The 144,179-nt window shown below is 44.8% G+C and overlaps 2 protein-coding genes across 3 annotated transcripts; both read left to right on the top strand.

Moving 5' to 3' along the window:
• Positions 1-36,868: 36,868 nt before the first annotated feature.
• Positions 36,869-93,839, top strand: SEC24C (SEC24 homolog C, COPII coat complex component). Of its 2 annotated transcripts, XM_044296942.1 has the most exons (24): positions 36,869-37,022; positions 40,283-40,473; positions 41,943-42,032; positions 42,475-42,616; positions 43,356-43,531; positions 43,680-44,105; positions 51,447-51,598; positions 64,508-64,619; positions 65,272-65,399; positions 66,482-66,620; positions 69,504-69,619; positions 76,111-76,235; positions 76,313-76,504; positions 76,820-76,913; positions 76,991-77,107; positions 79,425-79,595; positions 79,768-79,864; positions 80,614-80,759; positions 85,622-85,760; positions 86,924-87,042; positions 87,147-87,326; positions 88,214-88,405; positions 89,300-89,389; positions 92,081-93,839. In XM_044296942.1, the coding sequence occupies exons 2-24, from the start codon at positions 40,311-40,313 to the stop codon at positions 92,219-92,221; spliced, it is 3,447 nt and encodes a 1,148-aa protein (XP_044152877.1). In that variant the 5' UTR covers positions 36,869-37,022; positions 40,283-40,310; the 3' UTR covers positions 92,222-93,839. The 2 variants fall into 2 exon arrangements, with proteins under 2 accessions (XP_044152877.1, XP_044152878.1); XM_044296943.1 differs by lacking the exon at positions 41,943-42,032.
• A 7,733-nt stretch (positions 93,840-101,572) lies between these two features.
• On the top strand, positions 101,573-111,018 carry FUT11 (fucosyltransferase 11). The gene is made up of 3 exons (XM_044297246.1): positions 101,573-102,858; positions 105,993-106,618; positions 110,099-111,018. The coding sequence occupies exons 1-3, from the start codon at positions 101,908-101,910 to the stop codon at positions 110,244-110,246; spliced, it is 1,725 nt and encodes a 574-aa protein (XP_044153181.1). The 5' UTR covers positions 101,573-101,907; the 3' UTR covers positions 110,247-111,018.
• Positions 111,019-144,179: the final 33,161 nt, after the last annotated feature.

Genomic DNA, 144,179 nt, shown 5'->3' with positions numbered 1-144,179 from the left:
AAGAGATCATTTGGGGGCGGACCTATTGGCTAGAACAAGCCGTTTCAGGTATCTTCCCCCAATAAGGGATATGTTTTTGACCATTTGTTCAGAAGAAGCCATTAATTCTTCTGATGCTATCATGTGTGGCAGACATCTCCAAAAAGGGAACATTTTTAAACCTTTTTTTTATTATTTTAAAAATCAAAGTACAGAGTGTTATCAAACTAGCTATTTGTTAACATTGGCAACCCTGCATTTACCTAAAGCTATATATATATCTCTTGTCACTTTCACTCTTAAAAGACCATGCGATTTTCAGTTATTTCATTTTACACTCCTCACCTTCCCAAAACCATAACTTTTCAATTTTTACTTTCATATAGCTGTATGAGGCTTGGATAGTTTTTCTTGTGTTTCTTTTTCTTGCCATATTGTAACCCCTAGAATCTTTTTATATTTACCAGATGTCTACGGAGCTGTGAGCAGGCTAATTTTTGGGAGGGCGATCTTTACTTTTTATTGATACGATTTTGAAGTGTATTTGACCTTTTGATCACTTTTTATTCATTTATTTCAGGAGGTAAAGTGACAAGAAAATGGCAAAATGGCCAATTCGAATTTTCGGTTCTGTTATGAAATTTGCTGTATGGGATTATATATTTTTATATGTAACCACTTGGGGACATAGGGCGTACAAGTACGCCCTGATGTCCCGGTACTTAAGGACACAGGGCGTACCTGTACGCCCTGTGTATTTCTGATCACCGCTGCCTCCGCGGGCGGTGATCGGAACTGGGTGCCTGCTGAAATCAATCAGCATGCACCCTGGGACAATGCCGAGGGGGACCTGTGACCCCCCATATTGGCGATCGCTGCGGATTAACCCCTTCTATGCTGCTGACTGTGGCATAGAAAGGGTTTGTGTTTGAGTGAGCCCATTGAGTCCCCGCGCTGCTGTGGCAGGGACTCAATGTCTCAGAAGGCAGCCCGATACTGTGCAGAGGCTGCCCAATGCCTTGCATGGCATCGGGACCTGCCTTCTACGGGAGCCGGGGAAATCCAGCCTCAGGCTGGGACTCCTAGGCAAGCTGTTAGTGTATGACTCAGTGTAATACACTAACAGGCAATGCATTACAATACAGATGTATTGTAATGCATTGCAGAGGGGATCAGAACCCCAAAAGTGAACATCAAAATAAAAGTAAAAAAAAAGTGTTTTTAATAAAATTAATAAAGTAAAAAAAGAAAAAAATGCCACTTTCCCCTTATTTTATAATAAAAAATTGAACAAAACCCCCCTAAAAACACACATATTAATTATCACCGCGGCCGTAATGACCGGCTCTAAAAATATATCACATGATCCACTCTGTCTGATAAATACCATAAATAAATAAAAACTGTGTAAAAAAAGCCATTTTTGCATTTTTGTCACCTTACATCACAAAAAGTGCAACACCAAGTGATCAAAAAGGTGTTTGCCCCCCAAAATAGTACCAATCTAACCATCACCTCATCCTGCAAAAAATTAGCCCCTACCTAAGACAATCGCCCAAAAAAATAAAAAAAATATGGCTCAGAATATGGAGACACTAAAACATATTTTTTTTTGCTTAAAAAATGCTGGTATATTGTGTAAAACTTAAGTAAATAAAAAAAAGTATACATTTTAGGTATTGCTACATCCATAAGAACCTGCTCTATAAAAATATCACATGACCTAACCCCTCAGGTGAATACCATAAATTTGTTAAAATAAAAACGGTGTAAAAAAAAGTCATTTTTTGTCACCTTACATCACAAAAGGTGTAATAGCAAGCGATCAAAAAGTCATACGCACCACAAAATAGTACCAATCATCTCATTCCAAGAAAAATGAGCACTACACAAGACAGTCGCCCAAAAAATTAATTAAACTACGGCTTTCAGAATGTGTAGACACTAAAAAATAATTTTTTTTCAAAAATGCTGTTATGTAAAACTGAAACAAACAACCCCCAAAAAATATGGTAGCTATATATAGAGCGGCGTCCCGCTCCTTAAGGACGCCGCTCTATATATAGCTACCATATATCTAGACTTAAGATCGGAATGCTAGTAATCGAGACCTGAGATTGGAGCTATAATAATCCAGATTGAAGTGTATTAACATTTGTGGAGATCCAGAGCTTTTTAAGAAACTGTTAAGAACTTTGAAGGCAAAGTCTTTATTGATTTTATCGATTGTATTGATTGGCTTTCACTGACAAATTATTAATTGTGTTTAATTACTGTATTTAATCACAATGTTATTTTAGCATGCACAATTTTACCATCTATGCTGCTATTATTTATTTACGTCAAATGGTGAATGACATATTTTGAGATATATCAATAAACAAATTTTATGCACCAACACCAACTGTTCCCATTGCTTTAGAGAGTGCCCCACTGTTATTTATTTATTATTACAACCCCTTTCAGATTTGGTGATCTGTGAGTGGGCGCACCTCATTTTGTTCCCTGATCACTCTAGTGCGACATATTTCTTTTTATTCAGGTCCCGTTATATAATACTGGCAAAAGGGAGACATCCGCCGCTTCTGATAGAAATTCTTTTAATTATACATCTGAAATTCGCAATTCTGTAATCACTCTCTAGCTGAGCTCATAAAATATTGCTGAAATAGTTAAAAGGGTTATACCATGACTAATGCAAAAAAGGAAAATAAGACATCATATATATTTTTTTATAGTATTTTTTTATAGAAAACATTTTAAAATGCGAAAGAACATTCAAATCCCACAAGGGATATAAAAACGAAAACACAGACAGTTGGACAACAGGTCCACGATCCAGTACCCATACAAAATATCCCTGAGCGGGAAAAGCATCATAGGAAATTAAAGGCTTTGTGTTGTTAAACCAATGAGCAGTCCCAAAGTACAGTACGGTTTATTAACGAGTACAGAATTAAACACCCATCCACACACACACACATTCATACAACCTGGAGTACCGGGTTCCACTTATAAAATCAGACAGTACCCTGCGCACATACCCACAGTCCCCAAATCTGATCAAATTTATGATGAGTCCCCCTTGTTGCAAAAGTGAGCTTGTACATCTGCAGGTAAGAATTTATCAGTTGGATCCACGAGCGTAGGGTAGGGGTCTTTGGTGATTTCCAGTTCAAGAGAATTGTCTTTTTCCCATAGAACATGAGTAAACGGAGCAACTTTCTTCCATATTTGGTAGGAACTACCTCCAACACTAATCCCAGCAAACATACTATAGGGGAGAGTATCCCCGGGTGCCCCAACTTTGAGGAGACAAAATCACAAATCTCACTCCAGTAACGTTGCACTACCGGACAAGACCAAACCATATGATACAAGGATCCTCTCGATTCACCACACCTACTACAAGAAGGGTCTGGGAGCCTACGCATATGGTACAGACGGACTGGAGTGAGATAAACCCTGTGTAGCCACTTAAATTGAATGAGTTGGTCACGAGCACTTATTACTGTGTTCTTCCAGACAGAGCTCAGTTCCTACAGGTGAGACGCCTCCAGATCTGGGATATCAGCCCTCCAACGCTCGAAGGAGCAACATAGAAACATAGAAACATAGAATGTGTCGGCAGATAAGAACCATTTGGCCCATCTAGTCTGCCCAATATATCTGAATACTATGAATAGTCCCTGGCCCTATCTTATATGAAGGATAGAGCGGCGAATCTTATATTTTCATTATTTCCACATAAAACTATGAAATGGGTTTATGTGGTTGTTTTAGCCGAGCCACCGATTCAATGGGGCCACATTTCAGACACAGGGATAAGGATTTAAATTGGGTCTCACAGGCGTGTCTCAGCTGGAGGTAACAATAGAAACATGTATGAGGTAAGTTATATTCCCTGCGGAGAATTTCAAATGAGCAGAAGACCCCATCCGCATATAATTGAGTAAGGTACTTCACATCCCTTTGAGGCCAAAATTCATAGTCAGATAAATGGAGCATCTCCTGCAGCTGGTTGTTGTGCCACAATGGAACCTGTGGGGACCAGGTGTCACCTCCCTCCCTCGTGTCACCACAAATTGCTTCCAGGCCATCACCCCCACGGCCATAGCCTCAGCGTAGTGCAGGACTGAATTCCTCCCCCCCCCCCGGTATACCAAATTGGCCAATGCCTCATAAGAACCCACGAGAGCCGCTTCTAATACCACTTAAGGATTATTGGCATCTGCCCTAATCCACCAGGAGGCATACACCAATTGGGCAGCAATGTACTGTCATGGCCAAAAGTTTTGAAAATTACATAATTAGAAATTGGAAAAGTTGCTGCTTAAGTTTTTATAATAGCAATTTGCATATACTCCAGAATGTTATGAAGAGTGATCAGATGAATTGCATAATCCTTCTTTGCCATGAAAATTAACTTACCGGTAATCCCCAAAAAAACTTTCCACTGCATTTCATTGCTGTCATTAAAGGACCTGCTGAGATCATTTCAGTAATCGTCTTGTTAACTCAGGTGAGAATGTTGACGAGCACAAGGCTGGAGATCATTATGTCAGGCTGATTGGGTTAAAATGGCAGACTTGACCTGTTAAAAGGAGGGTGATGCTTGAAATCATTGTTCTTCCATTGTTAACCATGGTGACCTGCAATGAAACGCGTGCAGCCATCATTGCGTTGCATAAAAATGGCTTCACAGGCAAGGATATTTTGGCTACTAAGATTGCACCTCAATCAACAATTTATAGGATCATCAAGAACTTCAAGGAATGAGGTTCAATTCTTGTTAAAAGGTTTCTACCACCTCATTTTGACCTAATTAGCTGTGAGACACTAGCGATCTGCTAGTGTCTGATCTACCTAACAATGCTATTTTCAGACCTTTGTGTGGATCCGTTTCACTAAAAAACGAACTTTTATTGATATGCTAATGATCCTCTAGGTGCTATGGGGGCGTCTTTTCAGCACCTAGAGGCTCGGTCTACTCACACTGTATGCCGCTCCGCTCGTCCGTCAAGCCCGCCCATCTCCTCTAGAATGCCATCCTCCATCTCATTTATCAGCCGAATTCTCGCGCCTGCGCCGTGTGCTTCTGTATTCGACACAGGCGCAGTGACTGTCTGAACGCTCCCTGCGCCAGCATCTCCACTGCGCCTGCGCCATCTGTTCCTTGGAGCACTCTGGCGTAATCTGCGCAGGCGCAGTGGAGATGTCTGTGCAGGGAGCGGTCAGACATTCACTGAGCCTGCGCCAAATACAGACGCGCACGGCACAGGCACGAGAATTAGTCTGCTGGCTGAGATGGAGGATGGCATTCTAGAGGAGATGGGCGGGCTTGACGGACGAGCGGGGCGGCATACAGTGTGAGTAGACCGAGCCTCTAGGTGCTGAAAAGATGCCCCCATAGCACCTAGAGGCTCATTAGCATATCAATAAAAGTTCGTTTTTTTGTGAAACGGATCCGCACAAAGGTCTGAAAATAGCATTGTTAGGTAGATCAGACACTAGCAGATTGCTAGTGTCTGACAGCTAATTAGGTCAAAATCAGGTGGTAGAAATCCTTTAAGAAGGCTTCAGGGAATCCAAGAAAGTCCAGCAAGTGCCAGGATCGTCTCCTAAAGAGGATTCAGCTGCAGGATCGGAGTGCCACCAGTGCAGAGCTTGCTCAGGAATGGCAGCAAGCAGGTGTGAGCTCATCTGCAATCACAGTGAGGTGAAGACTTTTGGAAGATGGCCTGGTGTCAAGAAAGGCAGCAAAGAAGCCACTTCTCTCCAAAAAAAACATCAGGGACAGATTGATCTTCGGCACAAAATATGGTGAATGGACTGCTGAGGACTGGGGCAAAGTCATATTCTCCGATGAAGCCTCTTTCCGATTGTTTGGGGCATCAGGAAAGAGGCTTGTCCGGAGAAGAAAAGGTGAGCGCTACGATCAGTCCTGTGTCATGCCAACAGTAAAGCATCCTGAGACCATTCATGTGTGGGGTTGCTTCTCATCCAAGGGAGTGGGCTCACTCACAATTTTGCCCCAAAACACAGCCATGAATAAAGAATGGTATCAAAACACCCTCCAACAGCAACTTCTTCCAACAATCCAACAACAGTTTGGTAAAGAACAATGCATTTTCCAGCACAATGGAGCACAGTGCCATAAGGCAAAAGTGATAACTAAGTGGCTCGGGGACCAAAACGTTGATATTTTGGGTCCATGGCCTGGAAACTCCCCAGATCTTAATCCCATTGAGAACTTGTGGTCAATCCTCAAGAGGCGGGTGGACAAACAAAAACCCACTAATTCTGACAAACTCCAAGAAGTGATTATGAAAGAATGGGTTGCTATCAGTCAGGAATTGGCCTAGAAGTTGATTGAGAGCATGCCCAGTCGAATTGCAGAGGTCCTGAAAAAGAAGGGCCAACACTGCAAATACTGACTCTTTGCATAAATGTCATGTAATTGTCGATAAAAGCCTCTGAAACGTATGAAGACCTGTAAATTGATAAACAATCTTCTAAGATTAATATCAGTGGTTTTACCTGCATTGAAACCAGATTGGTCGGGATCGATCATGGACAAGATCACATCTCTGAGTTGTCTAGCGAGAAGCTTAGCTAGGATTTTCACATCCACATTCAACAGGGAGATTGGCTTATAGGAGCTGCACTGGTCCCGAGGTTTCCCAGGTTTGTGGATTACTACAATGGTCGCCTCCATGAAAGACGGGGGCAGTCTGTTGCACTCAAAGGCATAATTGAAGAGTTTCAACAAACGCTTGCTTTGCCTGTCCATATCCGCTTTGTACAACTCTAGCGGGAAACCATCATACTTTCTATTGCTGACCTAACCTCCCCCACCACGATGGGAGCGTCCAGAAAATAACTATCAGAGCTGGAAAGAGGCGATAGCCGGATATTACCCAAAAACTCCTGAATATCACTGACTGTGGACGGTACTTTAGAGGTATATAGGTCAGAGTAGTAACAAACATATATCTCTCGGCTGGGAAAAGTGAACACCCTCCGCGTTGGTAATCAGGGAGACCACTGTTTGGGGATTTTCGGTTTTCACTAGATAAGCCAGCTCCAGTGGCGTACCGCCAATATAGGCAGACCACGCCGTTGCTATGGGGCCCGTGGCACAGGGGGGCCCGGAGCGCACGGAAGGCCCCGCCCACACTTAGTTAATTAGGTAATATGCGGCGCAGCGGCACTTGTGTGTTCTTCCGAACCCCCTCCCCCCCGTCGGAGCCACTAGCCAATCACTGACCTGAAGAAGCGAGACTCCGGGCTGCATTTCACACTGGCCAATCAGCGCAAAGAGGCTGCTGCTGATTGGCCATACATACAGTCCAGTGAGGCGATGCGGCGCATGATCCTCTGGAGTCCCTGCGCGTTGCTCACATGTGCTGCCCGCCTGAAGTTATCAGCACTGTCAGTGCAGTGGCAGACACCCCCCCTCCCTTCCCGGACTAAAGGACCGCTCCTGACCGGACCTGGGGCCGGTTTATATGGTTGGTTCATCATGTAGTATGCATCAAGGACTCATAGGGAGCAAGAAGGGGGGAGGGGGGGGTTCTCATAAAGGACAGTGTGCTTTCCTCCTACTTCCCCATCCCCTGGGCATTTTTGGGGGGCTTATAGAGGACTCAGGGGGGGAGGCTCATATATATGTACAGATGGTAATAGCTGTACATATATAATCATATACAGGAGATGCCCAGGTTACACAAGAATGGCCCATATCACTATATACAATAATATGTATACGGTATAACATCTTGTATATAGTGATATGGAGCATTGAGGTATAACATGGGGATCTGCTGTATATAATTATATATGTACATATTGTAACGTATATGGTATAAGTTACAGATCTTTTGGTATATTATATAGCAGAAGATGTATAACTTATACCAGCTGTACATATATAATTATATACAGGAGATGCCCAGGTTATACCAGCATGCTCCATATCACTATATACAAGAAGATGCAATACCATATAAATCTTCTTGTATATAGTGATATGGAGCATGCTGGTATAACCTGGGTATCTCCTCCTGTATATAATTATATATGTACAGCTGGTATAAGTATTGCCCAGGCCAATGCACTGCAGCCTTTCCCGCACTGGCTGTTCTATTGCGCCCCCATCTGCCTGCAGTTCTTCACCCTGTGTCTCCTCAACCTCTATTTTTCACAGGGGCGTCTGACTGCTGACTTTTATCATCCGGGGAAATGCTGTTCTGCTTGTGGCCGTCAGGGGGGCGATGTTGTCGTCTTCCCCCTTCCTGTGAATCCAGTTTTCAGAAACGTTCTTGTTTTGCAGAAGGAGGTGACGTCACTGCTTTAACTCTTTATTCTCTGGGGCTGTGTGTAAGTAAGCTTGTACCCACTGTGGCCTGCGTGCTTAACGTGGGGCACAGGGATGGGCCAAGGGTTGGCTAGTGGGCGGAGTTAGGGGGCCCAATTCAGATTCTTGCTATGGGGCCCAATGATTTCTATGTACGCCCCTGGCCAGCTCCCTCATGTTTTTGTCCCCTTCCGAAAATACTACTTGCTTCTGATACAATAGCTTCTCCTGAGTATATTCCAGTAAATGAAGGTGATATCACCTCTGAACCTCCTCCCACGCCTAACGGGATTCTGGTCTAGGAGTCTGCTTATATGCACTCTCCTTATCGGCCAATTCTTCCTCTAGTTTAGTTCTAGTAATCGCTAGCTCTTTCCTATGTGAGGTGATGGGATATATAAGAGTGTCGCGTTGCACTGCTTTAAAGGCCTCCTATTCAACAGTAGGATTAGCTGACCCCTCATTAGTATCCCAATATCTACTGCCCCTTCTGAAGCTGCACAGGCCACAGGTAAAACCTCCAGCCATCTAGCATTGAGACGCCACTGCCTATCCTGGGGTGCCAGCGGCATTGTCAAAATCACGAGTAACGGGGCGTGATCAGAGATACCCCTCGGAAGGTATTCCACCCTAGACAGCCACGGCAGAAGCTCCTTGTTAACAAACACCAAATCTATACGGTATCGAAAGATGCAGAGTGACAGGAATATTGACGGTCACTTGGGTGAAGAAATCTCCATCCCTCAGTCAGAGCGTGCGCATCAGCCCAATTGACAAGTGACCTATTATGTGAGACCTGGGGACGAAGTCTGTCAGCAGTCGGGTCTAACACTGCATTATAGTCTCCCATCATAATTAGCGGGTGAGTCGGCAAAGTTGAAACCCTCCCCATTATATCATCAAGTACACTTCTCTGGAAAGGGGGGGGGATATATACATCCACCACTATGTAGTCACTTCACCGTATAGCAGCGTGCACAATTACATAACGCCCAAACAAATCAGTCTGTACGGAGTGCAATTGAAAAGGGATTGATTTAGATACCAGGACAGAGACCTCCCTAGCATAATTACTATACACAGCGTGGAATGATGAACCTACCCATGGACGCTTCAACGCCAACAGCTTTTGACCTCTCAAGTGGGTCTCCTGCAACAAAACCACATCTGGGGAGAATTTCTTCAGGTAATTAAACACAAGAGATCTTTTCACCTTATCATTAAGCCCCCTGACATTCCAGGAGATAAAGTTACAGGTTGCCATCATGTTATAAAGCCGACCACATAAGTCGCAAGAACCCCAGAACCTCCAGGCCATTCATTACCCCACTCACACAACAAGACAGAGGATAGACATATATCACATTTAGTAACTTTAAACCATAGTAGTTGTAGACACCCCCCCCCCACCCTGCCCAGACCACCCCGCCCAGACCATCCCAACTTATCAAGTTCTTCTAAATCGGAGAGTCCCGTCAAAAGTGAACTAAATAGTCCCCAATTTGAACTCTGGGAACATAAAAGTCCACAGTGAGTGAAGACATGCGAACAGTCCTTATTTTTTCCGGGCGATTGTCTGTGGCCAAATAGAATTAAAATTGGGGAAGGGGATTCTAAATTTAGTACTCGATGGAAGTGTGGTACTCACTGAAGCAACCGTCAATGCAGAGGCCCGGATGATCGGGGCATGTGTCACACTGAGTGGTGGTGTCCTTCCTTATCCCCCTCCTGTGACACACTCTGCACTTTTTTTGGGGACCGTCCCGTCTTTCCAGTATGGAAGACCACACCTGGAAAGTGTTGGCCAGGGACGATTCGGGCGCCTCCAGTTCCCGAGGTACTCTGGGCGGGCTGCTCTTTCCCGATCAGAAAAGATCAGGGCCTTGAGCACTGCCTCATAGAATTGCAAGAATTTCCCTGTGCTGCCAGCACTCCGGAAAAGAGTTGTACAAAGCAACCTGTACCAAGTAGACCGCAACTTTTTTGTACCATGCCTGGGTTTTGCGCATGGCGTTATATGGCGAGAGGACTTGATTAGAGAGATCTACTCCTCCCATATACCAATTGTAGTCCGCGATACAATCGGGCTTGAGGACCGTTGCCGTGGTACCTCGCACAGGGACAGGGATGATGCCGTTACCGTGAATTGTGGACAGTACAGGGACATCCCTCTTGTCCTTATATCTGACCAGCAACAGGTTTCCACTGGTAAGGGCACGGGTCTCACCCCTGGGGATAGGTACCTGGAGGGGGTGGGTAGGGAGGCCGCGTTGATTTTTCCGCACGGTCCCTCAAGTGGATGTGGATCTGGCAGCGAGGGACTGGAGCAAGGGGATGCTAGTATAAAAGTTATCCATGTACAGGTGGTAACCCTTATCTAGCAGTGGGTGCATAAGGTCCCACACAAGTTTCCCGCTAACACCCAGAGTGGGGGGACATTCTGGGTGTTCAATACGGGAATCTCGCCCCTTGTACACATGAAACTTGTAAGTGTACCCTGAGGTACTCTCACAAACTTTGTACAGCTTCACGCCATACCCCGCCTGCTTAGAGGGAACATACTGGTGGAAAATGAGTCTCCTCTTGAAAGCAATGAGAGACTCATCAACAGCGACCTCCCTTCCATGTGCATAGGCCTCCAAAAATTTGGCCCTGCAGTGATCGATGACCGGCCTGATTTTGTACAGGCGGTCATAGGCAGGATCACCTCGGGGGGCACCTGCTGCATTATCTGCATAATTCAGTCATTTCCGAATGGCCTCTAAACGGGAACGTGTTATGGCCATACAGTAGAGTGGGGTCTAGTAGAGGACGTCCCCAATCCAGAACTGCCTGACACAGTTTTTTTTTACTAGGCCCATGTGCAGCCTCAAAACGTCCTTATCTCTGCTGCACTGACCGGAGTCCAGCCACCGGACCTTGCCAAAAAGGAGCCCAGGTGTTGACCAATGAACTGTTGGGTGAACAAGTTCGCTTGCTACACCATCAGATTCACAATGTGGTCACTGAAAAAAAAAAAAAAAAAAAAAGTCATATTCAGTGAAGCCCACTGTGCGAATCTGGATTCATGGTTGGCCAACAAAGTCAGGAATCACAGGGTCAAAATCCTCTGGGTTACACCAGACAAGTTCATTGGTAGGGGGCTCAGGTGGACTTATCTTGTAGGCTGGGAAACTAGTACGCGCCCCAAGGCTGCTCGTACTAGTGTGGGCCACAGGGACCCTGGCATGGGGGTCCCCTGGCTCCGCCTGGCGGCGTCTCTGCCGCCTTGGGGGCTCATCATCACTAGATTATGAGGAGGACGCGGATGACAAGAGGAAAGTGGGGTCATCCTCGTCCTCACTGGGGCTCTCAGAGTCGGAGACAAGCAGGGCATATGCCTCCTCGGCCGAGAACGTCTGGCGGGCCATAGGGGAGTGCGTGTGTGTGCGTGTGTGTAAAACTTAATTTAGCTTGTGTGGGGGGAACGGGTGTTCACATTCACTTATAAACCTAACAGTAAAAAAAAATTAAATAATGAAAGCCCCAAAAATTTTTTAAAATTTAAATAAAATATTCAAACTCGCTGATCCGAAGCTGATCAGCGGTGGGGTGGGCGATACGCTAACAGTGGCCGGACGCTAAGAGTGCCGGCCACAGTCAGCCCATGCACACACAAAAAAAACAAGCCCGTGCGCCCCCAAAAATGTGTGTGTGGGGGGAGGGGGGCAAGCTGCAGCACCCCTGGTGGGTCTAGGGTCACACAGCTGAGTGTGCTGTGGACCCCAGACACCCGATCAGGGTGAAGCCCAAAAAAAAAAAAAACTTTTTCCCCCTAAAACTATCCCTCAGTCTCCCTGCCTAATCTAACCTTTCCCTAAACCTGTCCCTGCGAACTTTTGAGTGCCATATTGCACTATGGTGGCTCACGTGGGGGTGCTGGGCTCAGAGGTGGATGGACGGGCTCCTCTCTCCTTGCTCCACGGAAGCAGTGTGGAGGAGGAGAGCAGAGCTGGTGAAAGTAAACCCCTGCCCGTCCATCAAGCCAATAGGAGGCGATCCTGAGAGGTGATGTCACCGCCACCTCTCAGGATCTAAGGATGGTGATTGGTGGTGTATTATCACACCACGATCACCATCCTATTCCGGGTTATCGGGTCACCGGAGACCCGAATGACCCGGAAACGCAGCAAATCGCAGGTCTGAATTTACCTGCGGTTTGCTGCGATTGCCGATATGGGGGGGGGGGGGTTCACAGGACCCCCTCGGCATGGTCACAGAGTGCCTGCTGAACGATTTCAGCAGGCACTCTGTTCCGAGCACCGCCCGCCGTGCGGCGGTGATCGGAAATACACAGGGCGTACCTGTACGCCCTGTGTCCTTAAGGGCTCGGACATCAGGGCGTACCTGTACGCCCTGTGTCCTTAAGAGGTTAATTATATGAAATTGCTAAAGTATTCAGATCTAGGTGCTGGTTTGAAAACTGTAGAATATTTTTCGTGGGACAACCCCTTTAAGGCATTTTATTGTAAGATATGATATTCTTCTCGGAGACTTTGATGATTGTGAATCCAGTTTGCCCAGCCTTGACCTATATGCTTGGCGTTCTGCCACTGCTGTAATAGTAATTTAAAGTATGCAAAATACAGTACTTTGGGGCCCTCAAGGTTGTATTTCCTGGCATGACAAACTTTTAGGTACTGTATGTCAATTTTTGGTCCCACATTTCTTCTGAATTTATTGTAGCCCATATCAAAAAGTCTCCTCGTTCTTCTGGTCACCTGAAACACATAAATAAAGGATACATCTTTTTCAGTGTAACAATAGTGCATTCCACATAAACAGTCTTGTGTTGAAATTGTGTTGAAAAATAACATTTAATGCCCTATCAAGATGGCTTTTATGACCTAAAGGCCTATGGGGGGTTTATGTCTATAGCTCATTTGGTAAGATTCTGTCCAGAAAAATATAAAACAAATTGACATACTGGATAAGGTGGAGCTTGAGGTGATTAGGATTCACATTCCGCATACTCTGATTCATATTCTGCATATTCTGCACCTGTGCAATATTCATGCTGTCCAATCAGCACCTTGATATGCCACACCTGTGAGGTGGGATGGATTATCTCGGCAAAAGAGAAGTGCTCACTAACACAGATTTAGACAGATTTGTGAACAATATTTGAGAGTAATGGGTCTTTTGTGTATGTAGAAAATGTTTCAGATCTTTGAGTTCAGCTCATACAAAATGGAAGCAAAACCAAAAGTGTGGCGTTTATATTTTTGGTCAGTGTAATAAAGTAATATTTACATATTTTAATTTTCTTAGTTCCTGGAGAACCCCTTTAAGGACAATATTCTGGACATTGAATTCTTAATACGAAACAATGTTCTAGCATGAACAAACAATGTAAATAGATGGTTCAGCTATTTCCCATACACAAGGTAGAAGTTAAAGGGAACCTGTCATGTGGATATTTGATTATAATCGAACTAATTATATACAATCATTAACTACTGAAAAGTACCTTAGATGTATTCACTTACTGGTGTGACAGATGGTTATCTCATAATATACACACAAAGATGTCGAATGCCGCATGCTAATGAGCTGATTTGAGTCCAGCGTGAGGTCATCGAGTCCAGCGTATATTTAATTCAGAGCTATAGCCACTCTTCTGCCCACCTGCTGCTGAGTCATATGGAAAATAACTGTCAATCAGCAGCAGGTGGGCGGGGAGAGTCAGGAGCTCATGAATATTCAGGACTCATCATTATGAGCTGGAGATTTTCAATACAAGATGTTGGCAGATTGACTGGGTCAATTAAAGAAAGTGACCCAGCATTTTGCTAAGAGAATCAGTCACTTATTTATGTTGCCCTTAGTTAGGACACCATAAAACTGGTGACAGGTTCCCTTTAAGTATAGAGAGGCAGCTGGACACACAAAGCATCTTGATGCTCCTAATATTACAGTTTGATTCAGTACTTGGATACATAGATTATTATTATTAATAATATTAATAATAACTATATTACATAATAATATACCTAATAATACAGAACTGTGTACAGACTTTGTCATAGCAGTAAATGCTGGGCAAAATGCTATTTATGGTTCGGCCCAGTTATTCATATGACAAGTATGTTTAGCGTAAACTGTTTACACACCAGCTGTGGCTTGCCAGGTATGATCAAGCAAATATTATGGCACTTACACTCACTACTGCAGCACTACTTTTACGTTAAAATAAAAAAAACAGGCTTTATTGTACATAATTGTCAGAACCTCCCAGGGAGCCAGTAGTGGGATGAGGAACCCACTGGCAGTAAGCAGCTGACAGCCCAGAATGCGGTACAAGTTTAGGGATAATCCAAGAGGGGTAGTCAATGTCCAATCCGGGTCGCGGCAGGCAGCGAAGGTTCAAGGCGGAAGACAGTCCAGGGGTCAGTAGCCGGGAAGGATACAAAGGAACAACAGGCAATAGAAGGATCTGCAGGGAGGCTAGGTGTTCACCATAAGGTGGAATAACTCAGCAATGGTCAGAGCTCAGGCCAGGTCTTTATAGCCAGGGAAGGTAGGAACCACCCTCCCCAGGAACCAATGGCAGGCGAGGAAGGTGGAAGGTGTGTACTGGGAATCTCCCTCAGCAAGGCTCACACCTGACAGCCGGATAATGCAGGAACTCTATGCACCCGGAAATGTGCGAGCAGCCTTTGTACTGCGCACACGCCGTGCACCCGCACCTCGGGCACCAGGTGTTCTACCGAGCTGAAGGGGAACCCATGCCCTGCGCCGTGCCCGTGGTCCCAGAGTAGGGGTAACACCCCCTGCTTCCTGACAGAGCCCCCCACCAAGGAGCGGCCTCCGGACGCGACCCTGGGAAGGCCTCTCGGGGTGAGCCCGATGGAACGCCCGCACCTTGGCGGCCGCATGGACATTCCCCAAGGGCTCCCAGGAACGCTCCTCGGGACCGTACCCCTTCCAGTGGATGAGATACTCCAGGACCCCACGCCGGCGGCGGGAGTCCAGGATCTCCTGGACTTCATACTCATCATCGTTATTCACCTGGATGGGAGGTGGTGGAGCAGGTGCCCGGTCCGGGAACGGGTTGGCACGGTGTGGTTTCAACAAGGACACGTGGAATACCGGGTGGATTCCCAGGGAAGTAGGCAACTGGAGCTTGGCTGCAACGTTGTTGACCATACTCACGATCTCAAAGGGACCAAGGTAACGGGGTCCCAGTTTTCGGGAGGGACAGGACAGCTTGAGGTGCTGTGTGGAAAGCCACACCTTGTCCCCGTCTTTGTACCTGGGGAATTCTGTGCGTCTACGGTCTGCCTGCATCTTGTGCCGCTGCTGAGCGGCCCGGAGTTGTTGCGTTAGGGTCCGCCTCAGTTCTCGTAGGAGCCGGAGCCGTTGAGCTACTTCAGGCACTGGGACATCAAGGGGGAGATCCGGGAGAGTTGCGGGATGATAGCCATAGTTGGCATAGAATGGTGAGAGCCCGGTGGAGGAATGAAGCTGATTGTTGAAGGAAAATTCCGCGAAGGGGAGATGGCTCACCCAGTCGTCTTGTAGATGGGATGTGTAACAGCGAAGGAACTGTTCGAGGGTTTGGTTGGTCCTTTCGGTCTGCCTATTGGACTGGGGGTGATAGGCAGAAGACAGGCTGCGAGTGATATGAAGACTACGGCAAAACTGGGTCCAAAAACGGGAGGTGAATTGTGAGCCCCGGTCTGAGACGATGGAATCAGGGCCCCGTGCAACCGGAACACGTGTTGGAGGAACAACTCTGAGGTTTTTTGGGCCGTCGGGAGACCGGAGGTCGGAATGAAGTGGGACATCTTTGTACATCTGTCCACCACCACCATGATGGTGGTACAGGCTTGTGAAGGCGGTAAGTCCACAATGAAATCCATGGCTATGTTGCGCCATGGAAGGGTTGGCACTGGCAGAGGCTGTAATAACCCAACAGGTTTTGAGGTGGGACGTTTGTAGAGTGCACACACGGAACAAGACTCTATGAAGGAGCGTACGTCGGCTGCCAAAGAGGGCCACCAAAACTGACGTAGGATGCATTCCGTGGTGTTGCGCCTACCTCGGTGGCCTGCTGTGGGGTGGTCATGGTGATGCTGTAGTACAGGCAGTCGCTGGGAGACTGGGACGTAGATCCACTGTTGGTGGTAACAAAGCCCCTGCTTCATTGGCAGATGGGCTGCCTCCTCTGGAGCTGGCATGCTGGCCCGTTGGATCCTCTCGATCAAGGAGTGTTGGGTGGCTAGAAAGTATGCGGCTGGCAGGATCGGTTCCGGAGGTGCAGGATCAGCCTCGGAGGAGCACATACGGGACAAGGCATCAGCCTTGCCGTTCTTGGATCCCGGTCGATAGGTAATCTGGAGGCGAAAACGGGAGAAAAAGAGAGCCCATCTGGCTTGTCGAGGACGCAGTCGCTTGGCACTGCGGAGATATTCGAGGTTGCGATGGTCGGTGTACACCACCACAGGGTTTTCGGCTCCTTCCAGCAAATGTCTCCATTCCTCCAGGGCGTCCTTGATGGCGAGCAGCTCCCTCTCACCCACATCATAGTTGCGTTCGGCCCCGGTGAGTTTGCGGGAATAAAAGGCAACGGGATGGAGAAGCTGCTTCTCCCTTTGGACCTGGGAGAGAACAGCCCCGATAGCCCCCTCGGAGGCGTCGGTCTCCAGAAAAAAACGGGCAAGAGGCGTCCGGTTGTACCAGTATAGGTGCCTGTGTGAACAGCCTCTTAAGGTGCTGGAATGCCTGTTGGACCTTCGGGGTCCATTCAAACAGGGTGTTGCTCCTGGTCAGAGCAGTGATGGGAGCGCAGATCACTGAAAAGTTCCGAATGAATCGGCGGTAAAAATTGGCAAAACCAATGAACTGCTGCACCATCCGCCGATTGCGGGGGACAGGCCAATTCTGGACGGCCTGGATCTTTCTGGGGTCCATCTCCACTCGACCTCGGGATAGGATGTAGCCCAGGAACTCAATGGACGAGACTTCGAAGGTGCTTTTTTCAAGCTTGCCATAGAGACTGTGGGTCCGCAGACGCTGGAGCACCGATTTGACATGCCGTTCGTGTTGTGGCAGTGATCTGGAGAAGACAAGGATATCGTCCAGATATACCACAACATGGGTATCCAACAGGTTACGGAAGACGTCATTGATGAAGCACTGAAATGTGGCAGGGGCGTTACAGAGCCCGAAGGGCATGACAAGGTACTCGTAGTGCCCAAACCGTGAGTGGAATGCTGTCTTCCACTCATCTCCCTCCCTGACACGAATCAGATTATAGGCCCCACGGAGGTCGATCTTGGTGAAGAAACGGGCATCCTTGACTCTGTCCAGCAAGTCGGGAATGAGAGGGAGTGGGTACCGGTTCTTCTTGGTGATGTCGTTCAGGGCCCGGTAATCGACACAGGGCCGGAGACCCCCATCTTTTTTCCCCCACAAAGAAGATGCCGGCCCCAACTGGAGAGGTCGAGGGACGGATGAACCCCTTCGCTAGGCTCTCCTCTATGTAGTCCTTCAGGGCCCTGGTCTCGGGTTCGGACAGATTGTACAAGCGCCCGTACGGCAGTGGGGCTCCAGGGAGCAGGTCAATGGGGCAATCATAAGTCCTGTGTGGCGGCAAGGCGTCTGCTCCTTTTTTTTCAAAAACGTCTGCATAGTCCCGATATTTGTCGGGTAGTCTGTGTTCAACGGTGCCCAGAACCGTAGGAGGGCTTGGAGCCGGAGACGCGTGAACAGGAGAACCGGAGGGGGGCGTGAAGGTGATGGAGCCAGAGGTCCAGTCAATCGTGGGGTTGTGTCTCCTAAGCCAGGGGATGCCTAAAATGACTGGAAACAAGGGGGAAGGCACGATGTCCCACACGATCTTCTCGGAATGGTATAGGCCGATGCGGAGGAACAAGGGATGTGATTCCATGGCGATAGGTCCCGTCTTTAGGGTGCTGCCATCCACCAGATGCAGCTGGGATGGGTTCTTCTTAGGGCGCAACGGGATGCCTAGTTGGGAAGCCAGATCCTTGTCCATAAAACAGCTGCTTGCGCCCGAATCAATGATGGCAGAGAGATCAATATTGTTGTTGCCCAGCTGCAGGGAAACAGGGATGGTGAGATGAGACGAGTTGTTATACATAGGTAGGTTAATGCATACCGTGGGTGTCTCCGGCCTACCTTTGGGAGGTTTGATAGGACAGTCCTTCAGGAAATGGCCTGGTTTTGCGCAGTATAAACACAGATGCAAGGTTCTTCTCCTGGTTCTCTCCACCGTGGACAGGGGACCCCGAACAGCCCCTGGTTACCGTCTGCTGCCACAGGAACAGGAAGCCTTAAGGGTTCCGACCGGCGCTCCGTTAGAGGCGGGGTCTGTTGTCGCTCCTGTCGTCTTTCCCGGAAGCGGCGATCCAGGTGGGTTACTGAGTCCATCAGGCCCCCCAAGGAGCCCGACACCCCAATGCGGACGAGCTCATCCTTGAGCTGCTCGGACAAACCGATGCGGAACTGGTCAATCAAGGCCACCTCGTTCAAGCCCGTATCCGGGGCTACCTCACGGAATTCCATGATGTAATCCTCCACTGGACATCTGCCCTGGCGGAGGGTGCGCAAGGTACTCCTGGCGGTTGAAGAACGCAGGGCGTCATCATAAAGTCTTTGCATAGCTGAGGCAAAGGACTTCCAAGATGCTAGCACTGGGTCATCGGCTAGTAGGAGTTGGTGCGCCCAGGTCTGGGGAGGCCCTGAGAGCAAGGAAATTGCTGTGCGTACCTTGACGAAGTCCGTGGCATATGTACGTGGCTTCAGGGAAAACAACAGCTCGCAGGAGATGATGAAGGAGCTGTACTTCCTCTGATCTCCTGAAAACCGCTCAGGGAGGCTGACTGACGGCTCGCTAGAGACCACTTCCAGGGTGCGCGCCGGCGTAGGGGGAGGCGAGGGTGGTAGCGCGGTGCGCTCTGCGATGCGCTGCTCCTGTGTGGCAACCCTCTGCAGCAGGTGCTCATGACTCGCTTGCATCTCCTGGAAGGCCTGCGTCATGAGGTTAAGTTGCTGGGTCATGGCCGTCATGGGATCCACTGCTTTTGCGGGTTCCATGGTGAAGGCTGAGTTATTCTGTCAGAACCTCCCAGGGAGCCAGTAGTGGGATGAGGAACCCACTGGCAGTAAGCAGCTGACAGCCCAGAATGCGGTACAAGTTTAGGGATAATCCAAGAGGGGTAGTCAATGTCCAATCCGGGTCGAGGCAGGCAGCGAAGGTTCAAGGCGGAAGACAGTCCAGGGGTCAGTAGCCGGGAAGGATACAAAGGAACAACAGGCAATAGAAGGATCTGCAGGGAGGCTAGGTGTTCACCATAAGGTGGAATAACTCAGCAATGAACCAGAGCTCAGGCCAGGTCTTTATAGCCAGGGAAGGTAGGAACCACCCTCCCCAGGAACCAATGGCAGGCGAGGAAGGTGGAAGGTGTGTACTGGGAATCTCCCTCAGCAAGGCTCACACCTGACAGCCGGATAATGCAGGAACTCTATGCACCCAGAAATGTGCGAGCAGCCTGTGTACTGCGCACACGCCGTGCACCCGCACCTCGGGCACCAGGTGTTCTACCGAGCTGAAGGGGAACCCATGCCCTGCGCCGTGCCCGTGGTCCCAGAGTAGGGGTAACACCCCCTGCTTCCTGACAATAATGAACTCCAATTTTATTTCACTTACAGTATGGCAATAACAGCTTCAGTGTGTGTTGTATGTCTCTGCTCTTTTTGGACCTCTGTGATGCTGATGCCTACATCTAGTTAAAAAAGCAATGTCAAAATTAACAAAAAAAAGTATGACTCCCCCACCCTCCAAAATTTTTTATTTGCACTATTTATATATAAAATTTCATGTGTCCTTTCTTACCTTTTTCTGCAATGAAAGGTTACCAATGATGTAAAGTGATCAGCGATGAAAGGAGACCAGCTTTATGAAAGGGAAAGGGAGGGACAGCGAGTAAAAGTAAGTGAGAGAGACAGAGGAAGAAAGGGAAAAGAGGTAGAGGATGGAAGGGACATTAAGATGAGTAAGAGTGCAGAGAGGAAAATAGAAGGGAAGAGAAAGATGTGAGTGGTTGACAGAAAAACGGGGAAAAGGAGGACGATTTTTGTTAGAGGGAATGGTGAAAGAGAGAAGACAGAGATAGGGAGGGGGAGCAAGGTGATGAGGGGGAGAAAATGAAAAAGAAAAGGCTTGAGGAAAAGGGTTAGAAAAGTATATAGGGGAAAATAAAATGTTAGAGAAAAGGGAGAGTGGGGGAGAGAACAGGAAGAAGATAGTGAGAGGGAGAGATGGTACAGAAAAAAGTGGGAGCAAGAATACTGAGAAGAGAGAAAGAAGGTGGAAATATAGGGTAAATGGATTGAGGAGAGGGAGAGGAATAGAAAGAGAGTGGTTGAGTAAGAGGGATGAAGTAGCAGACAGTAAGAGAGAGAAAGAGGGAAAGAGTAAGAGAAGGAGAAGGCAAAATAAGAGACAGGGAGGAAGTGTAGGAAGAGAGTGTAGAAGTAGAAGGAAGCAGATGCAGATAGGATGTGACAGGGATGGGAGGAGAAGTAGATTGGTGAGAATGAAAGGGAGAGGAAGAGAGAGAAAATGAGTAAAATAGTGCTGTACATAGCAGATAGGGGGAAAGAAAATTGTAAAGAAAGGGAGAGTTGGGTAGAGAACAGAAGGAAGATGGGGAGAGAGAGATGGTACAGAGAGAAGAGAACAAGAAAGCTGAGAAAAGAGAGAGAAGGTGGAAAGATTGGGTAAATGGACTGAGAGAAGGGAGAGGATGAGAAATAGAGGTGATGTGGAAGAGGGGTAAAGTAGTAGACAGGAAGAGAGAGTAAGAGAGGGAGAAGGCAAAAGGAGAGAGTAGTAAGAAGTGAAGGAAGAGAGTGAAGGAGAGGGAAGCATTTACAGATATGAGGTAAGGGAGGGGAGAGTGAGAGAAAGAGAGAGGGAGTGGAGGAGAGAAATTGGGAGAGTGAGAACGAGGAGAGGAGATTGTGTGGAAGGAAACAAGGATGGAAGAAAGAGAAAGAAATAGGGACAGAATTTGACAGAGAGAGGAAGAGAGGAGAAGCATACGTGAAGAAAGAAGGCTAAGAGAGGACAGGCATAGTGGGGAGAGGGTGGGGGAGGTAAGGAAATTTTGAAAGGGAGAGAGAGGGAGATTTAGAGGGAGAGAGAGGGGGGGCAGAATTCTCAAGAGGGGAAAATTGGTGGAGAGGAGGACATAGTGGGGGAGAGATAGAAGGCTGAGATGGGTTGGGAAGAGAGATAGAAGTGAGGGGAGTCAATAGAGGCAGAGATGGAGAGAGAAGTGGGAGAGGGGGAGAGAGAATGAGTGGGTAAGAAAGATAATGGGATTTGGTAAGGGGAGATAAGATAGGAGAAAGAGAGAATTGGAGAAACAGTGTGAGAGATGGGGAGGGGGATAGACGGGTAGGGAAAAGAAGAAAAAGAAAGGAAAATAAAAAGATGAAAGGTGAGCGGAAGAAGAGGATGAGAGAGAGGGAGTTAGCAAGAGAATGTTAGAGAGGGGGAAGATAGAGGGAAAAGAGGCGAGATAAGGGAAGAGTGGGGAAGAGAGTGAAGAGGAAGGGTAGAGGGTGCAGAAAAGACAAGGGAAAGCGAGAGACAGAGAGCAGGAGAGGAGAGAGTAGAGAGAGACAGAAAGGGAGAAGGTGAGCGAGATATGGGTTGTAGGTAAGGCAGAGATTAAGGAGAGGGTAAAGAAGCGGAGACAGAGAAAAAGAAATAGAAAAAGAGAGAGGAAAGGTGAGGGTAAAAGAGAAAAGCCAGATTGTTGGCAACTGTGTTTATACAAAGATTTGCGTGATTGTTCTTTTTATAAAATTCAATAAAAAATTATTGAAACAAAAAAAAGAGAAAAGAGAAGAACGTGGTGAGAAGAAGATGGTTGTGTATGAAGAAAAAAATGTACACAGAGAATAATGTGGGGAGAGAGAGAGGGATGGAGTTAGGGTGAAGAGGAGGAATAGAGAGACAAAGTAAGAGAAAATGTATAATAGCAATATATTCGGGAATTGCTGGGTATGCACTTTTCACATTCACTACTCAAAAGTCCAAAAATTATTAATTTCAATATGTGTAATGAAGAATTTAAAAAGTTCTGATTCTTTTCACATGACCCTAATGGTACCTTAAATAAAGCATTGACTATAGATGCTCTGTATCTTGTGGATTGCGGACCAATTCAAGTGAATGGGTCTGCATCTGTGATACAGAGCGCACATGGCCAGTGCTCATATGTTGTGGATCCATTGTTTGCAGGCCACAATAGGGGCCCTTAGAGGGGTTGCCTGCTCTAGAATCCAACAACCATAATGGTAGTAACCTGTGGCTATCTAAAACATAAACACAACTCATCTGCATGTAGTCCCGCCATTTCCACTGACAGAAATAGTTATCTGCAGAGATGAAAGATATTTTATTATCTCCTCGGCAGCAAACACAGGAAAGAAAATTATTTCTTTTAGTTGCTCTACAGCAAGCAGAGGATCACTATGCAGAGACCTGGCTCTGGGGAGAGTGACTGAGGATACAAGTCCAGCAGCACACCACTTAGTTAATGTATGTGCACGGGAATCTTAATAAATCTGCCAGTCCGTGCACCAGTAAAGCAAACCTATGCCAGGTATGAGCTGGCATAGATTTGCAGTATAGTTCATGCCAGAAACTGGTTTGTGTAGGAAACACAGGAAAATACAGCTTCCATTTAAAAAATGACAGCTTATTTAGAAAAAAAGATAAAAGCATGATATACAAAGACAAAAAGCATCTTACACATGACATAATGTTATTTGGAATAAAACACACATTAATACACTGAACAAATATATAAACGCAACACTTTCGGTTTTTCATGAGCTGAACTCAGAGATCTGAAACATTTTCTACATACACAAAAGACCCATTACTCTGAAATATTGTTCACAAATCTGTCTAAATCTGTGTTAGTGAGCACTTCTCCTTTGCCAAGATAATCAATCCCACCTCACAGGTGTGGCATATCAAGGTGCTGATTAGACAGCATGAATATTGCACAGGTGTGCCTTAGACTGCCCACACTAAAAGGCCACTCTGAAATGTGCACAGTTTTGCCCTTTAGAGGGGGGGAGGGGAGGGCAGAAAACCAGTCAGTATTTGGTGTGGCCACCATTTGCGTCACGCATTGACCAGGTTGTTGATTGTGGCCTGTGGAATGTTGGTCCACTCCTCTTCAATAGCTGTGCGAAGTTGCGGAATATTGGCAGGAACTGGAACACACTGTTGTATACGCCGATCCAGAGCATCCCAAACATGCTCAATGGGTGACATGTCCGGTGAGTATGCTGGCCATGAAAGAACTTGGATGTTTTTAGCTTCCAGGAATTGTGTACAGATCCTTGCAATATGGGGCCGTGCATTATCATACTGCAACATGAGGTGATGGTCGTGGATGAATGGCACAACAATGGGCCTCAGGATCTCATCACAGTATCTCTGTGCTTTCAAAATGCCATCAATAAAATGCACCTGTGTTTGTTGTCCATAACATACGCCTGCCCATACCATAACCCCAGCACCACCATGGGCCACTCGATCCACAACGTTGACGTCAGCAAACCGCTCACCCACATGACGCCACACACGCTGTCTGCCATCTGCCCTGAACAGCGAAAAACAGGACTCATCCTTGAACAGAACGCCTCTCCAACGTGCCAGATGCCATTGAATATGAGCATTTGCCCACTCAAGTCGTTTACGGCGATGAACTGCAGTCAGATCCAGACCCCGATGAGGATGACGAGCATGCAGGTGAGCTTCACTGAGATGGTTTCTGACAGTTTGTGCAAAAATTATTTGGTTATGCAAACCGATTGTTGCTGCAGCTGTCCGCGTGGCTGGTCTCAGACGATCATGGAGGTGAGCATGCTGGATATGGAGGTCCTGGGCTGGTGTGGTTACACGTGGTCTGCGGTTGTGAGGCCAGTTGGATGTACTGCCAAATTCTCTGAAATGCCTTTGGAGATGGCTTATGGTAGAGAAATGAACATTCATTGCACGGGCAACAGCTCTGGTAGACATTCCTGCAGTCAGCATGCCAATTGCACACTTCCTCAAACGTTGCGACATCTGTGGCATTGTGCTGTGTGATCAAACTGCACATTTCAGAGTGGTCTTTTAGTGTGGGCAGTCTAAGGCACACCTGTGCAATATTCATGCTGTCTAATCAGCACCTTGATATGCCACACCTGTGAGGTGGGATGGATTATCTCGGCAAAGGAGAAGTGCTCACTAACACAGATTTAGACAGATTTGTGAACAATATTTGAGAGTAATGGGTCTTTTGTGTATGTAGAAAATGTTTTAGATGTTTGAGTTCAGCTCATGCAAAATGGGAGCAAAACCAAAAGTGTTGCGTTTATATTTTTGTTCAGTGTAGTTACCAATACAAATGCACAAACGGGTCACACTGAAATTCTGGGTTGGATCACACCCATTAGGTATATACATATGTTACAAATAACAAACAGTCAAACAGGTTTTTATTTAATCAGCCGTGCAACCCAATATATTGTAAATGACATGAAATACAGTACATGTAATGAGATGCAAGTGGTGCAACCTAATATACTGTAAATGACATGAAATACAGTACATGTGTGGTGTATTTGTTGCTGTCACATGGAAGTGACACATAGTATACAGTCAACTGCTAATAATCTCGTCTTCACAATTGCACAATACTTGAACTGTAATACAACTCATGCAGTATATATTTGGAAGATTTTGAGAAAGTGGTTTTTATTTAAATATGGTATATACTAGTGTTGATCGAGCACCAAAGTGCAGGGGTGCTCGAGTAGAACACTTTGGGATGCTCGGGTGCTTGATGGAAACACCACTGAAATGGTTCGGAAATAGCATGGGGAGGATGTCTGGATGCATCTTGGACTCCTAGGTCGCTGCTGGGAAAGATATTGTCCGAGTAGTACGCCACTTTTACAGACTGACAATAATACGCACTAAACTAAAGATAAAATCAATTTTAGAAGAAAAATTGTAAGGAAACATTCTTTCCTGTATATTTACTTGTATATAAAGTGCAAGTGCTGCCAAAAATTACAAGGAAGATGAACTCCGATGCAACCTCTATATCACATAAAGGAGGGCCTCATTTACATTGTGGTACAACTGTTCAGGTAGTGGGACTCAACTTCTAGTTCCCGCTAAGCCACGCCCCGATCTGGTTAGGCCACGTCTGCCTCAGCCGACAGGGATTTAAAAAATGAAGGTAAAAACCCACACTCAGACAGCACAGTGCTGCTGTCTTAGAGTGAGCTGTTCAAAAGGACATGCCCCCGATCCAGTAAAGGCCACTGTTAAGGGGATGGGCCCCTGTGGAGGTCACTGTCAAGGGGGTGGTATGCTGTGAAATTCTTTTTACATTTAGTCAGAGACTACTAATTGCCTGCTCTTGACATGTGCATTCTTTATTGTCGGTATTTGATAATGTTCGATAAAATTTAACTTTTATTGGTTATTTATTATAATAAATTGTGAACACTTACTTCTAACCTACTAACTTAAAATTCTCAACGGCAGACCCTTAGTGGGCTAAATTATTGGTTGATTTATTTTCTGTTCTGATGCTAGCTTGAGAATGCTGTGGCAGTTTATTATAGGACTGGCTGTCTTTAAACAATATAGCCTCTGTATGTACTCTCTAAACTCACTGTAATGACGCTGTTGTCTCTGCCACTGCTTGCTAGCTTTTCAGTGTATTTGCTTGCAGACACTTAGTGACATTTGCTGAGCTCATTTGCTGTGATGGTAGCTATAGAATCGCTACACTTTTCTGTTCACTGGACACTTTCCGTTACTTATTCAATTCCTTGATTCAGTTTCTGATAGCGGCGCTGTCACTGTCTGTGCCGCCTGATAGCTACTCGGTAGCTTTCACACTAAACCTGGGTCTGCTGTGATCTAAAATCTAACTAGATCGCTGCCCCCCGACATGTTTCGCCATATACATGGCGTCTTCAGGGGATAAAATATTTATTAAAATAAATAACCAATAAAAGTTAAATTTTATCGAACATTATCAAATAGCGACAATAAAGAATGCACATGTCAAGAGCAGGCAATTAGTAGTCTCTGACTAAATGTAAATAAAAATGTAATGTGCGCCTCTACATGTGCAGGGTATATAAAAGTGTAATATATGCGTATGCTGTGAAAGTCACTGTTAAAGGGGAAGGCTGCTGTAAAGGTCAAAGTTAAGGGGGTGGGCTGCTGTGGAGGTCCAATTTTAAGGGACGGGGCACTGTGGGGGGGTCAGTGTTAAGGGGTGGGGGGCTGTGGAGTTCACTCTTTTGGGGGCTGGGTGCTGTAGATGTCACTGTTATAGTGGATAGTGTTGATATCTTTTAACGACGCACACAAACATTAAATGAAATAGATTGAAAATACCCGAGCAAAGCCGCGTCCTTCAGCTAATAATATATATTGCAGCCAGAGAAAACAATAGTCCTAAAAAGGACTTTTGGGTTTCTAACACCTTTCAACACTAAACAATTCCTGTCCCTACACTTTCTGTCCCTTCTACAGCACAGCTCTCCCTGACTAAGGCCTCATGCACACGACCGTTGTTGTGTCCCGTGTCCGTTGTTCCGTTTTCCGTGATTTTCTGCGGACCCATTGACTTTCAATGGGTCCGTGGAAAACTCGGCTAATGCACCGCTTGTTATTCGCGTCCGTGATCCGTGTTTCCAGTCCGTGAAAAAAATACAACCTGTCTAATTTTTTTCACGGACAACGGTTCGCAGACCCATTCAAGTCAATGGGTCCGTGAAAAAACACGGAGGCACACAAGATTGTCATCCGTGTCCGCGCATCCGTGTCCGTTTTTTCTCCTATCATTTGCATAGCAAACTTGACTTAGATTTTTTTTTAACTTTCCTTCATGTCTGATGATCCTCCAAAAATAAAGGAAGACACACGGAAGCAAAAATGGACGTGTGCATGAGGCCTAAGACTGAGCCGAACAACGTGTCATCGGGTGCTATACCAGCCAATCACTGTAATGCCATTAGCCAACATGGCTACGGCATTACAGTGAGGGCGAGTACTTTCCTGCACGGCACGTTTATTGGCTGTGTAGCATCGCGATCACACGCGGTGTTCAGCTGAGCATGCTCGCCCAACGCTATTTGCCACACATAATATCCCTCTACCTTCTTTTCAAATGTTGGGAGGTATGACATAGCAGTGGTGATGAGCTTGGCAGGAAAGCCACATGTAATTTTACTGCAAACTGATGTGACTTGTGCAATGTAGTTTTTGTCAATGTGGCCTTTACAGGTGAAGCACATCACCAAACCACAGGCTATCTGAAAATTATAATATTGCCACTGCTAAAACCCTATAGATTGGAGACCGCTTTAATGGTGTAAATTTTTATTAAAGAATAGGTCATGCCCCCAGTGAATTACGGCTGAATTGTTTGGGGCTTTAAAGGGCTTGTCTCACCATTACACGTCATTTTGCATACAGGTTATACAAACTAAAACATATTTGCCATTTACATGACGACAAGTAACATAAATAAAATTAACATAAAGAAAATGGTATGCAGATAATCCAGTGAACTAATTTTGCAACTGAAACGTATCACGCTAGTTAACATAACCAGTTATTTTTGAAAGGACACGTACTGGAAACAGGATACTTAGGTAGATGGAATGGCCCTTAAATTGTACAGTCAAGGAAAAAATCATAGGGTACCAAGTATATGTGTAAAACATGTATAACATGTATAATTTAAGGGCCATTCCATCTACCTGAGTATCCTGTTTCCAGTACGTCCTTTCAAAAATAACTGGTTATGTTAACGTTTCAGTTGCAAAATTAGTTCACTGGATTATCTGCATACCATTTTCTTTATGTTACTTGTCGTCCATGGTACTATATGTTATATGTATGTATGTAAACACTTTGCACATGTATATGATACTATTGCTTTTCTTCTCATAGTGTCTGATGAAGGCTAATGTAGCCGACAACGCGTTAACACGTTATTGCCGCATTTCACTGTATCACAAAATAAGTCGCATTTAAGGAATTTTCTCTACTGCTGTGATTTCTATTATAATACGAATGGGGTGGGAACCCTATACACAGCAGATACCCGGTGTGAACAAATTTGTTACATTTAACCAATGCACATTTATTTCTAAAATACTCACTATACACCTTGATAACTTTATTGAGAGGTGTAGTCAGCAAAATAGTTTCCGAGAGGTGTAGTTTCCAAAAGTAGCTTCTTGTGGGTTACAAAATGCTCACTATACCCCTTGACCATAAAGCCCATGTCTGTAAATCACCACATGGGCCTTAAAAGAAGACCTGTCACCTCTCCAGACATGTTTGTATCTACTGGCATCTCTCATGTAATAATAATTCTGGGGCATCTATTATTATGGCTCTATGTTGTGCCACCCCTCTGTTATTTGTGCTAGAAGTTATAAATGAATTGCCAGTAGCTTGTAGTAAAGGTACAGATGGGTGTTACCAGTTGGGAGGATGTCCCTGCACAGTCTGACACCAGCAGCACTGATTGGACAGAGTCAGACACACCTACTACTGGTAACACCCAGCAGTACCTTTACTGCAGACTGTTGACTGTTTTGTAAACTTCTAGCAGGAATAAGAAAGGAATGGCACCACATAGAGTCATAAAAACAGATGCTCCAGAATTGCAATAACATGTGCGATGCAAATAGCTAGTAAAACGGACATATCAGGAGAGGATACAGGTCATCCTTTAATGCACATGGTGGACAAGGGCCACATATGGATTATCACAACATATGGGCCATTTCTAAAATCAGAAAACGCAGTATAATAACACGGGGGCTTGCCTTTCACAGTGCCCCAAGATAGGAACCTCGGCAGCTGTTGGCCAATGCTGTATAAAACATCAAATATCTCAAAAACACAATGGTATATGCATCTAAGAAAAAACACGTGTTTTGAACCTTAAGTGGCATAGAAAAACATTGACTATATTGGATATTTAAAAAAACAAAGTGTAATACAATTTAACACCACTAGATGGTGGTATAACCACATTAAACACTTGAGAAATACCAAAACTCAGGCAGACGTGAAATAGAATAATTTTCCCTAACTCACAGCACTTACCTATAATCTACCAATGTGCCTATTGAAAATAACTCACAAGAGTTGATTTTGGAGACACAAGATCCAGCTGGAGGTTAGATTACATGGCTTGCATAATTCCAAATAGCAACGTATAATGAATTAATACATTTATAGAGTAACTGTATGTAAATGTATGCAATGAATAGTGTTATCCCCTGCAGTTACTGCTCCTCAGGGGTGGGATTAAGACCATTCAGTGTATAAAGTGAGAGAAAAATGAACAAACCTTCAAAGTGGCATTACCCTCTTAGCAAATAAAAGTCATTCATTATTTACTGAAAGTTACAATTTTCCAATACACTTTCTGTGTTCGTCACATGATTGAGATTTTATTATATGAAAAGTAAATCATGAAGGATTCTATTGAGCAAATGCAAACAAAGATCTTGAAAAACTGAGGAACTAATGCAGAAAGTGTATTGCAAAAACTTGAAATACTGGCTCATTGGCTTATTATATTAGCAGGTGGCAGCTTAACCTGCTATACTTGTAAGGTTACTCATACACGTAGCAGCGGTAGTGAGCTTGGTGGGAAAGCAACATGGAATTTTACCACAAATTGATGTGACTTGATGTAAATTTAGCAATGTCGTTTTTGGCAATGTGGCCTTTACAAGTGAAGCAAATCAAACCACAGGCTATTGGGGCTATCAGAAAATGATACCGTATTTTTTGCTTTATAAGACGCACTTTATTTTGTTCAGATGGGGCAGTATAGTGTACTGCACTGTGGTATTTGGTTCTGCTGGGGCAGTATAGTGTACTGCACTGTGGTATTTGGTTCTGCTGGGGCAGCATATTGTGCTGCACTGTGGTATTTGGTACTGCTGAGGCAGTATTTTGTCCTAAACTGTGGCATATGGTTCTGCTGGAGCAGTATATTGTCCTAAACTGTGGCATATGGTTCTGCTGGGGCAGTATTTTGCGCTGTGTTATTTTGTTCAGATGGGGAAGTGTATTGTACTGCACTGTGGTATTTGGTTCTGCTAGGGCAGTATATTGTCCTGCACGGTTGTATTTGGTTCTGCTGGGGCAGTATTTTTTCTAAAACTGTGGAATTTGGTTCTGCTAGGGCAGTATTTTTTCCTACACTGTGATATTTGGTTCTGCTGGGGCAGTATATTGTGCTGCACTGTGGTATATGGTTCTGCTGGAGCAGTATTTTGTGCTGCACTGTGGTATATGGTTCTGCTGGGGCAGTATATTTTGCTGCAGTGTGGTATCTGGTTCTCCTGGGGCAGTATATTGTGTTGCACTGTGGTATTTGGTTCTGCTGGGGCAGTATATTGTGCTGCACTGTGGTATTTGGTTCTGCTGGGGCAGTATATTGTGCTGCACTGTGGTATATGGTTCTGCTGGAGCAGTATTTTGTGCTGCACTGTGGTATATGGTTCTGCTGGGGCAGTATATTGTGCCGCACTGTGGTGTATGGTTCTGCTGGGGCAGTATATTGTGCTGCACTGTGGTATTTGGTTCTGCTGGGGCAGTATATTGTGCTGCACTGTGGTATATGGTTCTGCTGGGGCAGTATATTGTGCTGCACTGTGTTATATGGTTCTGCTGGGGCAGTATATTGTGCTGCACTGTGGTATATGGTTCTGCTGGGGCAGTATATTGTGCTGCACTGTGGTATATGGTTCTGCTGGGGCAGTATATTGTGCTGCACTGTGTTATATGGTTCTGCTGGGGCAGTATATTGTGCTGCACTGTGGTATATAGTTCTGCTGGGGCAGTATATTGTGCTGCACTGTGGTATATGGTTCTGCTGGGGCAGTATATTGTGCTGCACTGTGTTATATGGTTCTGCTGGGGCAGTATATTGTGCTGCACTGTGGTATATGGTTCTGCTGGGGCAGTATATTGTGCTGCACTGTGGTATATGGTTCTGCTGGGGCAGTATATTGTGCTGCACTGTGGTATATGGTTCTGCTGGGGAAGTATTTGTGCTGCACTGCGGTATATGGTTCTGCTGGGGCAGTATATTGTGCTGTTCTGTGGTATATGGTTCTGCTGGGGCAGTATATTGTGCTGCACTGTGGTATTTGGTTCTGCTGGGGCAGTATATTGTGCTGCACTGTGGTATTTGGTTCTGCTGGGGAAGTATTTGTGCTGCACTGTGGTATATGGTTCTGCTGGGGCAGTATATTGTGCTGCACTGTGGTATTTCTGTTCTGCTGGGGCAGTATATTGTGCTGCACTGTGGTATATGGTTCTGCTGGGGCAGTATATTGTGCTGCACTGTGGTATATGGTTCTGCTGGGGCAGTATATTGTGCTGCACTGTGGTATATGGTTCTGCTGGGGCAGTATATTGTGCTGCACTGTGGTATTGGTTCTGCTGGGGCAGTATATTGTGCTGCACTGTGGTATTTGGTTCTGCTGGGGCAGTATATTGTGCTGCACTGTGGTATTTGGTTCTGCTGGGGCAGTATATTGTGCTGCACTGTGGTATTTGGTTCTGCTGGGGCAGTATATTGTGCTGCACTGTGGTATCTGGTTCTGCTGGGGCAGTATATTGTGCTGCACTGTGGTATATGGTTCTGCTGGGGCAGTATATTGTGCTGCACTGTGGTATTGGTTCTGCTGGGGCAGTATATTGTGCTGCACTGTGGTATATGGTTCTGCTGGGGCAGTATATTGTGCTGCACTGTGGTATCTGGTTCTGCTGGGGCAGTATATTGTGCTGCACTGTGGTATTCTGGTTCTGCTGGGGCAGTATATTGTGCTGCACTGTGGTATCTGGTTCTGCTGGGGCAGTATATTGTGCTGCACTGTGGTATCTGGTTCTGCTGGGGCAGTATATTGTGCTGCACTGTGTTATTGGTTCTGCTGGGGCAGTATATTGTGCTGCACTGTGGTATTCTGGTTCTGCTGGGGCAGTATATTGTGCTGCACTGTGGTATCTGGTTCTGCTGGGGCAGTATATTGTGCTGCACTGTGGTATCTGGTTCTGCTGGGGCAGTATATTGTGCTGCACTGTGGTATCTGGTTCTGCTGGGGCAGTATATTGTGCTGCACTGTGGTATTGGTTCTGCTGGGGCAGTATATTGTGCTGCACTGTGGTATCTGGTTCTGCTGGGGCAGTATATTGTGCTGCACTGTGGTATCTGGTTCTGCTGGGGCAGTATATTGTGCTGCACTGTGGTATCTGGTTCTGCTGGGGCAGTATATTGTGCTGCACTGTGGTATCTGGTTCTGCTGGGGCAGTATATTGTGCTGCACTGTGGTATCTGGTTCTGCTGGGGCAGTATATTGTGCTGCACTGTGGTATCTGGTTCTGCTGGGGCAGTATATTGTGCTGCACTGTGGTATTGGTTCTGCTGAGGCAGTATATTGTGCTGCACTGTGGTATATGGTTCTGCTGGGGCAGTATATTGTGCTGCACTGTGGTATTTGGTTCTGCTGGGGCAGTATATTGTGCTGCACTGTGGTGTATGGTTCTGCTGGGGCAGTATATTGTGCTGCACTGTGGTCTTTGGTTCTGCTGGGGCAGTATATTGTGCTGCACTGTGGTCTTTGGTTCTGCTGGGGCAGTATATTGTGCTGCACTGTGGTATATGGTTCTGCTGGGGCAGTATATTGTGCTGCACTGTGGTATATGGTTCTGCTCGGGCAGTATATTGTGCTGCACTGTGGTATTTGGTTCTGCTGGGGCAGTATATTGTGCTGCACTGTGGTATTTGGTTCTGCTGGGGCAGTATATTGTGCTGCACTGTGGTATTTGGTTCTGCTGGGGCAGTATATTGTGCTGCACTGTGGTATATGGTTCTGCTGGGGCAGTATATTGTGCTGCACTGTGGTATATGGTTCTGCTGGGGCAGTATATTGTGCTGCACTGTGGTATTTGGTTCTGCTGGGGCAGTATATTGTGCTGCACTGTGGTATTTGGTTCTGCTGGGGCAGTATATTGTGCTGCACTGTGGTATTGGTTCTGCTGGGGCAGTATATTGTGCTGCACTGTGGTATATGGTTCTGCTGGGGCAGTATATTGTGCTGCACTGTGGTATATGGTTCTGCTGGGGCAGTATATTGTGCTGCACTGTGGTATTATGGTTCTGCTGGGGCAGTATATTGTGCTGCACTGTGGTATTTGGTTCTGCTGGGGCAGTATATTGTGCTGCACTGTGGTATATGGTTCTGCTGGGGCAGTATATTGTGCTGCACTGTGGTATTGGTTCTGCTGGGCAGTATATTGTGCTGCACTGTGGTATTGGTTCTGCTGGGGCAGTATATTGTGCTGCACTGTGGTATATGGTTCTGCTGGGGCAGTATATTGTGCTGCACTGTGGTATATGGTTCTGCTGGGGCAGTATATTGTGCTGCACTGTGGTATTGGTTCTGCTGGGGCAGTATATTGTGCTGCAGCTGTGGTATCTGGTTCTGCTGGGGCAGTATATTGTGCTGCACTGTGGTATATGGTTCTGCTGGGGCAGTATATTGTGCTGCACTGTGGTATATGGTTCTGCTGGGGCAGTATATTGTGCTGCACTGTGGTATTTGGTTCTGCTGGGGCAGTATATTGTGCTGCACTGTGGTATATGGTTCTGCTGGGGCAGTATATTGTGCTGCACTGTGGTATATGGTTCTGCTGGGGCAGTATATTGTGCTGCACTGTGGTATATGGTTCTGCTGGGGCAGTATATTGTGCTGCACTGTGGTATATGGTTCTGCTGGGGCAGTATATTGTGCTGCACTGTGGTATTTGGTTCTGCTGGGGCAGTATATTGTGCTGCACTGTGGTATTTGTGCTGCTGGGGCAGTATATTGTGCTGCACTGTGGTATATGGTTCTGCTGGGGCAGTATATTGTGCTGCACTGTGGTATATGGTTCTGCTGGGGCAGTATATTGTGCTGCACTGTGGTATATGGTTCTGCTGGGGCAGTATATTGTGCTGCACTGTGGTATATGGTTCTGCTGGGGCAGTATATTGTGCTGCACTGTGGTATATGGTTCTGCTGGGGCAGTATATTGTGCTGCACTGTGGTATATGGTTCTGCTGGGGCAGTATATTGTGCTGCACTGTGGTATTGGTTCTGCTGGGGCAGTATATTGTGCTGCACTGTGGTATATGGTTCTGCTGGGGCAGTATATTGTGCTGCACTGTGGTATATGGTTCTGCTGGGGCAGTATATTGTGCTGCACTGTGGTATATGGTTCTGCTGGGGCAGTATATTGTGCTGCACTGTGGTATTTGGTTCTGCTGGGGCAGTATATTGTGCTGCACTGTGGTATATGGTTCTGCTGGGGCAGTATATTGTGCTGCACTGCTGGTATATGGTTCTGCTGGGGCAGTATATTGTGCTGCACTGTGGTATATGGTTCTGCTGGGGCAGTATATTGTGCTGCACTGTGGTATATGGTTCTGCTGGGGCAGTATATTGTGCTGCACTGTGGTATTGGTTCTGCTGGGGCAGTATATTGTGCTGCACTGTGGTATTTGGTTCTGCTGGAGCAGTATATTGTGCTGCAGTGTGGTATTTGTGCTGCTGGGGCAGTATATTGTGCTGCACTGTGGTATATGGTTCTGCTGGGGCAGTATATTGTGCTGCACTGTGGTATATGGTTCTGCTGGGGCAGTATATTGTGCTGCACTGTGGTATATGGTTCTGCTGGGGCAGTATATTGTGCTGCACTGTGGTATATGGTTCTGCTGGGGCAGTATATTGTGCTGCACTGTGGTATATGGTTCTGCTGGGGCAGTATATTGTGCTGCACTGTGGTATTTGGTTCTGCTGGGGCAGTATATTGTGCTGCACTGTGGTATATGGTTCTGCTGGGGCAGTATATTGTGCTGCACTGTGGTATATGGTTCTGCTGGGGCAGTATATTGTGCTGCACTGTGGTATATGGTTCTGCTGGGGCAGTATATTGTGCTGCACTGTGGTATTGGTTCTGCTGGGGCAGTATATTGTGCTGCACTGTGGTATATGGTTCTGCTGGGGAAGTATTTGTGCTGCACTGCGGTATATGGTTCTGCTGGGGCAGTATATTGTGCTGCACTGCGGTATATGGTTCTGCTGGGGCAGTATATTGTGCTGCACTGTGGTATATGGTTCTGCTGGGGCAGTATATTGTGCTGCACTGTGGTATTTGGTTCTGCTGGGGCAGTATATTGTGCTGCACTGTGGTATATAGTTCTGCTGGGGCAGTATATTGTGCTGCACTGTGGTATATGGTTCTGCTGGGGAAGTATTTGTGCTGCACTGCGGTATATGGTTCTGCTGGGGCAGTATATTGTGCTGCACTGGGTATATGGTTCTGCTGGGCAGTATATTGTGCTGCACTGTGGTATATGGTTCTGCTGGGGCAGTATATTGTGCTGCACTGTGGTATATGGTTCTGCTGGGGCAGTATATTGTGCTGCACTGTGGTATTTGGTTCTGCTGGGGCAGTATATTGTGCTACACTGTAGTATTTGGTTCTGCTGGGGCAGTATATTGTGCTACACTGTAGTATTTGGTTCTGCTGGGGAAGTATTTGTGCTGCACTGTGGTATATGGTTCTGCTGGGGAAGTATTTGTGCTGCACTGTGGTATATGGTTCTGCTGGGGCAGTATATTGTGCTGCACTGTGGTATATGGTTCTGCTGGGGCAGTATATTGTGCTGCACTGTGATATTTGGTTCTGCTGGGGCAGTATATTGTGCTGCACTGTGGTATATGGTTCTGCTGGGGAAGTATTTGTGCTGCACTGTGGTATATGGTTCTGCTGGGGCAGTATATTGTGCTGCACTGTGGTATTTGGTTCTGCTGGGGCAGTATATTGTGCTGCACTGTGGTATTTGGTTCTGCTGGGGCAGTATATTGTGCTGCACTGTGGTATATAGTTCTGCTGGGGCAGTATATTGTGCTGCACTGTGGTATTTGGTTCTGCTGGGGCAGTATATTGTGCTGCACTGTGGTAGCTGGTTGCAGCAGTATGTATATTGCCGCTCTATGGGATTGCTCATCCTGCCCATTACTCTAGGCCCCACCTCCTGTCAGTCTAGGGCCCCTGATGTCAGGAGTAAGACCCCCAGGAATCTGATCTATCCTTAGGATAAGTCATCAATATTTCACTCCTGGAAACCCCTTTAATTCAGCGGGAAGCCTTGCTCCAAATCACTCCGCTTTTCGCTGATATAAACCGGCCAGTATTATCTGACGGGGAGGTTAGCAGTCCTAGAGTCAGTGACGGATACCGCTGTAGTGGCATTGCCAGTACTAAAGATGGCAGGCCTGGTTACGGCGCAGGCGCGTTGACTGCCTGAGAACGGTTTGCTTCTGCGCAGTGCACTTCCTGAGGCTGCTCTCCATGTCTGGGCGGAGTGTGGACGTGGCAAACCCTGAGAAGCCCAATTTTTACTTCATTTCCGGTAGGAACTGGAGACGACGCTTTCTGGAAGCGGACGGGAAGTGCGTGAAGGAGCCGGAACCGGAGGAGGTGAGTTGCTCTCCTAGGTTTTGGGGTCTGGGAAACAGAGAATTTGGGGCCCCTGACAGTGCAGGAGCCTTGAGGCCAGCGTGTGCCATGTCAGTGCTGCTGCCCGGAGGCGGGCCCCTCACAGGCCTGCGGTGACAGGTGATACCCCTCCTCTGTACCCAGCATGCCCGCTGGCGGCCCCGACAAGTGCAGCCGTCTAATGCCCCCTCTACTGCATAGTCGCTGAAATTTAGGTTCTGCTTGTTGCTAGGTAACCAAACTTATTCTGTCCCTGCCCAACACCCATAGCACCTGAAAGTGTCCCCCCTATCACTGCTGATACATGCCCCCATAACTTCGTATTGCAGTGACCCTTATTTCTGTCTCTATAGAGGCGGAGGATCCTGTCAAATAATGCGGCTTTCAGCCATGTCCCCTTAGGGTGAAGCAGGTCATTCTGCGGATTGTACTGTAATGCAGGACTGGTGACCGTATTGATTGCCGCGCTGCTTTTCCAGAGCGGGAAATTATGAGCCAGTTTTAGTTCTTTACCAGGTTCACAATCTGTGCTTGCTGTCGCTGAATTGAAATGTCTCTTTATATCCAGAGGCTAAATTGAACAGTATTAACAGTCAGTGTATAGAGGCACACTGCCGATAGGGATAACAGAGGAACAGCACAATGCATAAAAGTATGCACTAAAACTGCCATGTCAGGAGAGTGACAGGTCCTCTTTAAAGAGCCTCTGTCAGTAGTATCAACCCTATTAAACCATGCATGTGGCTATATGTGACTTGGGGTACGTTCACACTAGCGTTAGAAGAATCTGGCAACAGAACTGCCCGCCCCGGAAATCCGTATGCAAATGGATATCTCTTTTCTTCCGGTTCCGTTGGACGTATGCATTGAAAAACCTGATCCATCTTTCCGGTATCATTAGGAATAACAGATCCGGTATTTAATGTTTTCAAAGCTAGAAAGAACTGCGCAGACCGGAAAACCGAATCCGGCGATGCAGCAATTTCCAGAACACTTGGTACCGGACCCGGCATTAACACATCTCTATGGAAATGAATGCCGGATCCGGCAAGTGCAATAGTGTTCTGGGATTTCAGCTGGAAAAAATACCGCAGCATGCTGCAGTATTTTCTCCGGTCAAGTACTGTACAAGGGACAGAACGGAAGACATCCTGATGCATACTGAACGGATTGCTTTCCATTCAGAATGCATTGGGACAAAACTGATGCGTTTTTTCCGGTATTGAGCCCGGAATACCGGAAAAGAATAACGCTAGTGTGAAAGTACCCTTAGTTGGAGCACTGGGGGGCTGGCAGTAGCTCTTTGCCCATCCCTTTTGTGCCTGTGATGATCTCCCACCAGATATGCACTTTCTGCATCATATAAAACACTGATACAGTCGGTCCAGGGGAGCGCGGTCGGCCTGGGAGGTCCAGCAGACGCAGAGCCTGCTTTTTGGGGCCGATCACATTTATGTGAAAGAGCCCTCAGAGGCAGAACAAAAAAAATCCCAGGGGTGCCAGATCTGTCCTGTGTTTCCTTCACACTGTCCCTGATTTTTCCTGGAATCTGTGACATTGCCTCCAACACTGATGTGAACAAAGCCTGATGGGTCCTGGCTTTAGTGTAGACGATCATGTCCGGGGGTCAGGGCTGGACCCGGACATAAGCTCTCCTTTACCGTGTATGAGAGGAGCGCTGATGCTCCCCGTGCCTTGTGCTGTATCGTGAGCCGGTGACGTAGCGGGCTTCTCATAAGTATGCTAGGCAGAGATTCCTAGCAGGGGGCCCGGTGCCATCACTGGCACAATTGGGCAGTGTATAGCGGTGTCTGGGCGATTTTAGAGTACAGACCTCTAAAATCACCCAGAACAGTGCTATATACTGCCAGTTGGTGCTGGCACGGGCCCCTGCTATGTGGAGGAGTAGACACATAGAGATGCAGTGCAAAGCAAGGAAATGCTCAGGTGCTCCTCTCGTACATGGTAAAGGGGAGCTTTATCGAGACAACCCCTTTAACCACGGCCCCCCCCCCCTTACCTGAACTTGCTGTATGATAGTCATTTGATACAACCTGTCTCTATCTGACCACAGGGCTGTTGTGCCCGCATCATCATGTGCCCCCTGATCACATACAAGCGGTATTTTATATTACAATAATGCAGTCCATCAGCTCGGTAGTTCCGGCCCCCACATGGACCAGGTTTTCTGGGCCGATCAGGGTCCTCTGCATGAGCCCTTATGCAGCTCATGAAGTCACTGTCATTTTGTTAAAGACTTGTCTCCACTCCACATGAAATGACTTTTCTCTATTATTACTACTGGAAGTCTGCCATTGGCAATACTGAACAGTGTTACTCTGTTCGGGAACATGTACCAACTGGTAACGCCCAGCTGTACTTTCATTCATAAACTTTTAGCAGGAATAACAGAGGAATGGCAGATGTCATATATAAGCGATAATGCCAGTGCCATGTGTGACGGTCAGTGAGGAGCGTTATCTCTAATGGAGTAAAGGTACTTTAAGATGCTGCTGTGAGCGGCAATGAAAAGTAAGCCTAACTGTACTAAGTATTTAACGGGGTTTTCCAGACTTTTATGCTGATGAGCTATCCTCTGGATATGTCAGTATAAAATCCTTGGCGATCCCCTTTAATCTCCCAGATTGCTTAACCCGTCTAAAGTGGACAATCAAGATGTCACTTGTCCATATCTCTCATTGGGTGATGTGGACATCAGTAGGGGGGTCCTCTGCTCAGGGCCTTCTTCAGATGGAGACAGGTGAGCCATTAAGAGGATCTGGCCTATCTATGTACTGCATTGATGGACAATCCTCTAAATGTATCATCAAATCATTTGGCAAAGTCAGGTGTATGCCAGGGATCTTGTCAGCGGGAGTGAGGATCTCCGTTTCTATCAGTATTAGGCCTCATTCACACATACATGGATTTTCACGTACCACGGTCTGCGACAACCCGCCCTGCTGAGTGCACGAGCACACAGCGTCATTGGTTTCTATATGCCGCCGCCGCTGTACAGTAATACACTCGTATAGATTACAAGTGTATTACTGTGCGGCGGCACGAAGCGCACTGCGTCATAGCAACGAACGACCTCGTGCGCTCAGCAGGACGGGTTTTCACAGACGGTGGTTGGTGAAAATCCACATGTGTGAATGAGGCCTAATACTGAAGCTCCATATTGTCGGTGAATGTGACCATGCTGTCTGTTACTCACCAGCTTTCTGTCTTTGTGTCTGCAGGGAGAACCAGTCTGGGGATGTACACAAGATGAACGTAAACCAGCCACCTCATTTAGCTACACCTTATATGCAGCCCCTTCCCCAAGGATACCAACAGCCAGGCTACGGAGGGCAGCCAATGCCGGGGGGGCCGCATTATCCTGGGTATAATGGGCCTGTACAAGCTTACCCACAACATGTACCAGCACAAGGTATTCGTGATGATAAAAGCTCTTCTTTTACACCATTTTTTTTTTTTATGTTTTTCTTTTTGCATTCTACTTTCTTCTCCTGTCCCAAACATGGCAGAAAATGGCTGCGAGTCCCGCTCAGCTAATCCTTGGCTGAGGTGGGCCATGGCTGCCGCCAGTGTCTGATCGGCATTCACAGCAATTTCCTGCTGGGTCGGGACATGAGCAGGAAGTGGAGCGCAGCAGAGAACCTGCACCATTGGAACAGCAGCGGTGGGGGTTCGGTGAGGTGAGTAAAAGCATTTTTTATTTTTATTTTTTAATCCCATTGGAATACCTTTTTAAGGAATTGTTGGGATTTTAAAGGTGTGTTTGGTCGCTAAACACAAAACTTGTATGGTTCCCCCCTCTGAATACTTTCACTGGTGCCCCGAAACAATTCACAAGTACAGCCCATCGCATAATCAACATTTTGAGATCATCGGAGGTCATTTACAAAGACTGTCTTTTTACGCCGATCTTTGTTTCTCGTCCGCAATGCCGGAGGATTTGCTTAATTTATGACGAGGTGTGCTCCTCGTCCTAAATTATATATTTAGTTTATTATTGCCTCACTGGCAGTTAAATACCCTTCTTGCCCCAGATACTAATGATTAGAAACTTTAACTTTTAATTGCTTATCCTATAAAACAAAAAATAGGCTAAATTGAATAATTATAGTACAGTGTTTGAGCTTTTGCTCAGTTAGGACTAGAAAGCGCTTCTTTAGTATTCCATATTGTACAGCAGGAGAAGGTTTAATGGGTGTGCACCCCCCCCTTTGGTCAGTTACTGTCACTGATCCTACAGTTTCCTATGAAGCGCTGTCTTCTAAAACTTAGATCCTGCCCCCAACATACCAGGGATCTGGCTTCAACAGTTGTTGTTGTGTTTTTCTATTTTGTGTTTTATATGATGAGCAATTAAATCTTAAGTTTTAATCATTAGTGTCTGGGACAGGAAGGGTGTTTAACTGCCAGTGAGGCAATAATAAATTGAAAATATACAAGTTTTACCCAGCCCCAGATAGGTTCAATTTGATCCAGTACTCACAATTGTCATGAATTAGGTGCACCTCTGGTACTTAGTGCATGATGCATGAGATGTACGCAATCACATGCGGTGGCCACTTCTAGGATCACATGCCATACATTGGTCACATGATCCTAGCCTGGGGTTAAAACCCGCGGCACATGCAGGAATCTGAATGTCTTGTTAGCCCTGTGGCAAGAGAATCAGACTCGCGCCTGCGCTGCAAGTTCTAATCCCAGGCTAGGATCACATGATCCTGGAAATGAGCGCTGCATCTTGGATAACCCCTTTACACCTGTTCTGTGTATGTCTGATGTCCACAGCATAGGCATTAAGTGACTATATAAACCGTGGTCTTTATGCTCTGCAATCCTTGTTTATTTTCCTTACTCATCTTACACTCCTGTTTATATTCCTAGGTTTCTCTTCTAGTTCGGGATTCCCCCACAAAGGGTCTCCTGATTCTTTCACTTCTGGCACTTCTTCTCCTATTACATCTCACTATATCGGTAAATTTTTCTTTCATTACTTACCTGTCAAGCAAGGGATTTTTAGCACCGCTAAGGTCATATGCAGTGTTGAGCGAACCTGTGTTTTAAGTTTGGAGTCTAAAGTTCGGGATCGGGTTATCGAAGAATGCATTATGGATTCTAAATTCCGTTATGGTCCGTGGTAGCGGAATCCATAACGCGATTCTTCGATAACCCGAACTTTAGACGCCGAACATAAAACACAAGTTCGCTCAACACTAGTCATATGTGATGCTTTGCTGTTTGACCATCTTCTAAATCCTGTAAACAATTCGGAGAGTTGATGCCAACTCTTTTATTGTATTAGGTAGTTAACTTGGGGTTAATTGGTGATGTCTAAAGGGAGCTGTAATTAAGTCTGTTGCTTCATGTAGGACTCCTTGTGACTTACACTTGTGCCTGTCTATTTTCTCCTCTCCAGGTCCTGTGAGATCTCCACCGACATCGGGTGCCCCAGCTGCATCAGGAATTTCTCCTCCTTCAGAGCAGATGCAGTACAACCAGTATGGCGGCCAGGGTGACATGCAGAATGGACCAGCGTCATTAAGCAATCAAATGCAGAGGTATGCTATCAGCATTTACTACCTGTATAATTTAGTGCGTTGGTAAATCATTCTGCATGATGATTCACACAGTCAGTGCTTGGTCAGTGATTTCCATCAGTGAGCTGCTCTAAACACAAATGCAGATCTTTCCCTTATGTCTGTGTCGGCACCAGTCTTGGATTTGGCTCACAATCACTGTAAATGCTGCCTGTAGCAGTGGTGGTCTACCTACTTCATTATTACATATACATTAAAGTGGATTTCTGAGTTTAGAATATTGAAGGACATATGGGAGTATTGATTGCCATCTGACTCTTGGCTCTCCCACCCTCTTCATTGGTTACTTGAGTCTATCTAATGGCAGTCCAGACTATTGCAGCTTTGTCCAGTTCACTTTTGACAAACCTACAGTATCCTGCACCGCCACTACTAAGTGAACAGCATACAGATAGACGGACCTGTGTAAACAATGAAGATGCTGCAGCGTTCTTACAAGTGCCACGGCCCCCCTAAAGGGTTTGTTCAAATTTGTGGCCATTTTCCACAGACCCCACTGTGTGGCCAGACTTGTATGGTAATCATACTTACCTGGTCCCTGCTGACGGGTTCCAGTTCCATCGCTGCCCTTCTGGCTCTGCAGGCCCTGGGTTTTCCCTGTCAGGTTTGTAGAAAATTTCCACAGTGGTGAACAAACACTTTAAAAAAAAATTATAATATTAATTTAAAGTTAATTTTCCCTTTTTATTTCCTGCTTCAGACAACCTGTGTCTCAACCATATATTCAAACGGGAACTCTTCCACAAGCAACTAATTTTCAGCAATACCCTCCAACCTCAACCAGTACACAGCAATTAACTAGTCAAATGATGGGCATGCATATTGGTGGTGTGCCTGCACCTGCCACATCTGCTCCACCAACGACAATTAGCTTTGGTAAGAAGCTTTACAATTATGCTTTTTTTTTTTTTTTTTTTAAAGATTGTTTTACATGTACTCTTCACAATTTTATAAACTGATTAGAAACCCTCATGTCTCCTTGGAGTTTTTGCATGTTCCTTATTCGGTGATCTTTTTGCCATAGGTTCACAGAGTTCTCTTCCACCATCCTCTGGAAGTTTTCCTGCCCCTGGGTCAGGTTCTTACAACCTATATTCTAATCAAGGTCCAGCTGCTATGAATTTGTCCCAAGGAATGCCTCCCACTAGTTTACCGCAAGCCCAGCCACCTCCAAACCAACAATATAGTGGACCCCATCCTCCACAGCGCCTTCCTACTCCACAAGGTTTTCCTTCTCAACCAGCTGCACCAGTCTCTCACTATCCCCCACCAATTTCAGGAGGTCCTCCACCTCCAGGACAGCCACCATCTGGACCACCTTTATCTCAAACGAACAATATATCACAAACTCAAAACCAGCCAGCTGTTCCTGGTATGATGCCGGGTCCTCAAGGTCCCCCTCCTTCAATGCCACCACCCGGACAGGGAGGATTTCCTCTTCAGCAGAACGGTGAGCACATTGCCTACAAATGACTATTCCTGTTGCTGGGTAATGACCTTCAAACTGCTGATATGTACGTGAGATCACTGCAGGTTCCAATGGTTTCTCTTCATGGCTCTCTTTTTAGTGAGGGAAAACGTGGAAAGAAGCAGAATTCACAGATAATGCTGGGGATAAACAGGCTTAGGCTACTTTCACACTAGCGTTCGTCGGTCCGCTCGTGAGCTCCGTTTGAAGGGGCTCACGAGCGGACCCGAACGCAGCCGTCCAGCCCTGATGCAGTCTGAATGGAGCGGATCCGCTCAGACTGCATCAGTCTGGCGGCGTTCAGCCTCCGCTCCGCTCGCCTCCGCACGGACAGGCGGACAGCTGAACGCTGCTTGCAGCGTTCGGGTGTCCGCCTGGCCGTGCGGAGGCGTGCGGATCCGTCCAGACTTACAATGTAAGTCAATGGGGACGGATCCGTTTGAAGATGCCACAATGTGGCTCAATCTTCAAGCGGATCCGTCCCCCATTGACTTTACATTGAAAGTCTGGACGGATCCGTCCGAGGCTATTTTCACACTTACCGGTAGCTTTTTTTTTGCCATTTTAATGCAGACGGATTCGTTCTGAACGGAGCCTCCGTCTGCATTATTATGAGCGGATCCGTTCAGAACGGATCCGCCCGAACGCTAGTGTGAAAGTAGCCTAATATGTAGAAAGGTGTTCACATGTCCTAAATTATATTGGGACCCCTTTGTGTTAAAACCTGATGAGATTCGCATTTAGTATTTCTATTAGGTGCTAGAGATGTACAAATTGAAAGGAAGGTTCAGTTAAAAGGGTCATTTACAGCTGGGACATTTATGGTATATCCACAGGATATTCCATAAATGTCCGATAGGTGTGGGAACGGGTGACGGCATGTGACACAAAATGGCAAAATACAAGTCCCTCAAGCAAATGCTTCATCATTAAAGGGGTTGTCTGAAATGATAAAAAAAAAATCAGACAAGCCCTGTAATAGCCTAAAATGAAAATACATTTTATTTCTCGCCCATTTTCCTTGGGGGACACAGACCTTGGGTATAGCTCAGCTCCCTAGGAGGCGTGACACTAAGTAAAACTGTTAAGCCCCTCCTCCATCAGCTATACCCTCAGCCTGGAGATAGAGGCTACCAGTTTTAGCTTGGTGTCCAAGGAGGCAAGACACTCCCTGCTACTGCAGGGCTGTTTTCTCCTTGTTATTTTTACTTTTTCAATCGGACAATGCCACGGCTGTGGCATACATAAACCATCAGGGAGGCACTCGCAGCGCTGCAGCGATGCAAGAGGTGACCCTCATTCTCCTCTGGGCGGAGACGCACGTGCCGGCCTTATCTGCGATTTACATCCCGGGGGTGGACAACTGGGCGGCGGATTTCCTCAGCCGGTCCACCATCGACCCGGGAGAATGGTCCCTGCACCCAGAGGTGTTCGAAGCCCTTTGTCTTCGCTGCGGTCGCCCCGACGTGGACCTCATGGCCTCCAAATTCAACCACAAGGTCCCCCTATACCTGGCCAGGGCACGGGACCCGAAGGCATACAGCGCCGACGCGCTCGTCCTTCCGTGGCGCGAATTCTCCCTTCTGTACGTCTTTCCTCCTTTTCCCCTCCTGCCACGGGTTCTTCGGAGGATCGCGGCAGAGGGCGTCCCCGCGATTCTAATCGCCCCGGATTGGCCCCGCCGGTCTTGGTACGCCGACCTAATGTTGCTGTTGGCAGACGCACCGTGGCCACTGCCCTCCAGGGAAGACCTTCTCTCTCAGGGACCGATCTTCCACGAGCATTTAGGCTCGCTACGTTTGACGGCGTGGCTATTGAGACCGCCGTCTTAACGCGACGGGGTTTCTCCGCGGACGTAGTCCGCACCATGATCCGGGCTCGTAAGCCCGTATCCTCTAGGATCTGCTATCGGGTTTGGAGGTCCTATCTGGGGTTCTGTGAGTCCCGGAGCATCCCACCTCTCCGGTTTTCTCTTCCCACAATCCTGTCCTTCCTCCAGTCGGGTCTGGACCTGGGGCTGTGCCTCAGTTCTCTGAAGGGTCAGATTTCGGCGCTGTCTATTCTTCTCCAGCGTCCCCTGGCCCCTCTAGGGCCAATTAAGACCTTTTTACAAGGGGTGGCTCACTCTGTTCCGCCGTACCGCCCTCCAGTTCCTTCCTGGGACCTGAATGTGGTGCTCTCGGCGCTCCAATCAGCCCCCTTCGAGCCTTTACGGGAGGTCTCCCTTCGCCTTCTGTCCTGCAAGGTCATCTTTCTTGTGGCCGTCACGTCTCTCCGACGGGTGTCGGAGTTAGCGGCTCTTTCTTGCTCCGAGCCTTTCCTGATCTTCCACCAGGATAAGGTTGTGCTTCGGCCTGTCCCGACTTTCCTGCCAAAGGTGGTCTCCGCCTTTCACATCAATGAGGACATCGTCGCTCTGTCCCTCTCCTTCCCACCCCAGAGAACGGGAACTGCACCGTCTGGATGTGGTCAGGGCGTTGAGGATTTACTTGGAGGTCACCGGGTCCTTTCGGCGCACGGACTCCCTGTTTGTGGTTCCGGAGGGTTCGCGCAAAGGGTTGGCGGTCTCCAAGGTGGCTATTGCCCGTTTCATTAAACTGGCGGTGTCTGAGGCTTATCGAGCCAAGGGCAGACCTCTGCCTTTCGGCGTCACTGCTCATTCCACCAGAGCAGTCGGAGCTTCCTGGGCGCAGAGGCATCGGGCCTCGGCTGAACAGTTGTGCAAAGCAGCCACTGGTCCTCTCTGCACACTTTCACAAAGTTCTATAGGGTGCATACGCATGCATCAGCGGATGCTGCTTTGGGCCGCCTGGTTTTGCAGGCAGCGGTTTCCTGATGCTCTGGTGGTGTTCCGCCTTGGGTTTGTGGTCCCTCCCTTCTTGGACTGCTCTTGAACGTCCCAAGGTCTGTGTCCCCCAAGGAAAATGGGCGAGAAAAGGAGATTTTTGTATAACTTACCAGTTAAATCTCTTTCTCGCTCTTCCTTGGGGGACACAGCACCCACCCTTCTGTGTTTGGTTACAGGGTTATGGTCTGGCGCCCCGTTGGGTTGCTGGCTGGTTGTTTCCGTTATTGGTTGTTATCCTTTCACTACTTGGACACGCAACTGGTAGCCTCTATCTCCAGGCTGAGGGTATAGCTGATGGAGGAGGGGCTTAACAGTTTTACTTAGTGTCACGCCTCCTAGGGAGCTGAGCTATACCCAAGGTCTGTGTCCCCCAAGGAAGAGCGAGAAAGAGATTTAACTGGTAAGTTATACAAAAATCTCCTTATTTCTTCCACTGCTTGTTTACAGACTAGTGCTATTGCAGGACCTGTCTTGAGATTTTTTAATTATTTCAGACAAGACCTCTTAAGGCCTAAAATATCTGGTCACTAAGGGGTTATCTATTTCAGTGTTTTAGGATTCTCTGTTGGTTTTGAACAAAGGGGGGTCATTTATTACTGACGCTACACCAGTTTTTGGCATTAATAAAGTTACAAGACCCCCCTTTTTGCACCGTGCTCACCACTTTAGGAGTTAAGGGGGCCGGCCCAGGGCCGTGAAATCTGGTCTGATACATTTACCAACTTTTGCGCCTGTTTTAGTTGAGTGAAAACTACTGCAGTCAGGAGTTGGAGTAGTTTTTAACCTGCCTGAGCCTAGTCATAAATTGGAAACTTTCTCCTATAGTGCAGAGGGGAAAGGGGGGGTACAAAGACTGTCAAAAAACGGCAGTTTTTCTAAATGACCCCCAAAGATTAAATTCAACTGCCCTGTGTGACCCTGACTTTAGTTGATTCTTAAAGAGGATCTTTCATGTGATTTTATTATTATTTTTATTAAGGGAGATATATACCTGTACTTGCGGTGGCTGATGCTGCCACCCTTCTTTATCTTTTTTTATTTTTTATAAATATGCCTCCTATGCCACGCTGTGCCCTGCCGGATTTCTCCTGCTCAGTATGCTAATATTGAGCATCGGAACAGGGAGCAGGAGACGCCAGGGTTTCTCAATGAGCGTCTCCTTCTCCCTGGCTGTAGCGCTGTCCAATCACAGCGGGCAAAATCCGGCGGGGCGTAGGAGGCATATTTTTTTAAAAATCAAGCAGGGTGGCAGCAGCAGCCACCGCAAATACAGGTGTATATATCTCCCTTAATAAAAAAAATAATAAAATCACATGAAAGAACCTCTTTAAGAATCAACTAAAGTCAGGGTCACACAGGGCAGTTGAATTTAATCTTTGGGGGTCATATACCGCAAGTACAGGTATATATCTCCCTTAAAGGGATTCTGTCACCAGTTTTTGACCCCCACATTCAAAAATATGGTTATGTGCATGGAGCCCTTGTGATTCCTAATGTGGTCTTATAAGCTAAATCTGTAGGCTCATTTAGTGTAAAAAACGTTTTATCTAACCTGTCATTCATCAGATTAAGGTGCCCAGGAGGATGCTCATGTCTCCAAGATGCCGCCCGCCGCCGCCGTTCGTGCCCAGCTCCTCCTTTGCTGTCATCAGCGATGTGCCCAGCTCCTCCTTTGCTGTCATCAGCGATGTGCCCAGCTCCTCCTTTGCTGTCTTCAGCGATGTGCCCAGCTCCTCCTTTGCTGTCATCAGCGATGTGCCCAGCTCCTCCTTTGCTGTCATCAGCGCCGCCTTAGAATCCTTTTCAACGCCTCCGGCTCTCCCTCACTCCCCCCTCCTTCTTCTCTAACATCCCGCGCGTGCGCACAGGCCTCTGCCTGATGAGCCCGTGCGGACTTCTCCGTTCAGCTTCATTGAGCGAAGTGCGCATGCGCCGGCACTTCGCTCAACCTCCCGATGACCTGAAGGCTGGCGCCAGTGTTCAGGTCATCGGGAGGTTGAGCGAAGTGCCGGCGCATGCGCACTTCGCTCAATGAAGCTGAACGGAGAAGTCCGCACGGGCGCATCAGGCACAGGCCTGTGTGCACGCGCGGGATGTTAGAGAAGAAGGAGGGGGGAGTGAGGGAGAGCCGGAGGCATTGAAAAGGATTCTAAGGCGGCGCTGATGACAGCAAAGGAGGAGCTGGGCACATCGCTGATGACAGCAAAGGAGGAGCTGGGCACGAACGGCGGCGGGCGGCATCTTGGAGACATGAGCATCCTCCTGGGCACCTTAATCTGATGAATGACAGGTTAGATGAAACGTTTTTTACACTAAATGAGCCTACAGATTTAGCTTATAAGATCACATTAGGAATCACAAGAGCTCCATGCACATAACCATATTTTTGAATGTGGGGGTCCAAAACTGGTGACAGAATCCCTTTAATAAAATCGCATGCTAGGTCCTCTTTAAGCAAGGTTTATGCCTGGATTTTAATTTATTAGGGTAGTTTCACACTACTTATAAAAAATAAAAAATACTTGTGAGAAACCAATTTTCCTCACTTTAGGAAAAAAAATATCTTCCCTAAGTGTTAGAAGAAAAAATAAAAAAAAAAGCTTTTTCAGACTTTTTGTGAAGGCCTTAATTCACATATTAGTGATTGTGAGCCAAAACCAGGAATGGAGCCTGCACTGAACCGATGCAAATGTTTCAATTATTCCTCTGGATCAACCTGCAGGATAACGGGCTGAACTGGATGGACAGATATCTTTTTCAGCCTTATAAATGATGTTACTATGTATTCACAAACCGTATTTTTGGTCCGCATCCGATCCACATGTTTTTGAGGATTGAATGCAGCATCATTCATTTCAATAAGGGCTCATGCACATGACCGTATTTAGCGTTCAGTAGACTGGCCGTTTTTTTATTTTTTTAGTTCAGTATGTAGTACATATACTGAACCATTCATTTAAATGGTTCAGCAAAAAAAACTGAAGTGTCTCCGTGTGCATTCTGCATTCTGTTTCAGTATTTCCGTACCGTTAAAAGATAGAACATGTCCTATTCTTGTCCGCAAATCACGGTGCTTGGATCCATTTGGATCCAAGTCAATGGGTCCGCAAAAAAACAGAACACATACAGAAATGCATCCGTATGTGTACCGTTTTTGCGGAACCATCTATTGAAAATGTTATGCCCAGCCCAATTTTTTTTCTATGTAATTACTGTATACTGTATATGGCAAACGGAAACAAAAAATGGATTTGTAAAAAACGGACCGCAAAACACTGAAAAAGCCATACTGTCGCGTGCATGAGCCCTAAGGGTCCATTCACACGTCAGTGTGTGCTTTGCGGATCAGCAAAACACGGACAGCGGCAATTTGCGGACTGCTCATTGCCGGCACTAAGAGAAAATGCCTATTGTCCGCTATTGCGGACAAGAATAGAACATGTTCTATTTTTTTCAGGATCGGAATTGCGGACCCGGAAGTGCGGGTCTGCAGGTCGAGCAGCCCCATAGAAATGTATGGGTCCGCAATTCTGTTCCGCAAAATGTGGAATGGAATTGCGGATGTGTGAATGGACCCTAAGTCTGCAAAAAAATGCAGACAGTACACTGTGTGCTGCCTGCATCTGTATGTCCATTCCGCAGTCCCGCAAAAAAAAAAAAGTTTTGCAGACAAGAAAAGGCATTGTTACAGTGGGTCCGCCCAAAAAAGTATGCCACAAGGATGTAGTACGGCTGTCATCCATATTTTTGTGGACCGCAAAATACATTCATTCATGTGAATGCACACTTATAATTACCAGGAGGGAAAGTCATTAGGCAATCGCAATGGAAGTAGTGATCGCCTCTAATGATCCTCTGGCAGTGATGTTAGTGTGCGTGCACAGGAGCCTTCCTGTTCACCTCTGTTGAGGAGCAGATGGCTGGGCTCTACTGCGCATGCCCTACAATTGTGAACCCAGCCGAGCTCAACGGAAGAAAAATCAGCGTGGCCACTGCTAAAGGACTGCAGCAGTGGCCATAAAGTCACATGAAGACCTGGGCATGAATACAAGGAATATATCCAAAATGGTGAATAATAGGAAAATGAATGTATTTACGTATAATCCTAACCTGGACACTGAAATGTGATTATTGAGATGAGAATACACCTTTAAGTTTGATATTGGATTGTTTCCTTAGCGTATAAATAAGAGCGACCAAACATCTTTAGGCCTCATTCACACTTCAGTGCTTAGTCAGTGATTTCCACCAGTGATTTGTGAGCCAAAACCAGGTGCAACTCTAAACACAGAACAGTAGCAGATCTTTCCCTTCTACCTCATGTCTGTGGAGGCTCCACTTCTGGTTTTGGCTCACAAATCACTGATGGAAATCACTGACCAAACACTGAAGTGTGAACGAGGCCTTAGGCTACCTCAATTTGAGGTGCTAAACATAATGACGTCATGTTACTACAGTGTTATGTTTATTTCTAGGTTCCTTCGGGCCTGTTAGGGGCCCACAGCCTGGATATCCTACAGCCTATCCTCGTGCTCCCAATTATGGCAACCAGCCTGGACCACAGGGCCCCCCTGCCCCACCTCCTCCTGCACAAAAGAGGTTGGATCCAGACTCCATCCCCAGCCCTGTAAGTGGGTTTCTTTTCCTTTTATCTTTTTCTTTTTTTTTGGGGGGGGGGGGTTTGTTTTTTTCCTAGGAAGGAAATGACTCGAACAGGAATTTAATTTTTTGTTTTGAAATGCCTCCATTTTGCTTTCCATCAGACATAATTGAAGTAGATGCACTTTTAACTTTAAGATCTCTCTGAAAACTGTCACAAGTAATTAGAGTTGCATAACTGGATATTGCTAGGTGGACATTCGTGAGGCAGGTTTAAGCCACCGCATCCAGGCAGAGACGTGTCCACACATGGAGAGAACTATTTTTGTAATAGACTATTCTACCGATTTAATCCAATGATTTAATCGAGTACTTTAGTAGCAAAACTAATTTAAAACGTTTTTCTTTATAAAAACTTATCAGCCCTCCCCCCCGTGCCATCAGGCGGCTTACGTGCACTATTTCCTGCTGATGTGTCTGGATTTTGTGCAGCGCGGTGCGGGCCGGCGGGTGACCTCGGAGTGGTGATTAATAGCTAGAACTTCACTTGCACTCCGTGGTCAAATGACACAAGCGAATCCTCAATACAAAAATTTTGTGTTGTTACTCGATTTAATCGAGTAATCGTTTCAGCCCTAGAATGTGGTGGCATCTTCGCCAGGTGGCTACAAACATCTGTTCTCCACATTCTGTGAATATGCATTAAATGTCCTAGCTGGGAATATGCCTTTAAAGAGGACCTTTCACCGCTCCTGACATGCTTGTTTCAATAGCTTCATGCATTCCCCATGTAATAACAATTCTGGAGAATCTATTCTTATACCTCTATGTTGTGCCATTCCTTTATTTCTACTAGAAGTTATGAATGAATTGCTAGCAGTCTGCAGTAAAGGTCCAGAGGGGAGGTAAAAAGTTGGGGGGGGGGGGGGGGGTGTACCTACAGTGGTTTTACTGGCTCCATATTTGCTCCCCAACCTATTCCCTCCTCTCATCCGTGTGCCTTGTAATTTGCCCTTATCTGACTACACAGTCTTTTTGATGGAGGAGATTGGGGAGGAGGGCAGGTAATGGGCCAGACACAAGGAATCGCATTGTGCATTTTTGGGTGATGCACCTTGAGTGGAAAGCATGAATCTGGTAGCTTAAAGGGGTTCTGCAGTTTTTTTAAACTGATGATATATCCTCTGAAAAGATCATTAGCATCTGATCGGCTGGGGGTCCGACACCCGAGACCCCTGCCGATCAGCGGTTTGAGAAGGCAGCGGCGCTGGCAGTAGCGCCGCGGCCTTCTGGCTGTTTAATGCAAGCCCAGTGACGTCACGACTAGTATCAATTGCCTGGCCGCGGCTAAGCTCTGTTCACTTGAATGGAGCTTAGCTCTGCCCAGGCCATTGGATACTAGTCGTGATGTCACTAGGCCTGCGGTAATCGGCGAGAAGGGCGTGGCTCTACTTCCATCGCCGCTGCCTTCTCAAACAGCTGATCGGCAGGGGTCCCGGGTGTTGGACCCCCTGCCGATCAGATGCTGATGATCTATCCAGAGGATAGATCATCATTTTTAAAAAAACACTGCAGAACCCCTTTAACCTAGCGCATTCAGTATCGCTGCATTTGCAGATTAAAGGTACGTTTCAATAAGCTGATTATCGTGTAAATTATCATTAAATCTAGGGAAGCTGCACAGAGCACTGAGGCCTTTTAGAATACCTGATCGGTGGGGATGCGGGGAGTTGGACTCCTACTGATGTGATACTGATGACCTACTCTGAGGATAGGTCATCAATATCAAATTTCCGGATAACCCCTTTAAGTGAGTGTTTGAGCTGGATGAAGTTTAAGAGAAGAGGACTACAGATGAGCAGTCAGTGCAGTTTTCTGATGGATTCATTGTGAAGTAGAGAGCCTATTAGTCTACAAATGCACTCAAACTGAAAGCTGTAGATGAAAAACATGAAATATTTTATTAATGGCTAATTGAAAAATGAGTAGACTGCAATAATACCAAAAATTTCCCTCAAATGTGTCCATAGTCTTTAACCACAAGATGTAGTGCAGGTGAGGTTACGTGCTGGAAGATGCCCATAAACTACAAGCTGACTTGGACAGTCTGGGTGTTTGAGATTCAATGTGGATAAATGTAAAGTTAATCATCTGAATGCTGATAATCTGCTACCCAGGGGGAGTAATACTAGGAGAGTCACTTGTAGAGAAGGATTTGGTTGTACTGGTAGCTTCTAAGGCCACCAGGATATTGTCATGTATTAAACGAGGCAGGCAGGGATGTAATACTACCACTTTACAAAGTGTTGGTGCAGCCTCATCTGGAATATGCCGTTCAGTTCTGGGCACTAGTCCATAGAAAGGGTGCCCTGGAGCTCAAAAAAGTACAAAGGAGAGCGACTAAACTGATGAGAGAGATGGAAGGTCTTGGTTATGAGTTCAGATTAAAATAATTAGTTATTTAGTCTTCAGAAGGGGCATCTAACAGGGGACGTGTCTAACTTATATAGATACATAAATGGCAAAAAATATGGTGACAAGCTGTTCCATGTAAAATCCCCTTTAAAAGACAGGGGGCACTGCCTCCATCTGGAGAAGAAAAAGTTCAGTCTCCAGAAGCGTCAAGGCTTCTTTACTGTGGAATAGACTTCCTCAGGACGTGGTCACAGCAGGAACAGTGGGCAGGATGAATTCTTAATTAAATAACATTAATGCTTATGAAAATGGGTAGAATTCAGGTCTCTAACTCCGCTTGCGTTATTTTGCATACTATGGGGCAGATTTATCATGCCTTTACTCCAGAATTCTGGCTTCAAAAAGTTGAAAAATAGGGCTTTTGCAACTTTGTGCACTCGATTGCGCAAAAATTTTTGCGCATTTTTACACCACTCACTGCAGTTTTGCAATGTGGGTGTGGTTAGCTATGGTAATGGCTTTCACAGTAAATTTATCATTGAGACTATTCTAAACAGTCACAATCTCACTCCAGTATATGTGGCAAAAAGGGCAGAGGCGCTCGTAGGGTAGTAAGTTTTGCTCGATTGGTTAAAAGCTGAAGAAGATTAGTTATGCTCACCTTTTCGTGTTGTGTGACCATAGGCACAACACTAGTGACGGTATGTGTAGGAGGGTGGTCGGTGCTTACGCTATCGTTCAGTCTTAATGTTGCCAGTCCTCTGGAGGAGTGATATAATAGAAGGCAGGGAAATGTGGATAATGTAGTCCACCGATTTTGATGCCTCCTGGCGCAAATACAAGACCTCAGTAGCTTGGAGACCATTCTTTTTATTTGAATATAGGGTGACAGCGTGTTTCGGAGCTGCAACACTCCTTTTTCAAGTCTAAAAATTGATGATCAATTTCACAAGATAGATACAATTATTATGATCAAAGCCATAAAGAAAAATTAATAAAATTATCTGGTTCTCAAGTTGATAATAGTAGAAGTAATATAGAAAGTCCAAAAAATGATCATTGTTGACATTGATTGTAGCAAAAATATCATGAAAATGGTCCCAGCAAGCGGACCGAAACGTCGCTACCTGGGTGAATAAAGGATCCCACTATTTTTTCACCAGATGGATGTGCTGCGGTGTGCTTATTTCTTTGTCTATTGACACTTTTGGACTTGGTGTCGACACCGCTGGCACCCAGCATCTTTTACTAGGTGTGCTGCCCTGAATTTTCATCACTTTTTATATATATATATATATATATATATATGCAATTCATAAAAGGATTTTAGATTGGGAGCTTAAATAAGTATCTTGAACAGGTTGTGCAGAAATCCGATACATATAAAATCCAAACGACATGTACTTCAATCATAGTAATATGATCATGCCCATGAGAGAGAATTAGCGCTGCAAGGAGTGATAATAAGTGATGCCCGTAACAATATGACAGCTGCTACATTATTGTTGGTACCTGTATGGCGGTATCTATGCCTCCTGGTGGAGATGACGTGGTTTCTCAGCGTGTGTGAGAGCACGAGCTATAAAAAGGGGGTCAGGAGGGAGTGATGACCATGATTGACAACCCGTGTGAACGGTTGTCTGGAGAACGGAGGCACTGCCAGTGCGAGCAGATAAGAACATGGGCGCTCAGAACCGTAGGAGTATCATAGGAGGGAGCGGAGCGCTGCGTATCTAGTTAGTTGAATGAAAAGAGCGCCGTCAGCGGGATAGGAATGGTTGGATGAATGGACTAAATTATGTTTTGACATACAGATGTGTATATATGCTGAATATGAGAATGAATAATGATGATCAAATGAGATGTATATATGTAAAAAGGAAGAACCATGTCTCACTGGTGGATGGTATGTCTCTAACTAGGGAATTTTTATATGCTATGTATTAAATGAATGTAAAATATAAATGGTGGAGAAATGATGGGAAGGGTGTACATAAAGTTGATGGATCTTTGATTAATGTGTATTATGATATATGTAGTGATAATGAACCCAAGAGATGCACAACAATATGGTGAAAGTATATTAGTGACATATTGAGATGAACTTAATATAGGTGAAAATAAAAGGGAAAATCAAAAGTAAAAATAATTTTTTATATATATATATATATATATATATATATATATATATATATATATATATATTATATAGTACAGACCAAAAGTTTGGACACACCTTCTCATTTAAAGAGTTTTCTTTATTTCCATGACTGAAAATTGTAGATTCACACTGAAGGCATCAAAACTATGAATTAACACATGTGGAATTATATACATAACAAAAAATATATATTTATAAGGCAAGAAATCCCACTTATTAAACCTGACAGGGCACACCTGTGAAGTGAAAACCATTTCAGGTGACTACCTCTTGAAGCTCAAAAAGAGAATGCCAAGAGTGTGCAAAGCAGTAATCAAAGCAAAAGGTGGCTACTTTGAAGAACCTAGAATATGACATATTTTCAGTTGTTTCACACTTTTTTGTTATGTATATAATTCCACATGTGTTAATTCATAGTTTTGATGCCTTCAGTGTGAATCTACAATTTTCATAGTCATGAAACAAGGGATTCATTGAGACCGTAAGGTTCTATTGTTTGCATCTTAAAAATCCATCTTGAGTGTGTGTGATTGAGTTTTGTTCAATGGGTGTTACCATAAATTTAGTGGGGTCATTATTTTGAACTTGTAAAAAGTGTCAGGATACCCCATGTTTGATGAACCCGTTGACTATGTTCTAACGATGTTCATTGACTCCTTTTTTTTAAATTTATTTTTATCCCTATTTTTGCTACAATTAATGTCAACAATTATCAATTTATGGACTTTCTATTTTACTTCTACTATTATCAACTTGAGAACCAGCTAATTTAATAAATTTTTCTTTATGGCTTTGATTTATAATTTTATCTATCTTGTGAAATTGATCATCAATTTTTAGACTTGAAAAAGGAGTGTAACACGTTGTTACCCTATATTCAAATAAAAAGAATTGTCTCCAGGCTACTGAAGTTGTGTATTTGCGCCAGGAGGTATCGCAATCTCATAGTGTGCTCTCCGCATCTCTTCCGGCCCTATAGAGAATGCATGGGTCCACATCTGTTCCGGATAATTGCGGAACGGATGCGGACCCATTCTACGGATGTGTGAATGGACCCTATGTAGTGCAGTCCATGGAAAAACTGCCCGTAGAACAGTGGAAATGATAGCATTTGGGTGTGTTCATACCACAGTATGAGTGCTAGCCTTTTGCCACAGCAGTACCACCCTGTGTATATGTACCCGAACACTACGATCAGTTTTTAGATATGGCAGTTACTATATATGCCTTTCTGTTCCCATATACACCTTTTACATATTAACCTGTGTGTAATCTGCGATGTGACAGTAGAATGCTTTGCTCTCTACATGGTCAGCTTGTAGTATGTTTTTCTATAGGGTTTTTTAATACTTTACATACTAAATCAATGAATGTCCATCTGTGAGGCAATTAAATGCATGAAATGCTTCTGTCTTCTACCTCCGTGGGTGAACATAACAAGGTTTCCCCCTCCCCGCTTTGTTTTTTCTTGTTTTTGTTTCGTTAATTCTCTTTCTCTTTGCTATTTTGTGCCATCGCTTTCTCTCGTCTTTTAAACAATAAAGCAACTTAATGAGCTGCCACCCCAGCAGAAAACACGGCACAGGATAGACCCAGATGCAATTCCCAGTCCAGTAAGTGAAGAGTGTGCTTCATCCCATGTTTTTTGTGTGGTTGTGACCTGGCTCACTACCTTGTGCATGCCACTCGCCTCACTAACGCATGTCTCCCTCCATCCCTGAATACCGCTAATCCTTTCATTTCTACAGGTATGTGTGCCACTCTGTCCACTTGACTAATAGGATGCTAACACAACATCTTTCTTGTGAGGATATGAGCTATAATGGGTACCATTGTTTTCTATGTGTCAGAAGGTAGCAGGGCCTGTGAGGAGCATGATTCTACAGAAAATGAGCCCTGGGCCATCTACTTGTGCCAGGCATCCAGGGTAACATGCAGGAGCCATCGGGTGGAAGGCTGTGTGCCTTTTGTATCTGTGGTATTATATTATAGATGCCTTGGCTGCCTGATGTCTTTGACTTTTCCTTGTACTCATCACTATTCACGTGTGTGAAAATGAATCTGCCCCAGTAGTGAAATAATTGTGTGGGGGTGACATAGGCAGTGGTGTTTGAGGCCATCTTGCACACAGCTGAATCTGATTTTCGATTTCTCCTCCCCCCCCCCCCCCCCCCCCCCCCCCCCCCGCATGGAGCCGCATGGAGATTCTTGGGTCGGGCACAAGGATCTTTGAAAAACAGATTTGTGAATAGCCCCATTGACTTGTATGGGTCAGTGTGCTATCGGTTTTAAAAATTGATGGTACGCTGGAGTGAGATGGGGTTTTCTTGTCTGGAGTGTTATGGCTTATTTCTAGGTTTCACCATAATATCCTGATCAAAGGAAGTCCTTGCTATATGTAGTAACTTCTTTGAGTGGGAAAACCCTTTTAGTTACCCTACAAGATAAAACTGGGTTAAGGCAGGAAAATAAAATAACTGTGTAATGCTTCGTTTCTCATGTAGTGGTGCTGCAGGGAAATTGAGTACTTATGACGTCTAAGGGTCCTGGGTGCCGTGATAACCGATCGAAGCCCCAGGATTACACTGCTCCGATCAGAAACTGCCACCAATGAGGAGGAGGGGAGGGGACCCTGTGGTCACTACCACCAATGATTTTAATACGGGGGGGGGGGGGTTTGAGGGTCGAACTGTACCACCAATGATTTTATTACTGGGGAGGAGGGGGAGGGAGGGCGCACTGCACCACCAATGATAATTAACCTTTAATACAGGAGGCTGGGTGCAGGCAGCAGAATCACATAGCTGTCACCCAGTCTCTATTACAGGAAGCTGTAATCGGTGGCAGTGATGGGCGACGGCTATGTGATTCTGCACCCAGCCGCCTGTATTAAACATTAACTTTCATTGGTAGCGCAGGGCTCCCGCCCTTCTCTCTTCTCATTGGTGGCAGTGGTACGGGGGGAGGGAGAGTGCTTCCTTCTCCCCTGTGCTGCTGAAGAGAAAATGGAGCGTGCTGAGAGCAGCGCGGTCCATGCTCTGTGATACTAGACTGCGCAGTAGCGCATCCTAGTATCGATAAAATGTCAAATCCAGAAACAACCCTACATGCTACTGTACATTATGCCATCCCACACCATAATCCTGGAAGTAGGACCAATGTGATGTACAATTTATGCCACACCATAATCGCAAAAGAACATGACAAATGTCCTACTCCTCTTTATGGTATTGCCCACATGGTCTCCAGACGATTCTCTATCATTACGTTAAAGACAAAAGTGGGAATCATTGCTGAAAAGGCTAGACCTCCTTTCCAGACTACATTGCCATCTTTCTGTGACCGTGATACCCTTTGAGAGCAGTAGTGTGAGGTCAATACAATACTTATAGTTTGATATCCTCATAGCCCAATGTCATACAAACGCCTTCTGATTGTTTGCCACCGTAGGCTTGGCATGTCACAGAATAGATCAGACTATCTGTCCGTGTAGAGGTTCCTCCCTGCACTATTTGCTGTCACTCCATTTCATTGTTATTCTCCCAAGCACCGGAACACACAATATTGAACAGTGCTGACATCTCTGCCTAGTCGTGTAGCAATCTGACGGTCTCTCTGTTTGTGACAAGTGGTGACAACTGGCACTTCGAACTGAAAGCATTACACAATCATTGCACATGACTGGATCTGATTTTTCTGGTTTCATGTGGCTAAAAACCTTTTTGATTTTAATCTGCCGTTTATGCCCTTCCCACATGCCACAGATTGGAGCTAGGTGCTTGAAAATGTAATTTACAGATCTTGGCGACACCTACTCCTTTCTCGATTTGCATAATCTTACAACTTGTCCTTCTTGGTGTTACAATTTTTTTTTTTAAACTCGTTTTATTGAAGTTTAACAACAGACATGGTACATCACAGCCTGAAACAGTGACAGCCCACGCAGGAGAGCCACTTGTTTCCTAGCATATCAAATCACACAGTGTATTAGGCAGGCATCCATAATATTACACAATTGAGCATTAAGACATTCTAGATCAGCATTACAGTGATCACACACCCATCGCAACGAGATCCTCCGACACGGAGTGTAAATGCACAGACTGCAAAGAGTGCGTTGAGGAGCACCACTCCCCCCATACCTTCTGAAACTTCTGAGGACATTTTCTATGGATATACACCACTTTCTCCATTGCCATTGCTCAAGGTCTTCCACTGACCCACCGTGGGGGTCCTTTCCGCCATCCACCGCAAGGCGATTGCCTTCCTAGCCAGGAAGAGCGCCTCTCCCAAAAATACCCTTTGATGGTGTGTCCACCGTTCTTCCTCCAGCACTCCCAAGATACATATTTTGGGGCAGACCCCTATCGGTACCGGTACTATCGCGGAAAGTATTTCAACTACCTTGCCCCAAAACACCTGCAAATGCATGCATCCCCACATCAAGTGCCAGAAATCCGCTCCCACCTACTGCTAGTCGACCTCCCCATTCTAAACAGCCTAACAGGGGACAAATAACTCCTATGCAGAATGAACAATTGTGTTAGTCTATTATTTACCGAAGGGGAAACCTTAGTGGGTACCAGCATAGCCTCCTCCCAATCTTCAGCGTCAAGAGTCGGGATATTAGTCTTCCATTTCGCCTCAACCTCCAGTGGATGCAGAGCCATGCGTTCACCCAGTAGATATGTATACAATATTGAGACCATGCCCCTAGGTCCCTGTGATCTCAGCACTCCTATCAGCGGGTACTTGGAGATACTGCGACTTGTCCCTCTAAATTGAGTGCACAAAGCGTGCCGTAATTGAAGGTATCTGTAAAATAAGGAGTGAGGAATCTCAAACTTCTCCTGGAGTTGCTGTAAGGACCGCAATACACCCCCATCATACAAGTCAGCTAATGTTAGCACCCCACACCCTTTCCACGTCACCACACCCTCCAGATTCACCAAATGTGGGAACATGGGGTTATCCCAAAGCGGTACCGCATCCGGCAAGTCCACATATGAGTTAAACTTAGTCGCCTTCCAAACCTGGTGAGCCAGCCTGTGGACAGACAGTAGTCTCCCCGAGACCGATCCTGGGGACTCAAGCACAGGCCAGAGGGTAGACAGGCCAAGATACTCTTTCAGCCAATACTCCGGCCCGGGTAACTCCCCCTGTTTCACCCATGCTGCCACATACTTTAGTTGCCCGGCCAGATAGTAAAGAAAAAAATCGGGTAACGCAGCCCCCCCACTTGTTTTAGTCCTTTGTAGCACATTCAATGAGAGCTTCCGTCTAGCTTTCCCCCAAACAAAGGCCGCCACTATTGAATGTAGTCTGTCAAAAAAGGCTTTAGATACCGGGGCGCACGCGTGCGACAGGAGATATAGACCTTTGGGGAGCAGAATCATTTTAACTAGGTTTAGTCTCCCCATCACCGAAATCGGCAATGCCTTCCACGTTTTAAATTTGTCAATGAATAATGACTCTATTGGGTCAATATTTCTTGCCACAGACGCACAAGGGTCCCTTGTAATCACGATGCCAAGGTACTTAAACTGATCCACCACCGGTAAGTTATGTATGCACTCCGGCCAGTTGTGGTCCCATAGAGTAAAAAAAAGATGTGACCATGTCTTCAGTATTCTAATAAACATATAACCGAACAGTTGAACAACTAACACCACTAAACATACAACCAGTACATATACCATAGTGTCAGTTATGTGGCAATGAAATCGGGGACCAGTACGGGAGGAAAGTTGTTATACCCGTACAGGTAGCCGACCATTCCCTATTCAATGCAGATGATGAAGCTGCAGGTGCAATCTAGCCACAATAAATGCATGCGTGCTTATCCAGCCCCTCAGGACTCAATTTTCCCCACATATCCGGATCAGAGGCCTCAGAGATCCGAAACCCACTAAGCAACATTACACGTATAAGTGAAGCTTTAGATTGCACCATTAAACAAGATAACATTAACTGAGTGGCAGGGCGCCCATGTCATACAATACAGGGTCCCAGCAATACTTGCATCTTGGAAGTGGAGTCCCGTATCAGCGCGGCCTAGGGCGCCTAGCGACCCAATCCTCAGCTTCCTTCAGGTCTGTGAAAAATATAGGCCGGTCTCCATCCACCACTCGAAGGCGCGCCGGGTAGGCCATCGAATACTGCAAGTTCAACTCTCTGAGGCGCCTTTTGACCGATACGAAAGTGGCCCTCTTCTTTTGTAAATCCGCAGAAAAATCCGGGAAAAGTGACACATTAGCGTTGTCATGCGAAATGGCCCCTTTGCTCCTTGCTTGACTGAGGATTAGATCCCGATCCTTCCAATTCAGCAATCTGGCCAGCAGAGCCCTCGGTGGTGCGCCCGGCGGCGGTGGTCTGGCCGGAACTCTGTGCGCCCTCTCAATTGCATAGGCCACGGAAAACACAGCATCGGGGAATTGGGCCTTAAACCACGTCTCCAGGAAGCCAGCCGGGTCTCTCCCCTCCGCCCTTTCTGGCAGCCCCAGGATTCGCACATTATTGCGCCGCGCCCGGTTCTCCAGATCGTCGCACTTCTGTCTCCATAACCCGACAGCTCTCTCCACCTCCGTCAGTCTTGAATCCAATGGCCTCGTGTAATCCTCCAGCTCCGACACTCGATCCTCCGTTTGCTTGACCCTCTCCCTCAGCTGCTGCACGTCTTGTCTCAACAGACCCAGGTCAACGCGCACCTCCTCAATCTTGCAGGTAAGGGAGGATTGGCATGATGATATCGCCGTAAGCAGCTGTTCAGAGACCGCTTTCAGGGTGATCTCAGGTTCCCCAGCATCCTCAGGCTCCATCTGCTGTGCGGCCTGCCCGCGCGTCACCGCTGCACGTGGAGTGGCGGGAGCTGCGGCGCCATGTTGGTTCTCCTGGCGGGCATACTCTTTGAGCTTGTCTGCCGCGGACTGAGCCTTGCTGGGTCCCATATCTTGGTGCCTGGGCTTCCTCCTTCTCCTCTGCACTTGCCACTCTAAGTTTGAAGAATGCAGCTTGCCAGGATTAGTCAGGATAGGATTCAGGGAACGGAGCCGCTCTCAAGTGCGTGCGCTCATGTCTGCAGTTAGCCACGCCCCCCCTTGGTGTTACAATTTTAATGTTGAGAAGTATATTTTTCTAAGTTTTGATTACAATATCAGACAAAGTAATAAAGAATGTAGGAGTTATTTTTTTCCGTATATACTGCATTTAAGGTATTTTTATTCCTTCATGTTATGAACACAGTTATTTGATTGGCAATATTGCTATTTATTTATGTATAGTTCTGTGCGGTGGACACAATGATACGTGCAGTCCCATCTTGAAGCTACTGCATTGCACTAGTACCTAATGGTACTGCTAGTATGGTGATGGTACAGGATGGTCTGCTCTGAAAACCATTGTCTGGAACCGTTGGTGTAATTTGTGTCACTAGATCTGGGAACTTAGAGAACACGGGATTACGATGAGGTTAAATTTGTTCGGTTTTGGGTGTGTTTGAGGGATAATAAGAGGTAGTATGTGTCTGTGCTCCCCCTATTCGGGATACTGAATGGCAGCTAGTCGTTTATTGTACTTTCCGAAAGGTGTTTTTAGATAGGTCACCAGTGTCATATGGAAGGGATAGCTATTAGTTAGTTGTAATCTTCTCATCAGTGATACTTGAGCTAGTTATCTGTGGTCATCATGACATGTTACTGTCCCTACGTTGGTACGGTATATTACACTGCCAACACATTCAATTTGTAAGTAATGTTAAAAAGACGGTATGCTTTTGTGCAGCGCAAAACTTTATGGCTGGTGCATTTTATCATATCTTGCTGATATGTTGGGATTAATTTATAATCTGATTTATGGGTGAAATTCCAATATACTTTTCCTTACTTCTTACCAATGGACACGGCGTTTAAACACCAACTTTTTTAATTCTCACTTTGTTGAAAGGACATTTTAAACTGGGAGGGTAGAGGCGGCTGGATCCCCCCTGATTCCAAACACAAGAGGGTCTCATTCCTCATGGAGATGCTTTATGCACATTTGTTTATGTATGTATGATGATGGATGTACTCTTACAAAATGTTTCTGTAATGTTCAGGCACACCAGCCACTGTGGTAATTCAGCAGAGACATTCCCGCCAGAATGTAAAGTTTTGCGATGCATTACATTTTTTTTTTTTTTTTTTGTAAAACTATTTTATGTTCTCGATTATTTCCCTTACATTCCAAACATTAGATTTTGCATGTGGTTTAGATATGTGATGTAACCAGTGTATGTAGTATAGTGAACACATTTGATGTATTCTGCTTCAGATATAGCCATTATATCCAGTAAATAATTTCTTCATCTGCTTTGTCTCTGCTTAGATCCAAGTAATAGAAGATGATAGAACTAACAGAAGTTCTGAGCCTTTTATCACCGGACTGAGGGGGCAAGTTCCACCGCTAGTTACTACCAGCTTCTTTGTCAAAGATCAAGGTACATTAAGCTTGTACTTTAGATGTCTTGTCTGAGAAGTTAATTTGATACCATGGAATGAGTTAGAGATGTAATCTTCATTAAAGGGGTTCTCTGGCATTTTCATATTGATGGCCTATCCTACCCCATGCTGGGGTCCGACTCCGAGCACTACTGCTGATCAGCTGTTTGAAGAGCACACAATGCTCACCGCAGCTCTGTTGAGCACCGCAGCCTCCTCGCAGCTTACTAAGCTCAGTGCTATCTGATAGCGGCTGTACTTGGTATTGCGCATAGGCTCATTCACTCGAATGAGGCTGAGCTGCGCTTGGCCATGTGACTGATGAACCCGATGTCACATCGCGTAAGGAGAGGCCTAAGCGCACACGGAGCACTGCTGCCTCCTCATGCAGCTTATTGGTGGAGGTGCCAGGAATTGAACCCCACCGGTCTGATATTGATTTCCCTATTCTGAGTTTCGGCCATAAATATCAAAATCCCAGAAAACCCCTAGTTTATTGGCTGCACTACGACTGCCTACAGGGTCAATGGGTGTATGCTATTTATTTTTTGGCTGTATATGAAATTGGTCCTGATGTATAGTTAAAATGCAGACGGCTGCGTTTTACTTAACACTTGATGCCTACATTGTATACATCTTCTCGCAATTTAGGAAATGCAGGTCCACGTTATATAAGATGTACATCATACAACTTTCCGGCTACTTCAGATATGGCTAAGCAGTCCCAGGTTCCACTTGCGGCTATTATTAAACCACTTGGAACATTACTACCAGATGAGGTAAGAATGTCTTTTCTTTTTTGCAGACTATCTAGGCCACAGGATTTTGCTTCTTAAAGGGAACCTGTCATCAACTATATGCGGACCTCATTGAGGGCAGCATAAAGTAGTGACAGAAATGCTGATTTCAGCGGTGTGTCACTCATGAGCTAAAAGTGGTTGCTGAGAACCAGGCTTTGAAAAGAGTCAAATCTACCTGAGAAGAGTCATGGTTATTATAATCTCCTGCTCTCCTCGCCCACCTGATGATTGGCAGTTCTCTCCTAGAGAGAAAGGGAGAAAACTAGGTAGAAGACTGTCAGTCATCAGCAGGTGGGCAGGAGAGCAGGAATCCATGAATAACCAGGACCCTTCTCAGGTGGCCCTGACTCTTTTCCAGGCCCAGTCTGCAATGATTGTGATGTTGGTTCTCGGCAACCACTTACTTTTAACTTTATAAATGACAGACCGCGGAAATCAACTCTCCTGTCTACTTTATTCTGCCGTTAGTATGGTCAGCATAAAATTGATGACAGGTTCCCTTTAACTCTAGAACCACCATTTGATCCCTGCTAATTAGCTTACAGTGTTATAAGCTAGGTCTACTAAGAAAGTGCATTTGGTAGAGCAACATATAATAAAGAGTGGAGCGGTAAAATAAAGCATGTCCCTCTATAATGCTAATATAACTGTTACATAGTTACACATCTTCAGAAGATCCTGTTTGCATTGTATCACTAATCTGTTTCAGTTCAAAAACATTTCATGTGAAAAGGCTGAATACAAAATACGGAGTCTGACCAAATATACAAATGTTTTATGAGGCCATAGTCGAGTTTGTCTAAAACCTTTCTTCTGTATTGTGAAGGTCTGACTTCTGGAGTAATATTTAGGTTTTTGTTTTTTGAGTCCTTAAAATAGCCATACAGGGATAAATGACAGTAGTGTATTTGTATATATATAATTTATGTTTAGTATGAATCAAATAATCCAAACATAGCATGTGCTGTATACTTCTTTCCTCTTAATATACTGATGGTTTAATTTTACTACATTAAATTATTTATGCAATTTTTAGTATTTTTTTTTTCATTCCTCAATAGGCCCCTCCTTGTTTGGTTGATCATGGCGAGACTGGACCCATTCGCTGTAACAGATGTAAAGCCTACATGTGCCCTCACATGCAGTTCATTGAGGGTGGGAGAAGATTCCAGTGCTGTTATTGCAGCTGTGTCACTGAAGGTGAATTACTGGTCTTTCTGTACACATACTTAGCTTATAATTGGATTGACTCCCAGAGTTTCTTGACTTGGATGCCAAATCTGTCTAGTTATGCTTTATGACTAGGTAGGTTAACCATTCAGGATGCTAATAAGGTAACATCTTGGGATCTTTTTAGTGCGAATTTTTTTTTTTTTTTTTTTTTTTTTTTTCCCCCAAGGGTTGAATGCTCCTATACAGTAATTGCACACAGTATGTAAAGGTGGATTTACACGGCCTGATTTTCAGGTAGATTATTGGGAATGACTTGTTCCTGATAATCTGGCCATCTAAATGTGTCTCCGATCACCCAATGAACGAGCATAACGCTCATTCATTGGGTGATCCTGTAGTTAATGAAGGAACATTAATCATCATTTCAGTGATCTGCTGCCCAGAAACAATGATTCTGTATGGGGACGAGGGATTGCAATAGTGATCCTTTGTCCTCATACTGTGAAGATCGCTGCATGTAAATGCAGAGGTCTCCTTCACTGAACGAGCAGCCGACTGTCGGGAAGGAACTCTTCCTTCCGGACAATCGTCTGTGACGTTGTGCGGTGTAAACTTGCTTGTGCCACAGATTCCACTTTATACATTGGAAAGGGTGAAATGCTCAGTATAAGTTGACATACTGCAGTGTTTTTATTTTTTTTTATTTTTTTTATGGACAATTAAATCCACTACAAATGTGGGACAAAATCTGCATATGTTACATGCGGATTTATCAGATTTTTCTGTTGATTTCACCCTTTTCGTTGCAAAGGTTAAAATCTGCTGTGAAAATTCACAACATAAATTTGCTTGCTATAAATTTTTGATCTATCATTTCTGCTACTGATTTCGCCATATGCATTACAAATCTGCAACATATACAACGTGTGAGGATGAAAGTGTGAAAAATATGAGAATAAGGCCTCTTTCACACTACCGTTTTTTTTTTCCCATTTTGCGGTTCGTTTTTTGCGTTCCGTATACGGTCCCATTCATTTCAATGGTTCCGCAAAAAAACGGAATGTGTTCCGTATGCATTCCTTTTCCGTTGAAAAGATAGAACATGTCCTATATTTGGCCGCAAATCACGGTCCGTGGCTCCATTCAAGTCAATGGGTCCGCAAAAAAAACTAAACACATATGGAAATGCATCCGTATGTCTTCCGTATCCGTTCCGTTTTTTGCGGAACCATCTATTGAAAATGTTATGCCCAGCCCAATTTTTTCTATGTAATTACTGTATACTGTATATGCCATACGGAAGAACGGAAACGGAACCACAGCGGAAGCAAAAAAACGGAACGGATCCGTGAAAAACGGAACGCAAAACACTGAATTCAACATACTGTAGTGTGAAAGAGGCCTAAGACTGACTATTTTAGTGTTAGAAATCAGATTTCTTTCACAGAATATATTATGTGGGCAGCAGTGACCTGAAATTCTTATAGAAAGAGCAATGTAAGCACACAAGGGTTCTCCGCTGCGGTGAGCAGTGGGGTTAAGCTTTCAAAAAGCTGTATAATGACTAAAACATTCATGTGAGCATTAGGCCTTATGCACACGACGGTATGTATTTTGCAATCTGCAAATTGCGGACCCACAAAATAAAGATACTGTTCTTGTTGAATCTGCATTTTTTTTTGCAGACCCTTTGGCTTCAATGGGTCCATGGTCTGCATTTTGAGGCCAAGTATAGGACATGTTCTATCCTTTTGTGGAACGGACATACAGATGCGAAAAGCACATGGCTCATCTGTGGAGTATTGGATCCAGTAGTGTGCATGGGGCCTTAAGTCTAGGATTTATTTTCAGCCTCATTTACCCAGTTAAGCTGGCCCTTCACATTACATCTATGTCCATCTATGACGGTGTAATGTGTATGAGGCCTCCCAAGTCTCCCCTGACGGTGATGTTGAGGGAGATAATTATCGGGCACATTGGGTTTCGACTGCCTGTTTCTTTTGTTCTCTAAAAATAAGCCACTGTCAGAGGTGTCTGGCATCAGCTTGCTGAGTATCCTTTTGGCATACTCAAATTTTATTGTTTTGTGTAGATTTTTCTTTTTGGACAGAATGCTATTGGCCATCTCTGTCAGTATTATTCTTCCAGCTTTTAAAGGGTTTCTGTCACCAGAATGATCAATATTAACCTGGCTGACATTAGCGATGTGCTGATGTCAGTTAAACCTAACTAGCCTATTCTTGTTTTTTTTATTCATGCCCCCGGTACTCCAGAATTAGTACTTTTATAATATGCAAATTAGCCTCTATGAGTGGGGAGGGGCATTGCTCTTGCTTTTAGAGCAGGGATGTCAAACTCGTGGCCCTCCAGCTGTTGCAAAACTACAACTCCCATCATGCCTGGGCATACTACAGCTATCAGGGAATGATGGGAGTTGTAGTTTTGCAACATCTGGAGGGCCATGAGTTTGACATCCATGTTTTAGAGGCTTTGTTCTCCCACCTCATTCCAAGCCATCCAAGTCTTGGTTGACAGGGCCAGGTCAGGGTTCGGCTCCGCCTGCCTGCCCTGAGTGCCGGGTAAATGTCGAGCTTGTGCCGTGCCATTCAGCATTCGGCGCAGGTGCAATAAGGAAGTCTGCAGCAGACAAGCACCATTCCTTCACTTCACTTCCTTCCCTGCTCCTAGAGGGTAATTTGCATATTATAAAAGTACTAATTCTGGAGTAACGGGGGCAGGAATAAAAACAAGAATAGGCTAGTTAGGTTTAGCTGACATCAGCACATCGCTAATGTCAGTCAGGTTAATATTGATCATTCTGGTGACAGAAACCCTTTAAGCTTTGGGCTAGTGTACTGATGGTATGTCTTTTTGTTTTCCTTAACAATGTGTCCCTATTTTTTTTTCCAGTTCCACCTAACTACTTTCAGCACTTGGATCACACGGGGAAGAGGGTAGATTGTTATGATAGACCTGAACTTTCAATGGGATCCTATGAATTCACAGCAACGGTTGACTACTGCAAGGTACAACAATTCTGCTCTTAACAGAATCCTCTAGTCCTACATTTATAGTTTGATATCTGTCAGGTCCCATAAAGGAAGCTGTCACCAGGAAATTCACTGTTAGTATCAAATGTTTTTTATTTGCAAATCATGACAAATGCAATGGAAAGATCGGCAATAAAACAGAATTTTTTTTTTTTTTTTTTTTTTTTTTTTTTGGGAAAAAAAAATACTAGTAATAGGATATTTAACCTGTTAGAATATGTATGGGGGGAAATTAAGAAATTATTGGAGATTAAAGGGTTTTTGAAATATACACCGATATGGAAGAATCTTAATTTAAAGGAATTGGAAACAATAAGGGATTATATAGATTGGGAAAAAAAAGGAGTGAAATACCTAGAACAGATTTTTGCGGGAGATAAGCTGAAGGACTTTAATATAATGGTGTCGGAATTTGGGATCCCCCATAGGGACCTGTATAAATATTTCCAGCTTAGGAATGCATTGCGGATAGCGGTACAGGGGGATAGATACCGAAGGGAAACATCAGAGATATTAGATAAGTTTATTGCAGCTGGGGAAGGAGGTGGAATAACTGCAAGGAGATATAAGATCTTGATGGAGGCAAAAAGAAAAACAACTACAATGCTTGCCGCGAAGAAATGGCAGAAAGACTTGGTTTCCTTCACGGAGGAAAAATGGAGCGATGCTCTTAGAAATTACGCGACAATTTCGGATAGGGGTTCGCATAAGATCTCACAATTTTTTATAATACACAGACTGCATCGGTCTCCATGGATGTTAAAAAGAATGGGGGTGAGACCAACAGATAAATGTTTAAAATGTCAGGAAGAGAGAGCTGATTTGATACACTGTTTCTGGAGGTGTCCCAGGCTTCATAGATACTGGACAGAAATTATGGAAACTGTGTTTTTGTTACTGAAGGTCCGAGTACCAAATGACCCAGTAATTTGTATTTTAGGGGCAACTGAACACTTGAAGTTAAACAAAAATATACGATTGGTCTTAAATAAAGTATTATTTCAGGCTAGAATCCTGATACTTAGGAAATGGATAAAGGCAGATCCACCGACGGTGGAACAGTGGAGGAAAACAATAGACAAGTTAATTAAAGAAGAACATGGGATGCAGAATTATACTAAAAAGTTTTTAAACCTCGACCAGGTCTAGAAAAATTGGGTACTTTAGCTTGTGTTTTTTTTTTTTTTCTCTCTCTCTCTCCACGCGGGGGGTAATGGGAGGGTGGGTGTCGGGAGGTGGTTGGGATGGGGTGAAAGAAAGAAAAAGAATACAAATGAAAGATGAATTGTAACCACCATTTGTTAATAACTTTTTCATATGTATTGTTGGGATAATGTTGTGTTACGGAAGTATTTATTGTACGAAATGGAAATAAAAAGATTTAAATAAAAAAAAAAAAAAAAAACAGAAAAAGAAACGATGTACCATGCCGCCAACAATGAGAGCGTACCAATCTATGTAAACAGCTAAAGCATATCTTCTACCGCATAGCATCTGGCAAGGTGGTAGCATATTTACAGGACAGCCATGGCAACCATTGGATATTGACACAAAGGATGGGGCATAGGACAATTTGCACTGCATGTGAAAGTTAAGTAATTGAGCAACTTCTATGAAAGGAGGCATATGCGGCAGTTTGCATTTTCTGGCTATAACCTTTCGAGTTGCGGTGAGAATGTTTGCCACCACCCACCTGAAATCAAGGGGAATGTCCTCCAATCCAATACCTAGGGCTGCCAATTCTGGGGTCAATGGGATTATCAATCCCGTAACCTTTTTTTAATAAGCCCTGAAGCGCCCTCTGGCAATTCAGTGTTAAACCAGTCCCAAAGCCTTGTAGAGCTAGCTCTTCTGAATGTAATGATAACTTTCACTTAAAGGGGTTGTCTCACCTAATTCATTGGGGGCATATCAGTAGGATATGCCTCCAATGTTTGATAGGTGCGAGTCTGCGACCTGCATTATCTTTACAACGGAGCCTGCGAAGTGAAGTAGGGCGCACCGCGCATGCGCAGATTCCCTCCATTTATTCCTATGGGAGCACTGAAAATAGCAGAGCTATTTTCAGGTGCGGGTCTCAGAGGTGGGGCCCACACCTATCAGACATTGGAAGCATATCCTAGCTATATGCCCCCAATGTCTGAGCTGAGACAGCCCTTTTAACCCCTTAAGGACTCAGCCCTATTTCACCTTTAGGACTTAGCCATTTTTTTCAAATCTGACTAGTGTCACTTTAAGTGCTCATAACTTTAAAACACTTTGATTTATCCAGGCCATTCTGAGATTTGTTTTTTCGTCACATATTGTACTTCATGACACTGGTAAAATGAAGTCAAAAAAATTATTTTTTTTGCATAAAAAAATACCCAATTTACCATAAATTTGGAAAAATTAGCAAATTTCAAAGTTTGTCTCTCTACTTCTGTAATGCATAGTAATACCCCCAAAAATTGTGATGACTTTACATTTCCCATATGTCTGCTTCATGTTTGAATTATTTTGGGAATGATATTTTATTTTTTGGGGATGTTACAAGGCTTAGAAGTTTAGAAGCAAATCTTGAAATTTTTCAGAAATTTTAAAAACCCCAATTTTTAGGGACCACTACAGGTCTGAAGTCACTTTGCGAGGCTTACATAATAGAAACCGCCCAGAAATTGACCCCTTTCTATAAACTACACCCCTCAAGGTATTCAAAACTGATTTTACAAACTTTGTTAACCCTTTAGGTGTTGCACAAGAGTTATTGGCAAATGGGGATGAAATTTGAGAATTTCATTATTTTTTTTATTTATTTTTTGCCTAATTTTCCATTTTAACCCATTTTTTCCACTGACAAAGCAAGGGTTAACAGCCAAACAAGACTGTATCTTTATTGCCCTGACTCTGCCGTTTACAGAAACACCCCATATGTGGCCGTAAACTGCTGTACGGGCACACAGTAGGGCGTAGAGGGAAAGGTGCGCCGTATGGTTTTTGGAAGCCAGATTTTGCTGGACTGGTTTTTTGACACCATGTCCCATTTGAAGCCCCCCTGATGCACCCCTAGAGTAGAAACTCCATACAAGTGACCCCATCTAAGAAACTACACCTCTCAAGGTATTCAAAACTGATTTTACAAACTTTAACCCTTTAGGTGTTGCACAAGATTTAATTGAAAATAGAGATACAATTTCAAAATTTCACTTTTTTGGCAGATTTTCCATTTTAATATTTTTTTTTCCAGTTACAAAGCAAGGGTTAACAGCCGAACAAAACAATATTTATGGCCCTGATTCTGTAGTTTACAGAAACACCCCATATGTGGTCGTAAACCGCTGTACGGGCACACGGCAGGGCGCAGAAGGAAAGGAATGCCATACGGTTTTTAGAAGGCAGATTTTGCTGGACTGGTTTTTTGGACACCATGTCCCATTTGAAGCCCCCTTGATGCACCCCTAGAGTAGAAACTCAAAAAAAGTGACCCCATTTTAGAAACTACGGAATAGGGTGGCAGTTTTGTTGGTACTAGTTTAGGGTACATATGATTTTTGGTTGCTCTATATTACACTTTTTGTGCGGCAAGGTAACAAGAAATAGCTTTTTTGGCACACTTTTTTTTTATTTTTTTATTTACAACATTCATCTGACAGGTTAGATCATGTGGTAATTTTATAGAGCAGGTTGTCACGGACGTGGCGATACCTAATATGTATACAATTTTTATTTATTTATGTAAGTTTTACACAATGATTCCATTTTTAAAACAAAAAGTTTGTCTCCATAGTTTTTTCAGTTTTTGGGCGATTATCTTGGGTAGGGTATGATTTTTGCGGGATGAGATGATGGTTTGATTGGTACTATTTTGGCGTACATGCGACTTTTTTGATCACTTTTATTGCCTTTTTTGGGAAGTAAGGTGGGCAAAATTTCAATTTCCTCCATATTTTTTTATGGCGTTCACCTTGCGGGGGAAGTAACATGACCGTTTTATAGATCAGGTTGTTACGGACGCGGCGATACCTAATGTGTAGTGTATTTTTATTTTTTTATTTTTTTGGTGATAAATGTGGTGTGTTTTTTTTTGACCCAGACCTACTTGGTTCTTAAAGATCCAGTGGGTCTGATGTCTGTATAATACAGTACACTATATAGTGTACTGTATTTTACTTACACTTTGTCTGAACAGATCTAAGCACGGATCTGTTCAGCACCATGGACAGCAGGATGCCCGAGAAGGCGTCCTGTTGCCATGGGAACCTTCCCCGTCTGCTCAGTTGTGGCCACAACTTCACAGACGGGGAAGGGTAAGGGCTCTCTCCCTCTCCATCAGGGGGCTGCAAAGGCACAGCAGCCCCCCAATGGGAGAGGGAGGGAGCTCCCTGAGCTGTTAACCTTTTCCATACAGCGGTCTGTACGGAAACATCGCGGCACAGATGTCAGCCGTTTATACCAGGGTGTCAGCAATGTGCTGACACCCTGGTATACCCACTGGCCACGGGGGGGGGCTGATGACCCCATGACCCCCCGGCGTTGAGACAAAATGATTTCAGCCAGCATCCTGTTTGGATTAACCCCCGCAGCGCTGCAATCTCATTTTAAACTCATGACGTACCGATACGTCATGCGTCCCTAAGGGGTTAAAGATCCAATTTTTCATTTTAGAAATAAAAAAAGTACTGCATATCATAAATGAGCAGTTATGTGCACCACAGACGTCTCAGTCCTCATGCTTCCTCTGCTAGCGCCACCCTCTACTACTTTGTTGACAGGGCCCAGCTCCTAGATAGTGGAGAAGGGGGGGCAAGGGGTGGCAGAAGGAGCATGGGTACACAAGAGTGGCTCCATCTTGGTGCATTTAAATAGATTGTCTATCTTTTATTAACTGATCTACTCTCAGGATAGACTACTAGTCCATTAAAATCAATGAGACGGTTACTGCAGTGATGAGCTCAGTCCACGACAGAGTTGATAGAGGCGACTGCTGCTGGTGCCAGAGCAGTAGCCAAATAGTTGATGAGTAAGAATGCAGGGTGTGAGACCCTCGTTGATCAGCTAGTTTATAGCCTATCCCAAGGATAGGCCATCACTTAAAGGGGTTGTCTCACTTTAGTAAGTGGCATTGATCATGTAGACAAAGTGAATACAAGGCACTTCCTAATGTATCGTGATGGTTTATATTGCCTCCTTGGCTTTATTTATTTTTCCGTCACATGATACACTGCTCGTTTCCAGGGGTTATGACCACGGCTACAGTCCATGCTTGCACACTATCGGAAAAAGCGCTTTTTCTTATAGTGTGCAAGCATGGCCACCATTTCTGAATAGAACCCCTTCAATAAAAGGAGGACAACTGCTTTTAGGAAGAGCTTTCATGGTCTTTTTTTTTTTTTTTGTTTAAGTACCTTTTACTTGCGGGGCACCCTCCACTGATGCTACCATCCTTGTTCACATGGCCGCATGTTTTCACACCCAGTTTAATACTGAGCATCGGAACAGGTTGGAGGAGACGCCAGGGTTTCTCAGTGGGCGTCTCCTTCTTGGGATGGCAGCATTAGTGCTGGTTACCCTGCAAGTAAAGGTACTTAATTAAACAAAACAAAAATCCATTAAAGCTCCTCTTTAACTGCCTTGCAGTGCCATATAGATTAAGAGTACTTTTTCTCCAGAATGAAGTGAAAGAGATCATTATTTTCAACTGAGCTAGCCCTATAAGGCGCCTTTCACACGGGCGAGAATTCCACGTGGGTGCAATGCGTGAGGTAAATTCACTGTATTATTTTCCCTTATAACATGGTTATAAAGGAAAATAGCATTCTTAATACAGAATGCTTAGTAAAATGTACCTTGAGGGGTTAAAAAATTAATAAATAACAACTCGCCTCATCCACTTGATCGTGCAGCCGGCATCGTCTTCTTTCTTCTTCTTTCAGGACCTGCAAAAGGACCTTTTCATGATGTAATGATTACATCATGAAAGGTCTTTTTGCAGGTCCTGAAACAAGAAGAAAGAAGACTATGCCGGCTGCACGATCAAGTGGATGAGGTGAGTTTTTTTTATTCTCAATTGACATTATACTTGGCATTCTGTATTAAAGAATGCTATAATTTTCCGTTATAATGGAAAATAATAAAATACAGAACACCACATTTTGTTTGTTCTCACGCGTGTGCAAAACGCATTGCACTCGCGCGGAAAATACTGAACGACGAAACGCAATCGCATTCAAAACTGACTGAAATTGCGAGCCTACTCGCGCGATTTTCCCTGAACGCACCTATTAAATAGTGAATTTCCTGGTGACAGACTCCCTATAAGGTATTGCGGGTTTATCAGTAGGAAAAATATTACATGGATCCTCATTCATACTGTCCATTAGCACTTGATTTTGTTCCAATCAAACCTTCCGTTGTAATGCATGTTCTTTATATTTCTATGCGTATAGTCATCAGTTTCATTATTTAATATACTTTATCTTTGTGACCAGAATAATAAATTCCCCAACCCCCCTGCCTTCATCTTCATGATTGACGTTTCATACAATGCTGTAAAGAGTGGTTTGGTTGCACTGGTCTGTGAGGAACTGAAACAGCTCATTGATTATCTGCCCAGGTTAGTATTAGTAAGTTTAGTGCAATTTCCCAATGAGCCACTTTCTATTAATAAATTCAGTCTTATCTGATTTCTAGGGAAGGTAACATGGAAGAATCAATGATACGGGTTGGCTTTGTGACCTACAACAAAGTTCTTCACTTCTATAATGTGAAAAGCTCCCTGGCACAGCCACAGATGATGGTCGTGTCTGATGTGGCTGATATGTTTGTTCCCCTGCTGGATGGATTTCTTGTAAATGTGAATGAATCAAGGGCGGTCATTACCAGGTAAACAATCAGAGTGAAGGTTATGACTTGTATCTCGCTAGTCGTTTGTCCTGGCACCAGAACCATTCACTTTAGTGATATAGAATTGTGTGTCACTTGTGACCTAGGAAGTAAGATTGAATAACCAACAAATTACTTTAGCAGTAAATCATAGGATTATATTTGACTTTGATCACCCAGGGGCAGAATTCGGAAAGCTGTTGAAAAGAAAAACTTTCCTTTTGTGCCCATAGCAATCACAGCGCAGCTTTCATTTTACCTGAGCGCTAAGTTAAAGTAATAGCCAGTAATTTGTGTTTTCTTCGTCTTCCGTAGTTTGCTAGACCAGATTCCAGAGTTGTTTGCAGACACCAGGGAAACGGAGACTGTTTTTGCCCCTGTTATTCAAGCTGGTCTGGAAGCACTGAAGGTAAAGAACTTGTAAGTTGAAACTTTTTTCTGTGATGTTCTGTTGACAGGCAACTCATTTTTGTATCTTCTTTATAGGCAGCAGACTGCGCCGGCAAGCTTTTTGTTTTTCACACAACTCTTCCGATTGCTGAAGCGCCAGGAAAGCTGAAGAACAGAGATGATAAAAAACTTCTCAATACAGATAAAGAAAAGGTATCTTTAAAATCTTTTGATAACAGCTCTTTAACCTCCTGTTGAATTTAATACATTTTATTGTACATTAATAGGACCAGATCCTGATTTATCAAATAGTCTGACGTAGGTATGGTAAAAACAGAGCTCACTACATGTTAAAATTAAAAAGGGTCTCTACATTGGTAGTAATGGGTCAGCCGTGTGGTTAGTGTCAAAGCATCTGCTTTACTCCAAAGAAGCAATCTTCTGACCAACAGTGTAGGCACTGTCTTCTTGCTAGTCTCCTTGTAGTGTCCTCATTGACGTTCCCTCCGGTGGACTTGTATGGATCTCCATAATATTGCTCTAGATAGCCACACCACAGCCCCCTCACGATTTCATGAAGTTACTGTTTACCAGCTGTAGCTGGACATATTAAGTAACAATCCTCCAACAGTCTCAGGAATATGGAGACTCAAAGAAACAGGACCTTGTACAGAATAATTTTGTGTAAAATCATCTGCTGTATTTCTTCAGAATACCCACAAGATAAACGTTTTGTATAAACTATGTAGTAAAATTGTAGAAATCTGAGGATGGAGCTCATAAGTGCCCAACTTCTTCAGGGAACCCAAACCACAACTTCTAGAACCCAAGCGTCATTTACACAAGCAAGCTTAGACCTTGAAAGAGAGCAAAAGTCCCCTGATCTGAGCAAAAGACTTGAAGGAGAGAGGTCCTTCAAGCAATGGAGGACTCAAATCTTTGAAAAGACTATTGGCAAGGAAAAATTGCACCCTGGAGAGTGGTCTCTCCCCCGGGAGGTCTTGCGTATGCTCTGTTAGAAGTGAGGTCACTCATAATATCAACCTGTTTCCACGTTCTTAAGGGCATCCCTGTGGCTCCCGACTTGCCCCACAGGGCTTGGTGCCCAGATCTCATCAACCTGCTGGTGGATGATCCTTGGCCTCTCTCCTGCTCCAGCCAGACCTACTGTTTCACCCAAATTTACCTTGGCTTTGTTTAATAGGATGACAATTGGCTGTTGTGGTCTGCCTTCTTGGTCTTCATCTTAAGGGTAAAGGGGCCATTTATCAAACTGGTGTAAGGTAGAACTGGCTTAGTTGCTGATAGAAACCAGTCACATTGCATCTTTCAGTTCCCAAAGGAGCTGTCAAAAATGAAAGGTGTAATCTAATTAATTGCTATGGGCAACTAAGCCGGTTCTACTTTACACAAGTTTGATAAATCTCCCCCAAAGTGTTGGTTCGTCTAAGTCAGGGGTGCACAACGTTTCCTGGTTGGGGGCCACATTGCCAGAATGAACCAATGACGAGGGCCGAAATTAAAATTTAAAGGTGTATTAACAACTGAAATATTGTACTTATGGCATATTGAACACACATTATATACCATTAATGTCTAGTTACACTTCCAGGACTCCCATCTAATGGGAAAAATACATGAAAAATACATGTGAGCAGCCACAAGACATAGGCATACATGTCTGTTACCAGATGGTTGGGGGCCGCACAGAATGGTATCAAGGGCCGCATGTGGCCCCCGGGCCGCAGGTTGTGCACCCCTGGTCTAAGTCTTCCCTTCTTCCCCAAGGTGGTCTCCTCCTTTCACATCAATGAGGACTTCGTTCTCCCTTCTTTCTCCTCAGGAGCATTCTCTTCACAAACTCATTGTGGTCAGAGCTGTCCAGACCAGTCTGACCTTAATGAAGCCATTTTTTCAGTCTTTCTCCTTGTTGGCTCTGCTGGAAGGTCCACACAAGGTTCTGGCAGCTTCAAATCCTTCCATTTCAAAGTGGATCAGGTCTGCTATTGTGAAAGACAAATGGTCCAAGGGTAGGGTTTTGCCACTTCTGAGTGACTACCCATTCCGCTCAAGCGGTCAGGGCCTCCTGGGTAGCCCGGCATTAGGCATTTGCGCTTAGCTTTGCAAGGCTGCCACCTGAGCCTCGGTTAACACTTTAACCAAATTCTACCAGATGCCTACCATGGCATCTGCCATTGCTAGTCTTGGATGCAGGGTAGTTCAGGCAGCTGTGCAATAGATGAGTTGCACGGCATTGTTTGTCTTTTCGCCGTTTGAGTTGATAATGATAACCTATGCCGAGGATAGGTTATAATTTCCTGGATAACCCCTGTAAATTGCATTTTATTTAAAAAATAAAATAAATTACTGAAAAATGAGTGTTAATTTTAAGCAATGTATTTTTACAGTAATTTCTTCCTATTCAAAACAACAATCACCAGTTTTAATAGAGATGTGTGGATGACATGAGGACCTTTGACAAATAATAGGTGTTTCTGATCTTACCTTTTTGTCACCCTCTTTCCCACAGACCTTATTCCAGCCTCAAACAACATTTTATAATAATCTGGCCAAGGACTGTGTTGTTCAGGGCTGTTGTGTGGACCTTTTCCTCTTTCCAAACCAGTATATCGATGTGGCCACACTCGGTGTTGTTCCCTACCAGACTGGGGGCTCCATTTACAAATACACATTTTTCCAGGTAAGCATTTTAACATATTATTTTAAGCTTCAAGCAAGAATGTAAGCATGCAAGTTTCATATACATCTTATTCCATCTCCTTTGTGGATGTTTCCATTACAAAAAAAAGTATTTACTGGGCAAAACTTTTAGCTTTATCTTAATTATATCCTTGCTTTTTTCCCCGTAATAGATGGAAACTGATAAGGAGAGGTTTTTAAACGATCTGCGCAGAGATGTCCAGAAAGACATTGGCTTTGATGCAGTTATGCGGGTCAGAACTAGCACTGGTGAGTATTCTAGGATACTACTGAAGGGACTATTTGCTTTGGCCATCCATTTGTTATAAAGGATGTGGGACCATCAGCAACCCACTGTATTCTGTGGGGAAACCTGGCAGCAAGGGTTCAGTTCCCCTGCAGCACCACCACATGAGAAATGAAGCGTTGCATAGTTCTTGTTGAAATCCGTGGGCTGACAAACCCAGTAAAAACTGAAAGGAGTTGGCCAATTTGTTATAATGTTTGGGAATAACCCATAAACTGTTTTTGATCTGATGTATGTCTGTATCTTGCATCATAACTTACGGTACCCCTGGTGTTCTGAAGGAGGCCCCCTGTTCCCCATCTGTGGCCTGTGTAAACACTCCAGTCCTTCAGTGCTGCATCCATAGGTCACAAGATATCGGCGATGATGAGATTCATCAGTGTTTGTGCAGAAGGGAAGCAATCTATGGATGGCGCACAAAACGTTGACATGGATGAATCCTGTCACCGCAATAATCTAGTGACCCATGGACGCAGCACCAGAGGATTGGAGTGTTTACACAGGCCACAGATAGTGACCAGGGGCCTTGTGCAGCACACCAGAGGTAAGTTATGGTGTGACATACAAATGTATTTTACATAAAAAAAACTGTTAATGGGCTATTAAACATTTTAAAAAATTGGCCTACGTCTTTAACCATTCTGGGGATGGGGTTATCAATAGTTGAAAGAAATTTTGCGAATAATACATTTTCACATCACCTCTCTTCCAGGCATCCGGGCAACTGACTTTTTGGGGGCTTTTCACATGAACAACACCACAGATGTTGAACTGGCAGGGTTGGATTGTGATAAAACAGTAACTGTTGAATTCAAGCATGATGATAAACTGAATGAGGATGTTGGTGCTCTTCTTCAGGTAGGCATGGCAGAGGAACATTTAATGTTACAACGTAAATTAATTTTCCAGTATGTAAGATCCAGAAGCATCTCCTCAAGAAAAATCACTTAAAGTGTAACTGTCATATTTAATTTTTATTTGCTAGTTTATTAGAGCTAGGCATGCATACCTGAGTTAGTCTGTCAACGATTGTCAAAAGATCTGTAATTACCTTATAATACCAGCTTGCATTAATGTCCTCTGTCCCTTTCCACTGCTCCCTTAAAAGACAGTTGCTAGGGCTTGTCTGTCTCCGGCTAGGAAGACTGAGGGCGGTCCTTCACACTGCATGCCTGCATAAGGCTTCAGAGTAAGGAGGCGTGTCTCTCAGTAATCCAATCTGATTGGCTGCTGGCTACAGCAAGTGTGTATGGGAAGTGAAGGAAAGCAGTTTTGGCCTCAGATAACTGTCAGAAGAGCCATCTTGAGAAGGTCCTCATATTGTAAATGTTTAAACAGCTGTAACTAAGGGAAAAAACTCAAGGAAACCAGTGGTATGTGATGAAACTTAAGATTGCTTTATGCATCATGCTGCTGCAGCAGTAACATATGCTAAAATTGATTTTTGTTGATAAAAACATGAGTTACACTAATCCTTTCAGCCCTGGAGGTTTTTTTTTTTGCTTGCGTTTTTGTTTTGCACTCTCTGCCTTCCCAAAGCCATAACTTTTTTTTTATTTGTCTGTTCACTTGTCCCGCAGAAGTCAAGCCCTTATATGGCTAAGTTGTACTTTCCAACGCCGCCATTTAATATTGCATATGATGTTTTTTTTTTTTTTTTGTGAAAAATCTGTTTTATGTTTTTGTCACCATATTTTGACCCCTATAACTTTTTTTTGTAATTGTGTACGGAGCTGTATGGGGACGAATTTTTTGCAGGACGTTCTGAACTTTTCAATAATACCATTTGTACGCTTTTTCCATTTTGCTATGAGGGGATGATTTTTTATTTTTTTTTATACTTAGTTCCCTTAAAGGGAGTCTGTCACCACATTTTAGCATGTTAGACCGTTAAAATATGGTTATGTGATCCAGCCAGAACATAAAAACGGTACCTTTGTGGTAGAAAACGGACTTTTCTTTTTGCCGAAAATGAAGTTATAAGATTATGTTCTGAGCCCTCTCAAGTGCCCAGGGCGGTCTCTCAATCCTCGGAGCCCCAGGCAGGCACCTCCTAAATGGCTCATAACCCCGCCCTCCGTGCGCCTCTGCCCGCCCGTTTACTCCCCTCCCCTGTCCTTTTCCACTGTGGCTGTGCGGTCCAAATCGTAGTGGGCGCATGCGCAATGCGATGCCCGTTCCTGGCAGGGCATCGCAATACCTACTGCGCATGCGCCCGCTACGATTTGGACCGCAGTGGAAAAGGACAGGGGAGGGGAGTAAACGGGCGGGCAGAGGCGCACGGAGGGCGGGGTTATGAGCCGTTTAGGAGGTGCCTGCCTGGGGCTCCGAGGATTGAGAGACCGCCCTGGGCACTTGAGAGGGCTCAGAACATAATCTTATAACTTCATTTTCGGCAAAAAGAAAAGTCAGTTTTCTACCACAAAGGTACCGTTTTTATGTTCTGGCTGGATCACATAACCCTATTTTAACGGTCTAACATGCTAAAATGTGGTGACCGACTCCCTTTAAGGAACTATAACATGCAATCATTAGATTGCTATTATCATAGACTCCAATGCACTTGCATTGGGATCTATGATGATTTTACTACTTTCCTATGGAGCCCTATTACAGGCAAGGGCTCCATAGGAAATACTATGCAGCAGCCTCCTGTCATTCACAAAGACAGGGCCTGCTGCACACAAGCTCCGTCTCCTCCGATCGCCCCACGGGGAGCCGGAGCATAACCGGAAGCGGGCACTTTCGGTTTTTAGCTCGTTCAGATGCCTAGGTCAATCCTGAGGGGTTAAAGGGAACCTGTCATAAACTTTATGCTAACCTCACTGAGGGCAGCATAAATTAGTGACACAAATGCTGATTTCAGTGGTATCTCATGAGCTAAAAGTAAGTGGTTGCTGAGAACCAGCATCATAATCATTGCAGCCCAGGCCTTGAAAAGAGTCAAATCTACCTGAGAAGAGTCCTGGTTATTCCTAATCTCCTGCTCTCCTCGTCCATCTGCTGATGGTTGGCAGTTCTCTCCTAGAGAGAAAGGGAGAAAACTAGGTAGAAGCCTGTCAGCCATCAGCAGGTGGGCAGGAATTCATGGATAACCATGACTCTTCTCAGGTGGCCGGGACTCTTTTACAGGCCTCATCTGCCATGATTGTGATGTTGGTTCTTGGCAACAACTTACTTTTAACTTATCAAAGACAGTTCGCTGAAATCAACTCGCCTTTCTCTACTTTATTCTGCCATTACTATGGGCAGCATAAAGTTGATGACAGGTTCCCTTTAAATGTCCGCGATCTGCATTACTGCTGGTTGGGGAAATGAGCCGCAGGTGTCTGCTATAAGAAGCAGGAAGGCCACCTACGGCTATGGCACTGCGGCACTCAGGAGCTGGCGCCATCTTTAAAGGCCCGGCCAGCGCCGTACATGTACGGCACTGGTCGTTAAAGGGGTTATGCCATGATTGATGTAAAAAATGACAATACCTTTATAACGAAGCAAAAAACAGCTCTGTACCGCACATGGCTCCAGAGATCTCCACATTCACTGCTCCAATTGCTCTGCTAGATTATCCTCAGCCTGGCAGCTCAGGGAGTGTGTCCCTCCTGTTGCAGCTCTCTCCCTGTAACTGCCACGGAACATATTGCTGGTGACAGTTGAGGATTTAAATTGAGCACATTTGACCAACTCAGTGAGACTGACAAACAAAAAGGAAAATAACAAACAGCAGGTGGGGCTGTATAGATGCATTTTATTGAATAACTCACTGGCTATATAATTACATGCAGTTATAAAAGTATTCAGATCCAGGTGCTAGTTTGGAAAGTAGAGAATATGTTTCATGACACAACCCCTTTAACAAGTTGACAACTGCTTATAATTCATAAATGGGGGTAGTAGTGAATTCCTAGCATTTCACACGTAGTATTTTGTTAGGTTATTTTTTCTAGTAAATATTGCTAATGCAATTATTCTTTATTGAATCATGTATAATCACATGTTTAGAGAGACACAATATATTCCCATAATTTTTATTTTGGGAGTTTACAAAATGTTCAGAAATTATGTAGAGCTGTGTAATTTTGTTTTACTACGTTAAAGGGGTTGTCACAGTTGAATAAAAGCTGAGGCAACCCCTGTAATTATGCGAATATAACAAAAGAAGCAATACTTACCCCTTTTCTCCCCTGCCACTTCCATGGTGCGTTCTGGTCCTCCCCCTTGCTAATATCATCTTCCTGGATACAGCAGTGATGTTCCTTACGGCCAGTCACTGGTCTTGACGCTACATCGGAGGTTACTGCTGAGGCCCCTGATTGGCTGGCTGCAGCAGTGACATGTGTGCATAGAACATCACCGCTGCAGCCAAGAAAAGAAACAGTGGAGAGCACATGAGAACAGCACTGGAAGCTGCAGGAGAGAACAGGACATTAGTTGTCAATACATTTCAGGGAGGATTAGCAGGAACTCAGGTTTGTAGGAAAGAAATTGTTCTGGATGGTTTGCTTATTTCAGAAACAAAAAAAAGTCTCCCTATGAAAAAAATAATCAGTTATTACTTGTCTTGCCAATACCCTGCTGATTCTATTCCGATGGTACCTTGGTGTCCTCTGTGCTCCACTTCCTGCTTCAGTCTTGACACAACAGAAAATGACTGGGAATGCTCCTCAGCCAATCCCTGGCTATGGAGGGTCATTGCTGCAGCCAATGACTGGCTGAGCATTATCATCCATTTCCTGCTGCGTCAAGACAGGAGAAGGAAGTGGAGCACAGCCAGAACCCAGGCACCTGTGAGATCGAGGCAAGTATTAGCCGGTTTGTCTTAAATCATTTCATGGTTATGGGAAGACTTTACATCACTAAGGGGTTAAATATAGTGTTCAGGGGGATCCAAATGACAATATTAATACTGCACAAGCTTACTGTTTTCCTTGCTTACAAATCATTGGCTCTTTAAAGAGTAGCTAAACCCTGGTTACAATTTTAGTATGTTGTCCCTATTGGCCTAATAAAACAATTTCTAATTTACTTTAATCTATTTTCTATTTTTATGACCCTTTTACTTCTCTAAGGCGCACCATTCCCTGGTGCGCTTAAAACTCAGTTCTCCGTACACCGCTGACAGCTCAGCGTTGTATGGAGTACACATTTTATCAATGGGGCCGCAGGAGCGCACATTGTTGCTCCTGCCCGTTCTCCCCATAGGATTACTAACTCCTGGCATAGCACATGGGTACCCTGTAACCATGTGCTATGCCAGGATTAGCTGAGCGGAGCAGGCTCCTGCTTCACTAAGTGCTGACATGCAGTTCTCTTAGGTTAGCGGAGCAGGCAGAAATGGGAGCCTGCTCCGCTCAGCTGATCCTTGCATAGCACATGGTTACAGGGTACCAATGTGCTATGCAAGGGGTTAGTAATCCTCTGGGGAGCACGGGCAGGAGCAACAATGTGCGCTCCTGCCCGTACTCACGGTGCTGCTGCGGCTCCATTGATAAAATGTGTACTCCATACAACGCTGAGCTGTCAGCGGTGTACGGAGAACTGAGTTTTAAGCGCACCAGGGAATGGTGCGCCTTAGGGAAGCAAAAGCGTCATAAAAATAGAAAATCGATTTTAATAAAGTAGATTAAAAAATAGTTTTATTAGGGACAACATATTAAAAATTGTAACAAAGGTTTGGTTACTCTTTAAGCATTTAACATTTTTTGGTTATTGGTTTCTTTCAGTGCGCTATATTGTACACCAACTGTGGAGGTCAGCGTAGACTACGTATACACAATATGGCTTTGAATTGTTGCACACAGTTGGCAGATTTATATAGAAACTGCGAGACGGACACACTTATCAACTACTTTGCCAAGTTTGGTAAGTCTACATTCATAATTTGTAAAGTAATATTACAGTCTGTTACTAGTGTGCAGCTTTTCTTTGAAAGTTTACTTAAGATACGAAATCTATTTTATATCCTGTATAATGTATAGTAGTTCCCCAACTACTCTGAGTTTTAATATGGCATCATTGTGAAATGTTTAAAGTGTACCTAAAATTATTATAACCTTTTCTTTTAAATTGTTGAAAATATATAAAATATTATTTTTGTAATATTTTATTAATTGCGTTTTATTATTTTACTATTAAAATAGGTCCCCGACGTTCAGGCCTTTGTACTGTGCTTTTTACTGCAGCGCATACATAATCCGTACACCGTAGCCATATAAGCAGTGCATGGAGCACCGTACTGGCAAAATAAATTAAACATCAGTGCAGTGTATTACAAAAAAATTTTGGGTATTTGTAACAGTTGTTGAAAAAAAAACTTTATAAAAGTTTAGGTGCACGTTTTAAAATGAGACTTTTTTGCAGTGTGAAAATTAAAATTTGCACGCCTTGGTATGTATTTGCAAATCCTTCAGAGTAGCAGTCACAGTTTTGCTGGATGCTACTCGTAGTTTAGTCAAAAAAACTTATCAGACACAAACCTAAAATCTCACATCAGCTTTTTACCTTTATCTGTAGATTCACCTAAAATGTGAGCTGGTGTTTAAAGTAGGATATATACGTTATAGACTACCTATCACCTCTCCTGTCATGTCTGTTTTATTAAATACTGCATTCTCTATGAATTGACCATTCTGGAGTATCTTATCTCATAACTATGTTCTGTCATTCCTCTATTATTCCTCCTTAATATTTATGAAAAAATTTGAAAACTGGACATTGCCGTTCTCCTTGTCAAAGGGGTGTGATCCTGTACAGTCTGGCTGACCGCAACCCCGCAAATATGCCACATCGGTCTTCACCTGGCATATTTGCCGAATTGTGGCTGGATCTCTGCGGGTTCCCATTATAATTAATTGGGCCGGACAGCAAGGCTTTAGTTTCTGGTAACGCCAGAATATAGAGAGATCCGGCAGGCTGTTCCCTGCCGAAACAGCCTGCTGAATATACAAGCACTAGTCTAAAACTAGCCTTATACAACCCTTCGGTTTTCTTATGACTAATATCTGTATCTGTTTGAACTTTTGCAGCTTACAGGGGAGTTCTAAATAACCCAACCAAGACTGTTCGAGATTCCATGATCAATCAATGTGCACAGATCCTGGCCTGTTATCGCAAGAATTGTGCCAGCCCTTCTTCTGCTGGACAGGTAACTAGTTCTTTATCAAGGCAAAAACCTTTCTTCTTTTTTTTTTTTTTTTTTACGGTATATAGAAAGAGAACTCAATTTGTGAAACGTTTCTTTTGTTCTAGCTAATCCTCCCAGAATGTATGAAGCTGCTTCCAGTCTACCTGAACTGTGTACTTAAAAGTGATGTGTTGCAGCCTGGTCCTGAGGTGACCATCGATGACAGGGCCTATGCCCGCCAGCTCGTTTCTTCCATGGATGTTGCGGATAGCAATGTATTTTTTTACCCAAGACTTTTGCCTTTTGTAAGTGCTTCTTCTTCCCCCCCCCGCAATAGGATCAATATAAAGTATGGAATTTGCCACCACAGTAGAATAACCCCTAACAGATGCTATTCTGGAGCAGCTGTCGATTTGACATCTTTGCACCCACTGTTAGGCCTCTTGCACACAAATGTTGTGTACCCCTGGCCGTATTGCGGGTCCATTCACTTGAATCGGTCCGCAATCACAGAGATGTGGAACGGAAGCATGGATCTGAACCCCACGGAAGCACTGCCTGCGTCCGCATTTCCGGATCAGCAATTCCATTACTGAAAAAAGAGAACATGTCCTATTCTCCGCAACTGCTGACAAGAAAAGGCATTTTCTATTATAGTGCCGGCAATGTCCGGTCTGCGAAATGTGGAGCGCACATTGCCGGTGTCTGTGTTTTGCGGACCGCAAAACATCTACCAACGTTTTAATGGACCCTTTAAAGGAACTTTCCTACAATGGACCTTTTATTATCTATCTTCAGGATATGTTAAAAGAAAAAAAAAAGATTGCTAAGGCCCCCAGATCACTAGACCAGGAGTCCCACATTCCCATAACTGCAGTGAAAAGTGCGGAGTATTGGTAGTGCTGCTGCATTTAAAGTTCTTCTCACTGCAGTCATGTAGAGTGGAGAAACAGGGACTCAGAGCCTCAGACATGTTACACCTATACTGTAGGTGGGTGATAAATGTACATTGTGGGGAAAACCCCTTTATGTTTCTCCCTATAACGTTATAAGTGATGTGAGGGGGGTAGGGCTTTCACACAGGTGAAAATTTAAAGGATAGCAACTATACTGAGCACTGACCCATTCTGATTTCTTTATATGAACTTAGGAACCTAAATAGATAAGTAACTATGATGTCTTCTTCCTGCAGTCCAAAGTAGATCCCGACAGCGATTTTCCGCCCGTGGCTATCCGAACCTCAGAAGAACGCCTCTCCAAGGGCGAAATTTATTTGCTTGAGAATGGCCTGAATTTATTTATCTGGGTTGGTGCAAATGTACAGCAGGCGCTTATCCAGAACATTTTTGGTGTTTCTTCTTTTAGCCAGATAGACTGCAACGTGGTAAGTTGAAGTGTGTGTATATTAGTATAGTTCAGACACTGCAGCCACTGTGGCACGATTTAGCCACAGTGGATTTTTCTAAAATGAAAAGCGACAAAAATGTGCCAATTTACACCAAATTTTGGTGCAATTTATAGCAAGGTCCAGGTGCACTCATATTGGTAAATGTGGGCCTCTAGTATGTGTTTAGCCCCTTCTTAGCAGCTATTGATAATTGTACACACTAAAACCTCAGAAAGGAGTTTCTATACTATAAATGGTCTCTACTATTAACGGCAACTTAAGAAAACGCACAAGAAGTGAATTTTCAGCTTCTGTACATGTTCTTTACCTCTAATCATGCTTAGAGAGATGTGAATAACAGGGATGATCTCTCTTAAAGTCCCTTTACACGTGACGATGTACAAGCAGATTGTCGGGAAGGAAGGGTTTCTTCCTGACAGTCTGCTGATCGCTAGTCGAGGAAACCGGTTCATTTACATGTACCGGTCTTCTCCTGCTCCTCCAGAGTATGGGCAGGAGCGATCGCTAATGCCATCGTTCTTCCCCATACAGACTTCTTGTTTCCTGGTGGCAGATCATGTTTACACAGCACGATCAGTTACCGAGCAACGAGGATATTTATGCTGCAATAACGATCAAATTACCCGGTGAACGAGAGTTTCACTTGCTCATCGGGTAATCTGTGGTACATTTACACACTGCAAGATCATCGCTAACGAGCGTTACTATGAACAGTCGCTAGCGATCTTTTCAATTCTTGGCCCGTGTAAACAGTCCGTCAGTATGCAATATGTATCTAGCCAAAAAGGACAGTAGCCTAACATAGTACATTAGCTTGTGGTGTTTTGTCTTATTGCCATTACCTGATTTTTGTTCTTTTTATCTTTTTAGAGTGCTTTACCAGTCCTGGATAATCCTGTCTCAAATAAAATGCATGCCATTATCAGAATGTTCAGAGCACAGAGACCGCGATACATGAAGGTAAGAAAATGGACCTCCCTATTTTGATTTCTTAGGACCAAGCGTTTTCTTTTCCATCACAACCCAAGAGCCAGATCTAATTTTTCCATAGACAAAGCTGTGACATTGTGCCCACACATTCAAGTTTTTTGTATGCTGTATTTGGAGTCAAAACAAAGAGTTCAAAAAAGATTAGTAGTATCTGTCCTTTATATTTTCTCTTCTTTATAATCCACTCCTGATTTTTAGATTTCAAACAGTCTAAAAAAAATTAAAAATAATCTGAATTTGTGGTCATTTATTAAGACTGGCGTTTAAGATGCCGGTCTTAATAACCCCTTGCACAAGTTATGTAGAGGCATCAGCGCCGGTCTAAATGTAAGCCATCTTTCTTGCTTAAATTTAGACCCTTTTTCTACGCCTAAAACAGGCATAGAAAATGATAAATGAGACAGGCTTGCCGGCCCTTCCCCACCCACGCCACGTCCCCTTTTTTTAGACCTGGTGTGAGCGGGGAGGAGGGGCCGCACTGGCTAAAATTAATACTGGGGAGGGAGGGGGGGGCCCGCACTGGCCACCAATAAGTTAAATACAGCAGGGGGCAGTCATGTACACAGTTCTCAGTATATTCTAACTTGAAGCGTCCCCATCACCATGGGAACGCTTCTGTGTTTAGAATATACTGTCGGATCTGAGTTTTCCGAAGTGAAAAATAAGATCTGAAATAAACAGTTATCCAAACGAACGGATGCAAGCGTTTTCATTATAGGAGCGGATCCGTCTGTGCAGACACCAGACGGATCCGCTCCTAACGCGTGAAAGTAGCCTTAAATTTCCATTCGGGAGCATTTATTCTTAATACACTATGGTGTTGTCCCTCTTTTATTCCTACTAGAAGTTTATGAATTCATTGTCCATTAAATGTTACCAGTTGGGGGTGTGTACCAGCACTGATTTGAAAGTGTCAGATTGTGCAGGCAAACACTCCAACAGGTAACACGCAATTCATTCATAAAATTCTAGTAGGAATAATTATTTGCATTAGTGCAAGTAGTTATTAAAATGGATGTGTTAAGAGAAGTTAGAGGGCCTCTTTAAAACCTGTTTTTGGTTAGGTGACCACAGCTAGGACATAGGGGCACATTTATTAAGACCAGAGTTTTGGATCCGCCGCAGTCCTCTGCATAACTTTGGTGCTTCTAAATGTAATACAGCTTCCTAGCTGTCTTACAGTACATTTAGACCATTTTCTACCCCTAAGGCCTCATGCACACGACCGTTTTTTTTTAAGGTCCGCAAAAACGGGGTCCGTGATCCGTGACCGTTTTTTCGTCCGTGGGTCTTCCTTGTTTTTTGGAGGATCCACGGACATGAAAAATGAAAAAAAAATAATCTAAGTAAAGTTTGCCATTGAAATGATAGGAAAAAACGGACACGGATCACGGACGCGGATGACAATCTTGTGTGCATCCGTGTTTTTTCACGGACCCATTGACTTGAATGGGTCCGTGAACCGTTGGCAGTGAAAAAAATAGGACAGGTCCTATTTTTTTCACGGCCAGGAAAAACGGATCACGGATGCGGCTGCCAAACGGTGCATTTTCCGATTTTTCCACGGACCCATTGAAAGTCAATGCGTCCGCGAAAAAAAACGGAAAACGGCACAACGGCCACGGATGCACACAACGGTCGTGTGCATGAGGCCTAAACTAGACGTAGAAAATAGTAAATGAGGAGGGCTGCCGGCCTGCCCACACCACGACTACTTTTTTTTAGACCTGGCGTGAGCAGGGAAAAGACGCAGATGTATTTCTGTTTAATAAATGACCCCCATAATGTTTACATCCATTTGCCTTAAAGGGATTCTGTCACCAGGATTAACGCTATAGCGATATTTATATGTACCCATCAGTCTCCTTGCTGTGTTTAAAATGATCCCACTTTTATTGCTCTGTGTGTGTTAGATTCTTATAAAAATCGATCTTATTGATATGTAAATCACCTCTGTCAGGAGCCCAAGGGGTTGTCCCACGATCCATTGGAGCTCAGCCGCGCCCATCCATCCGGAGCCCAGCACCGCCTACCACTTAATTTATTCACTCCACTTGCCCTGACGTAATTTCTTCTCAGTGCCGTAGTCTCGCACAGGCGCAGTGGACACTGTAGTCTGCGACCGGCGGACTACTGGCACCGGCTTCGTGTCAACTGCGCATCCGCCCGCTCCCTTTTCCGGTGCCAGCGTGGTATGCAGGGAGCCGGCGCATGCTTGTCGAAGCCGGTGCCAGTAGTCCGCACGGGCGCAGACTACAGTGTCCACTGTGCCTGCGCGAGACTACGGCACGGAGAAGAAATGACGTCCGGGCAAATGGAGTGAATAGATTAAGTGGTAGGCGGTGCTGGGCTCTGGATCGATGGGCGCGGCTGGCCTCCAACAGATCGTGGGACAACCCCTTGGGCTCCTGACAGAGGTGATTTACATATCAATAAGATTTTTTTTTTTTTTTTTTTTTTTTTTTTTTTAATAAGAATCTAACGCTTACAGAGCAGTAACAGTGGGATCACTTTAAACACAGCAAGGACACTGATGGGCACATATGAATATCGCTATAGCGTTAATCCTGGTGACAGAATCCCTTTAAATGTCTTAGTAATTACATTGCTGACCACATTAATTTACGGAAACTAATCAATTTTCTCAATTTCATCTTCCAGTTGCTGATCATCAAGCAGGATGACAAGCTTGAGATGTTTTTCAAGCACCTATTGGTAGAAGACAAAAACCTAAATGGAGGAGCTTCCTATGTAGATTTCCTGTGTCACATGCACAAGGAGATCAGACAGCTTCTAAGTTAGAGGTAGATGACATGGTGGCTCCCACCTTCAGTGACATTGGAGATATTATGCTAATCACCTTGGTCTTTTTACTATGCTACTACAAACAGGACACCAGATAACAGATGTGCTTTCTTTCTGATTGATCCGCCCTTGTCTTTATTTTAAGTGGCTCCTTCCTTCACAGCCTTCTCTGCCTTTCCCTAAATTTACAGAAAAAAATTTAAATGGAATTGTTTACTTTAGAAAATGGCTCTTAATGGAGACCTGTTAAATATTTTCAGACATAATAAACAATGAAACAAAGTTCTGTCTAGAAATCCATTTATGCCGAAGACCGTACAGGTCACTAAGTAGGCATCCACTGCGACTTCTATTATACAAAGGGATTTTTAACTGTGGGAGTAGTAAAGCTATGAGAATCTGTGGATTGAAAAGAAATGAAGTGAATGGATTGCTGTATTTATACAATAACGATGATGAATCTCTAATTGGAAACATCACTTTAATGTGTGTTCTTTATGCAATTCTGTAAAATGTGGAACCTCCCAAACTAAATTATTAAAATGTAATAGTTTTTAAAGATTGTGATATATGACCCTGCAGTTTAGAAAAGTAATGTATGTCCCATAAGCATGATTTCAGATCAGCGTCCCTTCCCATGGAAATAAATTTCTCCTTTTAGATTCAGAATAGGCTTTTACATGAGGGGTAAGTGTTTGGGCCGGCTGCCCAGTAGAAATCAGAGCATTCATTCCTTGACTGCTCCATTCGCCAATTACATTTCAGATTATTGTCATAGAGGAAAGCATGGGTGGAAGATCTGCCTAAAACGGATGGAGAAAACTAGAACAATGGATTCCTACAGGAATAATTCTGTACACAAGAAGTATAGCATAATGGCTAGATGGTTGATGAAGATCTCCACTTGTTATGTACACACAGCTCTCGGGAAAAGATGGCCGTATATTATGGATATCAGCACTGAGGAAGTTCCTGAACCTGTGTGTTATGCTACAAAAAAATGGAGACTATATGTATGTATTTCTTTAGCTTGTGGTGTTTTTAAGGCTTTAATGTTGGGGACAAAATAAAAATCGGATAGATTTTGTATTTTGTTTTTAGCTAAAATTGTCTGAATACGGGAAGGTGAATTGATTTAAGGTTGCCCTTTGCGTTGTCTTATACGTTCTAAAAAGAGAGGCAATGAGCTGGCGCACGCCTTAAGTATTCCGCATTCCGTGCCCCATACCATGTTTGCTGCCAGCTGTCCTGCACGTGTCGCTTTGTTTAGTGGAAGGGACAATGATCTCTGAGAAGAGCCATGCTCAGATGAAGAGTCGTCTTCAAAGGAAACATCTGTTGCTTATGAAGTCCTACAGAAGTTTATTTATGTTAGAGGACTGTCAGTATTTCCCCCATTATAACAAGCATTAAAAAAAACACCTAGATCCCTCAGTAAAAGAGCAAGGTCTTAGCAGCCTTGTACCAGTGCTTAGTATTAATTGCTGTGCTGATTTAAAGATGGAACAATATAAATTATATATTAAAAATCTTTTCATTTTTTTTTCTTGTTTGTTTTGCCATTGTATCTTTAAATTTGTAAAGAAATAAATACAGATCCTTTTTTTAGTTTGAATTGCTTTGAAAATTACTTAAAATGTGCCTTATTCTTGTGGTTCATGTAAGTAGCTATTGCTTAGGCATTTAGCAGTTGTCTGAGATCCAAAACTTTTTAGTGGTGATCATGCACATGCATGTCCTGTCAGAGCCTCCTGTTTCCAGCGATGGGACTCTGATCCCTAAATTCACAGATCGGATAAGTGGGTTATCAGAAAGTCCTAATACACAAGGGAATGTCACTACCCCAAAAAAAAAAAAAAAATTCCCTTTTAAAACTTTATTAAAAATGAGCATCCTACCCTAAAATACCCAGGGTATCCCTGTCTAAATCTAAACACCTGCCATGATTCAAGCAATCTCACTGTCTGGAACTGTTCCTAAAACACCCTAACTAAAAAACCATATGGGTGCTTAAAGAGGACCTTTCACAGGTCCGGACATTATCATATAATTAGCGGGCTATGTAGGGCATAGTGAAGTCATGTTACAGCACTTACTATTTTTCCTGTGCGCCAATCCCTTTGCCCGCTGTGCCCTTCATACTGGTTTCCTGCCTGGTATGTAAAGTCATACCATCGGTACAGAGGAGGAGGAGATGGACCTGTTTCTCAATGGGCGTCTCCTTCTCCCTGGCTGTGAGCTGCACAATCGCAGCTACGGAGAAGGAGACTCCCATTGAGAAACAGGGCCATCTCCTCCTCTGTACCGATGGTATGAATTTACATACCAGGCAGGAAACCAGTATGAAGGGCAAAGCGGGCAAACTGAGTGCCGCATAGGAAAAATAGTAAGTGCTGTAACATGACTTCACTATGCCCTACATAGCCCGCTAATTATATGATAATGTCCGGACCTGTGAAAAGTCCTCTTTAATCCAAGAGTTTAAGCGTGATCAACGCTATATCAAGTAACACAAACCAAAAATAAATCTTTGATGCTAAGCCAAAAAACAAGATTATATTGCTGTATAATGGCTTATTATGATGAAATAGCCAGACAGCCCAATAGTAGGGTTCTTTAGAGGCTAAAGTGGTGAATGATAGACAATGCAAAAATGAGATGTAATGGGACATTACACACCAATGCTGATCCAAAACTGACCACTATATTCAATTTTGCTCCTTGTAAATATATACCTTGCCCTCAACTACATTAGTACATATGATGGATCTAAATTACAGGCAAAACCTTAGACCAAACACTGACCCTCATCCATAACACCTAGTGATACACAATCGATAAGCAGAAATTGAGATGGTCTGTTGTCTGGAAATGAGTATATATGGTCCACTGGTTGTAAGCTGTACATCGGTCCGCTGATGAAGGGCGGTGATGTGTAAGCCAGCGCATGCTCACTGATATTTATGCAAGCCGCCAGACAATGATGCTGGGGGGCTGCTCCTGTGCAGGTTGTAAGCAATGCTGAGCTAAGGGTGTAAGTGATATGCCTACCTTCATACTGCGTCTGCTCACGATAGAGATCATACGAGACTCACAGATATCTGAGCCTAGGTCCAGAATGAGCTGTGAACAAAAATGATGTCACCTAGTACCCACAGATTGCTATGAGTGACCGGCCCTGTCATTGGCTCATAAGCTAACTCCCACTTAAATTAGACTACTCCCTCCTACCTATGACTACTAATGGCAAGAGAGAGCAGTGAGGCGGGGGCATGGCCAAGAAAAACAATGTAAAATACATGCAGAGCTGAATAACTACCAATCTTGCCTAATAAAAATCTAATTGTCAATACTACTGCCGATATTATTCAATCTTGCTAAATACAGCATTAGTACAGGGGGGGGGGGGGGGGTATACAAGTGCAATGGCAATTCCTTCCCAAAGGGGGAAGAGCACATACCAAAAGTTAAGAGGGGACTGGAGGTTAAAGAGATTCATGCACTCCCCATGTAATAAGAATTCTGGAGCATCTATTCTTATGGCTCTATGTTGTGCCATTCCTTTATTATTTCTACTAGAAGGTAAGAATGAATTGCTAGCAGTCTGCAGTAAGGGTACAGAGGGGAGGTAACCAGTTGGGGTGTGTACCTGCACAGACTCACTCTATCCAGTCAGTGCTGTCATTTTCAGACTGTCCAGGTACACCCCCCCCAACTGGTTACCTCCCCTCTGTACTCTTACTGAAGGCTAATAGCAATTCCTTCATAACTTCTAGTAGAAATAATAAAGGAATGGCACAACATAGAACCATAAGAATAGATGCTCCAGATTTGTTATTACCTGGGGAGTGCATGAAGCTATTAAAACAAACATGTCAGGAGTGGTGAAAGGTCCTCTTTAAAGGGAACCTGTCACCGGGATTTTGGGTATAGAGCTGAGGACATGGGTTGCTAGATGGCCGCTAGCACATCCGCAATACCCAGTCCCCATAGCTCTGTGTGCTTTTATTGTGTAAAAAAATCGATTTGATACATATGCAAATTAACCTGAGATGTGTCCTGTACGTGAGATGAGTCAGTGACAGGACTCATCTCAGGTTAATTTGCATATGTATCAAATCGGGTTTTTTTACACAATAAAAGCACACAGAGCTATGCGGCAGTGGTTCCAGAATAACTTTTATGGCTGAAACCTTAAAGGGGTTCCTGCTGTTCGTATATTGATGACCTATCCTTAAAGGGGTTGTCCAAGTTATATTTATTGATGACCTATCCCCAGGATAGGTCATCAATATCAGATCGGAGTGGGTCCGACACCCGGCACCTCCTCTGATCAGCTGTTTGAAGAGGAGACTCGCGCGGTGTCAGCGCTGCCTCCTCTTCACTGTTTACCTTCTAGCCGTTGCATCTGCAGTGGTGAGCAGGTGTAATTACACCCAAGCCTTCCTATTGAAATGAATGGGACGGCTTGAGTGTAATTACACCTGCTCACCACTGCAGATGCAACGGCTAGAAGGTAAACAGTGAAGAGGAGGCAGCGCTGACACCGTGTGAGTCTCCTCTTCAAACAGCTGCTCGGAGGAGGTGCCGGGTGTCGGACCCCCTCTGATCTGTTATTGATGACCTATCCTGGGGATAGGTCATCAATAAATATATCTTGGATAACCCCCTTAAGTCATTTTCTGATAAGACATTCCTTTTCAAACCCTTAGGAGATGCACAATCAAGATCAAAATCCAGAGTGATTCTGCTTGGTTACCATAATCAGATCATTCATTTAGGTTTTGAGAAGTGGCTTTTCGTTAGAAAGTCCCTTAAATGAGGGGCTCTCTTAGCAGTGATTAGTGGCAATGGTGGAATGTGAGTTGTAATTCTTGAATTGGTACATAAAATGTCCCCTCTATTAGCCAAAATCTAGAGAATCCGTTGCCATTGATTGTCATAAGTAGTAATAAACCTTTTAAAAAGGTTTTCTGAGATTTAAAAATTGATGAAATAACCTCTGGATAGGTCATCAGTATCTGTCTGTCGTGGGTCTGACACACGGGACCCCTACCATTCTGTGTTTTGAAAAAGCACAGCTGCTCCTATGAGCGTTGCGACCTTCTCCATACTTACCAAGCACAGCACAGTACATTGTATATCGGCTGTGCTGGGTATTGTGCTCAGTCCCATTCACTTCATCAGGCCTAAACTGCGCCTAGGCAACCTAACTAATGAAAATGTCACTGGCCTAGAAAAAGCTAAGAGAAGGCCACGGATCTACTGCGGGCACCGCTCCCTTCTCAAACAGACCTCCACCGATCAGATACTGATGACCTACCCAGTGGATAGGTCACCAGTATATAAGTCTTGGAAAACATACAGACACCAGCTTTTTATACTTGGGAGTGAAGCAGCTCACACTGGTGTCCCTGCACCAGGTGGAGCTGCTGGCAGTGCCTCCTGAGGCTCCGGAGCCCTGGCATGCCACCTCATTTGCCCAGGTATTGCAATGCATTTGTGAGACGGATCCATCTACAATTGGTATCTGTTTGCATACAGATTGCTGGATCCAGCAGGCAGTTCCGGCGACGGAACTGCCTGCCGGAATCCAACAACGCAAGTGTGAGAGTACCCTAAGCCATTCCTTATTATTGTCGTCATATGGCAAGGTACACTCCACATTGGACACCAACGGCAGCTGTTACGGGCAGAGACAATACCGGTCTTTCATGGCCCATTGGGTCAATGTTTTTTGCGGCAGTGAGGCAGAACCCCAGCAATAAAGTCAAGTCCTTTTGACACCTCCACGTTTGTGTTAGCCTGGCTCCTACATCAGGCACTTATTCTCTTGCTCCACTTCTTCCTCAGTGGACATCCTCCCGTCCTCAACAGCAGCAGGGCAGAGCATCGCTCCGTCTCACTACTATCACATGTGTAAAGTCAAGCGGTGTTAGAGCTGATTAGCCTGAGCGAGAGTAGCCACACAGCCGATTACTTGCTAAAGTGCATCAAGCAGTAAACATCCTGCTCTCCCCCCGCCAACTGCATCTGGGAAAGGTCGTCTTTTCCCTGGTGCATATCCTGTGGATTTCTGGGGAGGCAGACTAGAACAGTGGCTTTAAAGGGAACCTGTCACCCAAAAATCGCCTATTAAGCTGTTTACAGTACCTTATAGTGCTGTATAGTCGTTTCCTGATGCACTTTTTGTTAGTTTTGCAGCATGTATGCTCAGTCAGAAATCGATGTTATATTCAGCTGCTGCCCCGTGCTTCAAGTCAGGCTTGAAGTCACGGGGGCAGCGGCCTCGGCGTCTTACATGGCCCTCTCCCCGCCCCCTGCCTCTGTGACTGACAGCCGAAATCCGATTCCGGGACCGCGCTCAACGGCCGCATGCGCAGTAAAGGGCGGCAGGAGCGCGGTCCCGGCTGCCGCGCGTACTACGCGCCGTCTTACTTTCGCCGCACTGCGCATGCGCCCGACATCCTGTATCAAACGCGCCCGCGCAGTGCCCGCGCCCGACATCCTGTACCAATGAAAATGTCAACATCCTGCAAAAAATGAACCCTCACACAAGACTATCACCTAAAAAAAATAATGGCTCACAGAAAACGGCAACAAAAATTTTTTTTTAAGAAATGCTTTTATTGTGTAAAACTGAAAAAAAAAAGAGACCTATTAGATATGGCTGTGTCTGTAATAACTTGCTCTATAAAAAAATTCACATGACCTATACTAAATAAAAACTATACCAGCAATTTTTTGGTCACATTACCTTCACAAAAAGTTGTATCTACCATAAAACAGTACCAATAAAAATTTCATCTCATCCCGCAAAAAAAAAAATTTCTTCACACAAGACCATTTCTAGATTTTTTTTAAAAAAATGTGGAAAATGTCAACATAAATACATGATTTTTTTTTTTGTTTCCGAAAACTGATAAAAAAAATAAGACATTTGGTAGCTGTGTTCATAACAATGTGCTGTAAAAAAATATCACATTATCTACCCTGTCAGGTAAACGCCATGAAAATGCCAGAGCAGCCATTTTTTGTCAGCTTACTTCCCAAATATCATAATATCAGGCGATATAAGGGGGAGGTCTGCCCTGGGTGCCAGCTGTCAGCGGGGTGCCTGATGCAATGAGCATCAATACAGATGGAAGTGCTCATTGCTAGAGTGACAGGAAGCTGGTGGTCCTTTCACCTACTGACCGCTCAGTTTCCGAGGTCCTTTCCTTCTCCAGGCTGGTGCACCAAATGTAGGACAAAACTAAAAGAACCAGAGCTCATAGACAACTAATTAAGAAAAAATACTTTTTAGTTTTTTTAATGGTGCACCAAATGAAGCGGGTCTGCTCCCTGCTTTACCATTCAGCTCTGCAGACACAGATTGCGATGCCAGACTGTGTAGGAGCCAGGGAATCTACTTGTGCTCTCCTCCCATGCAGTGCTGCAGTGAGATCTGTGCCTGCAGAGGAGTTCTGGAGGAGAGCTAATCATCAGGAACATGACAAGGTGAGTACTGTTTTTTTTATTTTTTATTAACCCCTAGGGGAGCACAGAGAAGGCGTTACTACTGTGAAGGCGGCACATCGAGGGCATAACTACTGTGGGGAGGGGGGGGGGCACAATGAGTGCATACCTACTGTAAAGGGGAACAGAAATGGCATAACTACTGTGAGGGGGGCACAATGAGGCCATAACTACTGTGAATTGGGCACAGAGAGGACATATCTACTGTGAGGGGGACACTGTGAGGGAATAACTACTGTGGGCATAATTACTGTGAAGGGGGGCACAATGATGGCATAACTAATGTAAAGGGGCACAGAAATGGCATAACTACTGTGAGGGGGCACAATGAGGGCATAAATACTGTGAATGGTGCACGAGGGCATTTCTACTGTGAAGGGGCATAACTGATATTGGGGCACAGAGAGGGCATAACTACTGTGAGGGGGGAAAGAAGACATAACTGTGAGAAGGTGCATTGTTTTAAAGGGTTGGGGGGGGTACCAGAGAAAGGATCTGCCCCGGGTGCCAAACAACTTAGGCACACAACTGCTCAGAGCATCTGCAGTTATTGGCCAGTGCTGTATAAATCACCAAACTAGGGCTCAAATGCAAATGGTGCTCTTTCTTTTCTGAACCCTGCAGTGTACCCAGATAGCAGTCTTTGACCACATACTGGGTGTGACTGTATTCAGGAGAAAAAGGATAATAAATTAGGGAGTCATTTTTTTCCTTTTAAAAATCTGGAGCTAAAGCAACACTTTATTTGAAAAAATAAAATTTTTCCTTTTCACAGCCAAGTTTCTAAATTGTATGAAACACCCATTGGAGTCAAAGCACTCACTACACCCCTCAATAAATTCCTTGAGAGGTGTAGTTTCCAAAATGGACTCACTTTTTTGGGTTTCCTCAAGTTGTCTTCAAAAGCAATATGGCGCCTGAAGCCTATTCCAGAGAAATCAGCCATGTAAAACACATATGGTGCTCTTACCTTTCTAAGCCCTGCCGTGTGCCAAAATAGCACTGTACAAGCACATATGGGGTGTTACCATATTCAGGAGAAAACGAGTAACAAATTATGGGGTGCTGTTTCTCCTGTTACCCCTTGTGAAAATGAAGAATCTGGGGTAAAATCAAAATTTTATTGGTAGAAATTACATTTTTCATTTTCACAGCCAGATGTTTCTAAATTCTATGAAACACCAGTGGGGTCAAAGTGCTCAGTAAAAACCTCCATAAATTCCTTGAGGGGTATAGTTTCCAAAATGGGGTAACATCCGAAGTCGATTCACATAAAACTTTAAATACTGTACGGAGCATGCGCTCCATACAGTATTAGAATGTATTGGCTCAGATGAGCCAAAGTTATTGCTTTGCGAAGTCTCGCGAGACTTCGGGTAATAACTTCAAAAATTAATTTCTACTGTTAAAAACCTTTTCCTGAACTTGGGTCCGGTTCCAAGGTACCAGTATCGGTTGGATTGCAGATTTTCAAAAATAGGCTCCGTCAGGAAGGTGAAAAATGGCGGTGAAAGTAAGGGGTAGAAATAAATAAAAAAAAGCTATGGCAGCAAAAGGGTTAAACAATTTGTTGGGGGGGAGGGGGGAGTTTAAAGGGAAAAACATATAAAACGAAATAATATTTATTATCCCCAAATTTCTCTTTTCTGTGTAAAATGAATATGCATATTCAAATATGCAGAATTTATAACGATTCTATTAGTAGAAACAAAAATAAAACATAATTCCTTATCGTAGATGACCTGGGGGAAAAAAGGGCGTAGAAGAGGGTTAAATAATGACTATGCTGTGGCTTTGAGTTCTCTGCTGGGGTCTGACATGCGGGCTAATACTGAGTCACCTATGGGTCAGTCTCCACATACAGCACACTCCCCTCCCCCCTTTACAAGTCAGTCATGTGACCGTGATGTCATTCTTTCAAGCAGCAACTCTATTCAGCCACATAGACGAGGCAGCAGTTCCAGTAACATGTAACTTCCTGCTCAAGCTGTGTCCATATGTAACCCTCCGCAATACAGGCTGATTGATGCAACCTGGCAGCAAAAGGGGAAGCTGGCGGCGTGAACATGAAACCTTTGTGCACATGGACGGCTGGTAGGATCATATATATACTCTATATTCCATCTCGTCACCACCAACTCTTGTGGTGACAATTAAGTAGTTTAATGCATGAATACGTTAAGGATTTTTGGATTATAACTAACATGAGATGTTCCAGAGTCTTCTGCACTCACAGCATGGTGAAGCGGTATAGCCCTAAGACTATGAATACCCATTCTGCTCCATGGCAGACCATCTGGTACTTTATTGTGGGGGGTCTTTTACTGACTTGTACTTGGGCTGCTACTGAGTCGGAGCAATGGGACAGCCCTGAATATCTGGATATTGGAAACGGAGAAAGAGCGTGGATGGATTCATCAATGGATGACATGTCTCCGCATGGACATCCCGTGTACAGTGACGAATTTCCCGAGGATTCAACGATAGAACAGAATTTAGCAGCAATGCCTGGACAATGGGAACAGTCCCCTTTTCAGCCACCTGGTGCGTTCGCCACTGCTGGACTGGGTGCAGTGATGGTGGACTCTTACCGTGGTCCAGGTAACAGTGACACTAGAAGCAACAAAGAGTTGCCCATTCTTCTGTGGTGGAGTGAGAACCTGTTCCCTCACTTTCCTGGCGACACAGAGCGCATTGACTGTCCACTAAGTTCCTGCATGGTGACAAAAGATAAGAGAGTAAAACTCCACAAAAGGACTAAATCTATCATCTTTTATGGCACTGACTTTAGAGCGTATGAAGCTCCGCTGCCCAGACTGCCTCACCAGACATGGGCCCTGTTTCATGAGGAATCACCAATGAATAACTATGTTCTGTCACATTTGCCCGGAATTAGTCTTTTTAACTACACTGCCACCTTCAGACGAGAGTCTGACTACCCTCTCACCTTGCAGTGGCTGCCCACAATAGGTTATTTGCAGAAGCCAGCTGTGTCTATAGCAGAAAAAAACAAGTGGCGCGGAAAAGGGTATGCCCCCGTTTTGTACATGCAGTCCCACTGTGATGTTCCTTCGGACAGAGATCGTTATGTGAAAGAGTTAATGAAGTACATTCAGGTAAGCATTGGAAAATGATCTGACATCACATTTATAAATTAATACGTGCGGTACATTAGTTTCTTGTTAAGGTCCCTTTACACGGGCGACACAGCAGGCAATTTTTAGAAAAAAACATGCATTCCTGATAATTGCCTGGAGGTGAAAGCTGCATTTACATGCATCAATCACCTCTAGTATATGGAGACGAAGGATCGCTGTGTCGATCGCTCATCCCCATACAGAAAGATTGTTTCTGGTGAGCAGATCACAGTTTAGACAGCACGATCTGCCGCCAAAAAATTGTGATTTAAGATGCCTTTACATGGGGCTCCCAGAGACGTTTGTTCCCAATAATTGCCCTGTGTAAAGTTGCCACCAATCACCCGAAGAATGAGTAAGTGCTTATTCATCAGGTGAAAGCATTGCTTATGCACTCCTATAAATAATCATTTCTGTCTAAGCAGCAACTTCTGGTTAGAAATAATCATTCTCTATGTGGACGAGAAATTTCAGCAGAGATCCTTCATCCCAATACATGGTAAATTCAGCTCACACCTCCGCTGACAAGGGAGACGGCACTCGCACATTGCGCGCGCCTTCCCTTTATACAGCTGATCAGTGGGGGTGCCAGGTGTCGGACCCCCGCTGATCTGATATTGATGACCTATCCTGAGAATAGATCATCAATATTAAAAGCTGTGCAAACACGAAAGGTAAAATAAAGCCAATGTAGATAGAGTTTTACAGGCGGAAGCATGTGGTTTGAGCATTGTATTAGGCCAGACACACATGAGCCAGTTCAATGCGATAAACTTGCAGTGTATGTCATTATAATGTATGTCATTATAATGCTGTGTGGCCTTGAGAGTCCTGGAATCTATTGTAATGATTTATAATGCTGTGTGAACCTGAAAGAACTGGAATCTATTGTATTACACTGGCAGCATTATGTCAGTGTAATTCAATATATTTCAGAACTTTAAGGCCTCTTTCACACGAGCGTGTCTGGATTAGGTCCGGATGCGTCCTGGTACATTGCAGAAAATCCGCGCGAGTAGGTACGCAATTGCAGTTAGTTTTGACTGCAATTGCGTTCCGTTGTTCAGTTTTTATCACGCGGGTGCAATGCGTTTTGCACGCGCGTGATAAAAAACGGAATGTGGTACCCAGACCCGAACTTCTTCACAGAAGTTCAGGTTTGGGTTCAGGGTTGTGTAGATTGTATTATTTTCCCTTATAACATGGTTATAAGGGAAAATAATAGCATTCTGAATACAGAATGCATAGTACAATAGGGCTGGAGGGGTTAAAAAAAATAATAATAATAATTTAACTCACCTTAATCCACTTGTTCGCGCAGCCGGCATCTCTTCTGTCTTGTTCTGTGAGGAATAGGACCTTTGATGACGTCACTGCGCTCATCACATGGTCCATCACATGATCTCTTACAATGGTGATGGATCATGTGACAGACCATGTGATGAATGTAGTGACGTCATCAAAGGTCCTATTCCTCACAGAACAAGACAGAAGAGATGCCGGCTGCGCGAACAAGTGGATTAAGGCGAGTTAAATTATTTATTATTACATTTTTATTTATTTTTAACCCCTCCAGCCCTATTTTACTATGCATTCTGTATTCAGAATGCTATTATTTTCCCTTATAACCATGTTATAAGGGAAAATAATAATGATCGGGACCCATCCCGATTGTCTCCTAGCAACCGTGCGTGAAAAATCGCACCGCATCCGCACTTGCTTGCGGATGCTTGCGATTTTCACGCAGCCCTATTCACTTCTATGGGGCCTGCGTTGCGTGGAAAACACTCAAAGAGGAGCATGTTGCGATTTTCCCGCAACGCACAAGTGATGCGTGAAAATCACAGCTCATGTGCACAGCCCCATAGAAATGAATGGGTCCGGATTCAGTGCAGGTGCAATGCGTTCAACTCACGCATTGCACCCGCGCGGAAAACTCTCCCGTGTGAAAGGGGCCTAAGGCCTCTTTCACACGAGCGAGTTTTCCATCTGGGTGTGATGTGTGAAGCAAATGAATAGCATCTGGACTGAATCCTGACCGATTCATTTTAGTTTTTCAAGCATCATTTCTGCGTTCAGGAAAAATCGCAGCATGTTCTGTATTCTGCGTTTTTCCCGCAGCTGTGGCTCCATAGAAGTGAATGGGGCTTTGCCTTCCTCTGGCAGGATAACAGGCTGAACTGTATGGACAGATGTCTAGTTTCAGACTTACAAACTATGTTACTATGACTCACCACATCTGAACCCACACTCAGGTTGCATACATTTATGGACCTGTCATGAATAGGGATGAGCGAATCGACTTTGGATGAAACTTCCGAAGTCGATTTGCATAAAACTTTGTTCTAATACTGTACGGAGCAAAATGTATTGGCTCCGATGAGCCGAGGTTATTGCTTTGCGAAGTCTCATGAGACTTGCATGGAAGCCAAATCGGTCCTTAGTATGGAGCTGCACAACCTCTGCGTACTGCAGTACATGTTCTGTCAGGTGTGGAATTTACGGAGATATTATTCTTCTAGAGGAACATATGGACAGCCAATGCAGCATGCCACCCTTTTTTTAGTTAAAAATTCTCTATATGCCTTTGTACTCATCTAAGGCTTCATGCACAGAGTTGAATTATGGTTTCATAATAAGGCTCCTACTATTGTGCATGGGACCTTACTGTACCTCTGTATGCCTCCAATTCTTATGGTGGCATATGGAAGTTCTTTTGTCTGCTTCATATGAATGCAACGGGAATTAATTGTGGCTTACTTCATTGGCTATGATATGTACATAGGTATTCTCCCCTAGAAGCAACTGTTTCAGTGGAAGAAACCTGTTCATATGGAACCAATTAATTGTTCTGCCATATGCATAGAGCCTAAGGCTACTTTTACACTAGCAGCAGCCTTCTCCGGCTGCCGCTAGTACACGCATGCCGCCGGAGGTCCGCTCCGGCCCCATTGACCATAGTGGGGACGGGCCGAGTTCTGGCGACAGTGAAGGAAAACATGCCGAGAGGCGGCTGGAATAAAACTGCCGGAGAAGGCTGCCGCTAGTGTGAAAGTAGCCTAAGATCGATGTACATCACTGACCTCTGGTTTGTATTTTTCAATATATGCTAGATTGACTCATATGGTCAGTGTTTAAAGAACCGCCAATTCCAAAGCAAGAGACTTGAGGACACTTCAACAGCCACCACAGAAGATCAAGAGTTCATGGCATTTACTGCAAGATACAAGTTCCATTTGGCAATGGAAAACGCTATATGTGCTGATTATATGACAGAGAAGCTATGGCGACCTATGCACCTAGGGGCAATTCCAATGTACAGGGGATCCCCTTCTGTCAAGGACTGGATGCCCAACAACCACTCTATAATATTAATTGATGACTTCACAACACCAAAGGACCTGGCTGAGCTCATCATTTCTTTGGACAAGGATGATGAATCTTACCTCAAATACTTAGAGTATAAGAAACCTGGTGGGATACGAAACAAGCTGCTACTGGCCAGTATGGAGAAGAGAGAATGGGGGGTGAATGATATGACCGCACCAAACTACCTCAATGGCTTTGAATGCTTTGTCTGTGATCAGGAGAATGCTAGAGTCAAAGCTGAAAAGAAACATAAGAAGTCTCAGGACAAAAGTCCAGCTCCAGTTCCACATATCGCTGAGTATAATCATATGGGCTGTCCCGTGCCTGTGCCTGGTATAGGAAGTGCTGATGAGATCCCAGAAAATGACAGGTAATTCATTATTAAATCTGATGTTATCTGAGAAATTGTAGCAAATGTTTAATTACTTGTAACTGCTGTGTGAGCTATCTGCAAGAAGCTATCATTAGATGAAGGAGAAGGTGGAGAAGGCAAATTTTCTTCTGTTTTCAAGTTCGGCATACAAGGTTCGGGTTATCTAAGAATTCCATTACCACTGATCATAACTTATGGTCCGTGGTAGCGGAATCCATAACGGAATTCTTAGATAACCTGAACCTTGTATGCCAAACTTGAAAACAGAGGTTCGCTCAACACTAGTAAAGATTTGCCCCTGCATTTTCACACTCCATATTGAGATTAGAAAATTTCCTAGCCTAAGCAGAGGATGTACAGCGCTGGGAACTTGGGTTCCCCATATGCTACAGTTGTAAATCCCTTGGGAAACATTGGGGTAGTCAGGTCCTGTAGTTAAAAAGCTAAAGCACAGGATCTCCACCTACTTGAGTTGGACACATCACCTAACACCACTCTGTTCTTGCGTGTGTGTACGCTTGTAAGGTTGTGCAAATATTTGCAGATACACATAATTAAAAGCACTGTACCTTGTATTTCTGCTGTCATGTAGCACAAAACACAGCCACCCTGTGTGGCAAATTTTTGACGTTATGTTTGGTCAAGAATAAAATATTCATTGTTCTGCTATTGTTAAGGGTATATTTTTTGCAGTGAGAAGTGGTGCCCAAAGAGAGGACAACTGTATCCTATGCTAAAAATCTAGTCTAGAAAGGATTCATCTTATTAAAGGGGTTCTCTGGGAATGATTTAAAATGGCCACCAGCAGCCTGTCCTAGAATGTGAGTAGGACTGGTTGCCACAACTTGAAGAGCTGTCTAGGGAGGTGAGGGAATGGGACCTCACTACACATTACGCTCTGGCACTTTCACATACTACACATGGCTAAGCAGTCCTGTCAGGCTGCTCAGCCATGATGGGATATCATAGGTAGAATTGTATCATTACCATCTATTGTAGATCAGTGCAGTGTATACTGAGGCTACAATAGATGGTAATGCTACAATTCTACCTATGATTTGCCATCATGGCTGAGCAGCCTGACAGGAACGCTCACCAGTGTGTAGTATATTAAAGTGCCAGAGCGTAATGTCAGTAACTCAGTCACTCAACGATCCTTTTCTAAAAATCCTGGTTTTGCTAAATGTCACATCCTTTACCAGGTTTCCAGCCTGAGCTATGGATGACACATGACTTTCGCCGTGGATGGGGCTAGAACTATTCCTCTTCCAGAAGTATGCACAGATTAAATCGATTCTGGACATGTACAAGGGAGAGGAATAGTTCTGGTCACAGTGGAAGTAAGATCCCATGCATAGCATAGGCTGGTAACCGCTAAAGGACAAGATGTTGGCAGAAGCAGGATTTTCCAAAGAGGAGTGTTATGTGACCAGTCTCCCAAGCAGTGATCCATGCAACTTTAGAACAGTAACTATATAAAACAAACTTTCTTATATAGGCGTGTTATGTGTATTTAAGGAGGGTTTGCATTACCTGCTGGGTCCTGGAAAAAAGATCATTGCGTTAATAGGAATAGATGGGGGTCTGGTTTTATTGGTTCAGGCAACTGGAAATTATATTGTTTATTACCAGCCACCCATCCTGGGTCCATCTGGTATTGTGTGATTTTTATCACAGTGGCTTATACTGGATGATACTTTTGGTGCATCTTTAGACGCTTTTGTCTAACTTTACACCACCAATTGGTTGGCTTATTTTGTGCCAGAATTTTTGGCACGTCTAAAACACATAATAAATGTGATACAAAGCTTGTCTGCCAGTAATATGTCACAAATTAAGCCAGAATTAGGGACAACCAAGGGGTTTTCCGGTAATATTGATTTTTAAGCAAGTGCCCGCAGCCTGCCCCCTAAAATAGAAGATTCATACTTACCTGCTCCACGCTGCTTCGGTCCTCTGCGCTGCCTGAGGTGCTGCTTGTGGTCACATCACCGCTGAACCCAATCATTGGCTGGAGTAGTGCATGGGACCATACCCATAGCCAGCCTAATGTAAACAGTGCAGGGACCAGAAAATGGAGGCAGCGAGGAGGACCGGAGCGGCGTGGAGGAGGTAAGTCTGAAAATTCTATTTCAGGGGGAAGACCTCAGGCACTTGCTTTAAAATCTAAATAACCAGAAAACCCCTTTAATGCCTGGACAACACCCGTACATATGCCTTACTGGTGCATATTGAGCGGCATTAGCTTGCTTGGGTCAGATTGTAGAGCAAATGTAGATTTCAACAAATGGCAAGTAAGGCTAGTTTCATAGTAACGTTAAAGAGATTAGTCAGGCTGCGTGCAGCGGTTTTTCTCTAGCCGATTCTAGGCAGATTTGCCGGCTTCAGGCTAGATCTCCGCTGGTCCCCATTATGAGGCTGGCAGGCATTTAGGTAGCATCCGGAACAGCCTGCCAGATCTCTTTAACGATAATGTGGAACTAGCCTTAGGCTCCATTTCTTTCGCAGCATTGTTTAACCTTTTTTAATTTTTTTTTTTTTTAGAAAAAGTAAGGATACACAGAGCTGCATTGTTTAGCTTTTAACCACATACAAATTTAACAGATTTGAGTTTTAAAGGGATTTTCAGCTACTTTTTTCCTTATGATAGATCATCAGTATCTGCTTGGTAGGGGTCCGACATCCCGCTCCCCCATAGAGATCAGCTGTTTCATAATAGCACCGGAAGTAGGTGCGAAACGAGACAGCTCCGTCCATTGTGTAGTGGACAGAGCTGTTTCTGCAGCAGTGCTTCCATTCATTTCAATATAAGAGGAGTGGACAACACTTTTAATGTATTTGTACATGGAGGAAATCAACACAGGTTTGCCGAATTCAGCAACTCCCCCTCCTAACTGACACAAATTAAAGGATGTGACAATTCAACTGTGCAGATGTATAATTGTACTTCAGGACAATAGGGTGTAACTTTAACCTAAGTAAGGCCTGTTTTACATTTGTGGTAAGCAGATCTGGCAGGCTGTTTCGGCTGTGAACAGCCGGACAGATCCTTGAATACTGGGCGCTACCATGATACCATCCGGCCCCATTTACTATAATGGGGACTGGCAGAGATTCTGCCACTACCCAGCAAATATACAGGGAAGCGGCCAGACAAAAACTGCTACGTGCAGCGGTATTTGTCTAGGCGCTCCTCTGCATATTTGCCGGGTTGCAGCTGGTTCTCCGCCATTACAGTTAATGAGGCTGGATGGTATCTCAGCAGCGCATGGTAGCGCCCAGTATTCATGGATCTGCTTACCGCAAATGTGAAACAAGCCTAAGATTTCCACCATTAGTATACATTATTGCCTAGATGTTTTTGTAGGTCTGGGTTGTCTAATTAAAATCCCAGCCTTCAGCTCTTATTAGTGTGCTTTGGTTTACGCATTTTATACTAAAAAATTTCTTTTTTCTTTTGTGTGTTTTTTTTTTTAGTTGGAAGCAGATGTGGCTACAAGATTACTGGCAAAGTTTCGATCAAGGAGAGGCACTTACCGCCATGATTCTACGAAACGAAACTAGTCAGGATAAATTTTGGGATTTCATGCATGAAATGTATATAAAGAGAAACATGAATCATTGACAGCTATTTTATACTTTTATATGACACTTGCTGGATACTTAACGCCAAAAATAAAACCGTTGGAGAACTTGAAGGACTTTTACAGCTATGACATTTTCAGTTCCTCCATAGAGGGATGGAGGTATACTTCATGGTATTTTTTTTTTTCTGTGTGCCAAAGCATTTTTGCTGACAAACCTTGAACTTTAATAGATACATAGAACATTTTCAGGATAGCTCTGTTTTCTGTTGTTGTACTCAACATTTAAAACATTACAAGCACTCCATAATACCAAAAACAATGCAAATACTATATGTGAACTAAAAAATTCAGCAATTCTACTGAAGTTGTAAAAGGCTGTATTAGACACCAAAAGAACACTGATCACGCAGGACAAGATAAAGATTTAAAAATATAGATCTTTATAATGCCATTGAAATCATATTACAGGGGCAAATTTAAAATATATATTACAAAAAAAAAACAACAGGAGAGGAACATACAGTGGATGAACAATGTAACAGCGCCCATCACAAAGCAACTATAAAATATGTACTCTAAATAAGATGTGTATAGAACCAAAAGACCCCAGAAGGGCTATATATATATATATATATATTTTTTTTTTTTTTGCTCTGTGTGGATTAATTTTAAAATTTTCTCCTGTATTCCTATTTATCTGATTTTACTGACATTATAATGAAGATTTATATTTTTTTATCTTTTCCTGGGCCTACACGATCATTACTCTGGTGTATACCTATTTGTATGCATAAAGATCCTTACACGTGGGTCACCAATTGGTGTTGCTTTATTTCTGTATTTGACATAACAAGAGATAAATGTGACTAGAGATGAGCTAATTTCTAAAAAATTTGTTTCGGCCGGTTTGCCAAATTTTTTTAAAAAATTCTGTTCGATCCGAATTTATTTGTGGCGATCACATTAAAAAACAGCCTTTATAGTGGGGTAGAACACTGTGCCTTGCAGTAACACGCATAGGGAGTCTGCTGTGGTAGTGAAACAATACTGTCAGTCGGTATGACATGCAGATGACAGGCATCGCTCTTAGAATCACTGCACACTTCACTTATTTGGGCAGTTACGGGGCCAAAACTGACCAAATAACTCAAGTGTGAACTCAGCCTTACAGGTCAATGTTAGCGTCAAAAAGAAGCGCACACCTTTTACACCGTCATCAGCTGATTCCACATAGATGTCTACAGAACCTATTCTATTAAACGCTTAGTAAAGCTCCACCTCCGACAGAGTGGAGAGGATGTCAGCATCAGCAGTAAATTTGTGTTGACGCTGATGTCACTGATTATTTTGCCCTTTCTCTGATCCATCAGAACAGTAACCCCCAAAAAACGGATCCTGTCTGTGGAGCATCCGACTTCATTCGGTCAGCATTTGGTCAGTAATCCATCGGTATTGCTAAAGCCAAAAAAAAGGAGTGGATCCAAAACAGAGATGACACGTGAATGGAATATTTGCATGTCTTCTGTGTTTTGTACCCAATCCTGCTTTTGACTACCAAATTACAAGCCAATTTTGATGGCCTTTAATACAGGCCTTACAGCTGCTACACAGAGAGGATCCGTTGTGCGTCTCATATTTCCTTCTTTCTGACAGATCAGAAGGGTCAAATAAATGATTATGTCAGCCAGGCCGACAGGCAAAATAGTGGCCCAGTCATGAAGTGGGGAGGGTGGGAACAGCATGAGAAGTCCACAGAGTGGCCCAATGACAGAGTCTGGAAGTGGCAGCAGCATTATGAGGAGGCCACAGAGTGGCACAATGACAGTGTGGAGGTGGCAGCAGCATCAGGAGGAGGCCACAGGGTGGCACAATGACAGTGTGGAGGTGGAAACAGCATCATCAGAAGGCCACAGAGTGGCACAATGACAGTGTGAAGGTGGCAGCAACAGCATCAGGAGGTCACAGAGTGGCACAACGAGAAAGTGTGGAGGTGGCAGCAGCAGCATCAGGAGGAGGCCATAGGGTGGCACAATGACAGTGTGGAGGTGGCGGCAGCATCAGGAGAGGCCACAGGGTGGCACAATAACAATGTGGAGGTGGCAGCATTAGGAGGCCACATAGTGTCAAGGTGACATAGTGCGGAGGTGGCAGCAGCATTAGGAGACAACAGAGTGGCAAGGGGACATAGTGTGGAAGTGGCAGCAGCATCAGGAGACAATAGAGTGGCAAGGTGACATAGTGTGGAGGTGGCAGCAGCATCAGGAGACCACAGAGTGGCAAGGTGACATAGTGTGGAGGTGGCAGCAGCATAAGGAGACCACAGAGTGGCAAGGTGACATAGTGTGGAGGTGGCAGCAGCATCAGGAGACCACAGAGTGACCCGGTGACAGAGTGGGGAGGTGGGTGGCAATACCAGTACCAGCTGAAGATGGTGGGTATAAGAAGGAGCACTTGGCATCAGATGTGTGGCATCAGGCGGATGGCAGCATCAGAATAGTAGCTGAGGCAGGAAGCCAGAAGAAACCAGTCTCTTTTGTCAAAGTGTTGGTGTGGCACCATGGATGATCTAGTCTGGTGCATCAGGCATTGATAGGTGGAAATCCTGGCTGATCCATGCCTGAATCATCTTGACAAAGGTCAGTCTCTCCACATTTTGGGTGGACAGGCGAGTTCTTCTTGGGGTAACTATGGCCCCCGCCGCAGTAAACACTCGCTCTGATGCCACACTACTGGCCGGGCAGGACAGCTTTTAGAGGGCAAACTCTGCCAGTTGCAGCCACAAAACCAATTTGGCTGCCCAGTAGTCTAGCGAATCTTCAATGTAGGCGGGCAGGGTGCTGTCCAAGTATGCAACCACTTGCTGGTTCAGGTCCTGCTCCAGATCTAGCTGCTGCTGGTAAGTAGTTTCTTCACTAGGCGGGTGAAGAAAGCTGCTCATCAGCGACTCTAGACTCAAGTTGCTGCTGATGGAGCTAGAACTGCTCCTACCCCCCCTTCTCTGCCACAGCAGCCTTGGCAGAGGAACATGAGCACAGAGGGCCCCCCCCCGGTCCGACCTGTGAGAGGATGGACGATGGCAAAGATAGGCAGTGGCCAACTGACTACATAGAATCTCTATAGTAGTTCAGTTTGTCCTCCCTCTCAGCAGGTATAAAAAAAGGCCCCCATTTTGGACCAGTAGCGAGGGTCCCACAAAGTGGACAGCCAGAAGTCATCCCTCTGCCGAATGGTGACAATTTGGCTGTCACTACGCAAGCAATTGAGCATGCATCGGGCCATTTGTGCAAGTGACTCGGAGGGACTCCCTGCCTCCATCTCCATTGCATACTGCCACGGTGTGTCTGGGTCCTCTGCCTTGTCTTCCTCATCGCCCTGTAGCTCCTCTGGCTGCTCCTGCTCCTCCTCTCCTGTCACCTGTGTAGAAAAACCACCCATTTCGCTACACATTGCTTGTGCTCCAATGTCCTCCTCCTCCTCCCGTTCAGCCCCAAAGAGCTCATGTGACCGTGAGATCTATGCGCCACGTCTCCAGTCTCCTAACCAGCCAGATTTACCAGCATCTGTTCCAGGACATGAAGCAGTGGAATGATGTTGTTCATCCCGTAGTCCTGGCGACTGACAAATAACGTTGCCTCCTCAAAAGGCCTGAGCAAATGGCAGGTGTCACGCATGAGCTGCCACTGGCTGACATCGAAGTTACACAGGGGAGTACACCTGTCCGCTTGGATCATCAAGAAATCAATTATGCCCTTTCTCTGTTCATATAGTCAGTCCAACATATGGAGGGTGAAAACGTTGCATATCAGCCTATGTTGGTGATGCCGTTCTGCCACTGCAGCTCAAGGAGGGTGTGCTTTGCAGTGTACGAGTGGCTGAAGTGCATGCAAAGTTTCCTGGCCATTTTTAGGATGTCTTGCAGATGGGTGGAAGACGGAACCGCTTGACAACCAGATTGAACACGTGTGCCATGCAGGGCGCATGGCTCAGCCCTCCTTGACGCAGCGCTGACACCATGTTCCTTCCGTTGTAGGTCATCATAGTTCCGATTTTGAGTTGTCGCAGAGAAAGCCAGGATTCGATTTCTTAATGAAGGGCACGGAGCAGTTCCTCCCCTGTGTGACTCCGTTCGCCCCGGGCAAACGAGGTGCAGAACAGCGTGACACTGCCGTGCACTGCACATGTGGTATGCTGGAGGGGCACTGTGACTTGTCCCTGCAGTGGAAGATGAGGAGTCAGAGGCAGACATTGTCGCAGGACCAACGGCGTGAGAACGTGGATGCGGAAGCGGCATCACCTGGCCAAGTTGCTGGTGTGGCTGTGCAGGAACTACATTCACCCAGTGGGCCATAAAGGACATGTATTGTCCCTGACCGCAGTTACAGCGCCACATGTCGGCGCTGCCGTGCACTTTGGCAGACACCGACAGGCTCAAGGACTGGCCCACCTTGTGTTCTACATACGCGTGCAGGGCTGGTACTGCCTTTTTGGCAAAGAAATGATGGCTTGGGATTCTCCACGTTCAGCTCGGCACAAGCCATCAGTTCTTTGAAAGGTGCAGAGTCCACCACTTGGAAAGGGAGGGACTGCAGCACCAGCAACTTGGCCAGGAGCACATTCAGCGCTGTTGGATTAGTGCACGCATACTGTTGTGTCTTGGCAATCGCTTCGGTGATCGATTACTGATGAAATGACTGACGAGGAGTAGGAGAAGGAGCAGGACCTGCTACGGCAGGCTGGACCACCACATCGGAGCCAAGGTTCTCCTAGGCCACTTTATGGTGATGCTGCATATGTTGACACATCACCTTCTGCCCACAGATTCTACAAATGACCATGTTCACCTCATCCGGCAGCTTAACAAAAAACTGCCACACCGCAGAGTAGGTGATTTTACCCCAACACTCGCTCAACTCACTCAACGCGCACTGACTGACTGCTACCGCTGCTGCTTCAGTGAACCCCTGCACCACTACTTTCTGCGCAGGTAGGCTCCTGCGAAGCAGGTGGTCTACCCCGGACACGTTTGGCTCCCGACCTCCCAATTCTGCCACCCTGCTGACTCCCAGCCACGCTAGAGACTTGCTGAACTTTATTTGGGGTTAATCAGAGGCACTTTAAATGATGGCAGGTGTATGCTGACTCCTATTTAACATGATTTTGAATGTGATTGCTTAATTCTGAACACAGCTACATCCCACGTTATAAGAGGGTGTGCACACTTATGCAACCACACTATTTAATTTTTTGTTTGTTTGTTTGTTTTCTTCCCTCCAAGTAAAAGAATGCAGTTTCTTTTTAATTGAGTTGTACAGTTTATAGGTCACATATAAGGTGGAAAAATTTCTGAAATGATTTATCTTTGTCTAATTTTTTTACATATCCACTGTACATGGCTGGTTCTAGCATTGTTGGACAGATACTGTCATGTACTGTATGATGTCTGATTATCCTTTTTTACACAAATCATGGCATAACCCCTTTAAGGAATATTGACCAAAACATTGCTATGAAGAAAATACCTCTAGCGCGCACACTATAAAAATAAATGGGCCCCTTAGAAAAGTCATGTAAACATTTAAAAGGCATCTTTCAGCAGACCTGTACCTATGAAACTGGCTGACCTGTTTCATGTGCGCTTGGCAGCTGAAGGCATCTGCGTTAGCCCCATGTTCATATGTACCTGCATTGCTGAGAAATATTATGTTTTAATATATGGAAATGAGCCTCTAGGAGCAACCGGGGCGTTGCTATTACACCTAGAAGCTCAGCTCTCTCTGCATCTGCTGCGCCCTTTGCACTTTAATTGACAGATCCAGGCAGTAAAAACATCATAATTCCTGGCCCTGTCAATCATAGCGGAGAGGGCACACCAGTTGCAGAGACTCTAGGTGTAATGGCAACGCCCCCATTCAGTGGCGTTGTTAAAGGCTCATGGGCCCTGGTGCAAGAGTTCAGCTTGGGCCCCTTCCTTCCCTCAGCGCTTTGTGGCAGGGGGCAGGGGTGCACCTAGCCTTTCTGCTGCCTGAGGCAAAAACTGAAATGCCCCCCCTCCCTATACCAAATTCTCAACTTAACCCCTTCTCTCCAGTCCTACTTTATGTTTGAATAAAGGGTGGGTGGTCCTAGGTCATCAATATCAGATTGGCAGGGGTCTGACACCCAGCACCCCTGCCCATCAGCTGTTTGAAGAAAAGGCAGCGCTCATATGAGAGCTGCTTTCTCTGCTCTGTTTATCTGCTTGCCGCTACAATTGCAGTGGTGAGTAAACAGAGCAGAGAAGGCAGCGCTCGTACGGAAAAAAAATAAGCGGACAACCACTTTAAAGACATATTTGGAAAACATTACATACAGCCCTACAGAACATACAGGATAATACAGCCCCACATATGTACCTCTTACATCCAGTTATGTCTCCTCTGATGTAGATATTTTCTTTCCTCATCTTCCCCTGTCAGACCAGACCACCATGATGATTTCTTTCAGCAGCGTCTCGTCCCTGCAGAGTTTAACAAACAGACATCTTAGTTTCCTACCTTTCCATCCTGCTTCCCACCTTCTCAACACTCCATTCTGTCACCCCTAATACTGTACCCCCCAATACTATCCTGCAGAAACAGCCCCCCTGAAAATACTGGTACCACACAGATAGCGTGCCTGTAGTACAAAATTACCCCTTTATATTGTGTGCCAGTACAAAAAAATATCATTTTACCTTTCAGATCAGATCCCCATATAAAACCCCAGATGAGACCCCCCAATCTCAGACCAGACCCCCTTTAGACCTCTATGTCAGACCCCATATCAGACCGCAGTTTTAGACCTCAGATCAGACCCCCATTAGACCTCCATGTCAGACCCCGCCCCAATATCAGACCTCAGATAATACCCCCATTAGACCACCAGACCCCATATAAGACCTCTATTAGACCACCAGTTCCCCAATCAGACCCCTATTAGACCCCCATTAGACCTCCAGACCCCCAATCAGACCCCCATTATACCTACAGACCCCATTTAGATTTCCACACCCCCAATCAGACCTCCAGACCCCCATTAGAGCTCCAGACCCCAATCAGACCCCCATTAGACCTCCAGACCCCCATTAGACTTCCACACCCCCAATCAGACCCCCAGACCCCTATTAGACCTCCAGACCCCCATTAGACCTGTCCAGGCTCCCAATCAGACCTCCAGACCCCTCATATGAGACCTCAAATCAGACTTTGAAATAAATAAACTTACGGTACCTCTCCTGCTCTGCCGCCACTCTCCCGGTCCGGCGGTCTCCATGACTTTTCTCAGGGCCAGCGCTGCAGTCACCTGACTGCCTGCAGCGTCAGGTCACAGTGCAGTCTGTACATCGTGACGCTGCAGGCAGCCAGGACACAGCAGCACAGAACCTGAGAAGAGCAAGCAGGAGGAGGGGTTAAGTGCTGTACAGCACTCACAGCACTTCTCTCTCTGTCTCCTGCATACTAGTGAGTGCTTCTATAATGGAAGCGCTCACTAGTATTCCCTTTATAAGATGCACTGCTTATAAAGGGAAATATACAGCACCACTGGCAAGGGGGGCCCTCTGGCATAGGGGCCCAGTTGCAACTGCAAACCCTGCGACTCTATAGCTACGCCAGTGCCCCCATTGCTCCTAGAGCCTCATTTAGATATATTTAAACATCCTTTTTCTGAACAATGCAGGCACATATGATCATGCGACCAACGCAGATGTCTTCAGCTGCCAAGCGCACATGTAACAGGTCAGCCAGTTTCATCGGTACAAATCTCCTGACAGACGCCCTTCAAAGGTATGTGCATCTTCTTGTAGCCTTGAGCAGCATAGACCTCCTTGCCATGGAATGAAGGAGTAACTGACTAGGAACGTGGCCCTTTAATTGCTGTCAGCCTCCATTGGCTTCACTTTGGTTCATAAGCTACAATGGGCTAACAGTGTCTCTTCCAGGTGAAGCAAAGAGTAGGTGGCAATCTGAGGAGGTCTGAGTGGGTGCACCAACTCTACCATCTTTTGACATGTAAGATGTGTTAGAAGATAGATGTTAGTGCACAAAGGAGGCGCACATACTCCTTTGTGTTCCAAACAGCTATAGAAAGAGAACAGCAGTCGTTTGGTTGGTTTGATATTGGCAGTACTTTCACTCTTTTGAAATGTCAGGTTGAGGAAGGAGTCAGTTTAGACCCCGAAACGTGTCTGGTGAAACTACGATACCTGCATGTTCAGATAGAAAAGGACCACATATACCAACCCAATAGGAAGCGCTTCCCTACAACTACGTTAGCCTGCATATCCACTAACAGCCTCCCCGGCATATGTAACCAGCGCACACAAACCACGTGGGATGCCGATTTTGCAGCACGCGCATTGAAAGAATACAGCGAACAGCAAACCTTGACCGGACAGCCTGCTGAAAGGAAGCGGCTGCATACATAGAAGATGCTGGAAAGGTAAAGGCATGCAGCGTATTACCAGGAGTGGTACAAAGAATACCTGCCCCCCATAGATGATAAAGCATTTAATCCAATACAATAGCCGCATTATCTAACATAACAGCCACATTTATTGTAAAGCCGGACATTTATAAGTGGAAATAGCTGGGACTTAGTAACTCCGGTCCGACAGAGATATTTGAACATTATATTAATACCACACTGTGGATATACGGAAACTAAATGACTATATCTATACAGGGAGTGCAGAATTATTAGGCAAGTTGTATTTTTGAGGATTAATTTTATTATTGAACAACAACCATGTTCTCAATGAACCCAAAAAACTCATTAATATCAAAGCTGAATATTTTTGGAAGTAGTTTTTAGTTTGTTTTTAGTTTTAGCTATTTTAGGGGGATATCTGTGTGTGCAGGTGACTATTACTGTGCATAATTATTAGGCAACTTAACAAAAAACAAATATATACCCATTTCAATTATTTATTTTTACCAGTGAAACCAATATAACATCTCAACATTCACAAATATACATTTCTGACATTCAAAAACAAAACAAAAACAAATCAGTGACCAATATAGCCACCTTTCTTTGCAAGGACACTCAAAAGCCTGCCATCCATGGATTCTGTCAGTGTTTTGATCTGTTCACCATCAACATTGCGTGCAGCAGCAACCACAGCCTCCCAGACACTGTTCAGAGAGGTGTACTGTTTTCCCTCCTTGTAAATCTCACATTTGATGATGGACCACAGGTTCTCAATGGGGTTCAGATCAGGTGAACAAGGAGGCCATGTCATTAGATTTTCTTCTTTTATACCCTTTCTTGCCAGCCACGCTGTGGAGTACTTGGACGCGTGTGATGGAGCATTGTCCTGCATGAAAATCATGTTTTTCTTGAAGGATGCAGACTTCTTTCTGTACCACTGCTTGAAGAAGGTGTCTTCCAGAAACTGGCAGTAGGACTGGGAGTTGAGCTTGACTCCATCCTCAACCCGAAAAGGCCCCACAAGCTCATCTTTGATGATACCAGCCCAAACCAGTACTCCACCTCCACCTTGTCGGCGTCTGAGTCGGACTGGAGCTCTCTGCCCTTTACCAATCCAGCCACGGGCCCATTCATCTGGCCCATCAAGACTCACTCTCATTTATCAGTCCATAAAACCTTAGAAAAATCAGTCTTGAGATATTTCTTGGCCCAGTCTTGACGTTTCAGCTTGTGTGTCTTGTTCAGTGGTGGTCGTCTTTCAGCCTTTCTTACCTTGGCCATGTCTTGAGTATTGCACACCTTGTGCTTTTGGGCACTCCAGTGATGTTGCAGCTCTGAAATATGGCCAAACTGGTGGCAAGTGGCATCTTGGCAGCTGCACGCTTGACTTTTCTCAGTTCATGGGCAGTTATTTTGCGCCTTGGTTTTTCCACACGCTTCTTGCGACCCTGTTGACTATTTTGAATGAAACGCTTGATTGTTCGATGATCACGCTTCAGAAGCTTTGCAATTTTAAGAGTGCTGCATCCCTCTGCAAGATATCTCACTATTTTTGACTTTTCTGAGCCTGTCAAGTCCTTCTTTTGACCCATTTTGCCAAAGGAAAGGAAGTTGCCTAATAATTATGCACACCTGATATAGGGTGTTGATGTCATTAGACCACACCCCTTCTCATTACAGAGATGCACATCACCTAATATGCTTAATTGGTAGTAGGCTTTCGAGCCTATACAGCTTGGAGTAAGACAACATGCATAAAGAGGATGATGTGGTCAAAATACTAATTTGCCTAATAATTCTGCACTCCCTATATATTCAGTGGACCACTTTTGTCTGTACAAATACTAACCTAATAACAACTAACCTGCTGATCAAATTATATATTTTTAACCTTTGTGGGCTGAAGTAGCTGTGAAGCAGCAGCTCTGGTCCACCAGGGACATTTGAACATTATATTATTGCTGCTTTCGTGATTACTGATATATAGCAATTTCATCACTATACTGATATATCCAGCGGATGATACTTGCCTGTACAGCTATCAACCTAATAGTGACTACCCTGTTGACCAACTGATACTCTCAACAGAAGAACTTGCTATTTACTTCTATTCCTATTTCTATTCTCCTTTGTGGAGACAGTCTTTTACTTATACTTCTATTTTATATATCATGTATCATTATATATCATATTTTTTTTTTCTATGTATTTTAATTATAAGAGGGAAAATGAATCAACTTATATCAAATACAATCTGTCTGCTCTACGCTTGTTACCAGATATAGTGTGCCAGCCTATCAACCACATTTACCTTTACACATCCTCCTGCTGGCTAGGTGAGTCAGTCAGACTTTGAGCACCTTACATGACAATAGACAGGTGAGCAGCTATAAAACTTAGTACCTCTGTACTCAGGTTTGTAAAGGGTTTGTGTTAATTCCATAAAAAAATTAAATGGGTTTTATAGGTGTTTAATATTAGTGGTCTATCCGCAGGATGAGTTATAAGTATCAGCACCGCCACCAATAAGGCTGAGTTCATATCAGCGTTCAGCCTTTCAATTTTTCTGGTCCGTTATAGGATCAGAAGAATGGAAAGGACGGGTTCGGTACATGACTGAGCCGAATGAAGCCTACAGACCCCATAGACTATACTGGGGTTTGTTAGGTTTCCACTCAGAGAAAGATTTTTAAAGCTGAGACAAAAGTCGTGCATGCAGGACTTTTGTCTCCGCTTCAAAAATCTTCCTCTGATCCGGATTTGGGATTTTTAATAGAGATATTCTCCTCTAAAGCACAGAAAAACAAATTCCTTTATCCGACAGGCGCAAAATAGGCCATATGTAAAACAGTAAGGCTAGTTTCACACTACCATTAAAATCCTCTGGCAAAGGAAGAACCTGTCAAAATGTATTGTAATCAGTATAGCCAGATACTATATTTCCCCGATGGAACCCATTGACTTTAATGGGACCCGACGTGGATCCAGCCTGCTTCCAGAAGTAGTGCCCAGATCTGGCAAGACATAAACCGCTACAAGCACAGTTTTTTTGTTCATCCGAATCCTGGCACTAATGCTGGAAACAGGCCGGATTCCCCCGGAGTCACATTATAGACAATGGGGCCTGGCAGCGCTCCGGACCCTTTCTAGATATGCCGGATACAATGAACTCTGCCAGGCTGTTCCTCTGCGCTAGTGTGACACTAACCTTAGACTATCCTAGACCTCTGAGTGAAACTAGATGGCAATATGGGTTGTGATGTCACATGGATGGAAACAGATGTCTCCATGCAATACTAGCCAAACACTAGCCACTGTCTCTATTAGGGCTGCACGATATGGGAATTTTTTGTTCGATTGCGATTAGGGCCCTAAAAATTGCGATAACGATATGCGATGCGATATTTTAAAGGAATTGTGCTAGAGGTCTATTTGCTTGGATTTTCCCATATGAGCCGCTGACGCGGCTGGGTATGACATAGTTATGGGGGATCTGTGGATGATGCTGTTATATGGGGGATCTGTGGAGGGTGCTGTTATATGGGGGATCTGTGGAGGACGCTGTTATATGGGGGATCTGTGGAGGACGCTGTTATATGGGGGATCTGTGGAGGACGCTGTGTTGTGGGGGATCTGTGGAGGACGCTGTGTTGTGGGGGATCTGTGGAGGACGCTGTGTTGTGGGGGATCTGTGGAGGACGCTGTGTTATGGGGGATCTGTGGAGGACGCTGTGTTGTGGGGGATCTGTGGAGGACGCTGTGTTGTGGGGGATCTGTGGAGGACGCTGTGTTGTGGGGGATCAGTGGAGGACGCTGTTATATGGGGGATCAGTGGAGGACGCTGTTATATGGGGGATCAGTGGAGGACGCTGTTATATGGGGGATCAGTGGAGGACGCTGTTATATGGGGGATCAGTGGAGGACGCTGTTATATGGGGGATCAGTGGAGGATGCTGTTATATGGGGGATCTGTGGAGGACACTTATGGGGGATCTGTGGAGGACACTTATGGGGGATCTGTGGAGGGCGCTGTTATGGGGGATCTGTGGAGGGCGCTGTTATGGGGGACCTGTGGAGGACACTTATGGGGGACCTGTGGATGGCACTGTTAAAGGGGATGTGTGGAGGACACATAGGGCCATGAGGGGGGCCAGCTTAAGACATATAGCATCTTATGCTGGTCCCCCTCATGTGTCCTAAACTGGGCACATAACTGCCCTTTGCGTGTAAAGTGTTTTACTAGTGTGTGTGTGGGTGAAACACTCTCTCTCCTAACAGGTCCGGCCTCTGTACTCACTATGAATGCAATGCACTGCAGCGAGGTGGCCGGCCGGCGCGTGACTGACGTCACTTAGTAACGCTCCTGCTTCCTGAAGTGGGAGGAGCGTTACTAAGTGACGTCAGTCACGCGCCGGCCGGCCACCTTGCTTCCGCTCGCTGCAGAGCATTGCATTCATAGTGAGTACAGAGGCCGGACCTGTTAGGAGAGAGATTGTTTCACCCACACACACACTAGTAAAACACTTTACACGAGCTGGCCGGCCGGCGCCTGACTGACGTCACTTAGTAACGCTCCTGCTTCCTGAAGTGGGAGGAGCGTTACTAAGTGACGTCAGTCACGCGCCGGCCGGCCACCTCGCTGCCGCTCGCTGCAGAGCATTGCATTCATAGTGAGTACAGAGGCCGGACCTGTTAGGAGAGAGATTGTTTCACCCACACACACTAGTAAAACACTTTACACGCAAAAGGCAGTTATGTGCGCGGGGCCCCTTTTATATATAATCGCAGCATTTTCCGGTCGGCCAAATCGCCATATCGCATTTGCCGATTATCGCGATTCGATTATTTTTTCGATTTATCGTGCAGCCCTAGTCTCTATTAACCCTCCTCATTAGTCACAGAGGCCGAGCTGTAACAGAAAATGAAGTTGACTATACACCTCTGAACATACATATGTTTACTGGAAATATAGCTTTACAATTTAGGCTACTTTCACACTGGCTAGTGCTCACTGACACTATTGGTTATTTTGTGTGACTGTAAAGCCGATCCGGGCCGGCTTTTACTGGGAGCAGCCAAAGTGCAGGGTGTGTGGCTGTTCCCCACGTTCCAGGCCGGGTTTTGCTTTGGGATAAAAACCCAGCCAGCAGTCTCAGCTGGGTGCGGATTATCCTCCATCTGATACTGGAGCTTTATCAGTCTGGGTGTTGGAGCTGAAAGTTTGGCCCGGGACTAAGGCCTGCTACATTGTTTGGGGAAAAAGCACGTGGACTTCTGCTTCACCCAAGGACTTATGTGATGCAGCCTGGTGTGAACAAACACCAGACACAAGGTGACTGTTTTTCCTTTAAACTGCTTTTTTGTTGTCACTTTACGTCTGTGTGAATAAAACACTGCACTGTTTAAGTTAAAGACGTTGTCATTGCCTCTGTACTGCGTCCACTAGCCTGTCTACCAGAGAAAATCCCCACAATTGGTGTCGGATGTGGGCAAACGCAGTGAGGCAGGCATGAAGGCCGAAAATGTTTTGTTCTTCCCCGGCACAAGTGCATGTCCTACATTAAGCCGGAAAGATTACGACCCGTGTCCCCTGACAAAATGGAGGCGGTCGTGAAGGCCCCCGTGGAGGCTAACTTGCAGCAGTGGGAGGCTAACAAGCAGCAACAAGAAACTAACTGCTATTGCAACATGTAATGGCGTTGCAGGTGGCAGGAGCATCCCAGAATGTCCACGATGCCCAGAAATCTGTCCATGTGGCGATTCCGAAAATGACGTTGAGACCTATCTGGCGGTATTCGAAAAAGCGGCCGTGAGGGAAAAGTTACCCCGAGACCAGTGGGTGAGGTCGGCAAGTATTGTTTGATCTCCCCAATGCTCAAGAGGCCGACTACCCGACAGTAAAAGGTGAGATCCTGGCGAGACTCGGGGTGAATGTGTTGGTCCGGGCCCAGAGAGTGCATCAGTGGGAATTTAACCCGGCTGAACCCACCAGACCCCAATATTATGATCTGCTGCACCAATTGCAAAAATGGCTGAAGCCTGACATATTGACTCCCACTGCTATGTTGGATCGGCTGTTAGCGGATGTGTTTTGGAGGGCTTTGCCGTACCCTCTCCAGGACTGGATCGGCCAGGTGTCTCCGAATAATGCCTTGGAGATGGTCGACCTGGTGGAGCGCTATGAGGACACCAGAAATCTGCAGGGGGGTTCTTTTAGGAGGGGGCCAGCTAAACCCCGGAAATCTCCACTCCAAATCCGGCGACTGGTGCAAGCCAAACCCACCCGGGACGTACCCCCTGCGAACCCAGCCTCGGTGGTCTGCTGGAGGTGTCACAAACCTGGTTATATAAGACCTGACTGTCCCCATCAGGGTGAACCCATGGACACCAACTATGGCTACCGCCACTCATTGTATGCCAGGAAGCTATGTGCCACAGGTACCTCTGAGACTGTAGACAATACAGATGTCCATGTATCATCCGCAAACAGAATAACGGGAAGGGGAAAGGGAAAAGGTAGGGAAGGGAAGGCATATCTCACCCTTACTAGTTGCAATCTTGAGTTGAGTCTGAAAGAGAAATGAAGAACGTGTTAGTCTCCTTGAATCAAAAGCCCTTTTCAGTCACATTATACATTTATAAAGGAATCACATTCCCGGTTAAGACCGTGTAGTGACAGAGTTCCCAATGTATGGATCCAGTACGCCTCTCTGTCTTAAAAGTAGAGTCCGGTTACCGCCGCGTCTGGGGGAATCAGTTTGTTCCAACACTTGAAATTGTAGTTGGGAGGTTCGGTGCTTTTCTTTACTGAAATGATGCGGAACAGGTAACATGGTATGCCCAAGTCTGATTGTGGATTTATGTTTGCTTACTTCGATCCCGGACATGTTGTGTGGTCTCGCCCACGTATGCCAGACCACATGGACATTTCAGTAAATATATTACAAAGCTAGAGTCACATGTGTAGAATCCCTTGATAGGGTATGGTCGTCCTGTTCTTGGCTGAGTGATGTATTCGCCTCTGATGACACTAGAACATTGCGCACAGTGTAGACGGGGGAATGTCCCTTGTCGTTGGCTCCTCAAAAATGTATGTTTGGGTAGTTTAGTGAAGCTGCCTATATCAGCCTTAACAAGTTTTTCCCTGATGTTTTGGGGTCCCTTGTAGCAAGTGAGAGGGGGTTAACTAAATTCTACAATGTTAGGGTAAGCTTTTGTTACTATTGGCCAGTGTTTCCTCAACGCCTGATGAATTTTAGGGATGATATGTTGTAACGCATGCCAATCGTTGAGGCTCATTCCTCCGTGGTGGGGTAATGTCCCTTATGATATTTCTTGTGGAATCAAGGAGAGATTGTGGGTACCCCCTCATAGTCTGGTTTCTTTCACGTCACTATTGGAAACAATGCGGTTAACCAGTATAAATTGTGCCTTTTGGAAGAGCGTTTTTGGTGGCCTTGGGGTGACAACTGTTGTAATGGAGGAGACTATTGCGGTCAGTAGGTTTGTTAAAAAGACCTAAAGTTATGTTACCCATTTGGTCAAGTTTAATTACAGTATCCAGGAAGCTGATTTCCTCCTGGCTCACATGCATAGTGAAACATAACTCTAGGTAGACTTGGTTAAGGTCCTGAACAAATTCCTCAATGGTGGAGGAATATGCAAAAAATGTAGTATATGAAACAAAGCCACATGACAGAGAATTGGTTGAATAAAGGGTGTGTGTATACATGGTCTTCCTCGAAGGCCATCATATAGGCATTTGCATATGGGGGGGCCACATTAGATCCCATTGCAGTACCCCTCTTCTGACCTAAGTATGTGTCATGAAGACATGAAGACGTTTTTTGTCAGTATGGTTTTTAATAGTTCAAGACATAATTCCTGTTGTACAGTTTGGAGTTCAGATTGTGTGTGTGTAAGAGCTTGGCCATTGCTTGTATCCCCTTATCGCGTTCAAGCTATTCACATCTAATGTCACTAGTGTACAGTTTGGTGTTCTATCTAATTGTTGTAATTTAGAGATTCAATCTGATGTGTCAAGGAGAAAGGATCTGGAAGTCTTAATGAGTGGAGTGAGAATCTTTTCTAAGTAAACAGCCAATGGGGACAAAATGGAGTCAGTGGAGACCACTATGGGGCGTCTTGAAGGTTTTTATGGATCCACTAAAGAAGGGGCAAGTTCAGACCCCGAAACGCGTCTGGTTGCAGCAGTTACTATACCCAAGGGATCCCACATATCATATGTGGCTACGAACACTTTAAATATTGCAGTGTTTCCAGTGGAATAGGCGCGCGCCTAACTAATACAGAACTTGGAAGCGGACCCAGCCTCCGAAACCTCCCAATCTCTGATCACGTGTACAGACTCCGATCACGTGACTAAGAGTTCACGTGAACAAGGCAGAAGGTCCTTGATACTCACTCTGGCGTCCGATCACATGCAGACCTGATCTTCCAACAGAGACCGAATCAGACCACACGACTTCTGGAGGGGTAAAGTACAAAGTTATTTGCGTATAAGTACTTATACCTATGCCCTATTCGAGTACCGTATGCCCACCGCAGTTTATGCTTGTAACGGAGCAATGACATATGGGAAGCAGGCCACAGCGACGCCCATCCGTCACTAGCATCACCTCACATCAAGGGACGTAGCGTCACATGGACATCCTATATTTGGAGTTTTTTGGTTACGCTTTGGTTACGTTAATGCGGACCTACACTAACTCATCTATTGCAACCAAGGGATTCTGAGCCTTAACGACCAGTCCCCTTTAAGTGGGTCCACACCAGGAGCACTCCAGTGTTTGTTTTGAGCTATACTATATGTATTTTGTATTTATATTTATTTTAGCATCCTTTCATGGCGCCAATATGTGTGTGATTTAATGTTTTTATAGTATATTGTATTTTTAATTGAATAAATACACTATTACATAATAAGTTGTCCAACTGGTACCAGGTACCTTTTATAGATCTTAGGTAAAGTGTAAAAGACTGGTGTAATAGGGTCTTGTTTTGTGAGGAATGTGGCCGTTTTGGAATCGATCACTCCTGGTGTATGTTATGAGGACATCAGATATTAGTCCCTGGACTTGTCTTGTTGGATCATGACGCAGAACCTCATATGTTGTGTCGTCCGTTAGTTGTCTCCTGATCTCGCTCAGGTATTTAATCTTATTCATTACGACCAAAGCGCCGCCCTTATCGGCCGGTTTGATGATAATGTCACTTTGCGTTTGTAGGGAGTTTAGGGCCATCTTTTCCTCTGCAGTTAAATTGTTTAACTGCAGTATGTGGGATGTCTGTTAAGTTGTTATACCTGCCATGATAACCAGACCATCGTGAGGCACGTTATTATGTCATTATTGCAATACTAATACTGTTCTATGTAGCACGATTTTGTTCACTCCGGTACTCAAACAAGCTGTCACTTGATTTTAGCCTTTATGTTCCTTTTTTGACTTAGCATGTCTTGATTCCTGTTTTTTATGTTTCTTATGTGTTATATTCATGTATCCTACCGCTCACAGAGTGTATACCACTTTACCCTAGATCACAGACCGCTGAAGAAGGCCCTGATGGGCCGAATATTGAAATGTACGCCATATTGAAATGTACATGACTATCCTATCCGTCCTGTAATTGCACTGGATCATGATTACCATATGATGAAATACCATTAAAACATTACTTAACTAAAAATAAAGAAAGCTGTGTGCTGCAATTTTCTACTATTGGATTACAACTCACATGTCCTTGCTAGCACCAGCGACAATGGCGTGCTGTATTCCATTTTCACCAGACTGATACAATACTGTGAGTAACCAGCACCCTATCCAAACATGTCAAATGTCTTCTCATATGACACCAACACTGCCGACAGCATTGTTTCTGGAGTGAACTTCCCCAGTGATTTCCTGCATCTACCCAGCCATGAATTGAAAATTCACAACTATGAAAGAGATCGCAAACGTCTGATTGGATGGGAACTCCATTGCAGTACACTCACTGAATACTATAAAAATAACCGGATCCCGGGGGGATTGCGATCACGACTAAGACCTACATTGTTTGCAGACAACGCAGAATTCTGCACACGATTTGAAAGCATCTTAAATAAATGCTCCTTTGATTTAATCCTTCTCACTATAGAACAGCTTCAGAAATCAATAGAAGAGCTGTCCAAGAAGATCGAAACTACAGAAACCACCCTCACAACATCAGCACCGGAGAAAGAGTGGAGGAAAGCAAAAGAAAGAAGCGACAAACAACTGGGCGAATACAGAGAAATAACTGAACAGAACAAGCAACAAGAATTTATACGTGACGCAGAAGATTACCGCTTGGACACCGTCTACAGGTGGAAGAGAAACCCACAACATAACCCTTGGGACAACAGATATCCTCACTATTCAAGCCCCGGATCTTCATCTGATAGCGACCGATCAGACGTCCAGCTAGTTTGTTAGGCAACCTGAGGAGAAGAGGTAGACCAGGATTAGGCGCACCAGGAGAGGCGGGAGGAAGAGATCAAGGGGGTCGAATACAGACAAGATCCTAGGTAAGGAGAACAATTTAGTAGTTAATATCTGCTCCATCAACCTATCTCCAGCACAAACTAATATTCTACAGAAGGTTTTATCTTTCTGCCCAACACTGAACTTGAACACGTTCACACTGGAACAAGAGCTACAGAGGTTTTACCGCACCTTGAGACTCAAAACACATTTCAGCGAAACAGAACTTAGACCAATCACTACCACCAATCCCCCAAGTGCATTATCTGTAGAATCATTAGGCCTCAGGAACAAGAGTTTATTTATGCCTTCACAGAATAAACACCCAGTGGAAATGTTTATCCCCTTTGCTCAAAACACAATACACGAGATCTTAAGAGAGAATACCTTTAGGCCATTTTAAAAACAACAATTTAACTGCAGAGTAAAGGATGGCCCTAAACTCCCTACAAACACAAAGTGACATAATCATCAAACCGGCTGATAAGGGTGGCGCTCTGGTCGTAATGGATAAGATTAAATACCTGAGCGAGATCAGGAGACAACTAATGGACGACACAACATATGAGGTTCTGCGTCATGATCCAACGAGACAAGTCCAGGGACTAATATCTGATGTCCTCATAACATACACCAACCTAGGAGTGATCGATTCCAAAACGGCCACATTCCTCACAAAACAAGACCCTATCACACCGGTCTTATACACTTTACCTAAGATCCATAAAAACCTTCAAGACCCCCCAGGACGCCCCATGGTGGCCGCCACTTTTTCCCCATTGGCTGTTTACTTAGAAAAGAGTATCACTCCACTCATTAAGACATCCAGATCCTTTCTCCTTGACACATCAGATTTATCTCTAAATTACAACAATTAGATAGAACACCGAACTGTACACTAGTGACATTACATGTGAATAGCTTATACACATCGATTGAATGCGATAAGGGGATACAAACAACGGCCAAGCTCTTACACACACAATCTGAACTCCAAACTGTACAACAGGAATTCTGTCTTGAACTATTAAAAACGTCTTCATGTTCGGTAACACATACTACGGTCAGAAGAGGGGTACAGCGATGGGATCTAATGTGGTCCCCCCATATGCAAATGCCTATATGATGGCTTTTGAAGAAGACCACGTATACACACAGCCTTTATTCCACCAATTCTCTGTCATGTGGCTTTGTTTCGTAGAAGACATTTTTTGCATATAGAGGGGCCCCACCTCCACCATTGAGGAATTTGTTCAGGACCTTAACCAAGTCTACCCAGAATTATGTTTCACCATGCATGTGAACCAGGAGAAAATCAGCTTCCTGGATACTGTAATTAAACTTGACCCAATAGGTAACATAACGTTAGATCTTTTTAACAAACCTACTGACCGCAATCGTCTCCTCCATTAGAACAGTTGTCACCCCAGGGCCACCAAAAACTCCCTTCCAAAGTCACAATTTGTACGGGTCAACCGCATTGTTTCCAATAGTGACGTGAAAGAAACCAGACTAAATGAGAAGATGACACAAAAATTCCTGATGAGGGGGTACCCACAATCTAACCTTAATTCCACAAGAAATAGCATAAGGGACATTGCCCCACCACGGAGGAATGAGCCTCAACGATTGGCATGCGTTACAACATATCATCCCCTCATCGCCAAAATCCATCAGGCATTGAGGATACACTGGCCAATACTAACAAAAGCTTACCCTAACATTGTAGAATTTAGTCAACCCCCTCTCACCTGCTACAAGAGACCCCAAAACATCAGGGACAAACTCGTTAAGGCTGATATAGGGAGCTTCACTAAACTACCCAAACAAAAAATTTTGAGGAGCCAACGACAGGGGACATTCCCCTGTCTACACTGTGTGCAATGTTCTAGTGTCATCAGAGGCGAATACGTCATTCATCCGAGAACAGGACGACCATACCCTATCAAGGGATTCTACACATGTGACTCTAGCTTTGTAATATATTTACTGAAATGTCCATTTGGTTGGTCTGGCATACGTGGGCGAGACCACACAACATGTCCGGGATCGAGTAAGCAAACATAAATCCTCAATCAGACTTGGGCATACCATGTTACCTGTTCCGCATCATTTCGGTGAAGAAAAGCACCGAACCTCACAACTACGATTTCAAGTGTTGGAACAAACTGATTCCCCTAGACGCGGCGGTAACCGGACTCTACTTTTAAAACAGAGAGAGGCATACTGGATCCATACATTGGGAACTCTGTCACCACACGGTCTTAACCGGGAATGTGATTTCTTTATAAATGTATAATTTGACTGAAAAGGGCTTTTGATTCAATGAGACTAACACGTTATTCATTTCTTTTTCAGACTCATTGAAATTACAACTAGTAAGGGTTAGATATGCCTTCCCTCCCCCTCCCCTTCCTTTTTCCTTCCCCTCCCCATCCCGCCACGTTTCAAAGGCTAATGGACATTGTACTCCGTCCACATGGTCGGTATGCTTCGGCGTACTTGGACGATATCGTTATTCACAGCACCGACTGGGAAAGTCACCTACCTAAAGTACAGGCTGTAGTGGAATCCCTTAGGAAGGCTGCCTTAACCGCTAACCCGAAACGGTGCGATAGGGTTAGAAGAGACCAAGTACCTGGGTTAAGTAATTGGGTGCGGAATTATTAAACCTCAGGTAAGCAAAATTGAGGCAATTCGGAATTGGCCACGACCGGTCACTACTCGGCAAGTAAAGTCGTTTCTGGGAATGGTGGGATACTATATGAGGTTTGTCCCCCACTTTGCTACAGTCGCTGCACCATTGACAGCCTTTTTGAAGGGACGCAAGTCAGTGACGGTTCAGTGAATAGAGCAGGCGGAAAAACCTTTCTCCGCTCTGAAGTCAGCCCTGTGTGGGTCCCCGATGTTGGTTACGCCCAACTTCAATAGGTAGTTTGTGGTACAGACAGATGCCTCTGAAGTGGGCCTCGGAGCTGAACTCTCTCAGGACATCAATGGGGAGGAGCATCCCATTGTTTTCCTAAACCACAAACTTACCCCAGCCGAGACTAGGTACAGTATAGTGGAGAGAGAGTGCCTGGCCATCAAGTTGGCACTCGAGTCTCTCCGCTATTATCTGTTGGGAAGAAAGTTCCGTCTGGTGACTGACCACTCCCCCCTCAAGTGGATGAGCCGAGCCAAGCCAAAGGGAGGAATGCTCGGGTCACCATGTGTTTTTTGTCTCTACAGAACTTTAAGTTTTCCGTGGAACATAGGTCAGGCAGGTTACAGGGTAATGCAGATGCCCTGTCCCGGGTACACAGTCTGGCGGGTGTTCGCCCCCTCAGGGTTGAACAAAGGGGGAGGTATGTAGGAAAGCGCAAGCGGCCGTCATTGACGTAAGATATGTGTCACCGAGGTTCCTGGCCTCGGTGAGGTAAGAGCCGGTAATTTTAAGTGTCAGCGGCAGCTAGTGCTCACTGACACTATTTGTTATTTAGTGTGGCTGTAAAGCTGATCCAGGCCGGCTCTTACTGGGAGCAGCCAAAGTGCAGGGTGGATGGCTGTTCCCCATGTTCCAGGCCGGGTTTTGGTTTGGGATAAAAACCAAGCCAGCAGTGTCAGCTGGGCGGATTATCCTCCATCTGATACTGGAGCTTTATCAGCCTGGGTGTTGGAGCCTGAGAGTTTGGGCCAGGATTAAGGCCTGCTACATTGGGGAAAAAGCACGTGGACTTCTGCTTCATCCAAGGACTTATGTGCTGCAGCCTGGTGTGAACAAACACCAGACACAAGGTGACTGTTTTTCCTTGAAACTGCTTTTTTGTTGTCACTTATGTGTGAATAAAACACTGCACTGTTTAAGTTAAAGACGGTGTTATTGCCTCTGTACTGCGTCCGCAAGCCTGTCTACCAGAGAAAATCCCCACACAATCTTCCAACTTTGTGTCACGAGGGTGTCAAGAGCCACGCCTGACTCCGTTGTACCCAGGGTCAGGAGGTCGCAGCGGTTGGCTGCACGCTCTATGTCAGATAGGGAAGTTTCCTTATTGTAGCTTTCTGGGTTTGCTTTACAAACCCTTTTGGCTCACTCAGGGATCCGTAGCTCCTTCTCTCAGCTGTTCCTTGTCCAGCACTCCCAATCCTCCTTATATTCCCCTCTCACACTTCTCTGGTTGCCAGATATAGAGCTTCCTGCCTGGACATCTATTCTGACCCACTGGAGCTGTGTTGCTGCGTTCTCTGAGTGTTGCCTTAGAACGCTACCCTCCGGATCCCTGTTGGACCTTTGTGGACAATTGTTGCCGTCCACCTGGGTGTTTGTGTTTGTCTGTGTTTGTCTGTCCTCTCCCTGGTGTTTCCCTCTTAGTGCAGTGGTGAGGACTAGCGATCCCACCGGCCCGTTCATTATCTAGGGCTCATTTCAGGGAAAGCCAGGGTTTAGGCACGTGATCGCCGCACGGGTGAGGAACCCGTCTAGGGACGACAGGGCAGGCAGGTACCAGCTGCAAGGTGAGTTAGGGGTCACCACCTTTCCCTCTCCCTTGTGCAGGGCTTTCCCTGTTTTCCTCCCTGTGTGTGTTGCCGGTCATTACATTATATCTGGCCCTTATTTTTGTGTAGGTAAAAAAAAAATTAAAAAAAAATAAATTTTTTTTTTTACCTACTTAGAATCCAGTATGGATCCAATTGCTGCTCTGTCCAAACAATTTCATGGCCTGTCTTTGGAGGTGGCAGGATTGAAGGCGTCGGTCCTCCAGCAACAGCAGCAATTACAACAGACCGCAAGCCCAGCGGTTGCTACTGGTAACCAGGTTGTTGCGGAACCCAAGGTCCCTCTCCCTGACAGATTTTCTGGGGGAAGGGACAAGTTTTTGACGTTCCGTGAGGCCTGTAAACTATACTTTAAACTGCGTCCTTACTCCTCTGGTAATGAAGAACAGCGGGTGGGTGTTGTTATTTCCCTGCTGCAGGGGGACCCGCAGTCCTGGGCATTCTCTTTACCTACTGATTCCCAGGCTCTTCGGTCAGTGGATGAGTTTTTCGGGGCCTTGGGTCTCATATATGACGACCCTGACCGAGTCGCACTGGCTGAATCAAAATTACGGAGACTCCTACAAGGAGAGCGGCCGGTAGAGGAGTATTGCTCTGACTTCCGTAGGTGGGCTACGGATACCCAATGGAACGACCCGGCTCTCAGGAGTCAGTTCTGCTCTGGGTTATCCGAAAGGGTTAAGGATGCGCTTGCATTGTATGAGACCCCCTTTTCTCTTGATGCAGTTATGTCCCTTTCTATCCGTATAGATAGACGCCTTAGGGACAGGTTGAAAAAACCGGAGCCATTGATAACCCCTCCCAAGCAGCAGTTAGTCTGTACGGACATAGACGAGCCTATGCAGCTAGGAGGAACTACTCGTCAGGTCCGTCCTCCTGAGGTTCGCCGTAGGCGTGGGGGTTGTTTTTTTTGTGGGGAGAGGGGTCATTTCATTAACGTCTGTCCTTCTTTCCTCAGAAACAAAAAAACCGTCGGAAAACTACTAACCCCAGGCTGTGTGGAGGATGTCAGCCGGGGGGTATACGTTTCCTCCATACGTACATCGCAATTTTTGTTGCCAGCGGTTATTGTTTTTGGTGATAAGACAGAGACTGTTTCTTTCTTTCTAGACAGTGGAGCAGGGGTAAATTTGATAGATGCCCATTTTGCCCGCACTATGGGTTTGTCTCTCTGTACGTTACAGAGACCTATTCCCATATTTGCTATAGATTCTGCTCCTCTGTCTCAGAGAAACCTCACCCACATCGTTCATAATTTACACCTTCGGGTAGGGGACCACCATAACGAGATGCTTTCATGTTATGTTCTGGAGGGGCTTCCCACTCCGGTGGTGCTGGGCCTACCCTGGTTGGTAGCGCACAATCCAGTGGTGGATTGGCAGGCCAGGGAGATATTGGAGTGGAGTGAGCCGTGCAGAGAAAATTGCTTAAATAGCAATTGCTTAGTCGCCTCCATAACTACCCTACCTACATTTGTTTCGGACTTTGAGGACGTTTTTTCTGAAAAGGGTTGTCAGAAGTTACCACCTCATCGTCCTTATGATTGCCCGGTTAACCTCATTCCCGGCGCAAAATTACCCAAGACCAGGTTATATAATCTTTCAGGTCCAGAGAGACAAGCCATGAAGGATTATATCTCCGAGAGTTTGGCTAAGGGACACATCAGACCCTCTTCTTCACCCGTGGCTGCAGGGTTTTTCTTTGTTAAAAAGAAAGATGGGGGCCTGCGTCCTTGCCTAGATTTTCGTGAATTAAATCGGATAACCATCCGAGACCCATACCCTCTTCCTCTCATTCCTGACCTGTTTAACCAGATTGCGGGTGCTAGGTGGTTCTCCAAACTCGATCTTAGGGGGGCCTACAATCTGATTCGTATCAAGGAGGGGGATGAGTGGAAGACAGCTTTTAACACCCCTGAGGGGCATTATGAAAATCTAGTTATGCCTTTCGGCCTGACCAATGCTCCTGCCGTCTTTCAACATTTCGTTAATGACATTTTTAGTCATCTAATCGGCAGGTTTGTGGTAATATACCTAGATGATATCTTAATTTATTCGTCTGATCTGAAAACACATGAGGAGCATGTCAGACAAGTACTACAGGTCCTACGGACGAATGAATTATATGCTAAAATTGAAAAATGTGTTTTTGCCGTTCAGGAGATACAATTCCTAGGTTATTATTTATCTGCGTCAGGTTTCCGTATGGATCCTAGGAAGGTCCAGGCAATTTTGGATTGGGATCTTCCTGAGAACCTCAAAGCACTACAACGGTTCTTGGGCTTTGCGAATTTCTATAGGAAATTCATAAAAAATTATTCGGTGATCGTAAAACCCCTTACTGACATGACTAGGAAGGGGACTGATTTTTCTAAATGGTCTGACGCCGCTAAAGTTGCTTTTTCCTCTCTAAAAGAGAGGTTTACCTCAGCACCTGTACTAGTCCAACCTGATGTCTCTCAGCCTTTTATTGTTGAAGTCGATGCATCAGAGGTGGGAGTGGGGGCTGTGCTGTCTCAGGGTCCGTCTCCTGGCAAATGGCGTCCTTGTGCTTTCTTTTCTAAAAAACTATCTGCAGCGGAACAGAACTACGATATTGGCAATAGGGAACTGTTAGCTATTAAACTTGCGTTTGAGGAGTGGCGTCACTTTTTAGAGGGGGCAGTCCACCCCGTCACTGTGTTTACGGACCACAAAAATCTGCTGTACCTCGAATCAGCTAAGCGTCTCACCCCTAGACAGGCTAGGTGGTCGCTATTTTTTACCAGGTTTAACTTTGTGATTACCTATCGTCCTGGGGTAAAGAATACCAAGGCTGATGCACTATCTCGTTGTTTCCCTGGAGGGGGTAATGTGAGTGATCCGGTACCCATTCTACAAAGAGGAGTAGTTGTCTCTGCGGTACACTCTGCCTTGGAGGGGAAGGTGTTAGAGGCCCAGGGGGACGCCCCGGTCTCTTGCCCTTCAGAGAAGTTGTTTGTACCGTTGAACCTACGTCTCGAATTATTAAAGGAACATCATAATTCGGCACTTGCTGGGCACCCGGGTAGTAAAGCAACCTTAGAGCTATTGTCTCGTCGTTTTTGGTGGCCAAGGTTGCGTCAGGATGTATTGGATTTTGTGTCTTCTTGTTCTACCTGTGCGCGCGCAAAAGTTTCACATACACGTCCTGCAGGGTCTCTATTACCACTCGTCATTCCCAATAGACCATGGACACATCTGTCTATGGATTTTATCACTGACTTACCTTTGTCTGCGGGTAAAACAGTGATTTTGGTAGTAGTGGACAGGTTTAGCAAAATGGCACACTTTATTGCGTTACCCGCACTACCTAATGCTAAAACTCTTGCTCAGGTATTCGTCAGTGAGATCGTGAAGCTTCACGGGGTCCCCTCCGATGTTGTTTCGGATCGGGGAACCCAGTTTATTTCTAAATTTTGGAAAGCTTTTTGTTCCCGTTTAGGGGTTCACTTGTCCTTTTCCTCAGCTTTCCATCCTCAGTCGAATGGACAGACTGAGCGTACCAACCAAAACCTGGAGACATATCTAAGATGTTTTGTGTCTGAAAACCAAGAGTTGTGGTCGTCATATTTACCGTTAGCTGAGTTTGCCATAAATAATCGCCGTCAGGAATCCACTGGCAAGTCACCTTTTCTTGGTGCATATGGTTTTCATCCCCAATTCTGTACTTTCAAAGAGGGGGGGTCTTCTGGGGTTCCCGAAGAGGAACGGTTTTCGTCATCTCTTTCATCAGTATGGCAGAAGGTGCAAGCTAACTTGAAAAATATGGGAGGTAAATACAAATGCATGGCTGATAAGAGACGGTCGCCAGGTCCGGACCTAGGAGTGAATGACTATGTGTGGCTGTCTACAAGGAATATCAAGTTGAAGGTTCCCTCTTGGAAACTGGGTCCTAGGTTTATTGGTCCTTACAAGATTGTAGCCATCATCAACCCCGTGGCTTTTCGCCTGGAGTTACCTCAGACTTTTAAAATCCATAATGTCTTTCATAAGTCGTTACTCAAAAAATATGTTCCACCTCTAGAACCGTCACCGCTGCCACCCCCTCCTGTTGTCGTGGATGGTAGTTTGGAATTTCAGATATCCAAAATTGTTAATTCTCGTCGGGTCCGGCGCTCTCTCCAATATCTGGTGCACTGGAGAGGTTACGGTCCCGAGGAAAGAATGTGGGTTCCTGCGTCTGAGGTAAACGCCGACAGGCTAGTCCGGATTTTTCATGCCTCTCATCCTGAGAGACCTGGTCCTGAGTGTCCGGAGGCCCCTCGTAGAGAGGGGGGTACTGTCACGAGGGTGTCAAGAGCCACGCCTGACTCCGTTGTACCCAGGGTCAGGAGGTCGCAGCGGTTGGCTGCACGCTCTATGTCAGATAGGGAAGTTTCCTTATTGTAGCTTTCTGGGTTTGCTTTACAAACCCTTTTGGCTCACTCAGGGATCCGTAGCTCCTTCTCTCAGCTGTTCCTTGTCCAGCACTCCCAATCCTCCTTATATTCCCCTCTCACACTTCTCTGGTTGCCAGATATAGAGCTTCCTGCCTGGACATCTATTCTGACCCACTGGAGCTGTGTTGCTGCGTTCTCTGAGTGTTGCCTTAGAACGCTACCCTCCGGATCCCTGTTGGACCTTTGTGGACAATTGTTGCCGTCCACCTGGGTGTTTGTGTTTGTCTGTGTTTGTCTGTCCTCTCCCTGGTGTTTCCCTCTTAGTGCAGTGGTGAGGACTAGCGATCCCACCGGCCCGTTCATTATCTAGGGCTCATTTCAGGGAAAGCCAGGGTTTAGGCACGTGATCGCCGCACGGGTGAGGAACCCGTCTAGGGACGACAGGGCAGGCAGGTACCAGCTGCAAGGTGAGTTAGGGGTCACCACCTTTCCCTCTCCCTTGTGCAGGGCTTTCCCTGTTTTCCTCCCTGTGTGTGTTGCCGGTCATTACACTTTGTCTTGGTCCCCAACAGGCTTTGGCATTAACTGGGGTAGGCAAACTCCTCTCTGCTGCGTCTGTTGCTCTTTGTCTCTGCTGTGCTGACAGAATAGCTGTAGAACTCAGCTTCTTCTTTATGCTGTACTTCATTTTGTAATCTGGCCTGTCTTTTGATTTGTCCAGGGAACTTTACTCCTGACTTCAGAGGCTTCCAGCTGTGGCCTCCATGTCCAGCAGAGCTGAAGGTGCACTAGCTGGTCCAACAGGGACGTGCACCTGCTGCCTTCCCTTAACAGGGGGTAAGCTAGACTCTCCCCTAGAAGGGGGTAAGCTAAACTAACTCTCACTAATCCTCACCCTTCCTGCAGCAAAGGGGACACACCCACCACACCACAGAGGGGGAGTTAGAATGGAAAGGAAAGCTCCATTCTCTGTACCTGTAGCTCTGCTATTTATGCTGCCACCTGCTGGTAAACCAGGCACATTACACGTAAACAGTTACATAACATTTTTGTGAATACACATTGTGCAGGACCTGGAAATAAATACATAGAATGACACGTAGTTAACCATATGAGATAGTAGCGAGGCGCAAAGATGGTAATGCCTCTCTTGGGCGTTATTACAAGTATTACAAGCGTTTTAGAAGAGTATTTGGTTAGGGACTTGGAAGAGGATTTAGAAGAGGTTTTACCAGCGTTCTTCTTATTAGCCCTTGGTTGGGAAATAATTCAGAAGCATTTTTGGTGGGGGGAATGCCACTAAGTAACATGCCACTTTAGAAGGGATCTCAATTTAGCAACGGAATATATATTTTTCTTTCTATTGAAGTCAATGAAAATCTATTGATGGCATTATGATGAAATCCACTGTGGATTTTATTCATGTGAACACAGCCTGACCCTGGCAATCTCACTGGGAGGGGGAGGGGCAACAGTGAAAGGTGGAGGTGAAGTGGTGCTCTGAGCATCTTATTTCCATATAACTGCCTTCTCGCAACTTTCCCTACACCATGTGATGTAACATTCATCAGTCACATGGCCTAGGCGCAGCTCAGAACCACAGAAGTTAATGGAGCGGACCTGCGATACCAGATGCTATAAAACGAATGGCGCTGTGTTTGGTGAGCTTAGTGAAAGCTGGGGTGCCACTGCGAGCGCTGCTGCCTTCTTGAACAGCTGTTGGACCCCCACCAATCAGATACTGATTACCTATCCAGAAGATAGGTCATCAGTAAAAATAAAAAATAAACCTCTTGGAAAACCCCTTTAAGGTTCCTCTAAAGATTTGGTACATCAACTTTGAAAATTGGTGCTGTGGAGGTTGAAGGTAATCCAAGGCAGAAATCCACAGATGAATTTTGTGTGTGGATTATCTCTATGGTAGTTCTGTGGAACTAATCCTCAACTTTTTAGTGGAATAAGTGCTGCTAGTGCTACTTTGGATTTTAAAGCCTGTAGCAAGATAATTATTCTGTTGGGGTTCTTATTCCAAAGTATGTGAAAAGGGCACAAATGGTAAGAGTGGGGACCAAAGATCATCTGTGCAGATGGGAGAAATTTCCAGAAGGTCAACCATCACTGCAGCACTCCACCAATCTTAGCTTTATTGCAGGGTGACCAGAAAGAAGTCTCTACTCAATAAAAGACACATAAAAGGCTGTTTGGCGTATGCAAAAATGCACCTAAAGGACTCTCAGACTGTGAGAAACAAGCTTTTCTGGTCTGATGACACCAAGATTGCACTTTTTGGCCTCATATCTGGAGGAAACCAGGCACTGCTCATCATCTGCCCAATACTATCCCCACAGTGAAGCATGGTAGTGTCATCATGCTGTGGGAGTGTTTTTCAGCGGTTGGGTCAGGTTTGAGGCAAAGCTGAATGGATAAAAGTACAGAGATATTAATGAAAACCTGATCCAGAGTGCTCTGGTTCTCAGACTGGGCCAAAGGTTCACTTTCCAACAAGACAATGACCCTAAGCACACAGCCAAGACAACATACGAGTGACTTAGGGACAACTCTGTGAGTGTCCTTGTTTGGCCCAGCCAGAGCCCTGTATTGAACCCAATCGAACATCTCTGGAAAGACCTGAAAAAGGCTCTCCACTGATGGTCCCCATCCCACCTGACAAGGTTTGAGAGGATTTGCAGAGAATGGTCAAAAATAACCAAATCCGGGTGTGCAAACCTTGCAGCATCAAACCCAACTAGACTGGAGGCTGTGATCACTGCCAAAGCTACTTCAACTAAGTGAAGGGTGTGAGTACCTGTCAATGCAAGATTCTAGTTTTTCTTTTTCAATAAATTTAGAAACATTTCTAATTGTTTTCACGTTGTAATTTTGGAGTATTCAGTGCAGAATGATGGAGAAACTTGAATTTCTTTTTTATTTTATCACAAGGCCACAACATAACGAAATGTGAAAAAAGTGAACGGGTCTGAAGACTTTCCGAATGCATTGTATATGCTAACATGTCCATAGACATTATAGCCCTGAAATACTTCAAAGGGAAGTCCTTTAGTCATTGTTTGGACAGTATACACTTCATCAGGATCCAGTTACATATGTTGGAGCTTACATTCTAATGTTATACGAACACCAGCCTTCAGGAATTTTCCGCTTTAGGGAATTCTTACTTGTTAGAACTGCTCCTTCATTCAAATGAACGGGTTAGACAAGGACGCGTCACAACTCAATATTACAACAATTTAGAAAAATGTTTGCCAGACCCGCCAATCATTTGAATATCTATTGAGTATGAGGTTTCCCCCAGTCTCCTGACAGTAGATGTCAGGGGAAAGAAGGATCAGGTATGTTTATGGGTGAGTCCAACAGAGTCAACAGCTACCAAAAAATATAAGTACCATCTAGAATTGTTCTTATTTCAATCTTATACAGGACCTTGCTCACTGATTTAGCCTGATTCTACTGATATGAGCATGTTGTGGTTGGATCCTTATCCTTACACAGTCAGTTATAGATCCGACTGGTTTATTAACCCTTTTATTGCTGTTAGATGATCTGCAGTTCCTGGTACAAGCCTATCTTGGGCGTATTATTAAAATTCCTTCCTAGCACCCGGTTCATGCCCCTAGATGGGGATGATGTCAGTATATCAATGAGATTCTGTCTGGAGACTTTTCCATTAGCTAATGAGTCAAAGCCGCCAAATGTCCATTGCTAGATACATTTTAACCCATTCCCTCTCAATAGTCTCACAAATATACAAAGTGAATAGTCATAGATACAGTCAGGGGCCACGCCGCATTTTGCTGAAAAAATATTTTTATCTTCTCTTGAAAAACTGGACGCACAGGATTATGGATGCATATCAGTAAGGAGAACGCTGCAACGTCACCACACTAAACATGGCAGTGTCTGGGAAACATAAAGCCAAGCGTAAATATGAAGATGAACACAGAACATTTCTATCGGAGTGGGAGGATTTGTATTTTTTCATTGAGAGGAAAGGGAAGCCATTCTGTCTGATATGCAAGACATCAATATCACATTTTAAAGCTTCACATCTTCAGAGCCACTTTGCCTCACAACATGCTAAAATAGACCACGACTTTCCGTCAGGTACAGAACTTCGCAAACACAAGCTAAATGCATTGAAACGCCACTCAGAACAACAGACTCAGTTCTTTAAGAAACTTACAAAACATTCAGAAACTGTCACTCTTGCATCCTATCAACTGGCATGGAATATCCTCGCGCCAAAAAACCATACAATGAAGGGGAATTTGTGAAAAGTTGCCTTAGTGACGCCATTGCAATCTTGTCTCCAGAAGATGAACGTTTGAAACGAATGGTATCAGACCTCCAATTGTCAGGACATACAGTCGAACACAGAATATCAGACATTAACAGTGCAGTTGGAGCACAGCTGTACTCTGACCTTGGGAGATTTACTTACAGACATATCAGACAACTGTACAAATAAAAGAAGAGCTCCTTGATATTGTCCCGGATGACATACGGAAACATTTCAGGAACAACGGATCCGCAAAAAACGGACCGTTTTTCAGGATGAAAAAAAACAGGACGTGTGAATGGACCCTAACAGACAGAACTCGTGGCATCGATATAAAAGAGACCCTGATGACTGTAGTTGAAAAGGCAAATTTGCCATTATCAAAACTCACAGCCATAACCACAGATGGAGCACCGTCTATGATAGGATCTGTGAATGAGAGGGCCCCCCAGAGCGTTTTGCTTGGGGGACACATGGGGGCAATGGCACCTCGCATATATGTACAGTACACTGTTAGGACGGCTTCCCTTTCTCTCCCCCACCCCACCCTCTTTTTCCCGCTCTTTCTTACAGGTTACCTCAGGCTTGGTTTGTTTTACCTGTGAGCCGTGGTGACAGCTGGGGCCTCAGCTGATTGGCCGCTGCTGTTGCTGAGGGGATTCAGGGACCCTGGTTGGTGGTTAACACTGTGGCGGGAAGTGCCAGGTCTTTATATTTCAGGTGCGGCGGCGCTTCTGGGCCAGTTTTCAAGACCGGATCGTCGCCCCGCCCTCCCTCCCTGTGTTTCTTGCTTTTGTCGCTTTGCTTTGTCAGAGGGGCATTCGGTGATTATTACAATTTCAAATGGGTTTATTTAATGAGTTGTTGGTTGTAATTGTGGTTCAGTTATTTATTGAAGTATGTATTTTATGGTTACCCTTAATAAAGCATTGTGGCCGTTTTTATTCCACACTTCTCCACATTTATTACACATTTTTGTCTTTATTCATTAGTTGCTAAGAAATTGTTATGTAATGAATGCTGTCATTTGCATCCATGGCCTTGTCGGGCTATGTAAATGTGATGACTGATTTCCACAGTTTTGGACATTTCTTTGCATCATTCATCAGGAGCAGCTGGTGTCTCAAAAGCTAAATTTAGACCACGTCATGATGCCTGTTCTGGAAATTGTCAATTTTATTCGCACTCATGCGCTTAATCACAGACAGTTCAGAAATCTTGATGAGAACCTTCCCAGTGATTTGCCACTTCACTGCTCTGTAAGGTGGCTTTCAAGAGGTAAGGTGATATCTCATTTTTTTGAACTTTTGAGTCAGGTAAAGTTGTTTCTGGAAGAAAAACACAAAGACTATACTGTGCTCTCTGATTCCCAGTGGGTTTTGGACCTGGCATTTCTGGTGGACATGCTGCACCACCTGGATAGACTCAACCTTGACCTCCAAGGGAAATTAAAGATGCTGCCCGATCTAGTGCAAGTGCATTTATTAACAAGCTCAAGCTTTTTAAAACTAATCTGAGAAAGGAAGAACTAACACATTTCCCCTCTGTGTCAAATGCAAGTGCCCAAGCTGCTAAGATCCTAAAAAGGAGAACTTCTTACTACGCAGAACTTCTTGAAAACCTACAGAAGACCTTTGAGGACAGATTCCAGGATCTACAACTGAAGAGGCCACAAATTACATTCCTCGTTAACCCATTTGCTGCCGATTCAGATTGTTTGAAACCTCCGCTGGTGACAGATGAAGCAACAACACAAATTGAGATTATT

Source organism: Bufo gargarizans, chromosome 6 (assembly GCF_014858855.1).
Source record: "Bufo gargarizans isolate SCDJY-AF-19 chromosome 6, ASM1485885v1, whole genome shotgun sequence".
NCBI classification, from domain to species: Eukaryota; Metazoa; Chordata; class Amphibia; order Anura; family Bufonidae; genus Bufo; species Bufo gargarizans.
The sequence above is the reverse complement of the archived record's forward strand: the minus strand, read 5'-3'. Positions and strand labels throughout refer to the sequence as shown.

Coding starts and splice junctions, on each gene's coding strand:
- FUT11 (XM_044297246.1), top strand. CDS start 101,908: ATGCATGAATACGTTAAGGATTTTTGGATTATAACTAACATGAGATGT. Junction 102,859..105,992: donor AGTTAATGAAGTACATTCAG/GTAAGCATTGGA, acceptor AATATATGCTAG/ATTGACTCATATGGTCAGTG. Junction 106,619..110,098: donor GAGATCCCAGAAAATGACAG/GTAATTCATTAT, acceptor TTTTTTTTTTAG/TTGGAAGCAGATGTGGCTAC.
- SEC24C (XM_044296942.1), top strand. CDS start 40,311: ATGAACGTAAACCAGCCACCTCATTTAGCTACACCTTATATGCAGCCC. Junction 77,108..79,424: donor TCAATACAGATAAAGAAAAG/GTATCTTTAAAA, acceptor TCTTTCCCACAG/ACCTTATTCCAGCCTCAAAC. Junction 79,865..80,613: donor GCGGGTCAGAACTAGCACTG/GTGAGTATTCTA, acceptor CCTCTCTTCCAG/GCATCCGGGCAACTGACTTT.